Below are 144179 nucleotides of genomic sequence, written 5' to 3'. Positions count from 1 at the left end.
TGTTCCGTTGGTAACGGGTTACTATTAAAGAGGTTACCGGATGTATTTAGGTTTTCCGTGGCCATGGAGCTCCGGTTACAAAGACACAAAAACTGAAAAAACTTTCCACAAACTGGCGAACCAAGAAAGCGAAGCCTCCGACCAAAAAAACCACCTCGTAGTTTTTGTAAAACCAGTTCTTGATTTTATTCAATAACGAACACAGATGCAGAGTAAAAAACTAGTACCATTAAGCGCTTTTCGTCATCCTAGATAGGGTGACTTCTTCAGATAAAATATACATGACAGCCTCCAGCTTATATAGTACACACTAATCCGTAAGACAAGTAATAATACCATAATTAATCTAATTGCTACTGTTACTGATTGAACAAACAGCTCTTAAAATTTAAAAGGGCAATCCTACTTGCCAAATTCTAGGACATAGATATGTTAACAGGCTGTAGTTTTTTAAAATTATTCCTGCCCTGTTATAAAGTTTATACAATTTATCTATAAGGAAAAATACCATAAATATAGGCTTTATTTAGTCTATCCCTATATGTTGATCTCAAATCTGTCAATGTGTCAGGTTAATAGTATCAACCATCTAAATGTGTCCCTGAGGGTGTTATGCAGTGTCCCTGATTCAGTGTTCATTCTCCCCCATTCGTATGTGAGGTCTGCTAGTGACGGAAAGCGCATATTCTGATGACTACCTTAGGTAGATGATAGCATAATAGGCTGGGGTTACCACCTGTTCATCTTTGCGAGGGGCACTCCCCTTTGGGCAGTTGTGTCCTGCAAAATAAATGTTATTATGGCACATGGCCTGTGATTTTAGGGCAAAGAATCCATATATTGTCTGTAGTGGTTGCATAAAATGATTATGTTGTATCTGAAACACCTAGATGTTATAGGAAACAGTATCAGCAACTATAACGCTACAAGAATAACCTTTACTCATGCAAACCAATGAAGTAGTCTATTTTCTACTGGCTGTGGGTATGTGTTGCCTTGCCAAATCTGACATCTCTGGGCTGCCACCTTTCCAAATGGCCAAAGTGGGACCTGCTCCATAGAAATGTCAGATGTACCAGGTCAGAACATACCTGCAGCCATGCATAGTACAGAACTATGTGTATTAGCACAAATAAAAGTTTAGTCTAGTAGCAGTCCAGTTGCTTATGCTATTTCACATAACATATAGAAGTGTCATATATACAATAACTGTTACGTGTAACTATTAGAGAAACGTAGAATATAATATTGTCCTGTAATCAGGACATTTGCTATGTCTTGATTATTTTTGCATGACACATACGCCTAAGGAGGGACTGTCCCATGCATAGTGGGACAGGTGTTAATCCTAAAGTCTCACCTCGGCCAATTTAAAAGGTGGCAAACCTACAATAGGTATGCGGTAACATGACCTGGCAGACGGATGTGGGTCCCAAAACACATTTACTTGTCTGCATTGCAGAGTATCGGTTCCCATGTATCAGCCAGATGGGAGCAGATTGTATGAGGAACACGCATATAATATGATTAACTCACTGGACAGGTCGCCAGTTCCGTACAGTTGAATGCCATGCCATTGCCTAATGGTCAGCCATACCTGATACTGCAGTCATGTAGTCCGATGTAATAGGCATCACAAGGGATTGCACCCACCCAGCGTGAGTTACACATGCAAACAGCAATGTCAGTGCATGTGCAAGTGAGGTATCGAGCGGGTGTATGCGTGTTTGGCTACCAGTATGCGAGTATTGCACTGGTAAAGAAATGTGGAGTCTAAACAAGTGTATAAAGCTGTAACCAGAGGTCAGCATTGTTTAACACCATGCAAACCCACACACAACCACTCCCAACTGCTTCAATGTGCCTTGGGATTGTTCTGGCTGCAAACAAATAACCGTCCTTTGCAAGTGTTGGTAGGAACACCCTGCACACACAGCTAATGTGAATTACCAATACACCATGGCAAATATGCAGACAATAGATAGTACCACAGACATACCATACAGCACAGTCATCCAACAGTATAGCAATGTACCGGCAGATATGTCCGGACTACTCGTGTTTGCAGACCTGGCCGTCTTGTGTTTATGTGTGTGAGCATGCCGAGTATGACCATTCCGCATACTGTCGACTGGCATTGCCGTCATACCTTCATGTGTTTGAGCATGCCCAGTATGGTCAACTGTATCGCATGTGTTACATGTCCAGGTAGTCAGTACTGTGGTGTTGACCTCTGCGTTGTACACTGACAGGTGGCATTCTGTGTCTGCAGGGTATCCATCAGTCATGTGGCATTGACTGTTGCTACATTTCTGCACAGTGTGGGGGGACATCCGACTGTATCCACCTTCCTACACAGCACCGGGGGGGGGGGGCACACCTGACTGTTACATGTGTACATTGGAAGGGGGTAACAGCGGACACTTGTACACTTTTGCTACTACTGTACTGGTATATCAGGTACTCCATTTCAGTGTGTAGACCTACCTATTGTGCTGGCTAGAGGCATACCAGTGTACTCCAGATCTTAGCTTTAATTGCCAACATATTAGTTTCAGACGTCCTAGCCTTCACAACCTACATCCAACTGCCTGGCCTGCTGTAGTCTGTCTGTGTGGGTCTGTCAGGGGGGGGTCATCCATTGGGCATATTCCCAGGCCATAATACAGCATTTGTCTGTGTTGGTCTACACCTGTCCAGCTGGTTGAGACTTGTGTGGGCTGTATGGGCACACATGATGTTCAGCCCATTACCTGCAGTGGGTTATGATACCCTGTGTACTACTGGCTACTATGGTGACCCCAGTATATGCTACTGATGTCATGATGCCACTATGGATGTCTACTGTCTACTGCCTTAACATTCGGCCACCAAATTCCCTTGCATGCTCACATCCATACCATAGCTAAAGGTAATAACACATTGTAATACAGCTGCCAATTGGTAGGTTGATTGACTTACCTTGAGGGTGTGCCAGACCTGAGGATGGTGCTGGAGGGCTGCCTATGTCGGATGCACACAGTGCACTTCCTATAAATGGCTGAGCACAGGTAGTGTCATGATTGGTATCCCTTTTACTGTCTGTGCAAGTCAGAGAGGGTGACATTCCCTGGGTACCTACTGTGCCAGTGCATATGCTATGCGTTGCCTCTTTGCCAAGGCCAGGCCATACTGGACATGCCTTCTTCCACCTACTGGGTCTGGCTCAGGTTGTTCCTCCTCCGAGTCACTCTGTGCCTTTACAGGCCTTGTCATTGGTGGGGGGCTGTTTGGCCCTGCCCCATGCTGTTCCTGCTGCAGCTGTTTCCGCAGGATAATATTGTGTAGCATAGTACATACCATAACAATTTGGGTGCATGTAGCTGGTGAATACTGCAAGGCTCCACTGGATGTGTCCAGACACCGGAACCGTGACCTGAGCATCCCAAACACACGCTCTATTATATGTCTGGCCTGTGTGTGTGCCTCATTATGGCGTAGTTGTTCAGGTGTGTGTGCATTTCTGATGGGTGTCATCAGCCATGGCTCCAGTGGGTACCCAGCATCCCCCACTAGGTTACCGTAGGGGATGTCCATATTGGCAAAGCTGTGGTACAGCTGCGTCAGATGCCATATATTGGAATCATCATAGCTTCCAGGGAAGCCAGCACACACATTCAGTATAATGCCCTGAATATCGCATACAACCTGGCAGTTGATGGAGGGGATTCCTCTGCAGTTAATGTAGGCCCTACCCTGCTCACTGGGTGGTGCTTTGATGCATACATGTGTGCAGGCTATAGCACCCACTACCCCAGCGTAGTCTGCCGTTTGGTGGAAGAGACGCATATTGCTGGTCAACACCTCACGTGTTTTGAGGAAATGTACATGCTCACTGGCATGTGGTGACATGGCATCCAGGAACTGGTGAAATACTCTGGATGCAGATGCCTGTGAGATCCCCATGATACCCATACTGAGCCTCCCCAAACATAACCATTGCTTACTGTCGCATAGATCCGCACACAACTGGTTAAAAGTGCCGTACTATCACCGTATTCGATGTCCCTTGTTCTTCCCAGCAACAAACATCTGGTCTGTGCATGTCTTGAACCCAGGAACCTGCACACCACAGATGATATGCTTTACCACTAAGCCATGGCAAATATACATACATCTGAGATTATCATGTACAGATCATCCAGCACAGGCATTCAGTAGTATAGGACATGTATTCCATCATGTAGATTTATGTGTGCTAATGTCCACATATATATATATATATATATATATATATATATATATATATATATATATATTTGTGTGTATGTATATATATATATATATATATATATATATATATATATATGTGTGTGTGTGTGTGTGTGTGTGTGTGTGTGTGTGTGTGTGTATGTGTGTATATATATATATATATATATATATATATATATATATATATATATATATATATATATATATATATATACATATACATATACACACACACACACACATATGTAGATATAGAATATATATCTCAATAGTGGACCATGTGACACCATAGCATTAGACAAGAATGAAAACAAAACCACATGCACCTCCTGCATTATGTACTGGTGTTAATATCAAGGCAAGTGTGTTTCTCTGCGTCACACGGGTTCAGACTGTATTAAGGGTAAGATTAGGGCTGCTGACATTACTCACCAGACCTATTGCTGAATGTATGTGTATGTCTTGCCAACCCAGTCTCTTGGCCGATTGTGACATTTATGGCCACTATACAGGAAAACAACAAAACATGCTCATCAACACTTCCTGGAGCTAGCCACTCACAAACACCAGCACATAAGATATGACTGCCAAACACACACACCTATCATGCCTTGGAGTAGAACACCTCCCTGTCTATTCTATCACACTACAGCATTATGCAGTTACATAACATGCTACTGAGATTACTAAAACAGCACACTCCCAGAGGTGTACTTCTAGGTGGGTGACATCATTAGCATTGGAAAAGTCGGCGATAGGGATTGTATGGAGTGTGAGCAGTCTAAAAGCATTATTCAGTCCCCAGACAGATGGAGACACACACACAGTTGGCATGACTGGGATTAGAACACAGACCTAACTACCTTATCACACTATAGCATTACACAGTTACAGAACACGCTACCGAGATTACTGGGGCACAGCATTCCCAGAGGTGTACTTCTAGGTGGGTGACATCATCAGCAATGGAAAAGTCGGCGATAGGGATTGTATGGAGTGTGAGCAGTCTAAAAGCATTATTCTGTCCCCAGGCAGACTGAGAGACACACCCTTGGCATGGCTGGGATTAGAACACTGACCTAATTACCTTATCACACTACAGCATTACTCGGTTACAGAATGCACTACTGAGATTACTGAGACACAGTGCTCCCAGAAGTGTACTTCTAGGTGGGTGACATCATCAGCATTGGCAAAGATGGTGATAGGGATTGTATGGAGTGTGAGCAGTCTAAAAGCATATTTCTGTCCCCAGGCAGATGGAGGCAAACACACGCCAGTGGTGTGATCAGGACAACTGCCTATCTACGGACAACTATTACAATACTACATAGATACGTGCCATGCCACAGACACTACACCTTTCTAGACTGTCAATATGACCTTCTAGGAATGTGGACACCGACATGGATGCTGGCAGTTACGATGTACATACCTGTGAACCAGTGTGTTCAATGTAAGAATCCATCCTGAAGTGGGGTATGGCCATCTGTTGACTGGATGACTGCTATCGCTATACAGGTTTACAATGGCCATGCCCATACACATAGAAGCACATAACCAACACAAGGTGTCACTGAGCATGCTCACACACTTAGTAGCACACGGCCATTTGGAATGCACTATGTGTCCATTTACGCAACGTTATACTGGGCATGCTCACACTTTAGCACAGGGCTGTTTTGTATGCACTCTGATTCTAAACACGGAAGGGCACAGTTGCCATGCTATTACAGTTAGACGTGAACAACACATTGTAATGGACTCCGGTGTCAATAGTTGTCATTGTTAGCAGGAACGCTGCACTACATATATCTGACACCAGTCTTCTACACAACATCTGCTGCTGTCCATCACCTTAGATGTACCAATCTAAACCTGACACACTGCTACCACCCATGGTGATGTCCTGCCAGGAGTGGCTACTTCGCCCATATAGTGCCATTCATAGATGAATGTCCTGAGACCAGGTTAACATCCTGACACCTAGAGGACAACTGCATTGTATGTGTATGCTAAACAGTGCTAGATGTGCAGCGTTTGTAATAACAGCTGCCCAATGTAGATTCAACAATGGGGAATATTGACATCTGTGCAGTGAGGAACACCTGGCTGAAGGCTCAGTTGTGCACAATAGCACTACCACTGTATACCTCAGATACAGACATGTGGGTCATAACACCGGTATGGACCGATCCAGGTGGTGGTGTCCTCACGTACATGAAGGCCACTCACATGTACTGACCAGTACACCCTCAAAAGGCATCACAGATGTGTCAGGTGCAGATCACAGTGTCAAAAGCCGCATTCTAGGATGTAGCCCTCGGACATCATCATGTCCTTAGACCAGCAACACACATCCATACATGTGGTATAACATATATTAGTACAACACCATGTGACCCATGACCAGTGGACTGTACCTAGCTCTACATCAACTGTGCAGACTACCCATGTACTGACACAGTTGCATCATGTGTCATGCAATGCACTGTCGGCTGTACACATAACAGGGGCCCTGGGTCATATACAGCAGTAACAGATGACTGTTGCTGTACACCAGTAAACAGCCTCATGTTTGGATATGACATACATATACCTGCCGTGGATATGTACATGCCACATACACACACACACACACACACACACACACACACACACACACACACACACACACACACACACACACACACACACGCACACACACACACAACACATATGTACATAGCATAGCTGTTGCTGTCCTTTGTGCAGACAGGTGGCTACAGCAATTACACACATGCACATGGAAGTTAGGTCCATGGCTTTTGAATGCTAACAGTACATAAGGTGTGATATCAGTGTTGACTGAGTTAACATTCTCTTTGTACTGGTTACCCATGACAACTATCTTATCATACTACAGTCCATGTGTCATGTATGTCATCACACATGTCCACCAAATGCAATGCCTACAAACATGGCTAAATGACAGGAATGTAGGACCTACACACATGTACATGTAGTGGTGTGCATTCAGCTACCATGTGTGTGCAGTAGCTGATGTTTGCAGGTGACATGTGTCTTACTACAACATGCAGTTGCAATGCAGCCCCATCATTGCCAACTGTATATGGAGATATACTGACAGTAAGGTATGATGTACATCAGGTATGGACGGATGTGTGGACATAACTAAGTGGTGGGCCATCTTTGCAGATGGATGTTTGCTGAGGACAGCTCACAGGTGTGTCACAAGCAGTCCTACAATAGCATATGCAAACACTAAGCTATAGTTCTGTTAATTGAAGGGGAACACATACAACCTACACAGCGGTCAGCGTGTCACTGACTGCAAATCACTTGACACCTGTAACACTTAAGACCTCCCGTGTGCATATATCAGCACAATTGCCAAAGGTAGGTACACAATGTAATGCGGGCAATACTGCTGCATGTCTGTCATACGTATCATAAGATAGCAGGTGTTTGATTCACAGTACTGCCATGTGTGTTTGCTTGTGTGTCCATATATGCCACGTATGGTGGGGAATGCATCCCAAATGTTACTCACATTCCTCTACACTGTTGTAGAGATTTGTACATGCTGCAGTGTAGAAAGCAAGACATAGGCAGGGGTGGGGTGTGTATCACACACATGTGAGCTATCTGTATGTGCATAACATAGGTGCATTCAATTGTGGACTCCACAGTGTGTGTGTGTGCATGTATGTATGACTGTCTGGTCCATGGAGTGAGGATGTATGTTACCATAGTGAACAGATAGGACCCCTAACTCCTCCAGTTGATGCAATCTACTACCCTGGTGATGCCGTCGATCTTAGGCATTACTGACTACCTGTACATGTGTATTCTCTCTGTCACATCATGTGGGGGCACAGTACTGTAATGCTGATTACCACATAGGCAGGAGTCCTTACCTCAACACTACCAAGTGTGTGTGTGGTACAGTGTCATTGACCCTGTGAGTGTGGGCGTGTTACTGTGTGCCTGAATACATGTGTATGAATACCTGTGTGTGTGTGTGTGTGTGTGTGTGTGTGTGTGTGTGTGTGTGTGTGTGTGTGTGTGTGTGTGTATGTGTGTGTAGGTGTGTGTTCTTATCCTGTAATGTGAATGTGTATTATTGCTACACAGTGAGGCCTCAAGCTATCAACTGGCCTCTACCCTTGTCATCAGCTAGACTGCTATGTAAACTCCCCGCCCCATGTAACTGTACCTGTGATGTCACCCGGTATGGATGTCACATCTCTAGCCATTGTAGCTCAGTACACAGCTCCCACGCTCCTGGATCAGTAGATGTGTAGATATATTTGGAATGTCAGCCTTTCTAACAGTGAGGTTGAAGCTACAAATAGCATGCTGGTATTGCCATACATACCAGTGAGTAGTCCACATTTATACATGGGAAACTGCAAACACTGGCACTCAACGGCACATGCAATTAAACCTGAAGGAGGGAAGCAGGACATCATTACCAACATGTTGTTACTGTTGTTACCAACACAAATACTGTGAACAGAAAACAATGCATTCTAAACCTATACTACATGGTATGTCTGCTGCATGTCAACAGTACACAACAATTGTAATCTACACTTATCTCCCTATTCTGTTCACCCTGTGCATCAGACCATATGAGCATGTCCCTGCACCGATGGTGTGGATGACAGGGATGCGGCACAGGCATCATCATATGCACAGGGTGATAATGTTTGCCAGGGGCCTAGGCTGCACTAGTGGATGACATCATGTGTGTGGGTTAGGGCCTGTGATCTAATTGGCCATGTGTGGTTGTTATGCATGTGAGTGTTCCGGTGACCTACAGATGTTTCTGGTGTGTGTGTGTATGTGTGCACACAGTTCTGCCATGTGTCTGGCCTACACAGGGGTATTATTGATAGCTCCAGAATGTACAAACCAGGTTTTACACCTCACGGTGTCCGGCCATGGCCATGTGACCTGTGCCTTCCAGGGGTTGCACGGGCACTACCAGGCAGAGGTGCAGATTGGGTACTGTCCGATGACACATGTCCACTGGAATTGTATCCCTGTTGGGACCTCCCAGGGCCATGTGCATGTGGCCTGCTGTGTCCTGGTGTGGACAGCACAGCACCAGCTGCACTGCTGCTGCTACTCCACTATGGGAGTGGGCATGTGAGGTAGCTCGTTCACGTAGTCCCGCACCAGGTGACGCAGCTGGCCTACGTCCACGTGCCCTACTCCTCACTCCTACCAGATGTTCCAGCAAAGACAGCTCACGCTCGCGGATTGTCATGCCATGGTCATGGATTCCAACCATGTCATCCAATCGTCTGTCTAAAACCTCAGCAATCTGCTGTTGAGCATTTGCCAATGCCTGGATGTTGTCATTTAAAGAACGGATAGCAACCGTCTGAAGCCTCTGCCCTTCTCTATTCTGCCATTCAGCATGTGCCTGTGTTGCCATTACAGCCTGACACGTGTCTGGTGACACCAGCTGCTGCACTCTGTCCTGCAGGGGCATGTTGGCCGGAGGTCCTCCTACGAGCAGCACTAGCCACATGCCTGTGTGGCCCATCTCCAGTCATTTGCCTGACACCATGGTGTGAATATACACCTTCCGTAGCCACCACACTTTCCTGTTCCAAGCTACCACATGCCAACTGTCCTTCCTCTATGACCACTGATGATGGGGTATGTGTTGTCATGAGATCTGTGTGCGGGGATGAGGGGGATATAGGTGGAATAGCAACCAATGGCACAGATTCAGCTCCTGACAACCCTACCTGTGCCTCAAGCATATGTTCATCATCACTGTTAGAGTCTGTGGGAATGCTAACATCAGATGGACCGCAGGATGGTAACGCACCTACATCACCTGTGAAGGCAAACAAAGACTCTACATTACAATACAGACACACACACACAGACACAGACACACACATACAGACACACTTAGACACACACCATGCATGTGATTTGACAAAAGGCATGTGACATGCATGTGATACAGCAGATGGCATGCAGTTCAGGCAATAATAGTGGTAGTTATCGTACATCCCTGGGTTGCACACAACAGCATGCATGCGTCATAGCAGAAGCCATGCATTTCACACAATCATGGTAGTAAGCATGCATCCCTGAGTTACACGATGTGGACCAGCCCAGGTTAACAGTACAGATGGCTGATGTATGGCATATGACCTTGACATTAACATGTGGTATGACATGTAATCTGCTGACGCGTGCATTGACATGCATACATGTTTACCATAATGGTGTCCTGTCACATATACAGTGGGGTAATGGTGTCACATTGCAGTGTTGTCTGTCTGCCCTACAGATAAAATGCACATTTAGCAGATGTGCATGATCATTGAAGGGTATTATGAGGCGTCTATATTGCTATACAGTGTGAAGTACAGACACAGTGCCATTGCATGGAATCATGAGGTGTCTCTATTGCTATACAGTGTGAATTACAGACACAGTGCATAGCCATGACTGTGTGCATACACAATACATATATACTGTGGATTGTGACCCACATTGCTGAGGTGTACACACACTAAACCATGATGTGGAATGTGTGACACAGGTCACCAAAGGCCATACGGATGACACCCCTGCACATCTGCAAACATATTTTAGCTGCCTGGCAACCATGTCCACACATGGCAGACTTGTCAATACACCATGTCCCACATGACATCTGTGTACCACACACACAAGGTGCACGGGTGACAGTGATGTCCAACAGCAGCAAGAGAAATGTATTGTATCTGTGGCCTGATGTGGTTGTCTGTGTATGTATGTATGTGGATGCTGTAAAGGTGACTACTGTCATGCTGTGACACAGTCATGATGTTCAACAAATCTTATGTGGTCGAATGATGTTACGCCTCCACAAGCTGTGCACAGACCTGTAGGATGCTCCTGCAATATAACCATTCAACAAACCCTATAGTTGGACCATGTGTAGCCAATGTACAACAGGGTGTACACACAAACACATCACATCTACTGTGTGTTGCTACATGTCTCTGGCCATCCTCCATGGCCATTTGTGAACATGTGTCGGCCAAACGGTTGTGATGGCTATCTATCTCACATGTCTGTGTTATCCCATATGACATACACCCATAGATGTCATATACTCCACTGTACACAGGGTTATGCAGACAAAGGATTGTATGTTTGGTATGTGGGGTATGTTTTATGGGATAGTGCGACAATGTTGCAGCCGGCCCACTACATGTCATGGACATGTCAGATGGCACATCACAATGTGTGCAGTTATAGCAGGGGCATAATCCACAATGTTGAATCCTGTGGGCTGGCAATACTCCAGCTTGCTGTGTAGTACTGTTTGTGTACCCCACATGTGTAGTTCTGATGTGTAGTACATGTTCCTACATTGAACAACACCTCCACCACTGTATGCACAGCTGTCCACACATCTAGCAATGATAGTTTCTGAGGTTTCATGTCAGTGTTTCACTTAGTTTGTAAGTATTGCACATGGGTAGCCATTGTGATGAATTGCAGATGCGACCTGTATATTGTGACCGGACCATACACTATGTGTACATGTGTTAACTGGCCACATGGCAAATAGATCTGTGCATTAACATGCCTGATACTTATAACTGTCTCACCTGCAATGGCCTGCTGTCTTAACAGAATGCCAGAGGTACCTATATAGGGGTGACACAGCAGTATGGTCATTATCCACGCCTGTATGACAGTTACAGGGTGCAATGTGCATGTTAACACATTCACCAGTGCAATAGGATCTACTATGGAGTATGCACATGTGTGCATACACAGAGTAGCATACTATAGTATGTGGCATGTGTGTATACATGCCTTGCATATGATGTTATATTACATATTGTACAGTGACACATGCAACTATATGAGATATAATAGATATATGTGCAGTAGTGACTTACCAGGCAACTCCAGACTTGGTGGTTGAAAGACACCCACCTCCACAATGTCAGCTAAGGCTTGTGGATGCTGTTCTGTCTGTGTCCCCAGGTTGGCCAGTAGCTCCTCAGTACGTGTGAGTGGGGGCTGGGTTGGTGGCCCACCACCTGTTTCACCTTGTTCTCTGGCGATTGCATTTGCACACTGTTTCTCACATCTGATTAGGTCTGTGCAGTGTCTGCGCACCTGCTGGTATGTGCGGTTATGGCCACCCACATGATTAACCCTTCTGCGAAGTTCCTGCCACAGGTCATCCCACTGCTGTGCATCCTGTGGCACATGGCTAAACAGACCATCATAGTTGTCTTGGAGGTAAGGTATAAGGGCCTCATCCTCCAAGCATGTATAGGCTGGGAGCCTTGCTCACTGCATACCTGGAAGACATAATGATGGAGACAGGTCACAGTATCTCAGAGATGCACAGATATACATCTGCACATACATGTGTATCACATTTATTACATATAAATAGTTGTCTTTGCAATTCTTCATGACACTGACACCACTGACATGTTTGTGTCACACACATGTGACACCCAATGGGGATTGGATATTATCACCATATATGTGTGTCACCTTATTACATTGCTCATACTCCATGTGGATGCTGTCTTGATGTGGGCATGTCTGTTTGCCTGTACTGGTATTCTTACCTATCAGCACATGCCTGGATGTGTCCACATTAATGCTGTTGACCTTGTGCTGTGCATATGTCACATATAAACACATATACTGCCTTAACGGACATGACCTGTGACACTGCAGACATGCACACGGAAGCCTTTACATGCATGTGTTTTGCTACATACATCTACACAGCACTGTACAGCAGTTCAACATCCTGCCACGTATCGCCTGTGTTGCACATGTGATACACATTGGACACTGGCTAGCCTGATGGTATTTGCAGGGATGGTTATCAACTATAGCATGTACGGCCAATGTCATCTAGTAATCTGTATGCCCTGGGCCATGTATGAGCCTAGGATGTAAGGTTACCTATCTGTAGCCGACAGCCGTGTTTCCGGTGCCAGGTGGAGCAGTGCCACATAACTGATCCACACAGTTAATGATACATCTACCATGCAGTCATCACACCATGTCTGACAGAAGTGAAATGTGCAGCTTTGCTGGACAGGGTTGCATAGTATGGCAGGAGTATGTAACATGTATGGCACAAGGATCTGTCCAGTGTGTGGCGATCCTTGTACTAGGAAGGTGGATGTCCATGATGTATGTATTTGAGATCAGGATATGTACGTGTATCATGTCCAACACCACAGTGTTGGACATGTCTTTATGCAGGGTAGGCATCATGTTACATAGCAGAGATGAGAATTGTGAAGGCTGGTGTCAGTCATTAAACATGGCCAATACCCCTTAAAAGTGATATGTGATCCGATATTGGTCACTTGAGTGATGAGTATGGCTGTATAATGATCTCTATGTTCATGGATGGCACCCTTTCATGACAAGGGTTGCCTCTTATGACTACCTAATAGGCTTGGTGATGTCACTAGCTCAGGGAGGTAAACTGCACAGCAGCATCCCTTGCACACAGTGTCCATTATGTTGACCACTGCCTAGGTGGTAGTTCATGGGTACAGAGTTATTAACCTAGCAGTGACAATGCAATATGCAGCTGTTAGATTATGCACATATGTCATACACCTCACCCACAAAGCCCCTTCTTTATGTTGTCCACAACACTGAGTCAGCTATTGCTCCTAGGCCATAGCCATTCACATACTTACATAGGCAGATGCCTCCCATTTGTCTGTGTGGTATGAGCTACAATGAGGAGGAGTACAATGAATTAACCCTGTTTTACTGTAGCTAGCATTGGTATGATATGCACATATTACTCAGACATATTTTGTAGTGTTGGTTCTGTCAACAGTCCACTGGCAGAACACTCCTGTGACATACAAATGTACATCTAGTATACTGAGTGTAGGTGGAACACAGTATGGGTGATGATGTCCTATGACTTGTCACAGGTATGATATGCAGTGAAATCATCTGTACTGTCATCTACCTCTGTACTGCTAACAGCATATACGTTGATTAAGGTTCATGGACTTTCAGACCAAACTCAGCAGGGTAGTAGTGCAGTGCCTCCCATTATGATTGGTGTCTCCACTTTGTGGGTTGTGATAACTCTTGGTGCACACCATTCAGTGTTTTCACAGACTGACATGAAGCTATGTTTTACATGATGTGTATGTGTAGAGCCAACTGTTTTCCATATGTGTATGATACAACCAGGGATGTGGACAGGTCCCATGCAACATGAGTGCACCTTGTACCATCATAGTTATGGTTACAGGGGCTCTGTAGTGTACATGGATATGTGATTGTGTACCTGGTGGGGGGGGGGCAGTGTGTTTATGTTATCCAACACCCTATCTGTATTGCTTATTCATGCTCAGCTTTTGTTCAGAACATGTAAGCACTACATGAGCTACTAATTACTATAGCACTCAGTCCTCCTCATTACCTACAGGTAAACACTGTTTGCACTTACATTTCCCGCTTGCTTAGAGTAAAACAGCTCTTGTACACATGAATATGGGAATCATGAGGCAATATAGAAATTGTCTTGTGTACATAGTCAATACTTCTCTACTAACATAGAACACTACAACCTGTGGGAGATGCACATATCTAGCCATGCTGGAGGTAAAGCTCTCTCCAACCCAGACTGAACCTGACAATCATGTGGGGATGTTAAACCTTTGCACCACACCACACTCATCACATAGCCTCACTAGATCTCCTCCATCACAGGCCACACATAGTAAGACTACAATATTTTCAGAGCCACTCAATACTACTCTGCCTAGGCAACAGAGAACACCAAAGCAGAAATGCAGGCAGACCCCATTCCCCAACACACCACCAGTTACTTATAGCCCACAGACTCAATGTTCCCATCAACCACAGCCAATAGGGTGAAATAACGTACCCAACACACTAGTCATAGGTGACTCTATAGGCGGTCACATTGATGTCCCTCTCACCAGGCTACACAAGGAGATAGTTACTATCAACTGCCTGTCGGGTAACAGGATCTGCAACATAACCTATGCACTCAGGTCACTCCTCAGCAGGTACAATATGACTGTGTCATTCTCCATGTTAGTGTGAATGCCCTGAGATGTACCTTCCTGGACTACATGTAAAGAGACATGGAATAGCTCTCCAATCTTGTAGCCCAGGCAGGTATCGCCCTAGCCCTGAGTAGCATTCTGCCATCATCCAGACTGATAACACAGTACAAGGACAAAATTATTTACTTCAACAATTGGCTATGCTTCTCGTGTCATTCCAAGGGTATCCAGTATCTGTCTGCTTTGAATGACATGGTTGACAGAACACAATACTTTGGCACAGATGGCCTGCACCTGTCGGCCCTGGGATTCAGGATAATGGCTAAGGCTCATGCTGCTCCTATAGTGCCTGTTTTAGGCACGGTTCAAATAACATATTCACCACTATAACAGGAACAGGCAAGCAAAACATGAGGGTAATGCTACTCAATGCTTGACGTCTTCATCTCAAATGCACTCACCCCGAGGCACTCCTTTTAATGGACCACTTCGATATCTGTGCAGTGACTGGGACCTGCTTTTAGGCTCCTGAGAGCACCCCTGCACTACTAGGCTATTACTCATACCACACCTTTCAGTCATGTAACCAGGACCGGAACACCCACGGTGGAGGTGTGTCCATATTTCCTAAGGATATCCACACCACCAGGCTGGTTGCTTAGCACAATGCATCAAAAGTTATCCAAGTGCAACTAACTCTGTCCATAACTGCTATACAAATTGTAGCTTGCTACAGATCCCCCACCATACCCCACAGTTAATGGTCTTCACTTCTTGGTGTACTGGAAAGTAGGGTTCAAACAGACACACTACTGATGTGCGACTGACACTACCCCACCATTAACTGGGATAGCTACTCATGTACTGACACATCAGGCCAACGCTTTCTAGGATTCATAACATCCAATCGCTTGGATCAACCTATCCACACCACCACCAGGGCCAACAATATCCTAGTCCTGGTCATTACCAACATGTGTGACTGGTGTTCCACACCTGGAGTTATCTCCTCTTTGGTTAAATCCAAACGTACGCTAATCACCCTTGTTATCCACATCCCAGCACAACACCCTTTATGGAAAACACAGTACAATATTTCTACAAAGCCAACTTCAGGCTTCTTATGACAGCAGTAGTAAACGTCATGACACCCGTGCAGATGGACAATACAGTTACAACCGTTGAATCATACACAACTGCACTTAATTAGCACTTACACGACTGCATGGATCATGCTATCCCAAACAGAACCATGAGGGTACCCACTAAAAATGGAGGCCACTCTGGTGGTCCACTGCCATGGACATAATGTACAACAGAAGGAGGAGACTGTTGCAAAGTAGAGTACAATCCCATAAGTGGAGGAGCTCCCTGGTCAGCCTCAGTAAGGATCTGAGATCCCTTATCATATCCTCCAAAGCTAGCTACCTAATCATAACCACGGCAAATTCCAAGGACTACCACAAAGCTTTCTAGAGGTATGTCACTAATCTCGATGGCGATACCCACATCTGCTCTGACATACAGCAGTAAGGCACGAACATTACAGAACCGACTGATATTGGCAACATCCTGGCAGATAGGTTCAGTGCTAATTTTACACCCCTCTCACACCCTAAAGTGTCCATATCTATACAGGAACAATGCAGAGTCCCTGTGATCACAACTACTTAGTTCAAAGCTGCTCTCTCTAAAGCCAGGAACACAGCATCCATGTGACCATACAACATCCAGGCTGCAATTTCCACAAATTTCAGAATGAAATGGCTCCCCACTTGGGGACCATATTCACTAATAGCCTTGCATCAGGCACTGTGGCCCCCAAATGGTGCACAGCAACAGTTATCACACTCCACAAAGGTGGTGCCACAATGGACCAGGGGAACTATTGCTCTATACGCCTGACTAGACTGTTCTGCAAGGCTATGGAGCACATAATCATGGATCTCATTCACAGAGACATTGTTGGCCTCCAAACCTTTGATCCCACCCAGTTTGGATTTGTTAGGGGTGGACCATGCCTCCTAAACCTGGTGGAGTCCTTTGAAACAGTTACCAAGGCAGTAGATGAGGGTAAGGAGGTCCACACAGCTTACCTTGACCTCTCAAAGGCTTTCAACACCATTCCCCATTCTGGTATTGTCAACATACACATCCACCTGCACATTAACCCCTATGTCATGAGATGTTATGCAAAGTGGCTCATGGACAGAACCCACACAGTGTAGTTACAATTGGCATCCCCCAGGGCTCGGTCATAGGGCCCCTCATGTTTGGTATATGCTTCTCTGAGGTACAGGATATCACAGGAGGACTTGCCCTGAAAAGGTTTGCAGACGACTGCAAACTAGGGGCCATGATTGATTCCACAGCTGATACAGACACCCTCCATAAGGGTGTCACTGGGACGGATACCTGGTGTCAATAACATGGCCTCAAGCTGCATGCCACAAGGTGCATAGACATACCCTTTGGATTACACCAATCACCCGCAGACTATCACATAGGTGGTAGTCCCCTACACACATAAGACATAATAAGGGATCTTAGAACCCAAGTAGATGGCATTCACTCCTTTGATAACCATATTGCCAAGGTGGTGTGGATATCCTTCTAAGTGCCCCCCTTAATCTCTAATGGGTTTGTAGCCAGAACAAAGGCAGCCATTGTGCCTCTCTACTCATGACTTATGAAACACATTAAAGGGTACAACACACCATTTGGGATGTACCTTATGAGACAACAGCAATGGCTTTAAATACCACAACATTACCACACCAAGAGGAATACTGAGCTCTGAAGGATGATGTATGCAGCCCAACTACAGAAATCCCAGCTGTACTCATTTGAATACCACATACTCAGAGGTGATCTCTGCTGAACATACAAGGCCCATGTCCAAAACAGTACTGATGGATATGCTCCACATAAGCAAAAGCCCCTGAGAGCCACTTGCTCTGGGATATGTACCTAAATGCAACGATGACTAGGACGTGCTGGAGGGATACATTCATGACCCAGACACTTACCATGCTTTGGAACATGATTTCTATGTACATCAGGCAGGGACCCTCACAAGCACTCTTCAAGAGATACCTCGATGGGTGTATGGGAGACAGGCATGTACACCAGGGATCACTGCAGTGGCTCTGCTGTACAGAGGTGCAGGAAACTAATGGCTCTGCTGTTCACAGGCACAGGACACTAACCTATGGGGGTGCTGCAAGTGAAAGCACTGTAGCTAGGCTTACGAATGGCCTTGGCCAGACAGCATAGTACCTAACTATGAACCTATGAAGCTATTACATGTCCTTTGTGCATGGATAATTGACTATCTCTTCCATTTCAATTAGCTATCATGCTGATACACTGTCTGGTGACTACAAATCATATGTATCCTGTTATTGTGTATTGTACATGCCAATAGACATACCTGATGTTTGCATAACATAACAGTAATGCTATGTAAAATGTTAGACATCTCTAGCTACAATACTGTACAATACTGAACTGTACAATACTGTTCTTGTTACATGTAGGTATTTTAGATACAGATGACTATGTTATGCAACAATTACATTAAATATGGGACATGCCAAATGTCTCGAGATTGTAGGGCATTAGTATTTGTACTCATTTTGGTCAGGACACTACTGCACATAGAGGGACTGCCCCTTGCAAGGTGGGACAGGTGGTAACCCTATCTTTCGCTCATGTCCATAGCACATATTTGTAATAGTGTGTAGACATATACACTTTCCATATCCTTTGTTCATAACGTTGGGTCGTGGCGGAATGTGTGATTGCTATGGTCCATGTTATGCACATATTTGAAGACTTCAACCACTGTATACGACATACCCATGGATTCAGGAATGCACACACTTTCAACGACCTCATTACCATTCCCACACTCCCAAACCTCACAATACCGAACACTCAAACTCGCAACAGTCAAACTCCCGGAACTGGCAGAAACAGAGAACACACACACGCACACACAGACACACTGCTACCCATCACATCTAAACAAACCATGCCCCCATATGCCCCCCATGTGGGTGGCTTCGCCCCCCACACCACACCTACTTTAATAATCTACTTCCAAGATAGCACAAACAGACACTTGAAGCAAAGCCACCCACACACATTACAGTCCTCCAGAAACACACACCACACTCAGAACACACACTTACACACACTACAGCAATCAGAAACACACTTACACACAGTACCTACCGGAACCGCAGCACCAGAAGCACTAACTAAATGTCCCTTAACATCGTGATAATAGTACTCATGGTTCTGGTGTTCCAGTACTGTGGTCTTTCGGTCTTTAAGCCTCGTGATTACGCGCATCGATAAGTAAAGCATTCGATATTTGGTAGTATCCTATTTATATGTACCTCCATGGTTGTGTAGAGGTTGTTAACCTATCTATATATTTGCATATATATGTATATCCATATATATCGACATATATCTCTCTATCACCCTTTCTCTCTCTATATTATATATATCTATATATATATATATATATATATATAGATATATAGATATAGATATATATATATATATATATATATATATATATATATATATATATATGTATAGAGAGAGAGAGAGAGATAATACACCTTTCATTGGGTACATGGTGGTGTATACTATTTCGTGAACTCTGCCCTTTTGTGTTTTAACCTTTCACAATACACACCTGCCGTTGGTACATCTCAGGTAGCTTAGTGGTAGGTTTTTGCGAAGATTGTGTACATAGTTGCGTGTTCTCCTGACAGTGGTCATTTTACCTCTCAGAGCAGGCACTATTTGTACAAGGGTAAATAATGCACATTTCAGCGGTACTGGTCAGCTTTGCCCATGATCTGCATGATATTCAGCAAAGGTTAGACCTGTGTTGTGCATATCTGTGTAGTCATGTTTAAACTCTGCTTACAGGCACTTACCAGTGCAAAAAACCCGCTAACATGTGCTTAAACATGTTCTAATGACCTGCATCCAACATTCATTATTCGGGACATCAGAATTATGTAACAGCCCTTGCAGGTCATGGAACAGGGACCATGAACGAAACAGTCAGTGGCTTTACCACTGAGGCATCTGGGATATGTACAAGTGTTATGGTGTTTAGTATGTAGAGTGTACTACGGCTGTTCCTCCATACTGTAAACAAATGTGTAACTCATTTGGTGTACATATGGATGATACCTGTTAATGGTATGTCCAAGTGATGCTTAAGGGATATGCTCCAGCTATGCGAATCCATGTCACAGTGAGCCACACACTGAAATGTGCTACACCTTGCCACAACCATAACTGGATAATGCTGGGGTGACAGATACCTGTCATGGGTACTCCCCATGCTTTGGAACTACATCCCTGATTACATTATATGGAGCCCCTCATTAACACACCAGGGAATCCTTGCAGAATGGGTGGGGAACAGTGGTTACACCCCAGGGATCCAGCAATTGGCTCTGCTTCATAGAGGGACAGTTAGTTAATCAATGGGGTGCCGACAGCAGACACATTTTGGCTAGGCATATGAATGGCCTCTGACAGTTAGGCATGTACCTACCGATGTACCTAGGAACCTATACATACAGTATTAACACATACTGTTATCTTAATTTACTGTTCAGGTATTGACTTACCTTGTGACAATAGCAGTTGGGTGTGCAATAGTTGAGGGCTGCCTATGTAGGATGCAGACAGTAGACCACCTATACATGACAATTTACGAGTGGTCGTGTGTGTGTGCCACCCCTTTTACTGTGTGTGCAGGTGGAAAAGTGTGTCACTCCGTAGGGGCCTACACTGTCAGTGTATCTGCTATACATTCCCTCTTTGCTAAGGCATGGGCATACTGGGCATGCCTCCATCTGCCTCCTGGGGCTGGCATAGGGTGTTCGTGGTCTGAATCCCTCTGTGCCTGTGGTGCCCTTGACAATTGTGGTGGGCTGTGAGGGCCTTAACCATTATGTCCCTGCTGCAGCTGTTTCTGCAGGATCATATTATGTAGCATGGCACATACTATGAAGATGTGGGCACACATGCCTGGAGAGTACTGCAAGGCTCCACCAGATATATCCAAGCAATGGAACCATGATTTCAGCATCCCAGACACATGCTCTATGATGATTCTGGTTTGTGTGTGTGCCTCATTATGGCGTTCTTGCATGGGTGTGTGTGCATTTCTGATGGGGGTCATCATTCATGGCTCCAGTGGATAGCCAGCATCCCCCACAAGGTGGCCATATGGGATGCCCCCCCCCTGACAAATACCTGGAACAGCTGTGAGGCATGCCAGATGTGGGAGTCGTGGTAGCTTCCAGGGCTGCCAACACACACATCCATGATAATGCCCTGGGCATTGCACATGACCTGGCAGTTGATGGAGTGGTATCCCTTGCGGTTTATGTAGTGCCTACCATGCTCACTGGGTGGTGACTTGATGTGTATGTGTGTGCAGTCTATTGCGCCCAGTAACTCCGGGTAGTCTGCCACATGGTGGAAGAGGTGCATATTGCTGGCCAACTACTCCTGAGTTTGGGGTAAGTATATATGCTCATTGGCATGTGGTAACATGGCATCCAGGAACTGGTGGAGTACCCTGGATGCTGATGCCTCTGAGATCCCCATGATATCTCCAGCTGGCTTTTGAAAGGTATCTGTGGCTAGTATTCTCAAGCTTACACATACCTTCCGTGTCCACTGGGATGGGTTCCCCTCTGTTGTTTCTGGCTCTGATGCGTGGCCGGCACAGCTCAATGATTTGTTGTATGATGTCCCTGTAATGCTCTACTATCTCCAGATCATCTTGCCCCTGGTAGGTTACCCTTGGACTGAACACTCTTCTCCTCCTCCGGTGCCTGAGGTGGTTGTCAGCATCATCCTCCACACCACCTTCAGTCTCCAACACATGCTGATGAATCAAAGCTATGGCAGCTCCCAACATGTACATTGTAAAAGTTCCCCATCTGTTTACACCGATGGTGCAGTGTTTGGGAATACACGAGTGTGTGTGTGAGGTGTCTTCATACTTTATACTATTGTGCTTTGGAAGCTGATGATGTCATAGGGTGTATGTACAATCCAAGCTGCAGTGTATCTTACTAATGTGTTTTACCGCAGGTACTGCCATTGTGGGGACTTTGGTGTTGAATTACACTTTACTGCCGTGGATCACCTCTTGCCCTTGCCTTAATTTTTCAAACCAATTTCCCTCCCATTGTCAGGCATGCAACCAGCAGCCTGCGTTCTTGTTTTGTACTTTCCCAACCCAGGATTGTGTTGCAAAATGTGTTCTATAACCGGTCTACTACAGATTTGCTTTGCTCTGTGGTGACAGTTCTCTTTTCTTTGCAATCCGGCACCTCCCCTTTCCTGTTTTGCAGGTTGCTGCTAGCAGCCTTGTTAGCTACCATCAATGGCCCACTGTGAGTTAATAGGTATTAATTACTAGGTTGTACTCCAATTACCCTGCTGTGGCATTTCCTTATTGTCTTCTTGTAGCCTTCCTGTTTCAGCTGTGGTGCACACCACGTGCAGCCGTTTACTGGGTTTTGAGCACATTGTCATCCGCCTACAAATGTGCTTTCGGACACCTTGTGTGCTCTCAGCTAAGCAAAGCTATGGCTACATCCACACCCCTATCCTGTGGCTTTGCTTAGCAACAGGCAACCCGGATTATCAATGCACCAATGTGCTTACAGCTACGGTGGCACACCTGTCTCCTGATGTCATGTATACCTCCAGGCCACTCCTCGGTGCTATACTGCTATGCCATGTGGTACAGCTTTACGCCGGCAAGGCATTTGCGATTCAGTTTTACTTGCCTCATTTGCATGGCATTGACTACTAATTCATAGTTACCACGCCGAACACTGTCACAGACCCTTAGCAACCATTGTGCCTTGGTTGTGGTGTAGCATGCATACCATTGACTATTATGGCAAAATCATGATTTGTGTTACATTGCAGTTTTAGGACATCTATGTATATTTTCCTTGTGTGCCCATTTGTGCACACATGCCCTGCGGTTGTACTTTGTGTTAGTGTGGCCATGACATTAAATGTTATTTTGTATGTGTTGTGCATGTTTTTTTATGCCATTGGCTGTATATGTAGCCATTGGCATAAGTTAACTTTGTAATATGTAAGTTTGGTCTGCTTTCATGGCTCCGATGTTCTGTTTGAAAAAATGTAAACCATTTTTTTTTGGTTTGCATTTCTGTATGCTCGCACTACGCCTGCACCACTTCATGAATCACTATGTACCTTAATTTGCATGCTGCACTACTGCGCATGGGGTGATTAGCATACATGCGCCGAGGGCTGTGCTGCTCTGGCATACACTGGTAGTGCACGTGGAATCAGATCATACCTGAAGCGCTCGGCGGCCATATTTGGTGTTAGAATGCCTATGCTACACCTGCACATGGCACAAGCTTCATGAATCCCAGGGATTGTTGTAACAGTTCTTTAGCCTTCATGATTTTTTTAAAAAATATACTTTCTTGTCTGGGGTATTTTGTTATCTGTTTTCTATGATATACATTTATTAGGAATTAGCATGAGATGAATAGATGGAGAGCAATTAACTCATATTTGGGATTTCTTAAAGATTGTTTATATACACCTATAATATGGGAGCACTATAAAGAAAAAATATTAAGATCTTAAAATTTAGAGCCCAGTATCTCTTAGATAATAAAGTTGCTGTGATATTTAAAAGAAAGAAATAAAAAAATCGTCAAAAATAAAGAAAATTCCACTAGGTTTACATTACAGACTAATTTATATTATATTAAATGAGAAAGCAGTTGCTCTTTAATTGATTAAAAAATAATTTTCTGTATTTAGCAAGTTGTGAGATCCAATCATAATCTTTTGGAGTGTTCTTTTTCTATTTTAAATAAATATACCACTGGATTCGCAAAAGCCTGCACGGAGTGCAAGATTGGTGCAGGAGCCCACGCAGGCAATATGTCTGCCGTGTGATCCAGGAACAGCCTGCAGGGGCATGCACGAGCGGTCCTGCAATAATCTTGCATGGACTAAGCCCTGGTATGCAAATCACCTAATTTGCAGGTGAAATCCATGCAAATTAGGTGATCTTGCAATCCAAGAAGCTTGCAACAATCCGTGCAAAGCTAGTGCTATCCGAGTACATTTCTGCAAAATCCAAAACGGAGCTATAACAGCTCCAAATAAAGGCTGCATATCATTGAGGAAGCATGCCAATGGCCAAGTATAAGGCCATTGGCATTGCAAACAATCCAAAAAAAATTAAAAATCAACTTTTATTTTTTTTCGCCGATTTCAGTTGTTTAAGCATAGGGCAGCAGTGCGCAAATGGGATCGGGGGGAAATAAGAAAATAAACCTAAAATAAGCATTCTAACTAAAATCAGTATTCTGCCATGCAAGTCACCGGCAGGCAGAAGACAACCTGGCCAGTGAGTAGTGGTTGCTAAGGGGGGGAGGCTCAGTGTGAGATATGTAACTATGCATTAGCAGGCAATCCTATGCAAATGAGGGGAAGGATAGTGAATCCCAGTTTTCCCCAGCATGTGAGGCAGGTCCCAACAGTGTAAGAGTATGAATTGCTGGGTGCAAGACTAGGAGGTAGGTGACATAATGGGGGGGGGGTGTCAGGCATACTGTAAGTGGATTGGAGGCCTGTGACTCAGGTTTGCTCCTAGCTTAGCACAGCTAAGCAAGGGGGTGTGTCTAAACCTGCCTAGCACTCTTTACAAAGTGTTAGCGGGTGTGCACACTACACACCGGGTTTTACAGGAAGAAAAAATAAGTTAAACCAGGAAATAGTAGCAGTGTGCATATTTGAGCACTCTGCTTGCGTGGTGCACACATGAGCGTAAACAGGGAGGCAATGGGAAGGGAAAACAGCAGTAGGAAGTTATTCAAGGAGAACTAGCATAGCTGGCAGGTGAAATGTATCAGAATCAGCCAATTACACAGGCAGCAGACCAGCCCAGCCCAGAACACTACTATAAACTAAGCAAATACCTTCCCCTCTGTTTTTTCCCACACTCTACACCACCAGTGTATACAAACAGGGAAATTTTAACAAACAAACCTACAAAATGAGAATGGCTGCAGCAGGCAACATAGAACATGTGAATGATGCCAAACAACCCGCAGTGAGGAGATGGAGAAGAGTGCACAGACCCAGGGTAACCTACCAGGGGCTACATGAGCTGGAGATAGTGGAGCAGTATAGGGTGGACAGAGACCTCCTACAGCAAATTGTTGAGCTGTGCCGGCCACTCCTAACACACCAAACTGACCGAAGGGAACCCATCCCAGTGGATACCAAGGTATGTGTAGGCCTAGGTATACTAGCTACAGGTACCTCCTGAAGTACAGCTGGGGATACCATGGGGATCTCACAGGCATCAGAATCCAGAGTATTCCACCAGTTCCTCGATGCCATGTCAGCACATGCCAATGAGCATGTATATTTCCTCAACACCCGTGAAGTGTTGACCAGCAATATGCATCTCTTCCACCAAATAGCAGAATACCCTGGGGTAGTGGGTGCCATAGACTGCATGCACATATGCATCAAAGCACCACCCAGTGAGCAGGGTAGGGTCTAGATCCACTGCAGGGGCATCACCTCCATCAACTGCCAGGTTGCATGTGATGCCCAGGGCATTATAATGAATGTGTGGGCTGGCTGCCCTAGAAGCTATGACAATTCCCACATATGGCATCTGATGCAGCTGTACGAGAGATTTGACAATGGTGACATCCCCTACAATCACCTAGTGGGGGATGCTGGGTACACACTGGAGCCGTGGCTGATGACACCCATCAGAAATGTACACACACCTGAACAACAATGCCATAATGAGGCATACGCACAGGCCAGACATATAATAGACCATGTGTTTGGGGTGCTGAGGTCACAGTTCTGGTGTCTGGACACATCCGGTGGAGCCTTGCAGTATTCACCAGCTACATGTACCCAAATTGTTATGGTATGTGCTATGCTACACAATATGATCCTGCAGAAAGAGCTGCAGCAGGAACAGCATGGGGCAGGGCCACACAGTTCCCCACCAATGCCAAGGCCTGTACAGGTACTGAGTGATCCAGAGGAGGAACAACATGAGCCTGCCCCAGTAAGCAGAAGGAAGCATGCCCAGTATGCCCTGGCCTTGGCAAAGAGGCAATGCATAGCACATGCACTGGCACAGTAGGTACCCAGGGAATGACACCTCTCTCTGACTCACACATACAGTAAAAGGGATGCCAAATATGATACTAATTGTGCTCAACCATGTATAGAGAGTATACTATGTGCATCCATCATAGGCAGCCCTCCAGCACCATCTGCAAGTCTGGCACACCCTCAAGGTAAGTCAATCAACATACCAATTGCCAAATAGAGTAGAATGTGATGTTACCTGTAGCTATGGTATGGATGTGAGCATGCAAGGGAATTGGGTGACTGAATGTTATGGCACCAGACAGTAGACACCCCATAGTAGCACCATGACATCTGTAACACATACTGGAGTCACCATAGTAGCCAGCACTACACAGGGTAACAAAACCCACTCCAGGAAATGTGCTGAGCAACATGTGTGTCCATATGACCCATACATGCCAGTCAGGATGGTTCACATACCCAACAACAGTCTCAGCCAGCAGGACAGGTGTGGACAAACCCAAACAGAGCCTCTGCCATGGCCCCAGAATGATAGCTATGGTTAACCTCACCACCAGGCTTACACAGACAGATCACAGCAGGGCAGGTAGTGGAATGAAAGTTCTGAAGGGTAGGAAGTCAGACAATAATATGTAGGGCAACCAAAGCCACAATCTGTAGTACACTGGTATGCCTCTAGTCAGCATGATAGTTAGCAATACAGAATGAAATGGAGTACCTGACATACCAGTACAGTCATAGTAAATGTGTACAAGTTTCATGTGTGCCCCCACATCCTACATAGTAATGTAATACCAGTCAAGTGTGCCCCCCCAACCCTGTGTAGAAATGTAGAAATAGTCTGGTGTGGTCCCCCATCCTACATAGTAATGTAATGACAGTCAGGTGTGCCCACCCAACCCTGTGCAGAAATGTAGAAATAGTCCGGTGTGCCCCCCATCCTACATAGTAATGTAATAACAGTCAACTGCGCCCCCCAACCCCTTGTAGAAATGTAGAAATAGTCCGGTGTGCCCCCCCATTCTACATAGTAATGTAATAACAATCAGGTGTGCCCCCCAATCCTGTGTAGAAATGTAGAAATAGTAAAGGTGTGCCCCCCCATCTTACATAGTAATGTAATAACAGTCAGGTGTGCCCCCCCAACCCTGTGTAGAAATGTAGAAATAGTCAGGTGTGCCCCTCCAATTCTACATAGTAATTTAATAACAGTCAGGTGTCCCCCCCACTCCTGTGTAGAAATGTAGAAAGAGTCAGGTGTGCCCCCATCCTACATAGTAATGTAATAACAGTGAAGTGTGTCCCCCAACCCTGTGTAGAAATGTAAAAACAGTCAAGTGTGCCCCCCCATCCTACATAGTAATGTAATAACAGTCAGGTGTGCCCCCATCCTAAATAGTGATGTAATAACAGTTAGGTGTGCCCCCCATTCCTGTGTAGAAATGTAGAAACCGTCAGGTGTGCCTCCCCTGTTATGCAGAAATGTAGTAACAGTCAAAGCAAACTGATCAATGGGTACCCTGCAGAGACAGCATGCTACCAGTCGGTGTACAACACAAAGGTCAGCACTGCAGCACAAACTTCCTGGACACGATCCACACATTCAATACAGACTGCCCTACTGGGCATGCTCACACACTTAAACACATGAAGGTCATGACTGCAAACACCAGTGAACCAGACATATCTGGCAGTTGCAGATGTTAGTGCATACACTCATCAGTAAGCACCACTCATGGTTTGCACACACAGTGGATAAGAATACAGACATATATGGCAGGACAACACACTATAATAAGCCAAAGGTAGATGTACATAGATGTGTGGAAGAGGGTGACTGTGACAAGGAGCCATCCAGGCCTGTCCCACCCAGCACACAGCCAAAGGGCCCAAAACATATGAGGTGCAGATGTCACTCACTGCAGGTACTAGCCACCAGTATTTGTCAGCATTACAGACTATGTGGTGCACGTGGCAGCTGAGCAACATGACTGTATAAGGAAGTAGTCATCTAGCAGCTGTATACATGTACCTGTGACATATGACCCTGTGTGTGCCTGCATGTGGTGTGTCAACCCCTAGATAAATGGGTTATGGCCCATGCTTACACCGCCCTCCCCATAGCCCTACTATGACAAGCCTGCTGAGGTCATCCAATGTGAAATACACCTTTGGGAGAATTGCAGCCCAGCATTCTCTGTGGTGCATCCCATAACTGCATACTGCTGTAGTGTGATAAACTAGTTAGGTAGGAATTCTAACCCTAGGCTTGGCAACTATGTGTGTGCGTGTGTGTTTGTTTGAGTGTCTGACTGTGAAGAGAGCAATGCTTTTTAGGGTACTCATACTCCTTACAATTCATATACACAACTTTGGCAAGGCTGCTGATGTCACCCACCTAGAAATACACCACTGGGAAGGATGTAGCCCAGTAATCTCCATAGGGCATCCTGTAACTGCATACTGCTGTTGTGTGATAAAGTAGTTAGATCGGAATTCTAACCCCAGACTTGGCAACTGTGTGTGAGTCTGTGTGTGGGTGTGTGTCTGTCTCTGACTGTGTATTGAAAAATGCTTTTTAGGGTACTCACAGTCCTTACAATTCATATACTCAACTTTGGCAAGGCTGCTGATGTCATCCACCTATAAATACACCTCTGTGAAGACTTTAGCCCAGTAATCTCCGTAGTGTGTTCTGTAACTGCGTACTGCTGTAGTGTGATAAACTAGTTAGGTAGGAATTCTAACCCCAGACTTGACAACTGGCTGTGTGCATGTCTGTCTGACTGTGTAGAAAGCAATGCTTTTAGGGTGCTCACACTCCTTACAATTCATATACTCAACTTTGGCAAGGCTGCTGATGTCACCCACCTAGAAATACACCTCTGGGAAGAATCCAGCCCAGTAAACCCTGTAGCATGTCCTGTAACTGTGTACTGCTGTAGTATGATAAAGTAGTTAGGTAGGAGTTCTAACTCCAGACTTAGTAAGTGTGTGTGGGAGTCTGTGTGTGTTTGCATGCGTGTGTGTCTGTCTCTGACTGTGTGTAGAGCAAGGCTTTTTAGGGTACTCACACTACTTACAATCCATATACTCAACTTTGGCAAGGCTGCTGATGTCACCCACCTAGAAATGCACCTCTGGGAAGGTTGTAGCCCAGTAATCTCTGTAGCACATCCTGTAACTGCATACTGCTGTTGTCTGATAAAGTAGTTAGATCGGAATTCTAACCCCAGACTTGGCAAGTGTCTGTCTGTGACTGTGTATAATACTTTTTAGGGTACTCACACTCCTTACAATTCATATACTCAACTTTGGCAAGGCTGCTGATGTCACCCACCTAGAAATAAATCTCTGGGAAGGTTGTAGCCCAGTAATCTCTGTAGCGTGTCTTGCAACTGTGTACTGCTGTAGTGTGATAAAGTAATTAGGTAGGAGTTCTAACCCCAGACTTGGCAAGTGTGTGTGTGTGTGTGTCTGTCTGTCTGTCTGACACTGTCTGTGAGGAGAACAATGATTTTTAGGGTATTCACACTCCTTCCAATTCATATATTCAACTTTGGCAAGGCTGCTGATCTCACCCACCTAGACATACACCTCTGGGAAGGTTGTAGCCCAGTAATCTCTGTAGTGCATCCTGTAACTGCATTCTGCTGTAGTGTGATGTAGAACTGTGGTAGGGTTTCATCCCCACCCATGGCAGTTCTGGATGTTTTGTGTGTGTTTCAATGTCTGTGTATGGAGCAATGTATCATAGGCTAGTCACTACATTTCAAATGGCCTACTTTGCCAATCCTGCTGATGTTATTCATTGTGAAATACACCTTTAGGAAAGGAGTTCTCTAGTAATCCCCATGGTGCATCCTATAACAGCTTCATGATGTAATGTGATATAGATCTCTGTTAGGGGTTCTATACCCACACATGTCAGTTGTGGATGTTTTGTGTGTGCCTCACTGTCTCTGTAGGGAGCAATGCATTTTAGGCTAGTCACACTCACTACCATTCACATCTCCTACTTTGGCAATCCTGCTGATGTCATCCAATGTGAGCTACACCTTTGTAGAAGGAGTACTCCCATAATCTCTGTGGTGCATACTGTAACTGTGTAGTGCTGTAGTGTAATAAACTAGTTAGGTAGGGGTTCTACTCCCAGACATGACAGGTGCTTGCGTGTGTGTGTGTGTGTTTGTAACACGTATCCTGTGTGGAGGTGGATGTGAGTGTGTGAAACCAGTGGCCAATATGGATGGGGCTTTGCATATTTCTTATATGGTGGCCCTACTATATATAACAACATCCACCATATAGGGATAACAGATGTGAAATAGCTGAGAGGCTGGGGTGCAAAGCCATACCCATACATGTGACATCAAGGCCAATAAATCACAGTTAGCAACCCCAGTATTACCCAGGCCACACTCTCAACCCATGTCTTATACACACACACATGCCTAGGCAACAGCCAATATGTGGGCAGTACACTGCATATTGGCCAGTGATATTAATTATTGGGTGATATCTGTGGGCTACAGAGGGCATGGCACTCTGTCCATCTGTCCAATATGCCCATACATGCAGACAGTGCACCTTCTTACCTGTGGTGCCAACACATGTGTCCCACAAAAGACATACCATGCCTGACAACATGCCCTGTATTGACAAATGACACCGACACCAGGGAATGCCGTTAACATGCTATCAATTTAGGTACAGGGTAAACCTGCTGCCCATTACCAGTTCCTGCCACATGTGGGCAAGACTGGCACATCTGATGATAATCTGTGTTCACAACATGGGCCAGATACCCCAGGTACAGTTCCACATGTCACTGTACATGCATGTGGGAGGTGTGCACATCCCAGACACAGTCCATGTCCTGGACTAAGGAACACATACATGGCAAGTGATGCACAGCATTGGCCACACAAAATAGTCACCCAGGTGACTCGATGGGGGAGACAATACCCACCTGTGTGGGCAAATGCAGACACTACAGCCCTAAGCCATAATGCAGACCAATGTCATGTGGCCTGATGCCAAGGTATACCCATCTGGCACAGTCAACCACCACACACCCGTGCAGACATACACCCATGCATGTCAGTACTGGCACCTTGTGTGTTTGTGTGTGTATTGTATGGTGCATATGTTCACATCCAGACTCCCTACAACCCCAATAGGCACACTGAAGCATGCTGTCTGATGTCAGACACCTCCCCATACCCTTTGCCCATACAACCCCTGCATGATCCGTGTGGTGCATGTGATACCTGCACATTGATGTGTTGTGGCAATACCACTACTGATGAGTTGTAATCCTAGCCCTACCAAGTGTGTCAATGTGTGTGCACCCCTCTGATAGTGTGGCTGTGTTGATGCTGGTACCCATTCATGCAGACAGGCATGTGTACGTCGCCTACCATATAGCTATCGTATCCCTGTTGCAGATGTCAGTCACCATCACATATATGTTCTGAGGGCTCCACATCAAGTAACCCATGAGGCGCATCCAATAACTGCATAGAACTGTGATAGCACTACATAGTCATCAGGGGTTTGATACCCTGTGCTGGTAGGTGTGTGACACAAACATGCTTAGGTTTTACTCTCCCACCACTCCCTGACTTGTCTTTGCCTCTGTCTGCCTCTCCCACTCCCTCTCTGGTGGATGTGGAGACCTACACATGTTTTGCTTGGCAGCAGCATGTGTATGTTAAGTGATGCTCATGATCAGCTAATCACCTCTGCACAAATTGCAGTTGATTGCATGTGAAACAGCTGTGGTAACATTCCCATCGCAAATTGCAAGGAAACACACTCCAATATCTAGAAACATCATGTTGGTGTTGGCCCTTTTCATTCACTGTGAGCAGGAACTATATCTGTTTGGCAAACAGCATCTCAGATGGAGTGGGGATTTACCTCTTAACAACATACACAGTGGAAACAGGGCAACACACAGGAGGGGGGTGTGCCTGACCTGACTACAGACTGTAAGTGCTGCTATACTACATTTGGAGTACTGTTGGTTTAACATTGTGTATGGATATGACTGTCCTACATGTCTCAATACCTGCCATGTCAGTTCCATGTTTATGAGGAATCCCCATCTGCAGGGTCATCTGCAGACAGGACAGTGTGTTGTGCCTTTGGTTTCATGTGTTACCAAGGGAGCATCTATCTGTGGACTGCAGAAGGTAGTGTGAGGATTGCAGTCTGTAGATGGTGAAAGTCATGACAGTTACTGGCTTCTTATCCCTCATAGGACATATGTTGCAACAAACCCTGTTACAACAGTAAATGTATGAGGTTATCACAGCAACATGTCATTATTGGCCCTGTGTATGTGGTTCCAGCCACAACTCTGTCAACCTGTGTTTATATGTCATGCATGAAGTCATGCATATGTGCTGTACACCATAATTAGTGTCATCATATCTGATAACAAGCCAGTGAGATATAAGACTGCTACACATTATGTACAGTAGGGGTTATATTTGATGACATAACCTGGACATTCTGTGGATGTTTGTACAGTATTGAGGTCTGTGTACTTATGGTGAATGTCAACTGTGTGTATTGTTAATATGTACAGACTGTGGTAGATGTCATTGTTCTAGGTCCAGTCCTGTCTGATATTACATGCTGCTCCACTGTATGGTACCATAGTGGCATACATGTTTGCAGGGCCACACACACATGTCCCATACCACAGACAGCCATCAGACCAAAGTGTGTAGCAGCCCAATATATGTAGGGTCAGTCTGTGAGTAGCACATATGAGGATGGTGTCAATCAGATAGTCCCTATACTGTTATATTATGCTAGCTTAACATATGTGGCTGTGGCTGTGTTCACATTGGTTCTGGTTATGCACTTTCACACAGGTTTATCTTACCCTGTGCTGTGACATGCCTGTAGAGCCTGCTATATATGCACTACATGTGTATTCCCTCACCGGAGATGTAAGCCAGTGCTGAACCAGTCTGCCTGTAGCCTGTACAGTGCATTGTTACATGCCTAGCAGCTTAGTGTTCTTACCCAGTGAGATGTCATGTGCAGATATGTGTCAGATTTACTGCTGCTGGGCCTCCCTTAACAGTCATGTATGTCAGACAGAGCAGTGGGATGCTGTACAGATGTATGCCAATATCTAGTAGGTGGTATGTGGCAATGGTATCCCTGTACCAGCGGTTATTATGTATCAGGCCAGGGTGTGGGAATGCATAACCTATGGTGGCAAATGTATTCCATTCATTATGTGTTACACCCATCTACATGGCTGTCTACATCCATATTGTCAGGCATGGTACACATGTTTAGCACTAAGAGGTTATGTGTACACCTCTGGACTGTACAGAGTGTGTCAGAATGTCCACATATGTTGGCCAATATCTCTACTGCAGTCCACAGGGGCATTATGTGCTAGCAACGGTGCTTTACTTTGATGTCCTTAGGATGTCTGCCAGTAGCCAATGGCACACATGTTATAAGCAGATGAGACCTCCAACACACACCATGTCTGTAAAGACAATCCCAATTGCAGTAGGAATAGTCTACTAATATACCTGCTATACATACCTGACATCCCCTTGCACTATGACTGTGGAACTATAGAGGCTGGGGTATGGCTACACTCCATGTCCAGGACATATGGTGGAAATATATGTACATGTTATTATCCTGAGAGCCATATATATGTATGATTACTCATGTGTAGTACTTTTAATCACCACTGTCATGGCAACCACTTATTCTAACCTCCTTCATCATGTGGGCGTGGTCCCTTTACGTTGCCTGTGTGATGGACATCCTTCCTATGTGTGGCATCAGTGTTACAGACAGCAGGTAGCAATACCTCTTACAGGAGAACTGGCACACTCAGGGTAGCTACATATTTGTAGGAGGTTCAGGAACTACAGACAGAGTGTGAGTAGAGTTGTGTTATGCTTTGTATAGTACTGGTGTTACAGGGTGTGTGTGTACATGTGACTTTACCTTGGAATGCAGTCTATCTGCATAGCTCTCAACTGTGGACCTATTCTCTTGGTGGCAAGAAGTGTGCCTATCATGTGTTGTCTGTCCACCACACAGGTCCTGTGTCAGATGTTTCAATGGCAGTGTGTGTGTTGAGTGCAATCAGTACATGGCTACATCCATTTCTGTTTCTAACCTCAATTCCCTGACTAAGGGTATGTTGCAGACTATCCTGTAACACCAGCAACTTGCTTAGTGTATGGCCACAGTTCTCTGCATTTGTGCCTGTGTTCCAGCCTCTGTCCTCCACCTACATATCAAGCTTTGCACATATGACATGCTATCGGAGGTTGTTCCATTGTGGGCTGTGAGTATATCACGCTGACATTGCTGCCATCAGTCCACTGCTGTTGTATCCCCCACACATACGGTGGAGCTGGGGCCATATATGTGTGGGCATCACCTACACAATACATGTGTGCCCTTAAGCACTCCAGAGGCCAGTGTATGTAACAGTGGTATATGGACCTGTATTATAGAGTCGGGGTGGGGGAAGAACCATAAATGACCTAGGCTGCTAAAAAATGTCTAGGTATCAGGGGTGAGTTGCCTTAAGGTATCTGGATGTACAGTACCGTATACTTCACCTATATTTACATTACTTACATAAATTGGGTTAATGCAAGCCTACTGCCTCCTGCCATACAGACTGTTCTGTTTGTCAGCGTGCATGTGATGGTGTCAGTTATGCCTTGTTATGTAACAGTTACAACCCATTTGGTCACATGATGTCTTTACCACCTAGTGATTTTGTACAGAGTGTAGATAGAGACTGCTGAACTATATACCTGCATTACATACTGTTGATTGTTTGGTATCTTCTGGCCCAGTATGTTCTCACTATTGTGCAATTTGAAGGGCTTGGCCTGGACAGCAACAGTTGTGAACCTTTCCAGACTACTGTACTAGTATACCTGTTTCACAGTTGCATTACTCTGTTTATATGAATGTCAGTGTCTGAACAGCTATATGACATGGCGTATAGAACTGTAATAGTACACAATTAAAGGTATTCCATTTCTACAAACCTGTGTGTGGTGTTTTCCCTATGACTTATCTGTGGGTATATGTTGCAGGCAATGATTGTCATTCGTATAGGTGGCCCCTACAGTGTCCAGTTGTTCAGGTGTTAACTGTAGGCATAGTGGCTGTTCCATACTGTGTGCACCTTCTACATATGTATCTTACTGTACATATATCTGTGTATGCATGTGTAGTCACATGTATATCTATATATTTGTATATATATATATATATATATATATATATATATATATATATATATATATATATATATATGTATATGTATAGCTGTGTCTCTGTATTTGTATCCTGGGGATGTTGATGGCTTCCACATGTTACATTTCCTTTGGGAGGCAGACTGTACTGCATGATATGTTACCAATGCCAGCCTGACATCATACTGGTGGGATGTAGTACAGTTAACATGTTGTGCCCATGTCGTGTCAGGTCCTGGTTATGGGATCTGCAACACATGGTAGTGTATTGCAGGGTGGATGTGTTTGGCTGTGGGGTTGGGATGCCTATTTGTACAAGAAGTATAGTGTGTGTGGGGCCTCTCAACCCCATTAATGGTGCATGTGGACATATGTGTTTTTCTTAATCTGCCATTGCTATCTACAGATGTATGGCCATATATACCTATAAATATATATATATATATATATATATATATATATATATATATATATATATATATATATATATATATATATATATATATATATCTGTTTACATATATACCTATGTCCGTATATACCTACATAGATAAATATCTGCGTACACATATGTAACTTGCTATGTATATGTAGACATATAGGTGTAGACACATATATGTGTCAATGTAGGAATCTGCATGTATATATGTTCATATATATTAATATATATATATATATATATAGTTTTAGAAATACGCGCCTACCCTCTTAGAAGTGATACCAGCCATCGCTTTAGCTTCAGAAACCAAGGATGGCAACCAGCTCCAAATAACGTCCGCTCTTTTCAGGTAGACACCACAGCTACAATTCCCTCGGACAGTCCAGCATCTCTTGTTCCTGTTCCTCCCACTTCAGCTCTCGCATCCATTTCCACTAATAATGAACCCTCGTTTACTACTGCTCCTTGCCAGGTTCTCTCTCCACACCACTCTTCCCAGACTCCTTCCACCTCCACAGCAGTTCTTTCTCCTCCTAATCCAACTGTTATAAGTCCTTTTTTACAGGCAGCAAACCCTCTCTCCACACTTTCAGGATGCTAAGGAAAGATGGACCAGCATCTTCCTTCAACACAGATGGCACGGATTACCAGTACAGAAAAGAAAACCGTGCTGTAAACCTTTTACCTCCCCATTTGTCCCGCTGCAGCAGGAACATGGATCCATCCCCAGTGAACAGGGGACTACCACTGAGGCACTGAACTACAATAAGTTCTCTTCCACAGTGTTTAATTTGACTTCTAGGCAGTTCAATGACCCGATGCTAGAAGTACTAAATAAAGGTTTTTCCTTCATCCCTTCCCAGATGGCAGACGTGTCCTCTTTACTTCTAGACTTCCACCTGTACTTGAGAAAACTGAACCTTAAGATTTTATTTGACAAGAATGCAGCCAACTCTGAAGAGACGGGTATTGATAATACTTGTTTACCCATTAAAAGGAATATTTACAATCCACCTCTTGACAATACTCTGCAGATCTTCCTTAAGGTGTGCGAAAAAGACTTTCGCAATTTTCTACATAAAAACAGTCCTTATAAGTGGTTCAACATGTCCCATGAGCACCGGTCAGCTTTAAAATCACTTCAATCAAACAAATCCCTTAGAATTATGAAAGCTGACAAGGGCACAGGGGTGGTATTAATGGAACAGGAAAGATATGTGCATACCTTGTTAGCGGACCTACAGAATAGTGAATATTACACACAGGTGTCCATGGCCGTTGTTAATGAAGCTTTTAATAGCATTGACAGTGTTATTAAATCTCTAGTACAGGACCTCAGCATCTCCTCTGCTGAAGCAGAATTCATGTCAATTATGGAACCACAACTTGGAAGATTTTTTGGTATTCCAAAAATGCATAAGCATAAGCATCTATCCAATCCACCATTCAGACACATAGTGTCCAATCACAAGACCAAAACAGAAAAAAATTCTGAGTACCTGGATTTGTGCTTCAATCCAATAGTGCAACACTCTGATTTTTACATAAAAGACTCTTGGAACTTTCTAAACATTCTTTTTAATAACCCACCCACTGCTAATGACTATTTTTTAGTGACATTGGACATCGAAGCACTATATACAAATATCCCTCACCAAGAAGGGATTCAGTTGATGAACACCTACCTCTATCAATACACCCAATTTACAGCTGACAAAATTGATACCATTTCTACTTTAATTATAATGTTTTTTTCATTTTAATGGTCTTGTTTTTCAACAGGTTAAAGGCGTAGCCATGGGCTCGAGGGTGGCCCCCTCGTTTGCCAATCTCATTTTGGCCTCTTGGGAGGTCGATTCCTTGAGACACTTGCCCGGTTTCAAACACACACGCCTCTACAGGAGATATATTGACAATGTCTTTTTTGTCTGGCAGTGTAGTAAACCGCAGCTATTACAGTTTATTGAGACAATTTCAACATCCATTCCATTTTTAAAGTTTAAAGTTGCTGTCTGTGGCACAAATATTAATTTTTTAGATACTAGTAGCACTTTGGATAATGTTAATCTATCATGGAAATCCTCTATTCATAGTAAGGATACATTCCGCAACAATTATTTGGATTATAATAGCATGCATCCATTTTTTATGAAGATAGAACTTGGCAAGGGGACAGTTTATACATATTTCCAGGATTACTAGTGATGATTCTGAGTTTGTTAAAGAATGTATTGTGCTTAAAAACATGTTATTGCATAGTAACTATCCTGCAAAACTGTTGGACTCAGTTATTACTGATGTTACTGCTTCTAGACATTTGAAGTTTCCACCAATTATTTTAAAAGGGTTTACTTCCAAATTTAGGTCCACTTCTGGTATTGAACCTTCATATGATGTTACTGACTCACTTGTTTTTACGAATTCTGTACCTGCCAGAAGTACCCTACAATGACCTACTCCTAATTCACTGTACCATGTTCATGCTAATGAGGCAGCAGTAGTTGGCTAATCTCCCTCAACCTCTTCCAGTCAACTTGTTTCTACTGACCAAACCCCCTTACCAGCTGCAAACAACACTATTGGCTCCACTACTCTTCTGGTCACCAAAGAAGTTGTTTAATTTCCCACAACCTCTTCCACTCACCTTGCATGTGAAGACCAAGCCCCTTTGCCTGTTACTAATGAGTGTATTGGTTCTTCAGCTCCTGCATTCACCAGTGGAGTTCCTCCTTGTCTACACACCCCCACGTTCACGGAAATTAGTTCACTTAACTCTTCCACATCTCTGTCTAACCTATCACCTGCTCATTTCATGCAGGTTAGCAGCCCCGAATGGAATATTAGTTTCCCTTTACCCATGTGTAGGGACTCTAGGGCAATCAAACAGATTTTGACCGATAATTGGGACATTATTACAAATAGCCAAGAAACTTCGGCTGCGCTTGGTACTAATCCATTATTTGCATATAAAAGATCCAAGACCCTACGTGGTTCTTTTGAGAACAGAGACCCTCCCTTCAGTCTAGCTGATAACACTGATATTAATGTAGTTAATGGAACTGTTGGCACTTTTCCTTGCCGCACCTGTGTTGCCTGTGATTTTATATTTCAACATAATAAATTTAAAGTTCATTATGTAAAACATTTTAATTGTAACACCACACGTGGTTTATGCTGCAATTTGTATGCCTTGCCCTGGATTTTACATAGGGAAAACTACATGCAAACTTTCATCTCGCATCAAAGAACAGTGTGCAGCTATATGAAACAAGGACATGAAAAACACTATAATGAAACACAGTTTAGAGTGCCAGAATTTCACTCAGTTCAAATTCCTAGTGTTTGATTTTGTAGATTGGTTTATAGGAGATGTTAATACATTACTTGAAGTTAAGGAACTCTGCTGGCAACTGAAACTGAATGCTAAAGCTCCTCCTGGACTGAAAGAGATGCTAAATGTTAATTGCGCTGTCAAATGGAGACACTAATTCAGCATTTTCATTCTCACCTGTCATATAGTTTTTGCAAGCCTTAATCCTGTTATGCATTATTTTATTAATAATTTTTAGCACACTATTTTGTACAACCTATGTTTTACTTATTAGTATTGGATTTCACAACACACAGCTGTCATGTTTACTTGTCCTGTCTTGGTCCCTATGACTACGGCTTCAGTTTACAATGTTGACTGGATCTATCCACACTTATGCATGTTTATATTTTATACATTGCTTCTTATTGGATTATTATACCACTAGTACATCTTATTGGATTATTATACCACTAGTACATCCCTTTCTAGTGACATTTATGTACATATATATGCTAGTTCTGATGAGATTTGTTATTCTGAAGAAGTTCTTTCTACTAATAAAAGACCGAAAGCTTAGCACCTGCTCCGCCTTCGTGGTACTTCATGTTTTTTCAGCAAGCTGTTTTTGAAGTTTGTTTATGTATTAGTGTTTCCTTTTGAACATAGTCGGAGAGTTTGAATTAATATACACACACACATATATATATATGGTTCTACCTGACTTCACAAATTAGACGAGAAGAGAAGACGCGCCGAATCCAGCCAGAAAAGAAGATCGAAGAAGACCGACGCGAATCGCGAGTGGCAGAACATCGACAATGCAGAAGAGCCGACGGATGATGACGAGCGACGAGGGGGACAATGCCGACGACTGGGTGTGAGTGTGTGAGTTGATGACGGAGAAGGCTGTGTGAGGGTGTGGTGGGTGGCCGGTTAGGGACGATAGGGGGGGGGGGGTGTGGAGATTGGCGGTCTGTGGGGATAGGGGTGGGGTTAAGTGAGTTAGGGTTAGGGAGCCGAGTTAGGGGTTAAGTGGGTTTTAGGGGGGGGGCGGGTAAGTGTCGCGATAGTGACGGACCTTAGGAATAATTGTTATTGTGGTGTGTGCAGTGTTGGTTTAGGTGTTTGTGTGTGTGCACCGGTTTATTCGTTGTCGGTTATGTGTACTATGTCAGGTAGAACCATATATATATATATATATATATATATATATATATATATATATATATATATATATATATATATATATATATATATGTATATATATATATATATATATATATATATATATACATATATAGATATATATACATATATAGATATATAGTATCTATTTAGATATTAATATATTTATATACACATACATCTAGATGTTGGTATACATTCTCTGTACTGTTGCATGACTGGACTGGATGATATGTTTCTGAAAATATCATCTTCACTTGTGGCTGGCGTGGCTTTGTGGTAAATTGCTTTGTCTATGGTGTGTAGGGTCCTGGCTTTGAGCTTTGCAGAGGCTGTTTATTTTGTTGCTGGCAGAAAATGGGCCATTAGATACAGCGTGATTAAGGCACTTTAAAGCAGTTGTAAGAGGTTTTGCGAGGAGGTAAGCACTGCTATCTTCCTGTCACAGTTTCTTATACTCATTTAGCTTCTACTATGCTTAACCTGTGTGGGCAGTGCTTATCCCTACTCAAACAGGCTTAAACCCGCTTACTGCTGCTTAAAACTGCTTACTCATGCTTACCCCATCGCTAATTTCTTTAAAAGAAAAGGGGTTGATAAGAAAGTGGTGAATAAGTGGCACAAAGAGGGAAATACAGTAGGGAAAATAGCTAGGGATGTGCAGGAAGGATGTAGGGAATGTCCATAGCTGCCCATTTCTTCTGCAGCAACAGCTGTGCATATACACTGAATTTGGAGATAGGTTTTGGCACTCAAACCCCTGGGAGAGGGGTGAGGACAACAACAATTCATTGTGATGCCAATTAGACCAGATTACATGTGTCCAGTGGACATGTGTGTGAAATGGACAGCTATGTATGGGGCAAGATTTTTTTTTCTGGGAACAGATTGCCCTTTTTTTTTTCAGGTGGGAATGGGATGTTGCGGAGGGGTAGTAGGTATATTTGGTGAGGTAGGTTGGGTAGGTTAACAGACAAGACACAGAAGATGCATACAGGGGCAGTATATGACACATGTGGGGGGTAAACACCTTGATGGGGAAGGGTGTCGGGATATCGGAAGCCCACAAGCCCCCTAGTGGTAACAGTGGGACTGAGGTCCCAACCCATGGGCAGTCACCACTGCACCTTCACAGCCCTGAAGGTGGCTGTGCTGGGGGCTGAGCTGCAGAGCCAGGCTGACTCTCTCATCACGACATGTGGTCCTCAAGCTTGCATAGAAGATCACCGACTACACACCATGATCCCGACCTGGCGACTGGTGACAGATGCCTGTCTGCGCTCACTCCCAGGGGGGTTGAGCCCCATCCCCTGAGGCAGTACCACCCAAAGGTTGTGCAGGACCAACAGACAGGAAGGTGCAGGGTTGGGCCCCAGACATGCTGGTGCCTGGTGCCTTGGCCAGCTGAGGTAGGACAGGTGGGTCCGCTGGGACCGGCCTTCCCAAGCATGCTGTAGTGTTTATATTTCAACATCATATATGGGTTAGTAATAGTCAACATATTCCAGGGTTAGGAATAACAGCATGCATAGATATTCCCATTAACCCAGACACCAGATACGGAACAGTTGCATAGCAAACAGAACACATGCATATATGGGACCACAGTGGTAATACGAATAGCATGCAGGTACATTGATGGCACCATGCCAACAATGTTGGAATAATTCAATATGGCACATGCATGGGAACCATTAGAATATTTATCAAATGATTGGCCATTATTGGAGTCAGTACATACCAGTTGGGGTGGGTATGTTGATTATTGTTGGAGATAAGGTGGGGGGAGAGAAAGATGTCAATTAACAAGTAGTATATTCCTGCACTGCACATTACTTTCCTAGTCAGTGCTGTTATCTGAACCTTACAAGTCTTACTACACTACCCTATACACCTATATTGGACATTGATATGGCTGTCAACATCATTATACATGAACTGTTTTTACCTGCAGTATACACCTCTTACCTGGTATACCTGTGCAGGGAATGTTTGTTAACACTGACTGTTTGTATACATATGGCCAGATTCTGGGTTGATGTTTTGCACTATGTTATCCAACTCTTTCTGCACAGACTCTGCATGTGTTGACCACATGCTGGTATGCCTGAACATATCTAGAATTTTGCCCTCTTCCACCTTTACAGACCTGACACACACACATATACATGCTTTCCTACACAGTTATATTATGTAGCACAGTGTGGGTGACAGTGACCAGTGATACTTTATTATTCAGAGAAACTGCAACACTCACAGTCCCCTACAATACCAGGGTGGATGGCACCAGTACAGGTTATATTGGTCTGTATTTCACAACGCAGTGTTCGTATCTAACGTACCTGTGGGAGCAATGTTTGTTAGCACTACCTGACTGTTGCCACACAAGGTTCCAGATTACACATTAGTATTATGCACATACATCTCACTCTGTTACTGTACACACTCTGACCACAGCTTAAAAGGTCAGGGTGTAAATGGGACATACATGGCTTCTTAGTCACATAAGGTATTGGGAGGTGCTAGTGTCCCAGGTTTGTTGCCATAGATGTGTGTCAATCAGTTGTATTTCCTGTTTGCTGCCTATACATCTGGGATCATCCCACTGATTTCCCAGGGGGACAGGTTGATAGGCATTAGATATGGGCCACTTTAATAGACAGTCTGGACATATCTGTACAGCTGTGGTGTATAGTTCTATAAGCAGACCACTACAGCTGGCAGGATTCAAACCTGTCTGTGTGTGATAATAAAATAACAGTTCACATCTCAGTTGCATGTGCTATTCGGGTTTTGTTGTCTGCATTTCCCCTGTTTACTGTCTATGTGTCTCTCAGTTGTACTAAATGGCCTCTGGGGGTTACACCTGTCATATACAGGCATTCCTACACAATCCCATTATGGTGCATGGTGTGGGTAACAATGCTTAATACTACATTACTAGTACATGATTCAAATCTACATTACCATATGATACCAGTATATACACAAACAGTCCAGCAGTTAGACCTGCTTTGTTAGGGTATTACACTTTTCTTGCCATACTAACAATATGAGACTCTTCCTGCCATATTCTCTAGTGTATGCAATACTTGCCTTGAACAATACAGATTTTATACTAGCAATTACTTTACTACTACTTTTATTTTTATTTCCTATGACAGTAAAAGCATGAGTATTACTAATCTGCCTCGTGTCACAACCACGCAAGGTGGCAGATGTGGGCCTCCTGGTTCATGGCCCTCTCCATTGCAGCTGTGGGGGACATAAGAGAAATATTTAGCCATACCTATCCATGATATACCTGAGCTGGAAATTATTAAACAGGTAGTGGACTGATACTTACACATGGCTGTGACATCCCCTGATGCTCTTGCCTCTTGGAGCCATTCCTCCAAGAGGTTTCCCTTCCGCCGCTTCAGGTCAGCATAGTGGTGCCTGACCTGCTCACCAGTTCAAAGTATGCCAGTGGCACTGGTGAGGTCGCAGGCGAGATGGTCCCAGGCCTCCGCCTTATATTGGGAGCCCTGGTACTGGCCCTGCAGCAGTCTCTGTGCATGGTCTTTAACTAGGAGTCCAGCCATGACCTTGGACTCCTGGATGCACCAGCACTGTGCCTGGAAGTGCACTCCTTCTCCCCTTACTGCCATAGTGCCTACAAGGGGAAGCTACAAAAAGTTATGAGCTGTATTCCCACCTCTTGGGTTTAAGTAGGGCCGATTTCCCGCACTTTTCCATGATTAGCCAGTTTTGAAAAGGCTAAGCTATTGGCAAACCTGCTTACCTTGGGTTGGCATTGTTTAAAGGGGTATACCACTGGATACAAAGAGTTAGCTGGTCTACATATTGCTCACACCTCCTAAGCTGGCCTGTGTAATGCTTGATGTTGCCTACAGTAGACATTCATTATAATGCCTTTTTAGCATTGTGTTATTATTCATTACATCTTATATGTATGCCTAGTGTTCCTGATTGATGTGTACATACAGTCTGTGGTGTCTTTGTGTTTTATTGGGGACTTCAACACTCTATTACAAGTACACCTCACTTCTGGGCTTACTGCTGTACTCTAGTTCACATATTTAAGTTATGTAGTCGGTTATGGCACATATGACTGTATACTGATGCCTTTCACAGGTTCCATTTGGTTATACTATGGTGAGGACATGTTTACTACTACCTCATTCATGCATACTTCTGTGGTGGCTTGGTGGATAGCTACTAGGACTGTGGTGTATAGGGTTCCAGACCTGCATGGCTGTTTATTTTGTTGCTGGGCAGACAAAGGCCCATTAGATGCATAGTGATTAAGGCACTTTAAAGCAGTTGTAAGTAGGTTTGCACGGGTTTGTGCAGTGGTAAGCACTGCTTATTTCAGGTTATAGTTTCTTGCACTCAGTCAGCTTCTACTTTGCTTAATCTGTGTAGGCAATGCTTACCCCCATGCAAACACACTTAAACACGCTTACTAGTGCTTACATATGCTTACTACTGCTTATCTGCGCTTACACCTCCTTACTACTGCCTTATTCATTATGACACTGACTCTTCACATGTGCATTTCCGGCAGTACTCCAGTTCATAAATATATGTTACTTATTGGGTTTTTGCAATAAAAATATTGGTTATACAATGCTTTGTCATGTAAAACAAACTGTGCTGCAGTGGGACTCGAACCGGAAATGCTTGCTTGGTATGTCAATGCTCTGCCCACTACACTATTGCTTGCTTCTCCATTTTCATATATCTTCCTTGTTATCCTCTTCAGCCTTTTAAGCTGCTTTAACCGTAGCTAAGCAATGAGCACATCCGCACATCTACAGTTAGCTTATCTTGGATATCTCAGTTATCTTGGATTTAAAAAAAAAATAAAGGGGTTTCTTCTTTTGATTTTTATGTCCTGTTGCTGTTGTACACATGGGGGACTGTTGGTGGGGATATGCAGACACCTATGAGCAGTCTCGCTCATTTATTGCCACTTTCTGCTGTTCTACATTTCAGGGGAGTATTTATTCTGAGAGCTCTGCTCTCAGACACGCCCCCTGCACTCATACATTGTCCATGTAAGCCTGGGAGGTTGGGCAGTGTGCCTTCATTAATATGCACGGCATGCTACTGTCCTCCTCATACACGGGTGCTTCTGTGCAGGACTACGCTAGTCTTGCACGGAAGATTAGTGAATCCGGGGGATAGACACTTTAAATTAGTAAAAACAATTAACATTTGCTAAATTAAACATGCTGTTACTTTCCCCCATATTTAATAAACTCCATGTAGGGATTGTTGCTAGAATATATGTTAACCTAGAAATAATGATCAGACTGCCCTGGAGGGACTTTCATGAACAAGTGCCTATTTCTTTATTATATCTTACAGTGTTTTACTAATTTTATGTAAATCAGAATATACCGCTATTCACTTTTTATATATACTGCTATTTGTATTACAGTTTGCTTTTTCTTTATTGCTCAGGTAATAGTTAAAAAGACCAGTCCACTTACACAGTTCAAAAATATAAAACAAACAAATAAATAAAAAAACAGATGGCAATAATTATTTTGATAGAACCCAAGATTTGCAAAAAAAATAGATTTCCAATTAACTGCACTCATTCTATGTGACACAACGTTAACTCTGTTCCCTCTCAAGCCAAAGTATGGCCACAAGAAAAAAAAAACACATTATATTGCAGGTAGATCACTCAACTAAATTTTAAGGGATGCAGTTTATCTTTGTTCTCCTATCACTGTATTAAAACAAAGTTTAGGTAGTATTTATCCCAGTAACAATCCAAAACCTTCACTAAACCTTTCTTAATTAACTCTAGTATACTGATGGAACACAATTTCACCTAGTTTCTCTATAAATGAAATCTAGCAGTCCACTAAAACTAGAATTAATAACTGCACTGTTTGAAATTGAATTACTTTTACCCATGGCTGAATGTATATCTGCATATGTTACCTGGCTATTATTCTACATCTAAATATTTTTTTGCTATTCTATTTGAATGCCTCACCATTTTCTGTATGATAAACTTGTGTCATATATAGTTCATTTCACATCCACATTTTCTTATCATAATTATATAAGCATACAGCATAAGAACACCATGTGGCAAGGTTTGCTTTCCTTAGAAATTAAATACCTACTAGTTCTATAACAGCTGCAATAAAAAAATCAAAATTGCTTTGCATACAATCTGACTTTGAAGAAGTCATATAATCTAACAACGCTCATGAGCTGAACCTGGAAAAGGTCTGTGTCTGTCAGTGTTCTACCCCTTTTGACAAAAGTAATTATTTTGTGATATTTATTTCACTTGGAAATGTATCTTCAGGAGACTCATAACACAAGGGGCCAGATTCAGGAAGCCTCCGTGTAAGAGTTATAACTCTTACACGGAGGCTGCAGTTAAACTGTGTGATGTCAGCATGTCATGCATATGCATGAGGTGCATGAGGCATGCTGAATCACACTAGTAACTCTTACACGGTCCGTGTAAGAGAGTAGGGGGCGTGTCTGTAGGCTAAGCTCTGCAAGTGGACACGCCCCCGGAAAACTAGAATGGCTGAAAGTAAACAGCCACGAGAAAGGCCATGAAAATGTGAATAAACACACTATACAACACATGCCCCGACTGGCCATCAGTGTATAAAGTGAAGAGATGTCATAAAAGTAAATGAAAACCTTTTTTTTTTTTGTTAAATCCCGTAAATGTTTGCTACTGTGTGGGGGGGTGTGCTACGAGCGCAATCACAGTTAGCAGTCAGTGGAAAAGGATATAAGAACTAAATATGCAAAGTAAGCCAAGAAATAATAGCTTAGTGGTAGAGTACCCGCCCTATGAGTAGGCAGGCAGGGTTCGAGCCCCTACAACAACCTTTTTTTTTTTTGTAAATAAGCACTAAAAGCCCCAGACAGTATTGTACAAATGTAAATGTATTCCCTTTTGTAAAATGGAATGAAATAGAGCATATATTTTGAAGTAACATAAGAATAAAAATAGTCAGAAATGTACTGATAGCTAAGCTGCCGTGAGACAGAGTGCCCGTAGCCGAGTAGTGTTTAAAAAGCTGCAAACTGCGTGCCCGTTGCCAAGCAGCGGGTAAACAGGCTGAAACTGTGTGCAATTAGCTGAACATGTGTGTCACTAGCCAATTAAGATTTATCCCAGCGCACACCGTTTGCGCGCCGCTCCCACAAGCTAACTGCCAGTGTGCATGCGTTACCTCCGCGCAAACGAGCGCAGAACAGGTTTAAAGTGCTTAAAAGTGCTTTTGGCATGTTTGATTGACAGGTCTTCAACTCATTTCTGTCAGGAAAAGCAAAAAGCAGTTGCCAGATTTGAACACAGGATACCATGCACTAGAGTCAAGGAACTAAACCACCAAGCCATGACAGCAATACCTAGAAAAGCAGAAATAGCATATATATGGGATAAAACCCAGAATGGAGCATGAGAAAGCATTTTCAGTGAAGTAGATACAATTCCAAAACGGCCAATCAGAGAAATGTGCAGGAAAAGCGGCATATATAAGCCCCATAGGCGGGAATACACAGCATAACTGATTGTAGAACAGACTTGCAGTCAGCATGAGTGGAGTAGGTGAGGGACGTTGCTTTCGAGCACAACGTTGGGGCGTTGAGGAGTCCAGATACATGGTCTGGCTCCTTGTCCATAATCACGAGGCCCAACTCATGCAGGGCCAGGTCTCATGGGGAGTATATAGGGCTGAGGCGTGGGACCAGTTGGCTCGTGAGCTGACCAGTGCTACTGGCATTCCACGCACTGGTGAGCAGGTCCGTCACCACCATGCGGACCTGAAGAGACGCAAGCAGGACCAATTGAACCGTTGGATCCAGGAGGCCCGGCAAATGCCCAACGCCCACTACTGAGTAAGTCACATTTTACCCATGTATGTAAGGATTTCAACCAGCTGATACCATGGAGATGTGTAGTCCAATATTATTCCCTTTGTATTACAGCTGCAGGTGTCCGCTCTGCGAATGTCGAGATGCACGCCAGAAGGCTGGTGCGGCGCCACCATGCAGGTTAGTAACCCCACCCAGTACTTGTAAATAAATATTATTATGTACCATGTATCAGAACAGTGCAGTGTATTGATTAAAAGTAATATAATGTGCAAGCAGGAATTGAATGTCTGCAGGTATGGCTGCAACAAGTTCATCAGTATGCAAGTGTAACTGGAAATATAATTGATAGAATTAAACAGTGCTGTAATACAGATGTCCCATCATTAATTAAATATACTGTAACCTGCAGTATAGTCTCAAGAGTACAGCTTCAGAATCTGAGGTAGTCACATGTGAGATATATCCCCTGTTGAAATGCTGAATCATGACAGAAGTGAGGCTGTTGGAAAGTGTTTGAATCACCACAGGTCTAATATGTGAACAAAGCCTAGAAGTACCAACCTGAACTGTGAAGTTGCAGAATGTATGAGAGTGACAGAAATGCTCATGTATGAATAAATAAAGTAGTAATAACCCCTGAATATATAAGCCTCAGTGTGTTTTACAGAACTAAATGCATGTGGGAAGTACAAATTAACATCCCAAACTGATTTCAGTGTGTCTGAATCTGAATGTCTAGCTCAAAATCTGTATATGGTGATAACAGTAAACAATTTGCAGATAGAATGAATGATTATCTGACAGACTAAACAGCCATAGTTGTCCCCTGTCCTGTCATCAAAGTGTAGCAGGATGATGTATCTGATCAAATTCAAAATAAGTAGGATAGTGATGTATGTGTAACAGGTGTAGCATGACAGTCAAATAAAGATTATTTTGAAACATCAGCCTCAACTTAATTGTGTATCTATGATAAATGTGAATCAATGTTTAACATATGAATGTGTCATCACTTTCTATCCCCACCCAACCCTGTAATTCCATATAACAACATCCACTAAATAATGGTATGTGAACATTTCATTAATCATGGACATTTGTCCGTTCCAAACATATATGCATGTCTGTTCGCATGTGCCCTGTTCATACCTGCAAATACGATGGCCTGTTGCCATTAATCAACCCTGCATGTCGTTTGACTGTGTTTTGCTGTTCAAATAATGCATGTGATATTGATATGCCCCTTGTTCAATGGTGTTCATATCTGGGTGTTTGTTTGATGGGAATACCAATGCATGCTGTTACAACTAATCTGAATGGAATAAAATGCCACTAACCCAAACTAACATATCTACTCACAAACCTAGAACGCTTGGGAAGGCAGGTCCCAGCGGACCCACCTCTCCCACCTCAGCTGGCGACTGCACCTGGCACTAGTGCCCAGGCGGACCCTCCGGTGGCCCTGTGCCACCTTCGGGTGGAAGCGCTGCAGGGGATGGGGCCCGTCCCCTCTGCAAGTGTGGCCGGAGGGGTTCGCCACTCACCCTCCGCGGTGTCCGGTCTGTGGTGCGAGGGAGATCCAAGACACTGTTCTTGGACCCCACGCCAGCTCGAGGCTCGTGGCACAGCTAACGGCCCCGGCCGTTGCCCGCCTACAGCCCCAGCACAGCCCGTCCTGGGCTGTGAAGGAACAGTGGCAACTGCCTATGGGTGGGGATATCAGTTCCACTGTTGCCATCTGTGGGCTCGTGCATCTCGGATATCCCAACCTCCGTCCCGTCAATTGTGTAACCCCCACGTGTGTCATACACCGTCCCTGTATGCGTCTTGTCTGTCTTGTCTGTTAACCTACCCAACCTACCTCCCCAGCTTTACCGACTTCCTTCACCTGTCATACCACTCTCACCTGTAAAAAAAAAAAAGGGCACTCTGTCCCACAAAAAATTACGCCCCATACATAGCTGTCCATGTCGCAGACATGTCCGCTGGACATCTAAACTGTTAATTACAATTGGCTGTACAACAAATATTAATGTTGTCCTGACACCTCTCTCAGAGGTGGAAGGTTTCAAATGTCTCACCAAAATACATAGAAATATACAGCTGTTGCTGCAAAAGACATGGGCATCTATGGGCCTTACCTACACCCTTCCTGCAAATCCCACGCTTCTTTCCCTACTGTCTTACCCTCTTTGTGACCCCTTTTCACCACTTTCCTGTCACCCCTTTTTCTTTTCTTTCAAAGAAAATAGCGCGGGTGTGCGCTTGTGTTAGCGGAGCTCACCGCCAGTGCGCATGCGTGAAACACACAGTTAAACACATAAATCCCGTGAAAAAAAAAAAAGTTATATAACTTTTTTTTGCAACACTTTTTCATGCCAATGGCCACATATTTGGCCATTGGCATGCTTAATATAACAAATGCACCCTTTATTTGGAGCTGACATAGCTCCGTTTTTAATTTTGCAGAAATGTACTCAGTTGTCAGCTGAGTACATTTCTGCAACACGTCCGTTACACGGACTGGTTTGCCCCTCGTGGATCGCTCACATACCTCATTTGCATATCTTGGAGCTGCAAATGAGGTATTGAGCATTTCCACGCCCACTCCGTGTAAGAGACGTGTTAGCTGTCTCTTACACGGAGATTTGGGCTGTTGCTGAATCAGGAGGCTTACACGGAGGCTTACACTACTCTTAAACTCCGTGTAAGCCTTCCTGAATCTGGCCCAAGAACTTTATTTGGCTTTCATAATTATCCAACCAAACTATATTTCCAAAATATGGCAGGGTTAGGTGAAATAGTTTCATTAAAGAAATAAACAAAATGTTTATTGACTCTTGGAGGAGCTGTTTATAAATTTCTTTTTGTCTTGACCTGTGAGTCATTCAAACAGTATATGACATCTTTAATATCCACCTTTGAATAAACATTATGTGGGTTTGTCTGCTTGATGAAGTATTAATTTAAGATGTCAGTTTTTACTTTAATGTAGGAGAAAGTACATATAATGAGAGTGGTGTCTTTCCTTTTGTGCAATGCAGTGAAGAAATGTTAATGAAATGAAATGTCTTACACTTAGCTCATAATGTTAATAATCTCTGCTAACTACTACACAAATAAACAGTCAAAAATGATGTAGTCTATCATAAATTAATTTAAGGCTGACATTACTACTAAAAACAAACAAGCTTATGCTAGGAAAAGCTCTTGCTATTCCAGAAATGATCTACTAATTATGTTTTGTAGTACTTGATTAATACAGTGGTAACACATCTGAGACCCGTGAGTGAAAACACATTTCTAAAACATTGCAGCTCTTAGAACTTTTTAAAAATTTCGAAAGTGCAATTAATACATTATAATGCATGTATGGTGCATATATTCAGTTAAGCACTCATATCCCCTGTATTACAGATTTCCTGGGGTAAAAAAAGTTGCCAGCTTACCCTTTCTGTTTACTACAGTTATTGAACCGTTAACCACCTGGCTGTATAAACCTTGGCTCTAGATGATTATCACTGCTGAAATGACACCCTGACTCCATGTGCAAAAATGGGAAAAAGGGGTTGTGGATGGATGGATGGATGGATGGATGGATGGATGGATGGATGGATGGATGGAACCTTTAGCACATGTTTTAGAGAAGATCAGATTTTGTTAGTATTTTCCCAAACTAAAAACTGTATTTATTTTCACATGGCTTACTTTCTTTCAGTTCCTAAATACACTTTAGCAGAATAATAAATTATTCAAAAACTTTCTTAGAATATCATTTCAAAATACCCTCTGTGTCTTAAAAATAAACTAAGGCAAATCCACTGCTATATCTTAGTGTGATTCACAGACACAGTACAAATGGCTAGTGTGCATAAGAATGCAGGGAAAACACCCTTACATGATTTATAGGTAATGTATTAGATGGGCTGTACAACAGATATGTAACTGCCTTCACACCAACTTATTTTATGAAGAATATGTGCAAATAAACTTCACAGTTTATATAGCATTGTTAGCGCAGTTCACAGATAGGAATATTATACCCAGGATTCATGAAGCTTGCACCAGGCGCAGGAGTATTGTTGGTGTTCCAACACCAAATATGGCCACCGAGCGATGCAGGTACGAGCTGTTTTCACGTGCACTACCTGTGTACACTACGCCGGCACAGCTCTTGGCTCCTGTAGGCTAATCACCCCATTTGCAGCAGTGTAGCATGCAAATAAGGGTAATTAGCGATCCAGGAAGTGATGCAGGCATAGTGTAAGCATGCAGAAATGTAAACCGTAAAAAAATGGTTTACTTTACTGCAAACATAAAATCGGAGCCATGTCAGCCGGCCAAACACATGTATTATATTGTTAATATATGCCAATGGCTAAATATATAGCCACTGGCATAAAAAAATGTACAAAATGTAAAATTAACATTATTATTTTTTCTCAGGCTATCGTGAAGTTTAAAGCGTAGGGCAGTGGTGTGCAAACGGGATCGTAAGAAAAATAGAAAAAAGAAAATAAAACTGTAATTAACACATAGCATGATTTCCCCATAATAGTCAGTGGCAGGCATGTTACACCACACCATGGTGCAAGGGTTACTAAGGGGCTTTGTTAGTGTTATGCGCGGTTTCTAGGAATTATGAGGCAATCTAATGCAAATGAGAGGAGTTATACTGAATCACAGATTCCCCCTGGTGTAAGGATGCACCTCATGGTGTAGTGTTATAACACAGAGGTGTGACCATGGGATAAAGATGACAACAAGACAGGGGTGTGTCACCTTTGCTGTAAGCACATTGGAGCAATGCCAATCCGGTTTGCCCATAGCTAAGCAAAGCTAAAGGAAAGGGATGTGTTTAACTGGTTATAGCTTTGGCTAGCTAAGAGCACACAAGGTAATTGAGTATGCATGTGAACGGAGATTTAAACACATTTAAACCCAGTAAACGGGTATGCACGGCGTGCACAGGAGCTTGATCAGGAAGGATATAAGAAAAAAATAAGGAAATGCTGCAGCAGGGAAATTGGAGTACAGATGAGCATATAACACCTAGGAACCTACAGTGGGCCATTGACAACAGCTAACAATGCTGCTAGCAGCTATCTGCAGAACAGGAAAGGGGAGGGGCTGTACTGCAAAGAAAACAGTAAAGTGTCACAGCAGAACAAAGTAGAATTGTATTATATCAGCTACATAACACACTTTGCAACACAAGACTGGGTAGGGAAAGTACAAGACAATAAAGCTGGCAGGTGGATGCATGCCTGATAATGGGAGGGGATCTATGTTTAAAAGGGAATTAAAGAGCAACAGATGAATCAGGCCAGGCAAGCATAACTCCACATTACAGCCCCTACACGTGCAGCAATCAATGTAAAACCTATAAGTAAGATACCTTGCAGCTGGAACTGCTCACACACAGCCAATTACATCAGCAGCATCTATAGCACAATAGTATAAAGTGTGAAAGCACCTCACACACACTTGTGCTTTCCCATACACACTGCACCATTGGTGTATACAAATGGGGAAGTTTTAATATGTACATATTAGGGGCTGCCGTTGCTTTGATCCACCAGCATGTGATAGAGACTGAAGGTTTTGAGGAGGATGATGCTGACGATCACCGCAGGCACCAGAGGAGGAGAAGAGTGTTCAGACCCAGGGTAACCTACTAGAAGCTACATGATCTGGAGGTAGTAGAGCATTACAGGGTGGACAGGGACACCCTACAGCAGCTTGTGGAGCTGTGCTGGCCACACCTCAGAGTCAGATCAAACAGAGGGGAACCCATTCCAGTGGATACCAAGGCATGTGTAAGCCTGAGAATACTAGCCACAGGTAGCTTTCAAAGGCCAACTGGGGAAATCATGACGCTCTCACAGGGATCAGCATCCAGGGTACTCTACCAGTTCCTGCATGCCATGTTACCACATGCCATTGAGCACATATACTTCCCCCAAATACAAGAGAGTGGGCCAGCAATATGTGTCTCTTCCACCATGTGGCAGAATACCTGGAGGTACTGGGTGCAATAGACTGCATGCACATACACATCAAGTCACCACCTGGTGAGCAGTGTAGGCGCTACATAAATCACAAGGGACACCCCTCCATCAACTGCCAGGTCATCTGCAATGCTCAGGGCATTATCATGGATGTGTGTGCTGGCAGCCCTGGAAACTATCACGACTCCCACATCTGACATGCCTCACAGCTGTATCAGGCATTTGTCAGGGGGGACATCCCATATGGCCATCTGGTGGGTGATGCTGGCTATGCACTGGAACTGTGGATGATGACACCCATCAGAAATGCACACACACCCATGCAAGAATGCCATAATGAGGCACATGCACAAACCAGAATCATCATAGAGCATGTGTTTGGGATGCTCAAAAAACAGTTCCGTTGCTTGGACATATACAGTGGAGCCTTGCAATACTCTCCAGACACATGTGGCCACATCTTCTTAGTATGTGCCATGCTACACAATATGATCCTGTGAAAACAGTTGCAGCAGGGACAGAATGGTGAAGGCCCTCACAGCCCACCACCATTGCCAACGGCCCCACAGGCACAGAGGGAATCAGACCACGAACACCCTGAGCCAGCCCCAGTAGGCAGATGGAGGTGTGCCCAGTATTCCCATTCCTTGGCAAAGTGGGAATGTATAGCACACACACTGACAGTGTAGGCACCTAGGGTCCGACACCTTTCTCCACCTGCACACACAGTAAAAATGGATGGCACACACACAAGACTAACTGTAAATTGTCATAGGTTCATAGGTTCATAGGTTCATACTAGGCTATCTGCCCGATGGCATTTACAAGCCTAGCCCATAGTTTTGTGGCTTACGCCACCCCTTTAGTATGGGGAACTATACCCATTATTTTGCTGTGCCTCTGTTGAGCAGTGACACTGAGGTAATCCCTGGGGTATATCTGCGATCTCCCATCCATTGGTCAAGATTTCTCTTGAACAAGGCCAGCGAGGTGCTCTGCCTCACATATACCGGGATTTTATTCCACAGCATAGGGAGTCTTTGGGTGATGAATCTATCCCTCCAGCACGTCCTATTAATAGCCGTGTCGAGGTTTAAGTCTCCCGCCTTGTGGCTCTGACGGATCTAGATTTTTTGAGGTGAAGCATATTCATCAAATCTGGGTTTGACATGGCCTTGTATGTTAGGCAAAGGTCACCTCTGAGCAAGCGGTAAGCGACTGAATAGAGCTGGAGTTCTTTCAGTCGGGCAGCATAGGACAGATGTTTGAGACCCTTTATCCTTTTGGTGAGGAACTTTGTGGCCTCTCCAGCTGCTGCAAGTGTCGGGTCAGATACATTCCGAATGGGGCATTGTACTCAATCATTGGTCTGATGAGTGATGAGTATAGGGAGACTATGACCATCCTTGATCTAGATGAGAATCCCTTCATGATAAGGTGGGCAATGTAGAAGGTCTTCCTAACTACTTTAGCTACATGGGTGTCGAATGACAGACTACTATCAACCTGGGTCCCCAGGTCCCTGATAACTTCTTCTGTGCTCAGTGGATTGCCACCTATTTGGTAGCTAGGGTAACCTTGTTTTCCCGAAGGGTATGACTATGCATTTTTGGCATTTAACTTTAGGCCATGGCTCTGGCACCAGTTATCCATTTCTGTGAGACCCTTCTGAAGGATATCTGTGTCAGATGTGTTTTCTACTATGGCACCCAGTTTGCAGTCATCTGCAAACTTTGTCAGCCATAACCCTCCTGTGTTTGCTTGTACTGGAAAAGTAGATGCCAAACAAGAGTGGGCCCAGGACTGAGCCCTGTGGTACACCACTTGTGACAGGCTTTGAGTCTGACATGGCACCAGCAACTCTGACCCTGTGGGTTCTGTCACTCAGCCAGTTTGCAACCCATCTTGTGATGTATGGGTTAACATTTAAGCTGATGAGTTTTTCAATGATACCCGAGTGGGGTATTGTATCAAGGCCTTCGCCAGATCGAGGTAGGCTGTATGGACTGCCTTTCCCTCATCAATGGCTTTGGTGACTGTTTCAAAAAGTCAACCAAGTTTAGAAGGCATGATCTGCCTTTGACAAAGCCAAACTGGGATGGATCCAAAGTCTGCAAATTCCCTATGTCTTTATTTATGAGGTCCATTATGATCCTCTCCATGGCTTTGCAGATAAGGCTTGTCAAGCTAATGGGCGGTAATTTCCAGGGTCGGTGGAGGCACCGCCTTTGTGAAGTGGGACCACAGTTGCAGTGCGCCACTCCCTGCGAATGTATCCAGAGGTAAGACTACGATTAAACAGCTGTCCTAGCTGTGGGCTTAATTCCTCCTTGAGTTCGTGGAGCCCACACCCCGGACACCATCAGGTCCCCTGGCTGCTGTGTTTTTGCTTTGGAGAGAGCAGTTCTCACTTGGGCATTGGAGATGTTTGGGGGCTGCAATCGCTTGGTATAGATATCTCTCCTTTTGGGGAGTTTGCACTGAACCTGTCAGCCAGTATGTTGGCAATGTCTGTAGGATCAGTAATCTTCACATCATTTTGAACTAGTTCTGAGCATATCTGGGAGTTTCCTCCCAGGTTTCTAACATAGCTAAAGAAGGCCTTATGATTGTCTTTTGAGTCTTTAGCTATTTTTCTCTCAAAATTTGCTTTGGATGATTTTATGAGAGCTCTTAGTTTTTTACTTATAGTGATCAAGGGTGTCTTACCTTTTAAGGATTTTGCTCTATCTTGTAGTAGCTTCCTCCTTTTGTTGTAGAGTTTGTTTATGGCTGGGGTCAACCAGACTGGACGCTTGCCTTTGGTACAAAGAGTCTTTGTTTTGCTTGGGATTGCCTTATCCATGCAGTCCTGCAGGTGCTGGTAGAAGGCATTTGTAAGTGATTCAGCGGCTTGAGTACTGTTTTCCGCCGGCTTGGGGGCCTTAAAGGAGACCACACTAGTCTTTAGAAGTGTGAAGTCGGCTTTCGAGAAGTTCTTTACTGTGGTCTTTTTTATTTCAGGTGGGGTGGGATGAGGACCTCCAGCGAGATTAGTTTGTGATCTGATCTCACCAGTGAGGGGTATACTTCCGGTGTTGAACATTGTGCTCCCATGTTCGTGATGATGAGATCAAGTATGTTTTCTCCTCTTGTGGGGATGGTGACTAGTTGTTCCATGGCATTTGAGTTTATGAATTCCAGGAACTTTTGGGCTAGGATGTTTGGGCTTGAGTAGTGTTCCCAGTCTATATTAGGGTAATTGAAGTCACCTAGTATGATGGTGTTTGGTGATACATTTATCCCCTCTAGTGTCTTCAGGAAGGCCATGTGAGGTTCCTGAGTTTGTGAGGGTCATGTATAGGCAGTCTACTGTGTGCATCCAACATAGGCAACCCACAACTATTGCACGCACAACTGCTATTGGCACAAGGTAAGGCAACACCTGAACAGTAAATTAAGCTTTCAGCATGTACTGCTAAAGTATGTATAGGTTCATAGGTTCATAGGTCGGTACCACACTAACTGCCCGAGGGCATTCATACGCCTAGTCAGAATGTGTCAGCTTTTGCCACCCCATTAATTAATTAACTGTCCCTCTGTCAAGCAGAGCCAATGGTGGGATCCCTGGGGTGTATCTACCATTCCCCATCCACTCTTCAAAGTTTCTCTTGAAGAGTGTCAGTGAGGGGCTATGCCTAATGTAGTTAGGAATTTTATTTTATATTCTCCCCTTTCATTTCTTATGTTATTATTACAAGATTATGTGAAGCTCAGCGGGTTTGCGTGCCACTGCCCTTTGCTTATTCTAGCTTACACATAGAAATCATCTAAATAGAAAAATAGGCATGAGCAACGTTAATGTCAATAGTGTAATGCTTAGAGTATTTGCATAGTATCTATGCATTTGCGGTTCAAATCCCAATAAAATCCGAGATGTTTTTTATGTTAAAAAGTATACCTTAACCATAGTTTGCATATCTAGGTAGTAATCTTCAGTTTAATAAACATTTGAAACACCCATATAAACCCATGTGTGCCCGAGAGTAAAGTCAACAGAGATTGTAATGTTATGTAAGCACATAGTGATGTTACTGCACTTAAGTATATATATCCTGAGTAGTTAGCGGATGTGACTGTGTTTTCACGCACAGGTTATACACTTTTAAATTTCATTTAACCGTGCTTAACTGGCACCTTAATGTCACACAATCACTTTTAAATATGCTTACAACTGCTTAAATGAGCCGTATTCTGGCCTAATAAAAGTTAAACCATCGCAGATCTTGAACCCTGGACCATGCACACCATAGCCACTGGATTTACCACTAAGCCATCTGAGCTGTATGCATGTTTCATGGGTTTTAGAATACACCTTTTACTACAGGCATTAAACAGTACTGACAACAAATGGGACAGTCACTTTGTGTACATATGTACAGTACATTGTAATGTACTGTAGTTTGTGAATCAACATATGTATAACTGTTAAAAACTAATACTAAATATATATATATATATATATATATATATATATATATATATATATATATATACATCAGTGATGTGTGCACATAGATATGAATATATATATATATATATATATATATATATATATATATATATATATATATATATACACAGACACATATATAGCCATGGGTTCATATGAATCCGTCGACAGCCGAAACATCGACGCTTACCTCATCGACACCAAAGCATCGACCGTTCAGAACATCGACAAACCATGGTAGCACTTGTTTCGCTAGTGCGACGCTATGGACAACGCAAATTCTCAACAGTCGCTACCATGGGTCCTAAGTGCTACCATGGGTCCTGTAAGGGGGAAAATCGCTTACCTGGATTGTCGATGTTCTGAACGGTCGATGCTTTGGTGTCGATGAGGTAAGCGTCGATGTTTCGGCTGTCTACGGATTCATATGAACCCATAGCCATATATATAAACATCTATGAACACACTTCATGACACAGAAGCAATCCAAAGGAATTGAAGAGTACACAAAACACATGCAGCTCTGGTATTATAACAATTAATATTAACTTAATTCACCATAGAAGGGATGGTTGTTGTGTATGTGGAGTTTGGGGTGGGGGAGGAATGATGGATAATGTAATTACGCATTAAGGAGAACCTGGGTTGGATGTTCAATAAGTGAACTGGAGGTGTATACATGGAGTATGGAGACAATACAAAAAGGACACAAAATCAGAACCATGCACATCCCTAATGCACCCTCTCAGGTCACATTGCAACACATAATTCCACAAACATATGAACATTAACATGTATTATACATCTGTACACCAACTGACTGTCACTTTTGTTTTTAGTAGTGAGGAATGCTTGTAGTAAAAGGTATATTCTAAAACCCATAACACTTATGCACATTTCAGATGCCTTAGTGGTAAAGTCAGTGACTGTGGTGTTCATGGTCCCGGGTTCAAGGGCTGTCTATTTTTAAGAGGGCCAGAATAAGGGCCATTGGTTGCAGGTTGACTAAGGCACTTTTAAGGAGTTTTAAGCAGGTTACCATAGTTTTGCGCGATGGCAAGCGGTGCTTAAACACGGTTAAACGGATAAGCGGTTCACAGGTGTAATCTTCGCTTACCGTTGCACAGAACACGGGCAAACTAGCTTACAACTGCTTAAATGTGTGTTAATCACCCTTTCCCTAGCAGTGCCTGCTCTGAGAAGTAAAATAAAAACCACTTCCAGGATTAGAACCCACAACCATGTACACCATCCTCAGAGTAACCTACCATTAAGCTACCTGAGATGTACTTATGTCAATTGTGTTTTCAGACATGTTAAAATACAAAAGAGAAGATTGTGTGGAAATAGGACAAACTGCCACGTACCCTTCACGTACCCAATGAAAGGTGCATGCTATATATATATATATATATATATATATATATATATATATATATATATATATATATATATATATATATATATATATATATATAGATACATGTCAATATTATATATATATATATATATATATATATATATATATATATATATATATAGATAGATACATACATGTCGAGTTATATATATATATATATATATAGATAGGTTAAAACATCTACACATCTGTGAAGGTACATATAAACATATGCAATAATGTATATTACTAGTACATGAAGATGTATAACGATATATATATATATATATATATATATATATATATATATTTATATATATATATATATATATATATATATATATATATATATATATATATATATATACATATATACATACATGCATGTGTATACAGCATCTGAAGTGTTCAAATCTGAGTATAACATGGACCATAGAAATCACACATTTTGACCCCCCCAAAAACAATATGTACATAACATATGAAGAGTATATGCCAATACACTATTATAAATATGTCATACAGACATGAGCCAAATAGGGTTAGTCACCAACACAACTACAATGACTGCAAATATCCATGACAGAAATACACAGACATCTTCTTTTTTTATATAATTCTCTTTATTGCAATTTTCAGAAAAACTTTTACATCAATGAACACCAAAGAAAATACATAAAACCAGACAAGTTACAAAACCATTCATCAAAATATCATACATAACGACTACATAAAAAAAAAACTATGTACAAGTTCTACATTGCTCAGGAACTTGTTATATAAGTTGTTCACATAATGGTATAAAAGGATGCTGTCCATACACAAAGGAGCACCAAAAAGAAGGGAAGAAAGAGAAGAAAAAAAAAAAAAAAAAAAAGGAAAATGAAAACTCATTTCAGTATATGATCAGATAGAATGCCCCAAAATTCCTTAACAACTGGCTTGTGCTTAATATTGTGAAACAAGTAGTTGTGGGCCTTGAGGTGTTTAATAGCTATGTGTTTAAAACCCTTCCAAGAGAGGGAGTGTCTATTTTTCCAATTAAGGGAAATATAATATTTAATTAATATGAAGATAGGAATCAGAACTTTACATTTCCTTTCAGATACCCCCGGAGGTGGAATATGTAGAATGGTAAATTCCCATGAGAGGGTGGATTTTTCATTACCGATTTTCTCAAGTATCACTCTCAAGGCACACCAAAGCTTATAGGAACATTTGCAACTCCAAAACAGATGAAGGATATCATCAGTTTGGTTCGAGCAATAGCAGCATTTAGGGGATTGATTAGGGTAGATCTTACTTAATGCTTCAGGAGTAAAATACGCATTGTTCAGAATCATCAGCTGAGTATATTTCAACTTATTGAAGGGAATGGTTTTAGAGCTTCGTTTTATAGCTTGTGATATTGCGCTTTGGTTTATGTTAGAGTTACTTTTTAACCAGAATTTTGAGATAATGAACTCATTCTGATATCTGAGTGACATGATAACCTTGTATACATTTGAGGTCATCTTTTTCTCACTGAGCAGAAGTTTCTTTAATGTTCTGCAAGCTGAAATATCTTCATCCGAGACCAGGGGGTGGTCTAGGTACTTTCCTGTCAACTCTAACCTGTCGTAGTGTGGTCAGGTATTTCTTGGGCAAATTCAAGCTGGTTCTTAGGTTAGAAATTGTCTGATGTCTGAAGGGGAAGAGATCCGAAATAGAAGTATTTAAAAGGAGGGGGTATTGCATCAAGTTTAACATGTGCCCATTCAATTTAAGGTCGGGGTTAAGATGAATTGGTTGTAATGTCATGTAGGAATGGGAAAGATTCAAGGATTTGAACAGAGCCTGGAGGGATTTTATGCTATATAGTAGACCTTTTGTATGTTTCAAAATGCCTAAGTTTGCTTCATCTAGAAATGGAAGTGCTGCTGGGCTAAATTTTAATGATTTAATGTAATTGTTACCCAGGATAACCCAAGGCGGAGCCCATTTATACTTGTCTTTATGATAGGACGTAATCTTCAATACCCTACTAGCATTGATTATTTCATAGTAAGTTTTAAAATCAGGTAGGCCCAGACCCCCCTGCTCTTTGGGATAAATAAGTTTAGAGTAACTGATCCTAACCGATTTAGGGGCCCATACGAATCTAGAGATAGAAGATATAATTTTTTTAAAGAAATTGTTATGTAAAATACTGGTGGTTGAATGAAATAGATATAATAGTCTAGGAAGAATGTTCAACTTAATTACTGTGGTTCTGGCCAAGAAAGGAAGCTTAAGCCTAGACCATCTATTGATATCACTTTGAATATTTGACCAATACCTGCCCACATTATCCTGAAAATAGTTAAAGTTATTTAGGGAGAATTGTATGCCTAAATAATGAAGCTGTTCTTTCGATTTGATCCCTGGTTCTAAAGTTATATTAGGCAGCCTAGAGTATATGTTTAAGGGGAAAATTAAAGATTTTTCCCTATTAAGTTTGTAATTTGCTAAGTTTGCAAATGTGTTAATTGCAGATAATATTTTAATTGGGTCAGAGTCAGGAAGAGTGAAATATATATTAAGGTCATCTGCATATGCCGAAAGGGGAATCGTTAAGTTATAAATACTAGGTGGGTGGAGGAAAGTGGCTTGTTTGAGGAGCATGAATAAAGGTTCCATATATAAGTTAAAAAGAAGAGGGGAAAGGGGGCAACCCTGTCTGACTCCATTCACCATGTTAATTCTGCTAGATGAGTGTTTATTGATATGTATAGTGGTGTACGCTGTGGAGTACAGGGTTTTTATTTTGTCTATAAATGAGATTGGAATGTTAAAGAAGGGTAAAGTGGTAAATAAAAAATTCGTGCTCAAGCGATCAAATGCCTTGGATGCATCTACCACTAAGGCGTACATGGGGTGTTTGGCTAAATTAGAATGGTGGATCATGGCTTCCAGTAGTAAAGTCTGATCGTTAGTTTGTCTTCCCGGGATAAAGCCAGATTGCTCAGGAGAGATGATGTGAGAGATAACAGCTTTCAGCCTGTTAGCTAGGACCATGGCCAGAATTTTCATGTCCAAATTAATTAAAGATATGGGTCTATAATTCCCGGGGATTTTAGGGTCTGTATTATGTTTAAGAATGAAAATCGTTCTGGAGGCATTTTAATGTATATCTTTAAACCCATTTGAGGTAATATAGTTAAATAATAGGCTCAATACTTTGGAGATTTTTGTGTTAAATGCTTTATAAAATTCAGCCGTGAATCCATCTGGGCCAGGGTATTTATTAGGTTTAAGCTTGTTAATAGTGGAGATAATTTCTTGTGTATTTATCTCCCTTTCTAAGAGCTTATTCTGATCCTCTGTTAGTTTGGGAAAGGTAAGATTATTGAGAAAAGATTGTATTTCTAAATCCCCAGCTATGCTATCAATGGGCCCATAAGTTTGCTTGAAGATGGTCTCAAAAATTTCAATAATCTCGTTAGGTTGTTGGAAGTCCTTCCCTTGGTAATGTATTTCAGGTATAAATGTGGAGGACTTAGTGAGGTTGATCACCCTGGCCAAAAATCTGGAGGGAGAATTTATTACGCTCATTATAAGGCCAGTGATTTAATCTCATGGAAACTCAGGTTCTCTGCGTGTAGAGATATTAAATCTTTTTGTAGCTGCATCATACGTTCCTCCAACAGGGGGGTGTGTTTGACTTGAGATTCCATTTCTACTTTATGAAGCTGAGAGGTAAGATCCCATTCTTTTTTGTTATGGAGTTTCTTATAGTGTGCGGCTTTACTTAACAAGAAGCCCCTGATCATTGATTTAACCACGGCCCATTCGCAATCTAAAGGGGATTGAAAGGATCTCCTGGATTCAAGAAAGTAATCCAGGTATTCAGCAATTTGAGAGGTAATCTCCTCTCTCCCCAGGAGGTTGGGGTTCAGCCGCCAACAGATGTCTATTCTAACTGTTGAGCCCCTATTTTGTCGATGTATACCCATAGAGATCTTGGAATGGTCAGAGATAGATCTAGGAGATTGTTTAAAGGAGATATTCATAGTGTAAAAAACCTTGGAGATAAGAAAGAAGTCTATTCTGGACCAACTTTTAGCACAAGTAGAAAAAAAGGTGTAGTTGTGTTTTTTCTGGGCCGGATCTAGAAAAATGTTTGGGTCAAATAAATTGAACTCTTCTTTCAGTTCAGTTATGTCTTTATGTGTTGGGAGGTTAGGTCGAGCCCTGTGATTCGACCTATCTGTTTTGGGATACTGCACTGCATTCCAGTCTCCTCCCACAATATAATAGTGGTTAGGAAATAAAGTGAGGAAGTTATATAGCTTCATAAAGAAACTCTGTTGAGCGGTACAAGGGGCATATATATTCAGAAAGAGAATGGGTTTATCTAATAAGGGGTGGTTTGTAGTAAAATAACACCATCTACCCTCATCATCTGACCCCATCTTTCCAATATCTGTCCCAAAGCTATTTTTAATGATAATGGCCACCCCAGCTCTATTTGTAGTGCCTTCTGAGGCTATGATCTTTTTGATCCAGGGTCTCAATTTTTCTTGCTCCCATTGATGATTAAGTAAATGCGTTTCCTGAAGGAAAGTAATATTAGAAGAAGATTTCAAAATTAGGTGCATAAGTAATTTTTTTTTTTAGGTGTTTGTAACCCCTTAATGTTCCAAGATTCTAAGTTCCACATTTTCTAATTAAGCTGAGTAGATTTAATAAATCAGGAATGTAATAGGGAGTATGGACAACATTGTATATTGACGTGAGACTGTATTGTATCCCATGGGCAAGTAGAAGACATCCTTCCCGCTTAATCCCGGTGCCTACCCACCTCCCCCTAAGCCCAGAAGGGTCTGGGAAAATAAAATAGGATGAGCTTGAGATCACCCGATAGGTGCAGGACCTTGTTCCCAGAAAGTACCACCTAACACAACATGTCTCAAAATGCATAACTAACCCATGCAGTGCAAAATCGTATTCAAATCTCCGCCAGGAAAAAAGGTAAAAAATGCAGAGATGAACAGCAAACATACTATTATTTACATAATAACACTTATGATACTTATCCTTATAGAAAAGCTAGAGCTTTCACCTATGCTAAACGTGGATAAGAAAAATTTGTTTGAATTATATCAAATACCAATATGGTGTTGTTAATCATCAGTAATCACATACAATGTTCTTATGCTTAATGAAGCATTGTAAGCAAAGTTAACCAATCAGGACCGACACCCTGGCACTTCCTTGGCTCTTGGCACATTGGCACTATGCTTCTAAGTCATTTAAAAGGTCTTTCAAATGCATGGGCCCAGATGCCAGTGTGCGCATGGTATTTAAGCTAATCTAGCAGTTCTCTATGCATTTCAACAAAAATATAGATTGGCCAGTGCCAGCGGCCGTTCCCCATGGCATGAAACAAAGACCTCTAAAATATAATAAGAGCAGCACATGCGGAAATGCTATGGATGAAACTAGGCTCATTCACTTGAACAGTAAAAGCAGTAATGGTAAAAGTTAATGTAAGAAAGGAAACAGAAACCTCCAAAGTACAATACAAGCCGTACATGAAGAAATGCTATGAATCAAGGTAGGCTCATTCATTTGCACATTAAATACAGAAATGCCCAAAATTAATGTAGGTTCGCCACAACCGGGCTATAACATACATGTATCCATTTACTGTGCCCACTAAACATGTGGTTTATACATCCCTATTCCAGAACTGCGGGCATATTCTAACATCTGACTATATTCACATGTGAGGGTTACAGCATGTAAGAAGGGAATAATGTAGTCTGATTTTCCCATTTTTCACCATCAAAATGAAATACATCTATTGCAAATAGTTATAAGCAATCAAAAGTGTTAAAAATAGTGTTAATGGGTTAAATGTTCTATGCTGGACGGGGGAAAATGCCTATGTATAAGTGAGGTTACAGCACACTGCAACAGAAAGTTTTAAAAATGAGTGACAAACATAGAAGAAAGACCATCTACTGATCTACAACTTAAGTGAAAGACAGGAAAAAAGATATATAGAGGAATGGGACCTGAGAAGAATGTAGTTTTTTAGATAGAAAAACATGGTATAAAAGAAAAAGTTGACAAAATAGTCGATTAAACATACCAAAATAATACAAAAGTGTATAAAATGCCGCACCAAATAATGCTATCTTGATAATGAACAAATAAAAATGACACGCGTTTGGGCTCAACAGGTTCCTTTTCAAGTTTAAAGAACTCATAAGAAACTGAGGTGGTCATATCTTCCTCATGAATGCAATATTTAAATCATATAATGAAGAACTTTTAGTTGCTATAAACTGATGGATCACTATGTAAAAGCATCTAATTACAACCTCAAAGTTACATCAAAGTTAAGATTGAACAATACATCAGAATGGTTTAAATACAATTAGGTGGAGTATTGGACTTTGCATACCTGCAGATCTAGAATACCAAGCAATGTTGTGACAGAAAATCTAGCATTCTCCATAGTTGCAAGTTCCTGTGTTGTACTGCTGTCATTAGTTCCAGTTATAAGAGAGGCGACTGCCATCATAAATTCTCAGTAACTACCATTTATTTATAGAAGGAGAGTGTGGAGTTAAGCCCCCCTCCCCCAAGACAGTATTATCCCACATATATCCTACAGTCTGTCAGAATATAAAGAGTCTCAGAAGGCAGGTTACTTCTAATAAAATAATAAATGTTGTGAGTATAACACAAAAACATCAAACGTCCAATACCAACAGCACATGAAGGAGTCTTATAAATCGAGACAGGCTCATTCACTTGAGCAGAAAAAGCAGTAATACTAAAAATTTGTAAGCCAAATGAAACAGCGACCTCTAAAGTACGATACAGGCAGTACATGGAGAAATGATATAAGTCAAGATAGGCTCATTCACTTGGACATTAAATGGAGTAATGATACAGATTAATGCAGTTTCGTTAGAACCGAGCTATGTCGGATATGCTAGCATTTGCTGTGAGCACTAAATAGACTGGATTCATTCATTCCATGATAGCCATATTATCTAATTCAGAGTCATGGGTGAGTGTCAATTTATCCCAAGAAACTATGTACACCTCTTAAAAACAGTCCTGGGCAGACCATCAGAGGATATATATACTTCCACACTCCCACTTCTTATGTATAGCTATGACCAATTAATGCATGCGTGTATTTCAGATGTGGACAAAACCGGAGCACCCAGTGAAAACCCTGCACACATAAGGAGGACAGTTAGACTCTACAGAGATGGCATTCAGCAGGAAGTGAACTAAGAGCTGTGAGCACCGGCAGAACTCTACTGCTCTCTACCAATACCACAAGCTTGCAGTTTGCATCAGTGCCATTTTTAGCAGTGCTGAAAATATCTATCATTACCTTTAAATATGACTGTGTATAAACATTACTTATTTTCTATAACCAAGTATTAACATTTAAGTGTATTATACAACTGTCACATACACAAATGTAAAATGTGAGAAGTCTGAAGTCACTAAATACGTGGATCCTACATCAGAAGCCAAGGACTGTGGTTATACAATGTCGACTGGCGATACTTGCATATGAGTGATACAGCATGTCGCAAGGAATTAGTTCCACTTGATTATGTATTCTCAAGATGCGTAGCGCTCTACAACGTGTTATGGACAATTAAGAAATTAACTAGAAGGGGGAGAGCGCCGGAAAAAACTTTGTCGCTGTTATTTCCACATTCCCAACGCTAGTGTACGTTATGTCAGCTTGCCTGGTCCAAAAACCAACGTTTCCTCTTTCTTGTGGTGCCTGTAAGCCATGTCAGCATTAGTAGGCTATATGTCTTTAAGGGCGCTGAGGAAGCAGGGAACTCCTAGGGTCAAAGATCCATAGATAGCACTATGGAATATGGCGACGAGACTGCAGAATAGGGCCAGTCGAAGTGCTGCTTCGAGGGTAATGGATCCTACTGAAGCTGAGTGTTATGAGGGGACCAAAAAGATCAGATCTCACGGTAAGCCTGTGATTTTAAGCGCAAAATGTTACAGTTGTTTAGGACTGACTCACAGTCGCTCGCGTTTATAGAAGCAGATTTAAACCTTTTGGTCTGGTTTGTCCGGGCATTCATTAAAGGTCTTTTTGAAGACCGCAACCGCTTCAGAGTAACTTTGTGCTGAAAACTGGATTCCCTGATGGGTGAAAATGAGGGTATTGGGATACCTCATTTGAAATCTTATCTGTTTTTTGATCAAATAGGCGCAGAAGGGGGCTAGTTTTTGTCTTTCCTGTTTGATTGTAATTGGTAAATCCGGAGATAGATATATTTTGTTGTTCTTCCAGTTTATGTATTTTTTCCTTTTTGCTGCACTTATTAATTTGTAGACATGTTGATAGTTTAAGAGCTTAATGTACACTGGTCTCGGATTACACTTGTCAGATGCAGGTCTTAAGGCTCTGTGTGCGCGTTCTATGATCAATTTGTCTGAAAGAGGTTCTTTATCCAGAAATGCAGACAAAATTTCAGAAATGTTCTCCAATAAATCCAATTGTGTGACCTGTTCTGGGATGCCTCTAATGACGAGGTTGTTGCATCTGGACCTGGCTTCGAGGTCTGTTAACTTTTGTTGTATATTCTTTATGTTTGTGTCATTATTACTTTGCTCCTTTTGTAGTTGGTCAATTTTTATCTCATTTTCTAGGACCTTTGCTTCAGTTTTATCCATTCTAGTTAATATTCTGTCAATGGAGACATTAAAAGTTTTAAGCTGTTGTGAGAGGTCTTGGATTGCTGACTGAATGGGTTGCAGGGCAGTCTTTAGTTCCTCCATGTAGTATAAGTAAGGTTTCTCTTTTGATGTTATTGGTGGTGCCTTAGATGCCTCTTGTTGTTTAGTCGTCCTGGCCCTCTTTGTGGTAACCTCCTTTTCTGGGGAGGCTATAGTTGAGAATTTTGCTTTAGTGGTTTGAGTTTCCATGTGGTCTAGTTCTTTCATCATGATTATGTGTACTATTCAATGCCCTCTTTCTTCACAGGAGTAGTAGGCCTCCGAGGCCTAGAGTACACACAGTCCGGAACAGCACCAGAAGAGTCAGTCAGATCAGGTACAATCCTTCACATTAGAGGTTCTCTCTTCCTCAGCAAGGTTGGTCAACGTCTTGGGTAAGAATTCTTGTTTATTCTGTAGTGTTATTATACCTTAAAAAGGCTTTCAGTCTTTATAATTAGCTGTTAAATTGTTGGTGAGTGGCAGAGCACTGTGAAAACACTGTTTACAGGATGGCAGCCATTTTGAATCCCCGTAATACACAGACATCTTCTATTTACTAAACCTTTATTACATTCCGATGTATGGCCAAAGGGATTCAAGGACTAACATTACCTGCTTGCAATACAGGAAGCATTTAACAGTGCTTTAATGAATCAGCCTGCAATTACCATAGTATTAGTCCACTAAGGGATAGGTGTTCACATATGGAAAGAACCCCCACACACATTTAGAATATGTATAAAATCAGTGTCTACACACCTGCATCTGCTATGTACACCCACCAACATCTCCCCCACACCTAAACTAATTACACCAATACATACTGTCATACCATTACCAATTATTCAGCCACTGTATGACATCTGCTGAAACCTTGACATACCTGGATAGAGTCACACTAACATGGCCCTATGTGAAACAGTTGGTGTTATACAATGGAACAGCTGTTGATGTGACAGGGTTTGTTTGAACGAATCATGTTTCAGAGGGTTGAAACATAATTACACCAGGATGTGTTACCAATTAATGATTATCAGCACAGTATGATGCACATTAACACCAAACTAAAGATGTCTAGTGAGCACACTGTAAACCCCCTAACATGCATAGCCATACAGTCTTGAGCTGGTCAAATGACCTGGCCAGACTGAAACATATGCAGAAGTATTAGGTACAGACAAACCCTGCACAAGTAGTAATGTTCAGAAATATAACAGCAGTACACACATGTAGACCAAAACATCTAGACATTACACAGTATAGTTGAGTTTGTCTCCATACAGCTGTTGCAATAGATTTCAGACCACACTTCCAGGCTGTATTCCTCACAAGTAAGGCAAAGGGACAACGCCCAATCGAAGTACTAAATTATACTCCACTGTTGCCATGGTATTGGCTAATGGAGTAGCTCACAGCTGATGTGCATGTAATTAACTACTTTGGAACACCAATTGGTGATCAGGATAGCACATGGTACTGATCCCTAACTATAAAAGGATGGCATGTCTCACATTCAAACCATCTGTACCACCTGCAGAACATTACAAAATACCCCAAAAAGAAATAAAACAAAGATCAAAATAAACAAAATACCACTCAATAACACCTCCAATTTATTTATTTATTTATTTATTTATTTATTTATTTATTTATATTTGTTGACTGGGAGTGTCCGATTGGACGTAGGTCCATTTTCAGCGGAGGCCCAGGGAGGAAAGCTCCACAGTTAAAATAAACAGACAGTAGTTACAGTGGACGTAGGTCCATTTTCAGCGGAGGCCCAGGGAGGAAAGCTCCACAGTTAAAATAAACAGACAGTAGTTACATTGGATTACATAGCGAATAACAATTTACATAGCAATTACTTAACAACATATTTACAGATGAAGAACATAGTACATCAGTAGACAACTAGAATCTTTATCTGTGAAGTACATAACAGACATTAACAAATGTTAAAATAAGAGGTTCCTGCTGTATAAGCACTAGGCTTATGAGCATCTGAGCTTGCTATAATCAAGGTAGTTAGTGGATTGGAAAGAAAGGTAGTGGTTGGATGGGGTGGGGGATATTAGAATGGGAGTTGCAAGGGCATAGCCAGCATGTTTTTAGGTGCACTTTTAGTAAAGTTTTGAAGTGGGTGCATGATTTTGTGGAGGTAATTGTGGGTGGGAGGGAGTTCCATAATTTGGCTATGGTGCAAGAGAATAGTGCTTCACCAGCAGAGATATTGGCTTTAGTGATCTGCAAGTGATTTTTGTTACTGGATCTTAGTGGTCTGGTGGTGTGATAGGGTTGGAGTAGATTCTGGAGGGATGGGACATTTAGTGGACGGTTTACTAGTTTGTGGGCGAGTGAGAGTTGATACCATTGAAGGAGGTGAGAGAGTTCAAGCCAGCCCAGTTCAGCAAGTGAGAGACAGTGGTGACTACGGTAGGATGCCCCTGTGGCGAATTTGGCAATTTTGTCGCAGCAGGTCTCTAGCTTGTTTAGATTGCATTGCCTTAGGTTGGTATATATTGGAGAGGCATAAAGTAGGGTGGAGATAAGGTGGGAATTTGCTATTGAAATCTTTGCTGCTTTGGTGAGAAGATACTTATTTCTGTATAATGCTCCTATTTTTTTGTGGACTTTTTTTATGGTCATGGATATGTGAATGTCAAATTTTAGTTTATTGTCTATTTCCACTCCTAGCAATTTGGTGTGTTCAGTTGGGTATATAGTGGTGTTGTCTTTTGCTGTGATGTTAAAGTGAGAGTTGTTTTGAGTATGTTTGGTGGGTTGGAAGATGAGTAGTTTAGTTTTGTTTGGGTTGAATATTAATTGGGCATAGGATAACCAAGTTTCAACAGAGGAAAAGGCTTCCTGTGTGACTTTTTGCAGTTTGGGTAGGGACTGGGCTGAGCAGATGATGGTCGAGTCATCTGCATATTGTATGAGTGTGCCATGTGTGGTGGCAGAGGCTAGATTATTTGTGAAAACAGAGAAGAGTAGGGGTCCAAGGATGGATCCTTGGGGAACCCCTATGGTGACAGGTAGTTGGGGAGATATGTCATTCTGCCATACAATGGATTGTTGGCGGTCAGACAGGTAACTCTGAAACCAGTTGGTGACTGATTGTGAGAAGGATAGGTTATTGAGGACAGAGATATGTTGTTTGTGTGGGACCATGTCAAATGCTTTAGATAGGTCTAGGAAAGTAGCAGAGGAGAGATAGCCATTGTTTTTATGCTGAAGAATAGTGTTAGTAAAGGAGAGTAAGGCAGTGGTGGTGCTATGGTTTGGTTAGAAACCATGCTGAGTATTGGAAAGGAGGTTGTTAGTAAGGAGGTAGTCTGAGACCTGAGAATGTATGCATCTCTCTAGTATTTTGAAGAGTGGAGAGAGAATAGCTATGGGGTGGTAATTGGTTAGTTCTGTGGAAGGTCTGCCTTTGTGGAGGGGAATTATATACGATACTTTCCATAGTGTGGGAACATAACTTTCTGACAGAGATTGGCTAATCAAGATGGATACTGGGTAGGCCAGAGCATCAGCTGTGATTTGTAGGTATTCACTTGGGAGGTTGTCTGCTGCTAATTTGGTGGGTTTAAGTTTAGTTAAGAGTTTTTTATGTTGGTGGTAGGTACAGGAGAAAAAGAGAAGGCAGTGGGGAGAATAGTAGTTGAAGGTGTGGGTTGGAGGGGAGGGGGGGTTGTGCTCTTTAGCTAGTGATAGTATGGTTTGTGTGACGTGTGTGTTGAATGAGGTAGCAATATTTTCTGAGGAGTGAGGGATGTTAGGAGGAGGGGTACTGACTTTACCTGGGTGGAGGATGGAGTTTATGGAGTACCATAATTGTTTGGAGCTGTGTTCGGAGGAGTCTAGGGCAGACTGGTAGTATTGGAATTTGTCCTGTTTTATTAGCTTTTTGAGTCTATTGCATAGTTCTAGGAATTTCTGTCTAGTTGAGGGGGTCTTAGTTTTGCGCCAGTGCTCCCAGGCTTTATCCCTGTTTTTCATTTCTGACTTAAGGGTTGTGCTTTGATTCTGGAAAGTCTTATGGGGGCATGGTAATTAAGGATGCTCAGGAAGGTAGTATTAAAAAATTCAACTGCGGCATCAAGACTGAGGTACTTTAGAGGATGCCAGTTACATTCTTTGAGGGATGAGATGAATGTGAGTGAGCAATTACCAATAAGGTATGTATACATTGTAGTATGTCTGTGTATGTAGTACCTGTTCTGTAATAATTACAGTGTAATCAATGCATATAGTGGAGATAGCTATCTTGTAGTAATGTATTATTGAGCAGTAGTTATGCCTGTAGTATTCTATTATGCACTGCTGTAGGTCACAAGGCAAACTCCTCATACACCACAAGGGATGATATATTTGGGCTTGGAATTCATTAGTTGTTTTCCAGCCACTGTCTGTGTCAGGGTTGGTCCAACAAGTATGTGCTATAACAGGGGATAGTATATGTTGATATATTGTAACACTAGACATATGTATGGGTGTATTAGTGAGATGAACATGTCAAAGGTGGGCTTACTTTGCAAATATGATTTGCATTGTGGGATAATGTGCCAATAACTGTGTAATGTACAGTATCCTAGGCAGATCTGCCTCATCTGTATTACATCTTACATAGCATTTGTGTTAAGTTATGCAAACATTAGTTATGTCTGTTAACAATTACAATACTCAATAACAGGATACATATGAATTGTATTCATCTGACAGTTTAGCAGCATGATAGCAAAGATAATTGGAAGAGCTAGGTAACTATCCATGCACATAAGACATGCAATATCCACATCTCTAGTATCGTTTACAAGCAATAACAGCTGTACATGTGTACATGTTATGCAAATGTGTTGTGACCCTTGTTACAGTGCTGGGACAAATGGCAATGTGCACACCTACATACAGTGGATATTGAGAGTAGAGACCCACTGGTTGAACATTCATGTTTGTGTAGCCTACCCTCTCATTGCCAACCTAACAGCTACTTCCAAATACTGTATGTAAGGTTGTGCACAGTACAGCTAATGAAACAAGTTGCATATCATCTTTAACTCCAGAGTAACATCTGCGGTAGGCGTGTAGGATGTAGGAGACTGCTGCTCATGTGTAATAGCTGCTTCATAGATGATGGCTTACACTATCTGATTATATCCTGATCATGTTGATAGTGGCAGCAGAGTCTATTGATACTTGACTCTGTTTGGGAAGTGGCTGTCCGTGCCCAACAGACCTCATGGTTCTGGTGGATACGTGTGTATATACCCAGAAAAGGATACAGACCTGTTGACACTTGCATCATCTGTAATCAACTATCAGGCTGTGATGTGCTCCTCAGATGAGGATTGATGCTAAAGTTAGCTACTATGTTTTTGTAATACCCAGTGTTTCCCGTCCATAACTCAAATATGTACTTGTGAGCATCACCGTCTAAAACATCTTTATAAGTAATAAGTAAACTAAATACAGTACTTGGTATTTGTAGTACTGAATGATTATATGGGCATGTCTACTAGTCAGCTACTGGTGTTTAGTAATGTCAGCTTTGTGTATGTGGCCATCCTGGGGGAATGTAATCTCTATGTAATGTACACTGCCAAACCCACCTAACACCACACCCCACACATTGTCTGGGATGCAGCTGCAGAGGCAAGCTGAAAGGCAGTCCAGTCTACAGCCATGACTGGATTGGACAGTCATGCAGTGCAGGTTAACACATGCATTTCATCACTGTACTCAACACATACCCTTACCAGAACGCAGTAAGGACACCCACACATACCACCAGAAAGCACACACATTCAAAGAGAATTTCAAGTATCTGGCCAAACAAGAGACCTCCCAAGCTGGAATAGACAGACAACAAACTGTATGACATAGGTTGCAAAACTGTGCCACTCCACAGAACACGTGGCCAGAAACATGCCCAATAGTACTCATATATGAATGCAAAGTCCAGCAATAAGTCACACAGCAAGCTATACGAAGGCAAACATACTGTCAGCTGCCTGTCTGCCATGATTAGCCACATACCCATACACTCAGACCACCTTTCGAACTGTACACATGGCTCAGGCATATTCCATGTTGTTTTGCAGGACCTGGGATACCGTAGCCTGGACTGCATGGAAGCACACATGTAGGAACTGTCAGGTCTTGCAGCCCATGCAGGTATGTCCCAAGGCTTGGGTAGCAGTCTGCCATTTTCCAGAATAATACTGCAGTACAGGGACAAAAGGATTGTATTCCCCAATTGTCTAAAGTACTGGTGTAATCCAAAGGGTATCCAGTATCTCTTTGCCTGGGATAACATGGCTGAGAGACCATGATGCTTTGCCAGACAGGCCTGCACCTGTCACCCCTGGGAATCTGGATACTGGCTAGGGCTCATGCTTCCCCTATAGTTCCTTCATCATGCAAGATTCAAGTGACAATTCCACTGCTGTAACAGGGACAGCCAAGCAATACACTGCGTGTCTAGCTACTCAATGATACATTTTGGAAACTCAATATGGACTCACATACGTCAAGCCTTAACATGGATAACATATCTGTGAGTGACTGAGATATGGTTCAAGGCCCCAGAGAGCACCCCTGCATGACCATATTATAATACATACTTCACCTCTTGGCCATTATCCTTTAGTGGAACATACAAGCCACAGGTGTGTCCATATTCCTGAAGGATATGTACACCCCCAGGCTAGTTGCACTTGCATAACTTCAGATGCATTATGCTGAGCAACTACTTCTGTGCCAAAGTGAAAGCCAAATTGCACCTTGCTACAGATCACCCACCATGCCTCTGACTTCCCAACCGTCATATTGTGCTGTAATAGGGAATACTAGGTTTGAGACAAAAAACATAATAATGGCTACTCTCAACTATCCCACTATTAGCTGGGAAGACTCCTCATGTACCAATGCCTGTGCTCAGTGCATGTTGGATTTCTTCACCACAGTGATCTGGATCACCATAGTCACACAAGCAGGGCTAACAGTATGCTACACATAGTCAGTCTCCAAAGCCAATGTTATGCTTCTTAAGACAGAAGAGGTAAATGTCATGGCACCCATGCAGATGGACAATGCATGTGCAAATGCTGAGTCGTACACAAATGCACTTCAAACACTCACATTAGTGCAGTGATTGTGCTATTGAAACAGAACCAAGATTCACCCAAACACAAACAGGAAGGAAGACTGGTGGTACCCTGCCATAAACTGTAACACAGAAGGTAGAAACTGTTGCAAGAGTGAACACACATGAGTGGAGGTGATTCCTGGTCAGCCTCAGTAAGATTTAGATACACCATATAAAACCACACAAAGCCACTGTGAAACTAATCGGCCACATATTATAAGTCCAACCACAGAGCATTCTATAGCTGTGCCATGAATCGTTATAGCAACGACAACACCTGCCTGCTTCACAGCACTATGGCATGAGAAGTACTGCACCTAGAGAAATAGCACTTGTTCATCCAGATAGGGTCTGTGATAACTTAAACCCACTCTCACCTCCCCCCAACAGGTACATATATTTATATATTCATGTACACTACAGTGTCCCTGTAATAACAACTATGCAGGTACAAGCTGCACTCTCTAAAGCCATACATACAGCTTGCATGGGACCTATCAACATCACAGGGTGTGTTTTATACAAATGTCAGAATAATTAATTTTCTACCTACACATCATGTTCAATCATAGCTGTATGTTCCAAAGACATGCATCTGGAGCATTTCTCCCCGGGCCTCCGCTGAAAACAGGCTCTGTGGAACCTAGTCGGACATTCCCGGTCAACAAATGTGAAAATAAAAAATAAAAAATAAAATGTCAGGCTGTGTACACACTGAATGGTGCACAGCAACAGTTATCATACCCTACAAAGGGGGAGACACCACTGATAATGGGAAATTGTGCACTACTACCCTGCTGAGTCTGGTCTGTAAGGCCATGAACCTTGATCAACGTATTTGATGTAGTCAGTACAGATGTAGATGACACTAAGCCTGATTCACACAGCATATCTCGACCTTGCAAGGTCTTAAGACACCATCACCCATACTGGGTTCCAGCTGCACTCAGTAAACTAAGTGTATATTCCTATGTCACATGATTGGTTGGCAACTGGACCGCTGGCAGAACCAACACTACTGAAGGTGTCTGACTAATACATGCACAGCAAACCAGTGACAACTACAGTAATACAGGGTTCAGTCCTACTAATCACCCTCTTTGTTATCTAAATCTATACCACACAGACTAACACAGAAGGCATCTGCCTATTGAAGTTTGCAAATGACTATGAACTAGGAGCTATAGTTGACTCAATGAGTGCTGTGCGCAACATACAGAAGGGCCTTTGTGGGTCGGACGTGTGGTGTCTGACGTATGGCCACAATCTCACTGCAAAGTATTGCATTGTCATCCCCTATGTTAAAAACCCTGTACCCATGAACTACCACCTAGGCAGCGGGCAACATAATGAAAACTGTGTGTGTATGGGATCCAGCTGGACAGTAGTCTTTCCTTTGATAGTCACTTCACCACACCAGTCAGGTAGTCATATGTGGCACCCCTAATCATGACAGGGTGCCAGCCATGAATATAGAGATCATTGCTCACTCATACTGAACACTCAATTGACCCATAATAGATCACATATTTCCTTTAAGTGTTATTGCCATGTTCAGATGGCCTACACTGTCCTTCCCAAACCCTAGCTCTACTATGTAGCATGATGCCTACCCTGAATAAAGCCATGTCCAACCCAGAGATGTTGGACATGCTACACTTACACATCCTGATTTCATATAAACACATACTTCATGGACATCCACCTGTCTAGTACAAGGATCATAATATGCCTGACAGATCCCTGTCCCATACATTTTACATACTCCTGCCATACTATGCATCCCTGTCCAGCATAGCTGCACATTGCCCCTCTTTGAAACACGGTGTGATGACCACATGGCAAATATATCAGTAAACCTGTGGATCAGTTCTGTGGCACTGCTTGAACTGGCCACTGAAAGTTATCTGTCTGTTGGCTACATTTAGGTAACCTTTCAGCCTATGCTCATACATGGCCCAGGGCATATAACCTACTAGTTAACTATGACCATACATGCTATAGTTGATATCCAACCCTGCAAATACCATCACGCTAGCTATTGTCCCACGTGTTTCATATGTGCAACACAGGTAATACATGTCAGGATGCTATACTGCTATACAGTGCAATGTAGACGTATATGGCAAAATACATGCATGTACAACTTGCTGTGAGCAAGTCTGTAGGGTCACAGGTCATGTCCCTTAAGGCTGTGTATGACTATACATGTGACATATGCACAGCATTACGGTCTCTTGCATTAATATCAACACATCCAGGCATGTGCTAATAGGTAAAGACACCAGTACAGGCAAATAGACATGCCCACATCAAGACAACTTCCACATGGAGTATAAGCAATGTCATCACTTGACACACACATACATGATGACAACATGAAATCACCAGTAAGTGTCAAATTTGTGTGAGTTAAACATGTCAGCGGTGTTAGTGTCATGCAGATTTGCAAAGCCATATTTGTAATTATAATAAATGTGATACACATGTATGTGCAGCTGTACGTCTGTACTTCTCTGTGAGTTACTGTGACCTGTCACTGTCATAATGTCTGCCAGGTATGCCGTGTGCCAGGCTTCCACTGTACAGCCGCATGGAGGATGAGGTCCTTATTCCATACCTCCTTGACAACCATGAGACACTTTTCAGACATGTGCCACAGGATGCACAGCACTGGGATGCCCAATGGGAGGAACTTTGATTGAAGAGTAAATGATGTTGGCGGCTACATTCGCACCTATCAGCAGGTGCGCTGACACTGCACCGACTTAATTAGATGGGTGAAACAGCGTGCAAATGCAATCACCACGGAACAAGTTGCAGCAGGTGGGGGGCCACTCACCCAGCCCCCACTCACACATACTGAGGAGCACCTGGCCATCCTGGGGACACCTGCAGAAATCCATCCACAAGCTTCAGCTGGTATTGTGGAGGTGGGTGTCTCACAACCATTGAGCCAGGAGTTGGCTGGTAAGTCAATACTGCACATATAACACAAGTATATTTAATATAGATACATGTGTTACTGTACAATATTTAACTTAACATCATATGCAAGGCATGTATGTACACAAGTCACATACTATAGTTCGCTACTCTATGTATGCACAGATGTGCATACTGCATAGCATAGTCTATTTTACTGGCTTATGTGCCAACATTCACATTGTACTCTGTAGCTATCACACAGGTGTGGATGATGATCATACTGCTCTGACACTCCTATTTAGGTACCGCTGGCATTTTGCAGTAGCAGCAGCCTGTTGCTGGTGAGTTTCTTATTACTTATCAGGCTTGATAATGCACAGATCATATTAGATGCATGCTATCTGCCATGTGGCCATTTAACACACATACACATAATGTATGGTGATCCTGTTAATATATACAGGTCAGACCTGCAATGCATCACAGTGGTTACCCATGTGGAATATTTAAAGACTTTATAAAACACCTACACTAAACCTTAAAAACTGTTATTGCCATATGTGTGGACAGCTGTAAATACAATGGTGGAGGTGTGGTTCACTGTAGGGACATGTACTACAGATCAGCATCACACATGTGGGGAATACAAACAGTACTATACAGAGAGCATATGTGTGCACACACTCTATATGTTTTGGAGCTGAATTATGACAAACCGACAGGAGTCAACCTTGTGGAGTATACCCTTGCTATGAATGTCATGCAATGTCATCTGCTATCTGACATTTCCATGACATTTTTTGGGCTGACTGCAACACTGGTTAGCTATCCTGCAAAACATGATATCTCACATCCCAAACAGACAACCTTTGTCTGCATAAACCTGTCCTTGGTGGAGCATATGACATCTACAGGTGTATGTCATATGGGACAACACTGACATATGAAATAGATGCCCATCACAACCTTTGGACAAAACATGTTTACACATGGCCATGGAGGATGGCTAGAAATATGAAGCAACACACACAGTAGAAGGGATGTACATGTTTGTACACCCTGGTGTACACTGGCTTGACACAATGCAACTACACCTTTGCGTAATGATTATATTGCAGATGTTACACACTAAACGTCATACAGGGCTGTGCACACCGTGTATAGGCATGACCTCAAAGCACCACAAAACATGTCTTGAACATTATGAGTGTGTCACAACATGAAAGCTTTAACCTATACAGTATCCAAATACATACATGTATTGCACAACATACACATACAACCACAGCAGACCACAGATACAGTACATTCACCTTGCTGGTGTCAGACATCACTGTCATGGTTGCTCCTCATGTGTATGAGGTACACAGATGGCATGTGGAACATGGCATACTGCAAAGTTACCCATGTCTGGGCATAGTTATCGAAACAATAATTTCCTGTCGTCATTACTCTTTGTAGATCTTTCTAAAGCCTTTGATATGGTCAACCATAAACTTCTACTCCACCTTCTGAAATCCCTATCTCTTGATAAATCCGCCTTGAACTGGTTCACATCCTACCTGGATAATCGTAAACAAGCAGTTCTCTGGCAGAATCATCTTTCTGAACTCCTACCTACTTCCTTAGGTGTCCCACAGGGCTCTATCTTAGGCCCACTTTTATTCTCCATTTTTATCAATGACCTTCATCTCTCTATTCCCTTCTCTACCTGCATTCAATACGCCAACGACTCCACAATTATTTGCTCAGCACAATCACAAACTGGCCTACATTCTCTCACACAAACATCCTTCAACACAATAGAAAAATGGTTCTCTAACCATTGTCTTCTCCTCAACCCTAAAAAAAAACAAATTATTGCTGTTTACACCCTCACACTCATCTCCCCCTCTTCATTTTACATTGGAATCCAACAATGGTACCATAATTTCTCCCGACACTACCACCAAACTCCTAGGAATCACAATAGATAATCAACTTAAATTTAACACTCACATTAACACTATAATAAAATCTACCAACAAAAAACTCGGATCCCTATATAGAATTAAACAATTTCTAACACCTCTAGCCAGATCTACAATAGCAAGAACTCACTTAATCTCTACCCTATTATATGCCTCCCCCATCTATACTAACCTGTCCCAAAATAATCATAACAAACTAGCTAGATCTTATAATAACATTGCCAGATTCGCCACTAACTCACCATATAGGACTCATCACTGTCAAAACCTAAAACAACTAGGCTGGCTTGAATTACCTCACCTCCTACAATTTAACCAACTTATTATTGCCCATAAAGTCCTTTATCAACCTAACAATACCCCCACTCTCTCTACCCTCATAACACCATACTATAACCTGAAAAAGCTATGCTCAACTAAAAAAATGCTGATGCAAACTTCTTTATCTAATAACTCTGCAGGAGACTCTCTTTTTTCTAACTTTGTTGGTAAAATATGGAATCTCCTACCAATTGACCTAACAGCTCTTACATCTCTCCCTCTATTCAAAACTAACCTTAAACATTTCCTCTCCAACCACTGGTTATGCTCTTGTGATAACCCTGACTAACTGCTTTTTCGCTTGCTTGTCCTCTGCTCTACCATGTCTCCCTCTAAATTTCTCTGTTAAAATTGATCCTTCTATCATATTTACTCACTGACCTTTCTACTCTTTGCTGCTCTACCTATCCCATCTAACCACCAATCCTATTTTCCAAATGCTATCTTATCCTGTAGATGTCCTTAGTATCCTTATATCCCCATCTTTTCTCTATTTACTTTACTTATTGTTTTTTTTTTTGGGAAAATAGTCAAGTCATTTTTATAAAAAGTGAGTGAGCCAAGAACAGTATGACCAAAAAAGTTAACTAAGAATACTCCACCAGGCACAAATGAATCGAAGCTCCAAGGAAAAATTGCTTTAATGGAGTATTCTTAGTTAACTTTTCAAGTCATTTTTATACTATGTACCAATCTTGTTTTTAGTAATGTTTTGTAATACATTTTTGTACTGTTGTTTTTAATTTACTTGTAATATTAAATGTTTTGTAAGCTCGGAGCTTTTCTCCTTGGGCCTCCACTGAAAATGGACATGTATCCAGTTGGACTAGCCCGGTTAACAAATGTAAAATAAATAAATAAAATAAAATAAATAAAATAGTTGCCAGGCATCCGCAATATGATTGCAGATGTGCAGGGTTGTTATCTGTATACCCTTCAGTGACGTGTGTCACACATTCTCCACTAGGGTTTAGTGTGTATACACCTCAGTGATGTGGGTCACATTCCATATTAGATATGTATTGTATCTGAACACAGTCATGTCTATGAATTGTGTCTGTAACTTACACTGTATAGCAATAGTGAAGCGACATGATGTCCTGCAATGGCTATACACATCAGCTCAATGTGCAGTATGTCACTGTTTATCTGTAGGGCAGATGACAACATTGTGTCAGCTGAAGGTCCATGTGAATATAACACACCCCTGCATTGGGACACCAGTACCTCACTGTATATTTGAAAGGACACCATTGCGTTAAACATGTATGCATGTCAGTCATCACTTCAGCAGAAGACATGTCGTGCTACATGTGATTGGCAAGGTCATATGCCACACATCAGGCCAGTGTACTGTGCTGGTCTGTGGCACCATTGCAAAGTAGGGACAGCCATGTCAAACATGTGTGTACAGCCTGTAGACTCAGCTCAGGGGTAAGTGGAATAATATTTAACAGACATGCACTGTTTATGGGGAGATATGCAAGCTAGGGCTCTGACAAACATAGTATTCACTCAACATACCCTTCTGCTTATTTCCTCCTCACATATAGAGGCAGTGACCAACACAAAGCATCACTGGCAGATGTACCCAGGTCAGCGATGGTCTGTTATGATGTGAGGTATGGTACACAAAACATAGCAGTGCGGTGCAACGGTGCATAGTGCATGCATTGTGTTGCAGGTCTGGGGCATAACCTACTCTCACAAATAGTGCAACACAGGGATGAATGCTAACTACTACTATAATTGTGCAAGCTGCATGCCTTCTGCCATAACACATGCATGCTGTTGTGTGCAACTCGGGGATGTATGATAACTACCACTATAATTGTCTAAGCTGAATGCCTACTGCCATATCACATGCATGTTGCACGCCATTGTGTGCCATATCATGTGTCTGTGTCTGTCTGTCTGTTTCTGTGTGTATGTACTGTGATGTATAACTTGTAATGTACAGTTCTAGTCTACCCCTCACAGTTGTTGATGTAGGTGTGTTGGCCTCCTGCAATCCACCTGCTGTTAGTGTCCCCACAGACTCTAGCAGTGGTGATGAATGTATGATTGCGGCACATGCAGCGTTGTCAGGGGCTGAATCTGTGCCATTGGTTGGCATTTCAACTGTATCTCCCTCATCCCTACACACAGTTGTCATGCCTACACATACCTCATCACTAGTGGCAATAGTGGAAGGACAGGTGGCAGATGGTAGCATGGAACAGGAAAGTGTGGAGACTATGGAAAGTGTATCTGCATACCATGATCCCAGCCAACTGACTGGCGATGTCCCACACAGGCATGTGCCCAGGGCTGCTTGTAGGGGTGATTCTGGCCAACATGCCCTTGCAAGACATAGCACGTCAGCTGGTGTCACCAGACGCAAGTTTCAGGCTGTAATGGAGGCACAGGCACATTTTGAATGGCACAACAGAGAAGGTCTGAGGCTTCAGAGGGCTACTCTCCGTTCTTTAACTGACAACATCCAGGCAATTGCAAATGCTCACCATCAACTTGCAGATGTTTTGTATGGACGATTGTGTGACATGGTAGGAGTCCATGACCATGGCATGTTGATCCTCGAGCATGGAATGTCTGTGCTAAAACATCTGGTGTGAGTAAAGCATCGGTAACATGGATTTAGGCCTGCTACACCAGCTGTTGAAGGTGAATGTGAACATGCTACTTCACATGCCCGCTCCCATAGCGGCGGTAGCATCAGCAGGGCAGCTGGTGCTATGCTGTCCACCTCAGGACACAGCAGGCCACATGCACGTGGTCCTGGATGCTTCCAACAGGGACACGGTTCCAGTGGACATATGTCATCAGACAGTACCCAATCTGGACCTCTGCCTGGTAGTAGCCGTGCAACCCCTGGCAGGCACAGGTCAAATGGCCATGGCCGGACACCATGAACTGTACAACCTGGCCTGTACAGTCTGCATCTGTCAATAATACCCCTGTGTAGGCCAGCCACATGCCAGACCAGTGTGCATACATACACACACACACACACACACACACACACACACACACACACACACACACACACACACACACACACACACACACACACACACTCCAGAAACAAATGTAGGGCACTTCAACACACACACATAACATTGACACATACCCAATGAGATAAAAGGCCTTAGCCCACACACATGATGTCATCCAATAGTGCAGCCCAGGCCTCTGGCAAACATTATCACCCTGTGCAAATGATGATGCCTGTGCCGCATCCTTGTCATCCATACCATCGGTGCAGGGACATGGTCATATGGTCTGCTGCACAGGGTGAACATACTAGGAAGACAATTGTAGATTACCATTGCTGAGTAGTGTTGACAGGCAGCAGACATACCATGTACTAGAGTTTTAGAATGTATTTTGTACTGTTGACAGTATGTATCATGTGTATCATGAGTAACACCAGCAACTGCATGCTGATCTTGATTTTCTGCCTTCCTCTTGCAGGTGTTATTGCATGTGCCAAATGTGTGCATACAGACTACAAGGGGATGTCAGTGTTTTCAGTTAGTGTCCCATATGTAATGTTAGATTACTCACAGGTCTGTATGACAATATCTACGTGCACTTCGTAGCTTTCACATCACAGTTATAATCTCCCAAGTTTCAAACATGTTTACTGATATAATGGTCCAAGAGCATGATAGCGGTGTAGTAAGCTACTGTGGCCAGAGCCTCACATCCATACTGGGTGTCATCACAGGTATAGTTAACCGAAGCAGGGAGGAGGTAAAAGAGTGGTTCAACCGATGACAAGGGTAAAGGCCACCTAAAATGGTGGTTTCCCTTTGGAAAGCAGTTATATCCATTCTCATGACAGGATGCAAGCACACATATACACTCAGGGTTTCACAGACACAGAAACACACACTCTGACACACACAGATGCAAGTGTTGGGATTAGAACCCCTGCCCATGTACAAATCATTATTATAGCACTACACAGTTACGCGACGCGCCACAAACATTAAACATTTACAGGCAGTCAGAATGGCTTTCTACGATTGAGGACATCCACAGGGATACTAAATTGTGTTGAGTGTATGTGGGGAGGGGGTATATCACTAAACTATGGTAAAACAAGCCTCACCCCAGGGCTTACACATTTACATGCAGTTAGAATGCCCTTCTAAGACTGATGACATCAACAGGGATACTAGATTGAGTGGATGTGGGGCGGACGTTTTATCTTTTGAGTATAGTAAAATACAGCCTCACTCCAGGGATCAGACAGCCATAAACACACACACACATGCACACACGCACACACGCACATACACACACACGCACACACACACACACACACACACACACACACACACACACACACACACACACACACACTGTGGCATTCACAAAGATATACACCTAAGTCACACACATACAGATACTTGACATGTGTGAGATTCACCCCCCTGTCTATGTCTTGCTTTCTACACTTCACTCTGTACATATGTCTACAACAGTGTACAGGAGAGTAAAAGACATCAGGGATGTATTCCCCACCATACATGACAAATATGGAAACACAAACTTGCCAGTACTGGGAATCAAGCACCTACCTATCTCATGATGGGTATTACAGAGTTACATCACTATCGCACATGCTGCAAAGCTTACTGACTTTTACCTTTGCCAACTGTGCTGACATATGCACAATATATGGACAGGGTTGGTGTTTCTGTTGCAGGTGTCAAGAGGTTTGCCTTCAGTGTCACCCTTACTGCATTCTACTGTGTGTGTCTTCCCCTTCAATTAACAACACCAGAGCTTAGCAGTTACACAGGTTATTGTAGGAATGGTTGCAACACAACTGTGAGCTGTCTTCAGTAATCATTCATCTGTAAAGTAGCCCCACCACTTAGTAGTTATGTCCAAACATCTGTCCATAACTAAAGTACAGCGTACTGTACTTTGAGGATATCACCATATACACTTGGCAATGTTGAGGCTGCATTGCAACTGCATGTTGTACTAAGACAAAAGTCACCTTCAAACATCAGACACTCCACACACATGGAATCTAAACATACATCAATACATGTACACATATGCAGTCTCCATCACTAAGTGGACTATCAGGTCAAGAGGATACATTCCACACCTTCCTCACACCGTGTGTGAAACCTAGCTGAGCATTACACCATATTGAATGCTCTATTCATGTAATGGTAGGACACACAACCACCTTCATTGAGTAGCTAAGTGGACAGTTATGCCAACAGCACATATCAGCAAGCAACACACACAGCAATATTCCATGTCATGATGCCACAAACTGTTAGTTGACAGTTCCACTGTGCTGCCAGGGCACTGTAATGGTCAACAGTGAGCACATCATATTTGCCACACACACCTCATATTTGCCACACACATCTCATGATTACTGAAAGATTGCCAGCAATGTGCTCTGTTAGAGATAGGCATTACACTTGTTCAAGCATGTGTGAGGTCTGTGGATTATGAACATCTCACCCCAGCAAGTTGTGGCTATTGTGTAAATAAGGTGCATGTCCAGACAGCAAAAGCATGCATGGCTTGCAATTGTTGACATGGGGTATATGTAGTAGCTGTGGGTCACACATGGCTGTACATGTCATGGACATATCACCTGTTACTACTCAGGAACATACAGAGCATAGCTGTATTTCCCTGAGTCTGTCAATACAGGTCATGTGTGTAAGGCCTACGGTCCTTTTATTTGTGTATGTTTGTAGGCATTGCATTTGGTGGATATGTCTAATGACATAAATGCCACATGGATTGTTGTATGATATGATAGGTGTCATGGGTGACCAGCAGATAGGGATTATTACATCTGTCAACATAGATATCAAACCTTATGTACTGTTAGCATTTGGCAGCCATGGACCTATCTTCCATGTGCATGTGTGTAATGAATGTAGCTACCTGTATGTACAAAGGACAACAACATCTATGGTATTTGCATGCATGGTGTATGAGTGTGGGATGTACATATCCAGGGCAGGTATGTCTAGGTCATATCCGGCCATGAGGGTGTTATTTACTGGTGTTTAGCAATAGTCAACTGTATTACTGCTGACAACATCCAAGGGACCTGGTGTGTATACAACTGACCTGGTTAGAAACAGTGGTATTATTGAATTGCATAACACATTATGCAACTGTGTCAGCACATGGGTACTTTGCACAGTTGATGTAGGGCTAGGTACAGTCCACCAGTCGAAGGTTATTTGCTGTTATACCATACTATTTCATATCACATTTATGGATGTGTGTTGGTAGTCTGAGGACAGGGTGGGGGATGTATATGAGGATACAAGCTACAATGCAGCTTTTGCCACTGTCACCTGTACCTGACTCATCTGTGATGAATTATGTTGGAGTAGTGGTCTTTACTTGTGAATAGTCTGTATGAATACAGGGACACCACCACCTGGAGTGGTCCATACCAGTGTTATAGCCCACATGTTTGGATCTGTGTTATATGGTGGTAGTGTTATTGTGCACTACAGAGCCTTCAGCCAGGTGTTCCTCACTGCACAGATGTCAGTATTTCCCATTGTAGGTTCTACATTGAGCAAGTGGATTATGAAAGCCACACATCTAGCACTGGTTAGTATAAGCATCCAATGCAATTGTCTTGTAGGTGTCAGGGTGTTACTTCTGTGTTTAGGACATTTGCCTTGGAATGGCACTATATGGGTAAATGCAACCTAGATATTATCCACACTCCCTTGAATGATGGCTGCATGTGATATGTCACAAAGGCTTGCCTTTTTTCACTCATGTCATCCCAGAATGAGAGACACTGGGCAACCTCATAATTACAGCAGGACATTGGCTCATTGTATTGGTGAAGCAGTTGCCACTCGGACCATGACATCACTGTGAGTGGCAGTATTGTGCTTGGTATCACATACTACATCTAAGGTGATGGACAGCAGCAGATGTTGTGTAGATGACCAATGTGAGATATACTTAGTGGAACAGTCCTGCTAATAATGACAACCACTAAGACATGCGGCCAAGGTCATCTTGAAACCTGCACCCCAGTACCATTAGAAAATGGGGCTCACATGTTTGCACATGCCACTGTTCCCACTATGATGCCACTGCGCACAACCTGATATCAATGTATGCCTTTCAGGGCAGCTATGTGTGTGACACATGCTGTACTTTGCATCCATCTGTGTGTCCCAGTTAACCAATTGTCTGTCACTTCCACATATGCATGATTGTGCATGCATCACATATATATGGCAGTACTTCATGTACATGTATGCATGTGTATCTCACAGCACAGACACAGATATATCATTTATGGGCCACATACAGGTATCTGTTAGTAAACCTGTATGATGTGCATATATACTGACAGTTAAGATGTACATAGCTGTAAACCTGTGTGTTTATAATAGGAGTCCAGTACAACATGTTCTGTACGTATCAGTGTATAAGCATGCCCACTGTTGCCTTCTGTAGGTAGAATCAGAGTGCATCCCAAACAGCCCTGTGCTACTAAATGTATGAGCATGCCCACTGTCAACTTGTGTAATTGGAGTCAGTGCATCCAAGAAAGCCCTTTGTTTCTAAGTGTATGAGCATGCCCAGCATAACCTTGTGTAGTTGGAGTCAGTGTGCATCCCAAATGGCCCTGTGCTAGTAAGTGTATGAGCATGCCCACTGTCACCTTGTGTAATTGGAGTCAATGCATCCAAACAAGTCCTGTGATTCTAAGTGTATGAGCATGCCCACTCTAACCCTGTATAGTGATAGTAGTAGTCCATTTCACAGATGGATGTACTCCAGTACAGGGCTTGCTGTGCTACAAATACTCCTCTCAGGCCTACCTATGTCTTACCTACATATGATGTGTCTTGGTTGTGCATACAGATAGTAATGAACTCCTACATTAAACACATATGTTTACAGCTATGTACGTCTTAACTGTCAGTATCCCTGTTGATGTCCTCAATCTTAGAAGGGCATTCTGACTGCCTGGAAATGTATAATCTCTGTGGCACGTCTTGTAACTGCATAGTACTGAAATAGTGATCTGTCGATAGGCAGGCATTCTGATCCCACCACTGGAAACTGTGTGTGTGTGTGTGTGTGTGTGTGTGTGTGTGTGTGTGTGTGTGTGTGTGTGTGTGTGTGTGTGTGTATTTGTGTCTGCATTCCGTCATGAGAGTGGGTTTTACTGCTTTCCAAAGAGAAACCACCATTTGCATTGGCCTTTATCCTTGTCATCTGCTAAACCACCCTTTCCCCCTCCCCACTCCAAGTAATCATTCTTGTGATGTCACCCAGCTCAGACACAGAATCAGATTAACTGTAATTGAATGGGTTCTGTGCCACATCCCCCAACTGCTTACCTCTCTACTAGTAACCTTTATATAGGCAAGACCTGTAAGCACAATACTGGCAAGTGTTTGGGTGTTTGTGTGTGTGTGACTACCCTGTAGCCAGGCATACACATGTGTTATGTCTTTTAACATGCTGTACACCATGGTAGTCATCTGTGGTGAGTGGAGTCTACAGAATATTACATAGGTAGGAATAGAAAAGAATAGACAGTCAAGAATGACTACTGTTGGGTATGTTATTTTCCTGTGCCACTGTCGAGCAGTGATGCAGACGTGATCCCTGGGGTGTATTTCTTTACCCATCATTCCCCCCCAAACTCCTCAATCCCTGAGGTGTATTTCCTTACCCATCAGTCCCCACCCCAAACTCCACATACAACAACAACCATCCCTTCTCTGGTCTACTAATTAAAATTTGAATGTTATAATACAAGAGTTGCCTGTGCTTTGTGTACACTTCAACTCCTTCAGAATCCTTCTGTGTCACAAAGGGTGTTCAGAGATATTTATATATATGACTATACATGTGTCTGTGTATATACATATATATATATATATATATATATATATATATATGGGTGTGTGTGTGTGTGTGTGTGTGTGTGTGTGTGTGTGTGTATGTGTGTGTGTGTGTAAACACATCACAGAAATGCATATATATATATATATATATATATATATATATATATATATATATATATAGATATATATATATATATATATATATAGATATATATATATTTGTATGTATTCAAAACAGTTGTACATATGTAGACTTGTCTATGTTGTTTCACAAAGTACAGTACATTAAAAGGTACTGCACATATGCACACAAAGTGACTGTCCCATATGTTTTAAGTACTGTGAAATACCTGCAGTAAATGGTGTATTCTAAAAACCATGAAACATGGATATAATTCAGATGGTTTAGTGGTATGTCCAGTGACTATGGTGTGCATGGTCCAGGGTTCAAGACCTGCAAGGGTTCTTAATAACTTTGTTTAGGCCAGAATGATGTGAGTGTAAATGTGTTTTCACTACAGTAAGCAAGCGGGTAAATGTTTAAAAGAAATGTAAAACTCGCAGTACACTTGAAATGCCCTTCTTTGGTAATTCTGCTGATGTCATTTATTGTGAAATACACCTTTGGGAAGAGGTACTTAATTAATGTCTGTGGCAGGTACTATGACTGCGTATTGCTGTAGTATAATAAACTAGTTAGGTAGGGGTTCAAATACCACAGGTGTGTGAGTATGACTTGTATCCTCTGTAGTGGTGGTTGTAAGTGTGTTGCACCTGTGGGCAATGTGAAGGGGTTTTGCATACTTTGTATGTTGGCTGTACTCTATATCACAATGTCAACCATACAGGGATAAAATATGTACATTAGCTATGCAGCTGGGGTGCAAAGCCATACCCATACATGTGACATCAACTCCAGGCAATCACAGTTAGCAACCCCGCTATTACCCAGAACGTACACTCAACCCATGTGTCATATGCACACACATGCCTAGGCAACAGCCAATATGTGGGAAGTACACTGCATATTGGCCACTGATAGTAACTATGCAATGATAGTAGGGGTCTACAGGGGCATGTCACCCTAACCATCTGTCCAGTATGCACGTACATACACACAATGCATCTCCACCATATTACCCAGTGGACACCTGCACCACCTATGGTGCCTTCACATGTGACTCACAATGGACATACCATGCCTGACACCATGCTTACAACTATTTACAGTGCCTTAATCCCTCTGTATCCATTGGCCATTGTTCTGCCTAGCAACAAAAATAACAACCTCTGCTAGGCTTGAACCAAGGACCACTCACACCATAACCAAAGTGATTTACCTCTAAGCTACCTCAGATATACATATCCTCACTGTATTCGCAAACATATCTTCGAGCCCAGTCATTCAACAGTACAGAGAATGTATTCCAACATGTAGATGTCTGTGTGTGTGAGACTATATTAATGTCTACACAGATACACATATATATATATATATATATATATATATATATATATATATATATATATATATATATATATATATATATATATATATATATATATATATATATATATATATATATATATATATATATATATATATATATATATATATATATATATATATATATATATATATATATATATATATATATATATATATATATATATATATATATATATATATATATCCACCCACATATGTGTGAGCAGATATTTATATCTATATAGGTATATACGGACATACATCTGTAGATAAGGTGGGAACATAGCAGAAACATATATGCATATATGTCCACATGTACCAGGAATGGGGTTGACAGGCACAAACAACATACGTCATGTACGAATAGGTACCCCCCCCACAGCCAAAACATGTCTGCCCTGCAATACACTACCATCTGCTGCAGATCCCATAACCAGGACCTTACACAACAAGGCCACAAGATGTTGACAGCACCCCATCCCACCTGTATGATGTCAGCCTGGTATCAGTAACATATCATGCAGTACAGTCAGGCTCATAATGACTCCCATTTTGCAGTCATCTGTTACCTTTGTTAGTCAGAGTCCAGTACTGTTGGCCTGTACTACAGAGATATAGATTTCAAACAACAGTGGTCTCAGGACTGAACCCTGAGGTACTCCACCTGTCACTTGTCTGGGAATGGCTTTGGAGATGGTTGCATCTACAGTTTGGGTTCTGTCAGTAAGCCATGTGGCACACCATCGAGTGGCATAGGGATGTATGACCAGATTAGTATGTTAATTTATGTTTCCAGACTGATGTATAGTATTGAAGGGCTTGGTGAGGTCCACATAGGCGTTGTGCACTGCCTTACCCTCTTCAACAGCTATACAGACTGAGTCAAAGCAGATAATCAGATTCAGAAGGCAAGAGTGACCCTCCATGAGCCCAATCTGTGTGGGGTCCAGTGTTTGAGGGTTGCCAATGTCTGTGTTCCAAACCTCCCTGATAATGCATTCCATGGCCATGCAGATCAGGCTCATCAGAGTGATGTGACAGTAGTTCCATGGATCCAAGGTGGATCCCCCTTTGTGGAGTGGGATAAATGCAGTCGTGCACCACTCAATGGGCACCAGGCCTGGTGTGAGGTTATGATTACACATGGCAGTCTGGTTCCATGGATGATGTATTCTTAGCTGTGGATAGTGTGGTTTCTGCCTGTGTGTCCAGGATTACTGGCCAATGGAAATCTTTTCATATTGCCATGGGCCCTTTTGGGAGTGAGAGGGGGTGACTGTGACACTAAACAAATCTGCCAAGATATTGGTACAATCTGTGGGAGCAGTCTGTGTAATGCCATTCTGTCATAGCTCGGAGCACTTCTCAGCATTGCCAGTTAGATTCTGGACATAAATATAGAATGTCGTGTGGTTGTCTATGGAATCTGTGGTGATTTTAGTTACATAACCAGCTTTGGAGGATTCCATGAGGGATCTCATTGTCTTACTGCAGCTGGTAAGGGAGTTGTTTGTATCCTTGGAGTATCCATTTGGTTCAACAGTGTCTAACTTTTGTTGTATACTTTGCTAATGGCAGGAGACCACCAGACTGGCTTGTTTATTTGGGAGGTGAGCGATGTGGTTCCATGTGGGATGTCAGGAATCATGCACAAGTGGATGTGCTCATACAGTACCTTAGTACAGGATTCATCAGTAGAACTGTCAGCTCCTGTCTCAATGGGTGTCACAAACACTGTCACTTCTGCCTTGAGTAGCATGAAGTTGGCTTTGGAGAGGTCTTTTATGGACAACTGTATATACATTCCTTTCACATGTCCACGTTGATTAGCCTATGGTGGGATTACTGTGGTGAAACTTCAGTCTCATGTACTGTTGTGATGGCTTAGTGGTTAGTTACTGAGACAATGATGTACGGGGTCCTGGGTTCATGACCTGCAAAGGTGGGTTATTTTTGGTACGGCCAGGACAGCAGTTAATGCATACAGACTAAATGTGGCAATTTAGGTTAGTCACACTCAATACAATTCAAATGCCCTACACTGGCAATCTTGCTGATGTCAATCACTGGGGAGTACACCTTTGGGGAAACAAGTACTCCAGCAATCTCTGTGGTGCATGCTATAACAGTGTAATGCTGTAGTGTGATATAGAACTCTGGAAGGGGTTCTAGTCCCACACATGGGAGTTGGGGATGCTTTTGTGTCTGTTCATATGCCTGTGGTGAGAGCACTGCATGTTTGGCTAGTCACACTCACTACAATTCATTGGCCCTTCTTTGACAATCCTGCTGATGTCACCCACCTCAATATACACCTCTGAGGATAATATAACCCAATAATCTCCATAGTCTGTCCTGTAACTGTGTACTGCTGTAGTGTGGTAAAGTAGTTAGCTAGGTATTCTAATCCCAGACCTGGCAACTGTGTGTGTGTGTGTGTGTGTGTGTGTGTGTGTGTGTGTGTGCGTGTGTGTGTGTGTGTGTGTGTGTGTGTGTGTGTGTGTGTGTGTGTGTGTGTGTGTGTGTGTGTGTGTGTGTTTGTCTGTCTGTCTCTGCCTGAGTAAAGAACAATGCTTTTTAGAGTAGTCACACTCCATATAATTCACATACCCAATGTTGCCAAGGCATTCAGGATTAGGCTGCTGCTGTCACCCACCTGGAAATGCACATCTGGGAACCTTGCAGCCCAGTAATCTCTATAGCGTATGCTATAACTGCATAATGCTGCAGTGTGATGATCTAGTTAGGTAGGAGTTATTTTCCAAGACATGGCAGGTGCATGTGTTTGTGTGTGTTTCTCAGTCATATCCTGTATGGAAGTGGCTGTGAGTGTCTCACAAATGGACTTGTTGAGGAGTGGGTCTTGTACTTTTAATATATGGTGGCCATATCTGTCAAAATGTCCACCTGATGAGGATTACAGCTTTCAATCAGCCAAGAGACTGAGTTGCCAAGCCATAACCCTACATCTGATAACAGGCCTGGTGAACAAAGTAAGCAACCCTAATACCCTAATATTACCCAGAATACAGTCTGAACCCATGTCTCATACAGAAACACACTTGCCTAGATGACTGCTGCTACATTCCTAGTACCCTGCATATTGTTGACAGATAGTAAGCATGGTGTGATTGCAGTGGGCTGTAGAGGGCATGGCACCCTGTCCACCAGTACAATAGGCACAAAATTGTGGACATTGCACCATCACTATGTTCCCCACTGGACGCCTGCAACATATGTGGTGCCATCACATTTGATCCACAAAGGACATACAATGCCTTACACTCATGCCCTGTATGGACAGATGCCACCGACACCAGGGAATACCTGTATCATGCTATCAATGCAGGTGGCACTGAGCACCAGCACATTTGTAGAAGACATGGGCAGGTATGGACCTCCCCTACACCCTTCCTGCACATCCCTAGCTATCTTGCCTACTGTCTTTCCCTCTTTGTGCCCCTTTTCACCACCTTCCTGCAATAAGTGTGTCTACGCTTCATGCAGGGGTAAGCGGGAGTAAGCACTTTTAAGCAGCAGTATGCCGGTTTCAGCCTGTTTGCACGGGGGTTAGCACTGCCTACATAGGTTAAGTAATCTAGAAGCTAACTGAGTGTGAGAAACTGTAACCAGCTATTAGCACTGCTTCCCGACACACAAACATGCTAACTAGTAATTACATATGCTTACTACTGCTTATTTCTGCTTATACCTGCTTACCTTATTCCTTATGACACTGACACTTCACTCCAGTTCACTTTTAATTGTTATTATGCAGGTTATACAGCAGACGGATGTCAAAATATGTTCATATACAGATTTCCAATGGAAAATGGCATGTGCTGCAGTGGGATTCAAACCAAGAATGTCTGTTCATTAGGCAAATGCTCTGATCACTACACTATTACTGTGCTGCTTCACTTGCCTATATACCCATATACCCATGGATCCTAGTTCCCCAAATACCCACTCCAACACTTCACTGACACAGCAGTCATCCATTCTCCAGTTGGAAGCAAGGTGTATCCACACCACTACACATTGGCCACTCCCTACTCCTGTAGACCCATCCCATGAGTTGACTCACTCCACATATCCTCAGACATCCCAACTGTTTAGTCCACAAACATTGGTGAAATGAGTGACCAACAGGACACTATTCCCAATTTTTGGGTTGTCTCACCTGGGAAACACATGTCTTTATTTCAAGATTAAACTCTATACTTCATTACTTCATTACTCCTGTTAACAAGACACGACAATAAATTAATAACTATGACTATATGAGAATGCACACGTTACACATGAAAACTAATAATGTACGAGTTCGGCAAAATTATATTACAAATAAGACCGGTTTAGTGATTGGCATTGATGTATCACAGGAATGATTCCACTATTTCATAGTGAGAAAGTCCTCCCATTTTATTTTATGAGAACAGCACTGACTTCAAAAAAAATACACACTTCTGCATTTTTGCAGCTTCGTCCCTTCCCTCTATCTTCTCGTAACTCTAATACTATAGCATTGCAATATACAACGGAAACAAAGGACAACTTATTTCACCTTAGAATTGTATATCCCAGCAAAATTGTGCCAAATGTCGCAAAGAAATATATATATATATATATATATATATATATATATATATATATATATATATATATGACAAGCATTTCATGACAGTCTAAGTAAGGCCTGCATTGTTACAAAGGCCATGCATTTTGCATGTTATTGAGTCTGGATATATAAGCCACAGTGCAGAGAAGAGGGTCACCATCTTTTTTGTAATGTACTATACATAAATGTTTATTTATTTAACATCTGTTAACTGAGTATGCAGACTGTTCCAACGAGTCAGGACTCCATTCAGTCATGACTTGAGCCTTAGAGGCCAAACAACAAAACTAAACATACACGAGAATCATACCTCTCAACATCTTAATGTAAGAAGTCTAGCCAAAGCCAAATATAATTGGGGGGGAGGGCAAAGATTGGGACATACTGGGATCAATTCAGTATCTCTGCTTGACAGAGGCTCAGTAAATTGATCAATGGGGTGGCTAGGCTTATACATGCCCTTGGGCAGATAGCCTAGCACCTACCTATGAACCTATTACATTTATGGTTATGCACAACCTATTATTCTATCTACTGTTGAGGTTTGTAGGGGCACTTTCATGTTATTTATGTCTGCAACAGGAATGAATGTGGTAGAGGGAATGTACTTCTACATATAGATGTATGTATGTGTGTATGCATATATACTTATAACAAATTAACTGACCTCCACAAGGTGGTCCAATTAAAACCAGGCCATCCAACCCTGACATGCCTGGATCCATAATTTCATACCCATGGTTCCTCCAGCCCACCCGAGTTCAACATACATGCAAACCATACATTTTCCAGTTGCTATCACAGCCATAACACACCTCCACACATTGCACTCTCCCCAGTGTTAGGGACCCTACACGTAAGTTGTCGCAACCCATGTATCATCAGGCTGTCCCAACCTTTTAGTCCTAGTTGGAAGTCCAATCAACCTGAAATTTTTGGGTAGTCCCACCAGGGACTACCCTGTAATTGTTTGCAAAATAGACTTAGCAGATAGACAACATTACTCCCACTGGTAGTATCCTGCCTGTGGTTTGATTAGCAGTGATTTGCTCAACCCTGCCCAGCTTGATATGACATAAGATGACAGCAGAAAATAATACAGGAGTTGCTGTTGTTTTCCTGCTCATTCTTTTTGTATGATTTATTGTCAAGATGTTCATTCTTCATATACATATATATATATATATATATATTATATGTACATACACACACACACATACATCTACATAATTATATACATTTCCTATGCTGTTGCATGACTGTGCCAGATGATATGTTTGTTATAACAACAGATTTATGTGTATTTGCCATGGCTTAGTGGTAAATCCTATTCACTGTGGTGTGCATTTGCAGAGGTCATTTATTGTGTTGCTGGGCAGAACACAGGCCATTGAATACAGAGTGATTAAAGCACTTTTAAGCAGTTGTGAGTGGGTGTGTGCGGGTTTGCGTGACAGTAAGCAGTGCTAACTTCTGATTACAGTTTCTTAAATTCAGTTAGCTTCTACTATGCTTAATGTGTGTAGGCACTGCTTACACCCATGCAAATGCACTTAAACATGCTTACTAGTACTTATATATGCTTACTACTGCTTATTTGTGCTTAAACCTGCTTACTAGTGCCTTATTCATTATGACACTACCACTTTAATTAAATTAAATTAGTTAAACATTTAATGCAGTACTCCAGTTCACATTTCCATGTTATTATGTAGGTTATACAGCAAAAAGATGTAAAAATATGTTCATATACACATTCCACGTGGAAAATGATAAGTGTTACAGTGGGACTCGAACCATAAATGTCTGTTTGTTAGGCGGATGCTCTAACCACTACACTATTGACATTGATTTTGCATGTTTTTTTCTATTTCGATAATTTTGACGTGTAAGCTACGCTAAGCAAAGTCCAGCAATGCACAAACACACTGCGCTTCGCTTACACTTTCAATAGCGAAGCAATACAAATGTAAAATAGGGGCATGGGAAATTTAAATGTAATAGTTCCAGGGACAAGGGGCTCAACATTCCACTACATGCTTGTGTGTTTACTCCTTTGATTTTATTTCAGTGTTCGTGGACACTCTTTGCATACATTTGCTTTGCATACATTTCAGTATCCATGGACACTGAATTAATTGCTTACTATTAGAGGCGGGCTCTAATAGTAAGCATTGTAGGTTGTGCAACTGTGGGGGCATGTTTAAGCCTCCGTGCCATGCTTAAACGCGTCCACTGCACTTCTACACATTTCCTGTGTATGTAGAGGGTGCAGCAGCACACCCTCATAAATATTCATATGGTGCTGCTGCCCCATCTCTGAGGAGGACGCTCGGTACAAGGCTAAAACCGTCCTTGCGCCGAGCTTCATGAATCCTGGGGTATGTCTCCAGCACAGTTTTGCAGGTCAGATCCAGAAGCCTTTAAACTATGCCAAAGACACTGTGATTCACATTTTGCCACTGTACCAAAGCTGTTGGTGCTACATTGTAAGCCCTTTGTGCATATACCACCCCTTGCACACTGGGCAACCCATAAAAAAGATATACATATAAGCATTTAAAATGTTTAGACAGAATACATATTTAAGCGTAGACATAGACACACACACACTCACACACACACACACACACACACACACACACACACACACACACACACACACACACACACAAAACCACATAAAAGCACACACAGTTTGGATCATTGGGTAATTTTACAAGTAAATGGATAATTTTATAAATAATAAACATTAGAAATTATTTGATAATGTCTTTGCTGAATCTATCCCCTATTTTGTGAAAAACCGATCATGGTATTCTTCACTACTAAAATAAAAATAACTATCAAAATCAAGGAATCACTAAAGACTTAATCATACAATCGTATAGCAAAGGAGTTGAACTAGCAAATCAAAATATATAAAATATTAAACTTAAGAATCTGCAGTTTAGCAACTTCATCATTACTTTGTGGCCTGAAGATGATGTGCATTAAATCATTTTTTCTAAATGCATAAAAGTAAATCATATTCTCTTCAACTGGTATAGTTACATATAGTATAGTAACAATCTTAATATCCTCTTGTAATATGCTACCCTGTTATCTGGTTGCTTGTAAGCAAGCCATCCATGTTATTGCTCCATGCTTAGGTTAAAGACCATAGCAATTTTTATTTTCCATACTCAAAGGATTGCATTGTAATTCAGAATTTCATGTTTGCTTTACTTTAATATATTCATGATGTCATCAATATTTTATACTGTGTATACCAGAAAATAAAATTAAAGGCATATAAAGAGCATGAAAACAAACACAGCTTTATTTAATGTATGTTTTGTGGATATTAATAAATATTTACATAAAACACATGATGTGTATAGCACTGATTATACATATACTCATTTTGTTAGTCTGAAAACTAGTTCTGTCACATCAACAGTGGGTAAAGTAAGTTTATAATGAAAAAGTGTTTTAAGTCTTTCAGATGTGGTCATTTTACATCAAAGATATTGTCAGGAGCAGCTGCATAGAGTATTTGCCAAAGGCAAAACTAAAGGGAAAAGAAGCGTGCATTTAAAAATCCAGCAATAAAAGACATTGCATTGCATTAAAATTGTTTAATGCTGAATAATTTAGTTTTAATTATTCCATAAATATGCATAAATTCATAACTTAAGTAATGTGTTCAATAATATATTTTAAAAATGTATGTTCTGCTGTTCTATTAAAGTGTGCATCTCTTTCAAAGATTGCTTTTAAGTTTGTTTCTGCTCCAGTTACCTCAAAAGTATTTCTTTTCTTTACTTAAGATGAGGGTAGTCTGTTATTCACCATACATAGATTCTTATACAGCCTACAAATAATGGCAGAACCAAACCCTGTTAAAAATATAAACGATTTCTGTTAGCATATTAAAAACTCAGATAGATCACCCTAAGTTATCCCTGGCATAGTAAAAATTCCGATTGAAACAAATAATTCATATTTGAATCTACAGAACAGTGTCTTTGCACAAATGATTGGGTACTAACTGGAGTATATATGTTACATAGCAATACATTTATTTATTTAATTGTTGTTGCCAGGTTACTCATACCACGCTTGTGGACTAATATTTTCTGGGAAGATACGAGGTGGTATTGATAAATGAGGTAGATTCTTCCTGACAAGTTACATAGGGTCTTGAATATTTACTGATGTTACGACCATCTTAGGCCAAGGGAATCTTGGTTTAATATACTATTCAAAGGATGGTACCCAGGACTAGAGCAGCCACTTAATGCTGGTGTACAGTATATGTATTGGAATATGAAATAAATACCCAGTGTGGGCTTGGCCTTTTGATTTCCCAAGCATCAAAGACAATCTGTAACCTGCACAGCCTCAGACATTGCAATAAATTTAAATTACAGTTCTGTGTTTAGTGTACACAGAATATTTTCTGTGTATGTTTATATTAATCTTAGAGTATTGTTTTAAATTTCCCCAAAGTTTTTTTCTGACAGCCTTCTAAATATCAAAATAGCAAAGGGAGGGAGGGAGATGCTTCATCTCTTAAATAAGCAATAATGTCTGATAGGGTGTGTGTTACTGGGGAAACAACACTTATGTAGGGTTGATGGGAGGCACAACACTGCAAATAGAGGGACTTTATACCCCAGAAAGGCATTATTTCACAAATAACATATATGTCAGGCATTACTGCTCTTAGAGTATGTGGTATCTGTTAAATTGTTTTTTTTTTCACTGCCTAATGTTTCAGCCTTAGTGTACGATATGTAATTGCTGTTGGAGGAAATATTTTATATCCAAATATAAATTATGTAAGTATTTAATGTCTACACACACATAAACACACAATCACATAGACACACAAATATTTATAAAACACACACACACATATTTACAAACACACATACATACACATACATGCATGTTACATTTTTATTTATTTACATTTTAAATGTTATGTGATAAATGGCAAAGCACCATTTAACGATCATAAAAAGACATCCATTTGCTTTTTTCTGTCTGAATTTCATAATAGCTTAATAATATTCTGCCTTGAAGAAAGGAATTTATTTATTTATTTTTTTTACCAGGTGTTACCTGTACATTACCAAGCTCATGGAGCTTCTCCATTAAGGATGAAGATGTACAGTTCATCCATTTTCTAAACAGCAATAAATTAAACAATTTGTTTAAAGTCACACAGTTAAACTTTTAAAATTCGTGCATTTTTGAAATGACTTAATGGTTTGACATTTCTGCAGGTCTGCAGACATCAAATGAAGGCAGACATATTAGCAGATGAGAAATAAGTACCTGCATATTGCACTACCCAGAAATTTAGTGTTTTATCACTCTAGCTGCTGTATAATTGGGATGTTTTTATTTTACCAGGACTTGCCACAGTTTACTAGAGATGGTATATACCTTTCTGTGTTGTCAAGCAAGACAAGTAAGGGTAAAGAATTGAAGCTGTTCAGTGCATCTAGAATACTTATTTCCGTGGTTAGTATGTAGTTTGCAAAATACTTACATTAGGAAGTATCATTGTCTTTTAAAAACATCAGGTCAATGGGGGTGTTTAGTGAAGGAAGCTTGTTTTGAAAATTCACTTAAGGAATATTGTGGTGTTCAAAATTCAACAGCTATGAAAACGCAGTTGTTATTTATTTGCCCTTTTTACCATTTAAGGTATTACAGGAGTAGAGATGGTCTTGCAATTATAGATTAGTGATAGGTTAACTGCCCTTGTAGATCATTTTAAGCTTAGCCAATTGCTTTATGTGAGAGTCAAATTTTGCACCATGTATTTGTAAGGCAAACACTTTAACCCTTATGCCAACCCCCCCACCCCCATAAGTAATTCTAGACTGAAGTAAAACAGAGTGCAGCAGTTTTTTTTTTTCTTTTCAAACCTTTTTTCAGCTTTAAGTGGTCTTCCTATGTTTATAGAAAACATGAACATGAGAACCTCATTAAGTAATTAATACCTTACCTAGTGTACTATCTGACATACTGTAAGTTTGATGTAGATTGTAAGAAACAGTAAATGCTTTTCTTTTTTTCTTGGAACTAAAACCCATATACTGAAGTCATTATTGGTCATTATGTTAATAAAACTGAATCTCAATTTCCGGTACCCTACTATCCTAATTTAACATACTGACTCAAATTTCTATACTTCCTGCAGCAATAGGATTTTCACATTATTTGTAATGATATACTTCTGGCCAAAATTATTGTTAGAATATAATATTTTCCAAATTAACATGGGAAACAGACTATGTGTAAAACACGCGCACACGCGCGCGCGCACACACACACACACACACACACACACACACACACACACACACACACACACACAAAGCTAAATACCTCACTTCTAACCATTTAACCTTTTTCAGGTTCTCCAAAATGGCTTCCTGTTGGACATAAAGTTATGACAGATGACTCGTGTAATATTATTCTTGTGGCCATGCAGAAAATGAGTAATTTAAAACAAATATTGCTTGAACAAATCAGTTTTATTACAGAATGCATCATTGTTTTTTATCTGAAGCATAGACCTTCCCCGGGATTCATTAAGAATCATGTAAGCTTCACGTAAAACCTACTTTATTTAAGCTCATTAGCGCAATGAACAACAGCGCTCATTAAATATGCATGTTGCTCATCTCACTTACCCATTTATAAATACCTTTCTGTGGCCAGCAGAAGTGCTGGTGGCAAGAAAAGGTATAAGAAAGCTTGATCATGCAGTATAAACAAAATGGCTTGCCTGTAAGCAAACCTATCATGCGAGCACATGCAAACAGCTTATACAAAGTAAGGACAAGTTAATTAAAGAATTAAGATGCGAGTGATGTTAAGTGGGAGAATATATGCAGAATACAATAGGATTACTGTAGAAATAAGTAAGAGAGGAGGGTAAATGGTGAAAATGTTCTCAGGTAATGTAGTCAAATGTGCTTATGCTGCAAAGAAACATTTTAAACATAAATACTTCAATATTGATATAATAATAATTAATCCTGTTCACAATTTTTGACCTATGCACATAACTAAAAATGGACATATTAGCAAAGGATGTGAGAGGAACACAAAGTAGCAGTGTAACAACAGTTAACCAGGACAGTAGATTTATTAAGGGCTATTCGCATAGACTGCATTTATTAAATATAACACAAACACACACACACACACACACACACACATATATATATATATATATATATATATATATATATATATATATATATATATATATATATATATATATCCAGGGAATATATGTGTGATAACTGACAGTGCTGCTTTATTCTTCATTTCATTGTGTAAAAACAAGGAGAAATGAGACCAGCAGCTGTTGTGTCATTAACATCAGAAAGTGGCATGTTTTTTTCCATTTGTTGTCGTTAGGAAACCATAGAAAGGTGGTATATTACCTTGAAACATGTATTAGACAAACATGCAATGTATATTCAAGGGGAACACTTCACATAATCGAATTACTGAAATCTCGAATGTCATATGGTCGAGACCATATGATCGAGATTTCAGTAAATCGAAGCTGTGCAGTGTGTAAAAATAAGAGTTTACTTACCTTAATACATTGCGTGCACACAGAGGCAAGGATTCTTGTACGCTCTGTGTGTACGTAATGTTTTTTTTTTTTTTTGCGGTGTTGACAGGAAATGAGAAATCTCCCATTTTGCACTTCCACATACAGTGCAAGACGGGAGATTTCCCATTTCCCCACTGTAGCGCGATCTTGGAGTTGGTATATTTAAGTAAGGGGGGTGTGGAGGGCACAGCCCCCCACATGGGGGGCAAAAGCAAAGTTTGTGTTTTTTTTTTTTTTTTTTTGGTTTCGCTTCAGAAGTTCAAGTTTACGAAACTCGATCTTTTGCTTACGGTTATTTGCAGTTCGAGATTTTGTAAATTCGAGCTTCAGAAGTGAATCCATATTCATGTACATCCTAAATAGGTGTATAATAACACTCAAACTACAAAAGTGACATAACACAGATCTGATGACATTTCATTAGTTCAGAGTCTCCATTCGTAAACAGAGAGCATCTACTGCATGATTTCACTGGGCATGTTCACAAAAAATTGCAGCAAACAATGCCATAACAGCATCTAAACAACACAAACAACAAAAGAAAGTATCTTAACACAGTCCCACTCACAATTTATGATGATATTACATCATGCCATACAGTAAGAAATATTATGTAAGCCCTCATGTCCTATAAACCTCTGCAATGTGAAGGAGAGAACTGCAGTGATACATAAACGTTTGGATGAAGACATGCAATAAAGAGCATTATTTTTGTTGGAAATTAAGTAATGGCTGTGAGCAATTACTGACATACTCTAATCCACATCTTGTCAGACTTGAACACATGCCAAGACAGATATCAGAAAGATGTGTATCAACCACTGACTCCACTTTCATAATGTATGTGTCATGAAGAATATCGTTAAAGGGATTACAGCACTGTCATGAGGCCTTAAGTGGCCCACTGACTGTGTCACAACTACTTTCTTTGCCTAGGCCACTCTTGACTGACACATTATCTGACACACAGATGTTACCAGATTCAAAACTTTGCCAATCATGCACTCTACAGAGCTGTGTACTGAATGCACTTGCCACATTACATAGACATGAATCTTGTCCCAATTAACTGAAATTAATGTGTGAAATAAGAAAAGACTTTTGATAATAATTTATACAAAAATTAACTTATCAGAATGATGACAAGGAGGTATCAATGTTAAAATTCACGCACCTGTGAGCAGTTTAATATCAATGTTTCCTGGATAAAGAAATTTTTCCATTGTTTTTACACTCACTGTACTAGAATTGAACCACACTCTGTTTATGAAGATATACTATACAAGTCAGTACTCAATGCATGTGCCACAGTAGCACTCATACCATGCTGTGGCATTCACAGAACAACTGTTTGGCTACCATGAAATTACAAAATGAGCTGTTTATCCAATGTAAACATGTATAATAATAACTTGGCACAATGTCATTAATGTAATATCAGTGCATTTATATGATGTTGCTCCCTGCTGGACTTGAACAGCAAACTATGCAAAAGCACTGGCTAATGACATGTGTATGAATCACAAGCATCACAACTGTGAAACTCCACCTTTGTGAAGTCATTACATCATATGATTGTAGTGCAAATACTTTGTATGAAGTAAAAGGGATGGGGGAAGCTTCTCCCTCTGTAATTGTACATGTGGGTGTTATTCATGCATAACAGAATAAGGACCCACACTGTTTACAGGTAGTCAATGTGGGTTTTGAAACCTTGCTATGTGGTGCCAAAAGTTACATGATATTGTGAAGAATGAATACACCATGGTAACAGTTTTGCTACAGTTGTGAGCTATTTGCTAATTTGAAGATGATTCCTAAATAGCATAGTGCACTTCTAAATAACAGTGATGGATTATGTGTGAAAAGGTTACATGCCATTGTAACAAACTTGTACTCTGATGAAGCCATTGTTATGGTGAAAGCGCTTAGTCGTTGGGATTCTGTGCTGTGTCCTATTAAACCAGTGTTTCCACATATAAGTTTGGATTTTTTACTTTATAAACTTGCAAGTGTAAAAGTTGGAGTGCAGATATACATTAACAGATTGAGTTAATTGGGTTAACATCTCTGTGAAGTGCAGATACCTTGGTTTTAAAATTCCATTAATAAATGCAGATATTGTGCAGCCTACTCACATAATTCCTTGATATATATATATTTTAATTTTGTCCCTGAAAAGCACTGCTGGCAAGTGCATTTATGCAACTGATGGCAAAGTATTAACTAATGTATAATCATAAATTGAGGTGTTGAACTTAAATTGAGAATTAGCAGTAGTCTGTGATTCTCCATGCTGACCTTCATGCAAATAAACAGTATGCACATATAACAATGTCTGACTAACTCTAATGGAATACAGAGCAAATGTGTGTTATGGTCTTGTTTCATGGTGCAGTCCTTCATGCCTTATATGTATGACACAGGTTAATTATGAAACACACGAGGAAACAAACATGTTATTGCTGCTAGAAACATGGCTTATGGAAACATTATTGAATCAAGAAGGTTTATTTGATGACACAGAAGGAGTGGAAAGAGGGGGTCATTTGGAAACAGAGATGCACATACAGACATACTAAGAGATTAGGCTATGATTCATTTCTGCACATATTTGTATTGTGTTTTCTTATTGTGCATGTTTTGACCTATGTATATTTGCAAACTAAAATCAATGGCTTTTCCTAGAGCCTACTGTTGTCAATATTTCTCAAGATATTCTCAAGGGTAAGAATGAAAAACGATTAAGGCATAAGGAGGATACTGTTCTGGACAATATGTTCACATATACTGTTAATATGTGAAAACATTAAATAAATGTATGACATATGTCTGGATTCGACCCCTTGACAGTATAATATGAAAGAATACAGCCAAGAGGATTATCTTAGCTCAACATGTAGGAATTCAAGAGTTCTTAAGTTTACCTGATACATTTGAAGGGACACAAACAACAGATTAAAGGAAGGGAAAATGTAGGCATCCACCTTCATCACTCTGAGGACAAGGGTAGCATCCCATAAGGAGTATATAACATATGTCATACTAATACATGTGTTACATGAACTGTCACACAATAGTACTAGCAGTGTATATTTCTATAGTGTAGCAGGGTTAAGCACATTTACACAAAGTGAATGGCACTAGTGTGGTTAAAATTAAAATCTTCAGCTTTTACTATAAAATGTGACACAGCGTTTGCCATCACTCACAATTTGTGCACACTGCCATGCTTCATGTAAAAGCTGAGCACACTAAATGGGGAAGAGAATTTGGTAACAAGGATAGAGAGTTAGGAAGAGATTTGCTTAAGGTCCGTTTTTGCACATATTTGTGCTGTGTTACTCTTCTATTTGTCATCATAATTACTCTGGCTTGATCTGTACCAGTGTCCCCAACAGGGAGCAGAAGATTAATACAACAGCAGGATAATAGAGTATTAAGAAAAAATGTTGCCAATATTTACACACAATTGAGCCATACAAAACATTCAATAATATTTTGACATGCATCTGGATTCAAACCTTGGCAGGATTCCAGAGCAAAACTACAGGCATGAGTATTGTCTAACCACACAACTCCATTTCATAAAGTTCAAATATGACAACAGACTGAAGCAAAGGTGATTGTATATAGTAGTTTTTATTGCAGTCATGACAATTGTAAAATCCTATAATGTGTACATTACATTCAGTAGCATAATACATGTGAAATGTTAAAAAGTGATGATGCAAAGTAGGAACAGACAGAAAATGGAGAAAGGGATAGAGAGACAAAGAGTGTTATATTTTTCTAAGTAAAAATACACTGGCAGTTATTTTTACTTAGTTTTGTTGTGTGTGTTTGTAAAGTGTTATATTTTTCTGGTTCATTTTCTAACATTTTTGTGATGTGTTACTGTTATATTTTTCCAGAGAAGTAATCTGCCATTTAGGTGTTTCCAATAGGGAGCAAGTAGGGGGTGAAACGTTTTACCATCATTAAGACATAAAAAGGATAATGGTGGATTTCTAAGATATGTAGCCAATAATTCCACACATAATAGTAACATAAATAAAACATTAAATATGACTTTCTTATATTTCTGATTCAAACCCTAGACAGTATGTCAAAAAACATTTTTACAGACGTGAATTATATGAACACACCACACAAGAAATGTTATTAACTTTACTGTTTTGAAACAATGAAGCAAGGAAGAATAAAGGCATCAGGCTTCATCACAGTATGACATTTTTAACATTACAAAAGGTACACATTGCAGCCAGCAGCATAATAAATGATCCAGTGCTGAATGCTTACTAACAATGTTTGCAAACCAGAACATCCTACATGTTGTACATTTCAATAACCAGTTCATTGGAAGATTAGCCTTACTGTACAGGTGAATGTGCTTAGGCATGAGAGACTCAGGTAGGTAGGGTCAAGGCTCAGGTAGGTAGGGTCAAGGCTCAGGAAGGTAGGATAGGTTAGGTTGCAAATGCAGACATACAGTACATACAAGACAGGCAGAAATGGTGACAGACATAAATGTTTGGGGGACACCATGATCAGGTATAGGTAGGGGACATTGAACGTGCATCCACATGCAGCTTGAGAAGATCAGTTTGGCAATATGACCCAGGACCTTTTCAAGCCTGCCAATTTGAGCACAGAAGATCCTCCCCATTATGCCCTGTAAAATCTCAACTAGTACTGCTCCTGGAGGGTAACACAGTATGAGCAGCTGGGGTAGAGCTAACTCCTGCAGGTGGAACAGGTAAGGCAGGATTTATGGAGTCAGTGCTGACAGGGTGTGATCCAAATGTGCTGGGTGACTGTGCTGCATGTGGTGTTGCCACCACAGCCACCTGTTGAAGTATGGTGGGCCAAACTGCAATGGTCTGTCTAACTCCATGTCCTGATCATTTTGTTTTCAACAGCAATGTATTAACAAAAAACAGAGATAGGGTGTGGGAGACAACAAAGAGAGAATTTGATTAATAGCATGCCACATTATTTAATTATTGTGATACATAAATCAATATGAGAAATAAATGCATACACCTTGGCTACATCCACTAATGATGAGTAGGCATTAATAGGCCATAAAATAAATCAATCACAAAGGTATGAGATGACAAATATAAGTATATACATTTGACTACGCCATATCAGATATATGCTTTCAAAGTTGATAACTGCATTTGCAAAAATGTAATTAATGTCACGTAGTATTGCAGTTAATATCTCATAAATGCTATTCTGTTGAATAATCTAATGTCTGTTTCTGGGCATTGAACCCTTACACAATTAAGCTTATGTAATCTAATGCATTCACCAAGAGCTGTAGGAGCAGGCATCTAAGCTTAGGATCATAGGAGCATAGGACCATAGGAAGTTACTAGACTGTTGGCCCTGAGGCCCTTATATGCCTAGCCAAGAGTTTAGCCCATGTTTAGACAAGTCAAAACCTGAGATGCCCTTGTCCATCAGGGACATGGGTGGAATCCCAGGGGTGCATTTTCTGTTTCCCATACAGTTATCCAGGTTGTGCTTAAAAAGGGGTAAAGAGATACTCTGCTTAATGTGGAGAGGGAGTCTGTTCCACAGATGGGGGAGTCTCTGGGACACAAATCTGTCCCTCCAACAAGTCCTGTTTATGTCACAGACCAGGTTGAAGCTGCGCATGCAGGTTACTTGAGTGGAACTTGACTTGCGGATATACAGTAGCATCATCAAGGCAAGGTCCATGATCGCCTTGTATGCCAGACAGAGATCACCTCTGAGGAGTCTCTATGAAACTGAATAGAGGGATAGGGCTTTTAGCATATCTGTGTATGGTAGATGTTTGAGCCTCTAGATTCTCCTGGTGAGGAACCTTTGTGGTCTCTCCAGCTGCTGCATGTGCTTTGCAAGGTACATACCAAAAGGGGCATTGTACTCAATAATGGGCCTCATAAGGGAAGAATACAGGGATGTTCTGACCTCCTTGTCCCTTGATGAGATACTTTTACTTATGAGATGGGCCATGTAGAATGCTTACCATACAACGGAAGCAACATGGTGGTCAAAAGTCAGATTGCTATCAACCTTGGTGCTCAAATCCCTCATGACTGATTACATGCTTAGGATGTTGTTATTAATGTGATAATTGCTGGAGACATCACTCTCCCCAAAGGGAATGATTTTTTGGTATTCAGCTTGAGGCCATGTTTCTGGCACCAGTCATTTGTCTACGTCACTGGGGGAATTGATGACAGCACTCAGCTGGCTGTCATCTGCAAACTTGGTCAGCCATAGCCCATTGGTTTTGTCCTGCACCTCAGAAAAGTATATCTCAAATAACAGAGGCTCCAAGACCGAACCCTGGGGTGCACCATTTTTTATGGGTTTATTGCTTGAGGTGGCTTCCCCAATTTTGACTAGGTGGGCTTGATAAAAAAAATCAAGGTATGCCTGATCAAGATGATATACAGTGATGGACTAAAAATACTTCTGTACCTCGCATTCAGACCTGATGCATACCTTCCCCATGCCTCTCTGAGGTGAGTTTATCTCTCCTGTTGCACCTCCTGTGTTTTGTTGTCTCTTCTACAGCTGCACAGTAGAGAAAAGGAAAATGATATGAACGCATAATGACTAACTGCCTTGGTTGCTCTATCCATGCTATATCATAGATTGTTGATGGGTCATGCTGCTTACACAACTAAAGATATTTGCAGTTTTAAATTCATTCTTTCTAATAGGTGAGGAGGTCCTGATTGTGCCTCTTCATGTCACTGTAGTGGTGACAACGTTGCTCCCCAGTGTGTGAGACACCACTTCCACTGGAGACAGCCATGGCCAAGCTATTCTAAGTGTCAGCCTTATACTGAAACCTGGTTTAATCCCCTTCTGCAGCAGCAAACAGCTGCAGCACTTGGTGAGGAGTGTCACAAAAATACTGGACTCCCCAGTGTCCCACCTTTGTGAACTAAATGGAACATTATCCTTGCCTGGATTTGGTCTTTGTTATTTTGATTATCCTCACCTTTGCAAGCCAGATCTATAAAAATCATGCTAGAGCTATGCGTTTGAATTGGCATTGAACTCAGGCCTCACTTGTAATAGCCAGTTCACAAGGATGCACAGCCTTGCCAGCTGCATTTGCGCAACTGTAAGCAGAAATATGGCTTAGCAGACAAATTGGCAATGGTTACATCAGAAAGCATTGTGTGAAATGTGGCAGTGAGATTTGGTCATGTGTGATGTTTACCCTATTAACACATGTTCCAGTGTTAAACACTGAAATGTTAAATGGTGTTTGTTGCAATCATGGCCAGTTTGAGGAAAAAATGGTATAACGTGTGGCATATTGGGCTGCTGGGACTTACGCACTAATAAGATTGAGTAGTACCACCTGGGAATTGAACCCATGAGATGTTAAAAATTGGTCATTAACAGCCAGTGCCACAGGAAAACTTACTTTTTAGGATGTTAATTACAGATATATTAATTAAAGAATGAATGGAAATATACTTAAAGGATGTCTGTATGTGTGTGACTTAATTAGTCATGGAAATTAATTTTTATGTAAAAGGTAGTATTTATGGTTGAAAATACATTTCAGATGAATGGATTTGCATGACCTGAGTAATACATAGTAGTGTATGGTACATACTTAATTCACAAGACATATTGTCCTTATGACATACTAATTATAACAAAACAATTGCGCAAATCATACATATGCAAGTGCATTCCAAATTAAATATTAACATTGTCATGCTTAACATAATTTACATGCATATGGCCTTCTATGGCAAGCATTAATAATAAATTTGTTGCCATAAACATATTTATGACACTGATTTGTATCTTTTGTTACATTCTTAATCAAAATGTTGTGAACATGGCATTCTGACCCCTCTGTAAACAGAATCTATAAATTTGATTTGAATCATGCATCACCTATCTTTCTCTAAGATCACTGCACTTACACCTTGTATTATAGTGAAAGTTAGCTGGAAGCTGCTGTTGAGTGCAGCTCAATTGTAAAAGGCACTTAAATTCCTTGTATTATAGAGAAACACATTGCATGTATATATGTAGAAAGGAACACAGCAGTTATAGCATTAGCATGACACACTCATCCTTTTCACATCTGCTTGGCACATCACAAATAACATTTAGGTTACACATCATCAGGACTTTATGTAATGACAATTGTTCTGAAAGGGGACACACAGAGAATGACAAAAGTCATTCTTGTCACTGTACATAAAATTATTCATGACATCAAAGTTTACAATATATTGTATTACTATCATATGAATGCTCCTGAAATACAGATACGTTCTCCACAAAATATGACACATATGCACACATAACTCATGTTACTGCTTTTGTGTTATCACACTTTAAAAAATGTCATGTTATAATATCCATATCATATATTATTATTAATAATTAGAAAAGGTGAGTTTACAGTAACAACACCTTTGCAAATCATGGACTGAAGGTAAGATTTTTAGCATTTATCACAAACTTTAGCCTGTTCATTTCATATACAACATTGGATGTCAATATTTAGTCTTAATCCAGTCATAAAAAAAACTGTAGGCTGGATTTGAACACTGCATTATGTGATCCCTTTCTCTAAGTTCATGTCACTTACTCATTGTGCCACCAAGATACTTAGCTGGCAAGAATAATTTCTTCAATCAATACTGTCCAAAGTGCACAGAAAAGTACAATGACAGTCTCAGTTGCTCTATTGATGGCATTCCTAATTCAATTTGTCATTTTTTTATCTTAGGAAGTGAACTGTTGTTCACTGAGAGGGACTGCTACCACTCAAAAGTATGCAATGCCAATGGGGCACAAAAGATGCGGAGAGATTAAAAAAACATAAAAAGTAACATTATGAGAAAAGTATTGACATTGTACATTTCTAATGTTACCTTCACATTGCTGTGTTGCAATATGAATGCGTGGTACTTAAACATCAGTATGTTCACACAAACTGCACACTCTGGATGTGAACCATCAAACTAGTGAACTAATAGCATGCAATTGAAAACACTGTCAGCATTTGCCACAGACCAGACATATAATAGGAAGAAGAAATAGTACATTATATATAATGAATATGTAAGATTGCATCATTTCATATTAAAGGATCAACAAAAGGAAGATCTGAAAGCTGTCCTTTGTAATGTGCCAGTAGATGTATGGATGAATATGATCTTAGCAACAGTTAAGCTGATAATTCCTCACAGACTGTAAAACAAATGTTTGCAACATTGCAGATGTTTTTTCTCTTTATTTTGTTAGCAGCATTCCCTTATCTGTGGTTTTCTAACAACAATTTTATCACATTTGTGTGTTTCACTGAGTAATGCACAACCTTAGAACTGCAGAATAATTGTTGCTCAGAGGCACAAAATTTGGGCATAAATAATTCATTAAAATATTAGGAATATTGCTTTCCTATTTCAGTCAATGTAATCCTTGAATTTAGTACATGTTTCTTTTCTAACACACCTTGGGTAAGTGTACATCAAAGAGGACAGACTGTGAAACACTGATTGTTTCTGTAGTCAGACTAATCATTCCCACTTGCAAGCCCTTAGCAAGCAACACTTCTCAGTGCTCATCCATGCAATGGTAGATTGCTTGTATGCAATCATGTAGTCTTTACACCATGTTTACATTCCCTGAACATAGTGCAGATCATGGAATTTATTAATGCTAACGACTCCATACCTCATTTGCATATTCACAGTGCTCAATGGACTGAATTTGCACTAAGTCAAGATAATCTTGCAGGTAAAGAACTTGTGTTGTGTTAGAGGAGACTGTTAGGATCTAGCGAGCTGCATACTGCTATTTGCTTGAAAACAATGTTTCTAGTTTCACAACTGACTTGGTCAAAGGTATGTTGTTTTTTTTTTTTTTTTTACAAAATGCTACATTTCAGTCTTAATGATGGATTATGTTTCACAATACGCCAGTTGCTTTACTGTTTGCATTGTTTGTCCCTTGCTGTTGGCATAGCCATGCATATGAGTTATTTTTTCCATTACAAATGTTTTCGAAGAATGTACTATGGAAACTTTTCTCTGGGCATCTGAATAGTTACTGCAGAAGAGTGTTGTATCACTTAAAACCAAAGTAAGGGGTTTTACATTTGTAGCCATAACGTGTTAAGCTTGTGATATAATTTGCCTGCCCTTTAAAAAAAAGAGAACATCCAAGAACAGTTTAAGCAGTTTTTAATTTAAAAGTGTACATTATTTTTGTTAATGCTGCAGTGTATGATGGAGCTACACAAGTGTTGTCCTCCTGGCATAACTTTTATACTTGCTTTTAATTGTGTTTATTTATTTATTTTTTGGGAGGGGGTTCTGTATTAAGTTGTCTGCACTCATAAGAAGCTTTACTTTTTTAATCATTTTGTGCTTGATGGATGTATACACTCATACATATTTGTTTTGCTAACAATAACTTTTGTTTTAATTTTCTAATTTTTTTAAATTATTTTATGTTTCATCTTATGCAGGGCTATGCCTCCCAAGATTTCCACTGCCCATAGACCAGCATCCAGTGATGCAGAGAATGAAGTTATCTTCCAGACATTATGCTAACAAGGCTTATTCCTCTTCGAAGCAGAGGTCACAAGCCCTCTCATGACCATATCCAGGAGCAGGTGGTCAACTACATAAATGATGCAGGAGGCCGCAGACGTGCATATCAGAAAATCTGACATAAGGCCAGTGATATGATCATGTACATATTATGTAGTGTGGCTGCAACTGCCCATGAATGTATGGATAGGGGATATGGTCCTACTGGTGAACCACCAGTGACTGAAACAGAGAAGATCCTGTCCACTAGCAGAGATCCCAGACACCTCAGTAGAGGGTTCTCACAAAATCTTTGATGTTGGTTCAGATGTGGAAAACAACTCAAGTATATATACTGCCGAACTTCCAGGTATGCAGTACAATTATACAATTCACAGTCAATTCTTTGGTGCCAGGGTTGCCCTCATGTATCACTTCCTCACCACTGTCTGCCACTGATGATGACTGTGCCCCTGACTTGCACATTTTTTTTGTTTGTTTTTTGCTTACAGTTACATATGTGAGTGAACTGATATTCTTGGTGCACATTATTGGATGAAGTCCATAGCTATACATTGTAGACATCAGTCCTAAAGTATTACTGAAGTCACTGTACACCTGAGAAATATTTCCGCTTAGGGACATATAAGTATTTGCATATGGGAGTAAACAGGTATATAACTCTTTCTTTGCTTTTCATACAGGTTCCACACTTACCATGTTAATATTGCAGATGCAATGTGTGTCCTTGAGGATTATTTCTGTCTGATGCTAAGAGAGTACAGCCATTAGATTAAGTAAAGGTTATAGACTTTTTCAGATATCAGCTTTAATATTTGTGCTTAGGATATTTGGTTTTCACTTAGGCAGTGTGTGTGTGTGTGTGTGTGTGTGTGTGTGTGTGTGTGTGTGTGTGTGTGTGCGTGTGTGTGCGTGTGTGTGTGTGTGTGTGTGTGTGTGTGTGTGTGTGTGTGTGTGTGTGTGTGCGCATGTGTGTGTGTGTATGTGTGTGCATGTGCACTCACACTGTCCTTTGCTTCTTATCCAGATACAGGTGTCTGCTGGCATCATCAGCTCATGCTGGTTCTCCCTCAGATTCCTCATCTGTAACTGCTGGATCTGCTGGCCATGCCTGTGGTCCTGCCCCTTGTTGTCCTTGTTGAACAATTTCTGAGAATTATATATGCAGCATTGCACAGACTGTAACGATTTGGACAAAGGTGGCTGGGTCATACTCGATGTCACCTCCTGATGTGTCCACACACTAAAACCTTGATTTCAGCAAGTACACATTCTACATTATTCCTAGTATGAGCATGGACATTGTTGTATTCTTGCTCAGTGTGGTTGTGTGGGATTCTTATAGGTGCCATGAGCCATGGTTCCCGTGCATAGTCTGCATCCCCAGTAGATGCCCTTGTGGAAAGCCACACTCTAGCAGACACTGTGTACAGCTCACATTTGAATCATGTGTGTGAGTCATCAAAACTGCCATGGTTATCTACACAAAATTGCATATGATCCCTTGGGCATTACAGACAATCTGACAGTTTATAGAGTGGTATCCTTTCCTTTTAATGTACCTCCTTCCCTGTTCACTGGGTGGGGCTTTTACTTCTATGTGTGTGAAATCTATGGCTTCCAAAACATCAATGTGTGCTATTGCATAAAATTCCTGTGGGGTTCTTGGTTTCTCCTGTGGGGTACATGGGAAAAAGATATGCTCACTTGCATGTTATAGCATTGTATTTAGAAAGTGATATGATATTCTAGAAGCTGAGGCCTGTGACATATCTAATATATATATATATATATATATATATATATATATATATATATATATATATATATATATACCTTGTGAGTCCCTGGAAAGTACTTCTAGCTAGTAGACTGCATATATATATAATGTTACACATACCTTTGTATCCACTGGGATGGGTTTTCCACAGTTTCCCTGGGGCCTCAGGTAAGGATAGCAGAGGTTACATATTTTCCTCTAGTGTTCCCTGTCCAATCTGTATCACTCTATAATTTCTGTGTCATGCAGTCCACGATTGATCAAACGGGGTCTAAACACCATTTATTGGCTGGGGGGTCTAGCAGTGGCAGCAGTAGCACCTTGAATTAAAGTCTTTTGCACATACAGGTTAATGATGGCAACAGGATCTCCTAACATTTTTAACTGTAATTGTGGCTTTATTCTAAAGAGTTTTGGATTTCAGGACAAAAATGAGCCCTGAGTATACACAATTACTTTATACATTCATGAATGGCTCCACCATGTTGAATTGGTTAATTAGCAAGTAATTTGGCTACTTATGCTTTCATTAGCATATTTTACCATTTACCCTTGTTTTGAGGCTCTTCACTAAGTGTAAAGCTATGTAGTAAATGTGAAATAGTTTGCTATTGTGTGTGCAGTGTGTTGCATACATGATAGCAGCACTAAGTGCAGGCATTCATGAATCTGGACCAAAGTGTGTTTTTTTTTTGTTTTCTTTTTGGAAGTGTCAGAACTAGTGTGTGTGCAGGGGTTCTTAATGTCAAGAAGAGCCAGGATGACTGGATGAGTGTGACGTGCTGGAGGCCGTGGTGGTATGTGCAGATGTGTATACCACCAGAACACTTCCTTAGAATATGGTGCAAAGTCATGTCTCAACCAAATGGACAGTACCAGGACATGCATGACAGAGGGTATAGCTTCCCATGCATTCCCCCACCCATGAATGGTGGCTTTGACAGGAGTTGTACTGGCTGTACCATGATCCTGAATAGATGCTGCTGTGCTAATGATTTGGACCAGTGTCTGCTAGGAGATGTGTTAGCATGATGATGGTCATGGGCATGGGGATGCCCTCTCCTGGAAATAGGCTCCTTCAAAATAAACATTGTTTTGGGAGTGCTAGCACTAAAGGAACAAGATCTTAAATGTACACGGTCATGTTGGCTAACATCCGTGGATGTTGCAGATGATTGTCTTGCTCTTGCCAGGTGATCCAGAGAAGATACTATATTGTCCAAAGTATGATTCAGTGTATCCATGGAATCACAAATATGGGACATTCACTCCTGTATGTCAGCAAACACAGCCTATATCACCCTTATTATCTATGTCTTGGCTGTAGTGGCAATAGCCTGTGCCGCCACAATGGTATTGCACACATGCTGAGTTGTAGTTACTGACACAGCAACTGTAGGGGCATGGCAGGAACTATATCTCCTGTGAGTACCATTGCCCTCATTTCATGTTAATCTTCCTGCTCATTTGTGTTAGGGTAGATGCAGACATCTGCCAAGTGGAGGACAGCACTATTCCCTGTTCTGTAGTATCATCAGAAACTTGCCCTTTCTGAGAAGTTTGTGTATCCCAGGTATCCATGAGCATAGAGACTGTGCCCATGGTCTGTGTAGGGGATAAAATGGTCACACTCTGTGTGTCAAACACATACTCTTCACACCCTGCCTCAACTGTGCCAGCTTAGCCCTACCATTAGAATATACCAAAACAAAAATTATCCAGTATAAGCATGACACAGCACCACAACTACACATGTAACTTATATTTTTACAGCTATAAACCTAACGAAAACTTGTACCACTGGCAGTACCTTGAACAGAATGCCATACCTGCTGGATCCATAATGTATTCCAAGATATGATGAAGGTCGCTGAGAGTAAAGAAATGTTTCAAGTATTATTACAACAAAATAGGACTGCATTCCTGGGGCATCTGCAGTCGAAATTCACTTGGTCGTATACAGCTCTGTCTGAGCACCCTGTGGAGGTGTTGCTGCCTGAAAGAGATGCCAGGAACTCCTTCATCTCTGTAAGAGGTGGTTCAGTTGACACTCACCACCAGGTACCCTATAGTCCCTTGCCAAGCCTTCTGTTCTGTGGGTGACAACACAGATAATACCTGCGGCTTTATGGTAGACTCATAGCCATGATCTTGACAGCCATTTCATTGACTTTGCTGATAATTCCAGTTTACGCACAGCTGGTATCATGGACATCAAAGAGCTATTGGCTATAGACATGGAGGGTCTGTACTATCCATGTCATTCTCAGAATCTGAGAATTTTGGTTTGCAGGTGGATGTGGATTGCTCACAAGATGCAGAATTTTTATGTGCCCTGTTTTTTTAGGCATAGGTCTGCTGATATGGAAAACACTGGAGTTGAGAGCCTTGTTTATGTATGGGCCATATAAATTCTCACACTAATACTACCCTAGTAGGCCATATAGTATGCTGTATCTGTTCTGGACAGAACCATAGCTGGCTCATTCAGCACCCCAGTACCCAGTGTTACCATATCCACCCCTCAGCTCTTCAGCTGAAGAGCAAAAAACAAAGGTCCACTCCCTTAGTCTGACACTTGAAAACAGATGCCTGTTCCATCAAGCCCTCAACTGAAGACCAAAAAAAGAAAAATCTACTTTTCAACTGTAGCAAACCACTTGCTACAACCTTAACACACACAAACAGGTGAAATGCTTTAAGTGCATTATTGTGCTGGCATTCAGAAATGTCAATACAGAAAAGATTGCAGGAAGTGCTCTTCCTAATTGCCACATCCTGGCTACACTTACAGTGCCTGACAGTTAGATTTCTGTATCCAAAATCTTTAAGGAGATGTCAGGACTTGTATGTGAAGTGAACACCCCAAAAACCCAAAAACAAAACAGAAGTGCAACTGAAAAAGAACACATGATCACAACAATAGTACTGGTAGGTTGTAGGTTAAGACATATATAAAATTCACACTACACTAAAATGGTATTGAACAGTACTTTTAATATGAGGTCAGGGGTGTTTCTCCCATATAGCTAAACAATCCTGCAGGCTACTACATTCAGTATACTTGCAATAAATTAAGCACAACTCATTTAAGAGTACTGGCAAACTGACATTCCTTTCAGGCACCAGAGTAAGGATCAGTCAAAAGCAACCACTGTACAAAGGAATGGACTTGTAAGAAGTACTATTTACCTTATACAAATAGACATCTTACTAAGAAGAAAATATTTCTCCAAAAACACCCTTAGGAGGAATTAAACCCCTTTACCAGGGTTATTTCTTCAGCAAGATGAGGATCGAAACTTCTTATCATGCTTATATTGTGTAGATTCACCTCACTTGGAGTGGAGTGATGATTATACAAATTAGGGCTTAGCCCATTATTGTTTCTGAATTACTGAATTTGCACAATGAGCATAACCAGTAAACACTGGAGATTTCTGCACAATGTCATGCACACTCCTGAGCCCGATCAGACAACCTGTGATTTTATGGGTGAGGGAATTGTCATACCATATTTAACCATCTGCAGATGGAATCACTGTAAACCATATACTCATAACAATATACAAAAGAACAGAAGGCTGTCATGCTTCACACCTTTGGAACTATAGAAATATAGTAAGTATATTTTTTGAATTTGCCATGCATTTCATACACAAGATGCCCGTCAATGCCTGTTATTGTGTGTCAAATGAGATATACGAGAACTGTTTTAGTGCTAATTGTCTGCTGTTTTTAATTGAGATTCTTCATGGTGGGATATCACGTCTGGAGAAGGAGGAGGTAGTGCTCCTTTCTGAGCATGGAGGTGATGTGTAGTGGAGACAAAGATATTGCTTTAACTCCTTCATAAGGACTGCAAATAGAGGCTTTTGCAGAAGGGCTATACAAGTACAAAGTACAACAATGAAACCTGGAGCTCTGTAGTCAAGGTTGTCACCCATGCTAATGGCAACCTGCTCATAGAGGAAGAGTGCCATCATGATTACAATGACATGGGGTGCCCTAATCTTGATTACCTACACAGATGGAAGGATAAAGTCAAAAAACAGACACCACCTATGTAATATAAGTATAACATATATTAGGTTCATAGGTTCAGATGTGTTTACTGGGCTAATGACCACAAGAGCCTTTTTTAAGTCTAGCCATGCATTCCAAATCTCTGACAAGTTCTGCTACCCTTGATAAGTGTAAGTATGGGTTAGGGAGAACCATTTACAGGTTACCTGGGTCCATTAAAGACAAAGGTGCCAAACTAGGGAGGCATTTCCAGTTTCCCATCCAATTGTCCAAGTTGCACTTGAATTGAGTTAGGGACAAACTCTGCTTCACATGGATGTTGAGCCTGTTCCATAGACAGGGTAGTCTCTAGGATACATACCTATCTCTCCAGCAGATCCTATTTATAGCACAGTCAAGGTTTAAGTCTTTAGAATGGGTAATTATGGTGCTAATTGTTTTGTGGATATGCCAGAGGTCCATCAGAGTCGGGTCTGACAATGTCCTGTATGCCAGGCATAGATCTCTCCTCAAAAGCCTGTTGGAGACAGAATACAGGGATAGGACCTTGAGGCAGTCTGCACAGGACATATTACTTATGCCCTGCATTCTTTTAGTGAGGAACCTCTGAGGACATTCCAGTTGTTGGATATGCATGGTTAGGTACATACCAAAGAGGGAATTGTGCTCAATGATAGGTCTGATGAATGCTGAATACAGTGGAGCAATGACATCCTTGGACTTAGATGCCATACCTTTGTTTATAAGTTGTGCAACATAGAATGATTTCCTCACCACTGTAGAATTGTGATGATCAAAGGCTAGATTACTATCTATGTGTGTCCCTAAGTCCCTGGTTACTGGATCAACTCTAAGGGTTGTGTTGTCAATATGATAGTCACTAGGGATGGATGGCTTCCCAAAGGATACTATTATACATTTCTTGGCCTTTAATTTTAGTCCATGGCTCTAACATCAGTTGTTTGTGTCAGCTACTCTTGTAGAACATTTGTGTCAGTGTAAGATTCAATGAAAGCTCCTAATTTGCAATCATCTGCAAATTTAGTCAGCAAGAGACCACTGACATTGGCCTTGACTTCTGTGAAGTAAATGCCAAAAAGGAGCAGTCCAAGGACTGGGTCTTGTCTGTGAGCCAGTTGGTTATCCACTGGGTGACATACGGGTTTGTACCTAACCTCTTGTCAACAATGCCCGAGTGGGGTATTGTGTCAAATGCCTAGGCCAGGTCAAGGTACGCAGTGTGAACAATTTTGCCCTCATCCATTGCTTTCGTGATCTTCTCAAAGAAGTCCACCAGGTTGAGTAGGCATGATCCGCCCTTGACAAATCCATAATGGGTTGTGTCCAGTGTCTGGAGGTTTACTAAATCTCTGTTGATCATCTCCATGATAATTCTTTCCTTGGCTTTACATATAAGACTAGTGAGACTTATGGGTCTGTAGTTTCCAGGGTCTGTAGATGGCCCACCTTGTGCAGAAGGATGACTGTTGCCTTTCTCCATTCATGAGGCATGAATCCTGTTTGGAGGCTACAGTTAAATAGTAATTCCAGTGGCCCTGATAGGTCATGTTTCATGCTATTTACAAGGCGTTCTGGGATATTGTCTGGGCCCATTGATGCAGTGTTCTTGGTCTTAGAGAGAGCATTAAGGACCTGTTTCCTAGTGATAGTAGGGGGAGTTATATTTGATGATATTTCCTGAGGGAAGGTTGAGGAGGAGAGAGGAGTAAAGTTGAAGCTGAATTTATCATCCAGGAGGTTTATTATGTCTTCTAGCTCATTACAGGTGGCTCCATTTACAATGAGCTCTGCATAAAATTGTGCAAAGCTTTTGAGGTTATGGACATAGCTAAATAATGCTTTGTGTTTGTCCCTGGCCTAGGAGGCCAAACTTACCTCAAATTTGGCTTTGGTAGACTTTATTTGTGAAAGTAGCTGAAATACGAAGGTTCATATTTAAGCTAGTACTTCATACTATCTACAAATATTACACAGTGCTCACTTTATGTCCATAGCACTTGAAGATATAAAAGCAAATAGACAGTTGCACAAAGGGTGGTTGGACTGCTTCAGAGACACCTGGAGTGAGTTCACTTGAAACATGATGTCCTCATTTTAACATTAGCAATAGTAGGCATTCATGAAAATATTGTATAATGTCCATACCGCTTTGCCTTATCTGCCATTATTATTGTATCTCAAAGGCAGTTGTATGCCTGTTCAATGTCATGTTGTGACAGGCATCAACTTACAGAGGTGAACAAGTGGGTCAGCATATTGAAGGCTTTGTTCACAGAGTGTGAGAATGTTTGTGGGTTCAATTTCCCTCCTCATAAAAATTGGTTTACCATTAAATACTTTTTATTTGACTGGTATAAGTGCAGCATTTCATGGGCTATATATTTAACAGCATCAGTATTACTTAAGTAGGCATGGTTAAATGTAAAACAAAAGTTGTTTCCATTCAATATCATTTGTGATTAAAATATATATAATGTCTGGGCAGCATCTGTTCTTTGTATATGTATAATAGTGTCAGACATCATGAGAGGAAGCTGTTTGCCTGTCCACATTGCTTGTCAGATTAAGTGTCCTTTATCTATCAGACCATACATGTTGGTGGCTGTTGGTTAAGTTCTGTCTCTTATTTTCATATGTACCCTAAAGGAAATAATATTTTTGTTTGGTCCAACTAGCACACTGTTTAATGGTATAACTCACAACTTAGTAAGAATTTCAGTTTTTCACTCTATATGTACTTCTCTCTCACTCAAACATTTGCCACTATCTCTGTTAAAATTAATTTATTTTAGTATGATATTCGGCAGCACAGCAACCTATACCCATCCTATTGGCAAGGCCTGAGTGCCACGCACAGGTGGCAGCAGCAATTCTATCACCAAAAGCAGTACCCAGCACCTCTGAATTTTAGCCTGCACACTTGTCTACACTCCTCCTGCACTATATGCACCTCCTGCATCAGACAGCCCTGCACCAGAAGCGTGTATATTTGTATCCACCAGTGGCAGTATGCGTGGAAAGGACACCTTTGTCTCCAATTGCAGCTGGCAGGAATTATGGGGGATATTGCCAAAAGGAGCTTATATGCCAACATTCACAAAATGGAGACCATGCTTTTGTAGCTTGCTGAGCTGTGTCTCTGACTAGCATTGGCTCCACCTTCTGAGCCCATAACCTGTGGTGACTATACCCATGGTGATGAGTAATCTTCCACTGGATCTCAGCTGGCAGATACTGCAGTTGACAATGCCCAGTCCTATCCACAAATCTCGTGTTCTCTTCTATTTTGTGTTCATGCCCAGTCGTATTGGTTTTATAGTCCTCCTTCACCATTGCCTTCCCTCTGTATATCTGATGTCACTCTGTATAACTGATGTCTCCTTCACCATTGTGACCCCACTCATTACCCCACACCTCATAAGTTATGTCTGTCTTTCACTGCTATCTCATCTAGCCCTTTAAATACCCTCCTACATTCCTTCTTTTTTTCTTATTTCCTTATCCAACTTTCCATTCTCTTTATTTAAAAAGGGCACCACCCCCAGAAAAAAAATATTTGCCTCCTACACCACCACCATCCTGCTCATTCCTTATTTTTTCACCTTTTGTTCTATCCTCTGCTTTCTTTCCATTCATAGCTGTTCCCTGCACTCCTATTTCCACCCTTTTAATCTAGTCAAAAATGATAAACACATTGCAGACATGCTCAAAAAGGGCTACTAAATAATTTATCCTTTTGCAATCATACTGTCTGCAACATGTTGAAAAGACTACTGTTAATGTCCATGCGCAACCAATGAGAGAAGGTACTTCTCATTGTAAATCAACAATGAAGTCCAACTGATGTCATGTCCTTCATATATTGGCCTCAGCAACCATCAGTTTAGCAAATGAGCTAAGCATCTTTGTGCAGCAATGTGCACATATGAAGGAGAGCAACATATACACTATTAGACTGATTCAGTTTGTTAACTGAATGAGTTGTGAAATGTCAGTGCACAAAGTGGTGGGTTCAAATCCTATCAATGCTGTTTTTTTTTTTTACTTTTCTGTTTCTGTTGTGAAACATAAAACCCCTGCTATGACAATTGCAGTCCTACTGTCTCTGTGGTTCATCTTGTTAATGCAGCACTGGGTAGAATTGCATTGCTAAATGTGATCAGTTCTAATCCTTTAAGGCCTGTTTTTCCATCCTGCTTCCACTGTATAACAATCACTTGCTATGTGCTTCTATGACAGCTGCACTATTACTACTTCTGTAGCACACCATGTTAAAACAGTGTTTGGTTATGATTCACTTATAAAAGTAATGGGTTTCAATTCCTTGAGGTCTGTTTTTAAAGCTTCCATTATGTAAAATGTGTGACAGTCACATGCTATGTACTTCCTTACACCTGCAGTATTACTGCTTCTGTATCTTTCCTTTTTAATATATTGGTCTCAACAACCATCTCTGATGAGGGTATTGCAGTAAAATTTCTTAAGGCCTATCATTTATTTTTCTTCTTCTTCTTCTTCTTCTTCTTCTTCTTCTTCTTCTTCTTCTTCTTCTTCTTCTTCCATTGTCTAAATTTGTAACATTCACCTGTTATGTGCTCTCTGACAGTTGCAGTCCTGGTGCTTCTACAGCTGACCATGCTAATGTAGTATTTAGTCAAAATTCACAAATAAGCATCATTGGTTCAAATCCTTTGAAACCGTTTGCTTTCTGCTTCTGTTGTATAAAACTCAGCTGTTATGTCCTTCTTTAATAGCTGCAGAACTACTGCTTTGATGGCTCACCTTATTAAGGGAGTGCTGATTAGTCTATAAATGGACAGTGCTGATGATTCAAATCCCATCAGGGTTGAATAAGTAGTACAGGTAATTTTATGATGTCAAGACTGGTCAGGGTGGGTAAATGTTGTTACTTTCCTGTATCCCAACTGCCATGAGTTTTCTATTTCAAGACCTTTACATTATAGTGCAGGTACACTGAACAAACTGATGATTTTTGGATTGTGCATTGATCAAACTCTGATGATGTCAGAAGTGATGTAAGTCTGTACATCCTCATACTTTCCTGTATCCCACCTATCCTGTCTGAATTTCACATTTTCTAAGTTCAGATACTTCAAATTAATATATATCATACGTTTCAAACCTCCATCTCCACTGTGTCATGCATTCCTGATATGGATATTAGCTCCCTTTGCAGTCTTCTCTCCATTTCTGTTTGTTTCGGTTGCCTTTCTACTTTCCACTCTTAGGCATCTTTAACGTATTTCCTTGTATAAGACATTTCTCTACATATTGTTTGTCATGAATTATAAAAGTTCATCAGCATCTTATTACCATCTGTGCATGTGTTTTTTGCAAGGATTAAGCTAGACATTCATACACAGAAAACATTTTTAACAACTGCACATACTTTACTCTAGCCATGGGTACATCTAATACAATTTTCACATGGATCACTATTATGGCTACCATATGTAGCTCCTTATCACACACACTGGCCTGGCCTCATGCATTGTTAATGAGACTCAGGGCTTGTCATGCATGCATAGTAAACAGTATTGCCTTGGGTGTGATGATAGACATTTCTGAATCCCTGGAAAAATGTTAACTTCATTTAGTCAGACTTATTTTTATTTTTATTTTTATTTACAATGTAGTTTAATTGTATTCATGTACTAATTTCTATGTCTATTTAGGCACAAACCCCTCTTACAGGGGTGACATAGGACCACTTGCTTGTTAAATGACTTGCTCAGATTCACGCAGTTTGCAAGAAAAGACTGGGGAATTAAGCCCAGGACTGTAGAATGATGTTTAATAATGATTAATAGTTTTTACCCACTGGGCTGAACTTATAGATATGCAACATTCTTCAAGATCTTTGGCATAATTTTTGAAGGGAGACCAGATGGTACATTTATATAAAACAGTTGAAGTTTAGCCAGTAAGGCAGTGAAACTATCATTTTTTCTCATTTTCATATATGGAAGTTATTAAGTCTGCAGCATCCATAGGATTCCCCATGGATGAAGACATTATCAGAGATATTTATATGGTACCTGATAGTAGTGCCCTGATTAAAAGCAGTTTATTGCTTCTAAATGGCATTGTTATGGAAACAATTGAGTATTCTGGGAATGAGTAATGAATAACTGAGTGATGAAGAGAGAAGTGGCAGACAGGGTGGTTTAGAAGTGGCCAGATGTGTTTGGTCACTAAAAGAGGTGAGCTAGAATGTTGGTTTGCAGGGATAAGCATTTAGAAACTGGAATACATTTTTGTAGAACTCTAAAATGTTTGCTGTAAGGATGACAATTTTGTGCCAGAAAGAACTGTGGAAAGTAACTTCTGGGGTCTGGTGAGTAAGCTGGATAGTGAGCCTATTGTCGAGTTTTCTATATACACAAGACATAGAGCTTCAGAAAAAGAAGCATTTTGTAGATTTCAAGATATACAGAAATATGGGAGAAGATGAAATTATTATGGTTATTTTGGCCACATTTAGTTGATTGGGTAGCTATTTTCCTCAAGTTTTTCTCATCATGTTTTTCTGGCTAGGGTATTAGAAATTCAAGAAAGTAGGTATATATTTGGTGTTGGAGTACATGTTTAAGTTGAGAAATTTGTATTACAGAATCCTAAGCCTTTGAATTTGATCAGATAAAGAGATATTATTTATGAATGAGTTTACAGATAATTTATTAGTTAAGACTGGTGAGAAAAAAAATGCTTAGATATCTATGCCCCATATCAGCTATGTGCCTATATCAGCTAATGGGATTGCTTAAGTGTTAAATCCAGTAATCATCTGTATTATCAGCAGTTATTTTATCAGTGGTCATGTTCAGTGAAGTTCCTCTTTTCTTCAGACTAGTGTGAACCTAGATGTGATAATATTTAGCAACCCAGATATAGGTGGACTGGTCTTGATAACACAAGAGGCTGAACTTTTAAAAACATTTACATGCACAGTCTTGGCATAGTTAGCCTTGAGCATAATGACAGCATTAACTACTAAATCCCCTGCCCTGGGAATAAGCCTGCTATTCTAACTCTTATTTCTGCTTCATATCAGTGAAATCTTTCAGTACTATGTAATCAATAAGTGCATATTACTGTAGTACTATGGCCCTTCTCCATAATTACTCAGCAACTATTAGTATATATAGGATAGACTGCATGGCTAGCATAATGTCTTTATTTACAGGCAATATGCACCAGCCTAGGATGTTTCTTAGGACTGGCAGTCACTACAGAAATAAAAGCAGCAAAATATAACCAAGCAGAAATAGAATTTTACTGTTGTCAGCTATTTCTGTGCAAGGTACACAGAACCCAAAATATAGAGGCCACCATACTCTCTGAGTCAAAAAAATCCACCTTGAGTCTTCCCCCTGAAAAGAGACCACTAGCCTAGTGGAACTAACTCAATCAACAAAGTGTGAATAAAATAAATAAAATTATTCTGTTTTTTCTAAAGGTATGACAATTTAGAAAACAAGTAAGGAAGTAATAATCTGTAGCTGCCAGATTTAAGAGAAGGTGAAAAGGGACAATACCTGGTTGCATTTCTGGCTAATAATTTTCACAAAGCCTTACATTTTGCTGATGCAGACTGCCTGATAATTGTGTTAGTTCACCACTACTTAAATCATCCATGTGAGCTAAGCCAGAGACTCCAACAGATTGCCTTCAAAATGCTGAATTTTGCAAAAAAGACAATGCTACAAGTAAGAACTTATGGCATATTTTTCAAGCCTGTGGTATTCAGAGTCAGGCTATTATAAGATTTTTCCTTTAAAATTGTATAAAAATGGAAAGCATTTGTGGATTCTAGGGACATCTGATAAAAAAAAAAAAAAATGACAATGGCTTTCAAATACCTAGCACTTCTTCAGATTAAATGACAGAGCAAATGTCACGTTTTAATATTCTGAATTGACTAGGTTATTTTTACAAGTCAGTCTACATAAATACACTCAGATCAATGGTTTACCTTCATATCGTCGATCACACATGATCGACCGGCCACTTAATCAAACCATTTAAGCGAAACCAAAGTGTGAAAATTTAAAAATGTCGAAATAATGTCGAATTTCGACATTTCCAGCTGCGCCATACCTCCACACCAGTGCTACCATGGGTCAAAAAGGGGTGAGGTTTTGCTGTTCAGCTATGTGGAATTCGACATTGGAGACGTTCGCACTTCGGTATTCGCGGAAGCCGTTTCACTCATATTGGGATCGCCGATATGAAGGTAAACCTAGATCGACCTCTCTATTCTTCAGCACCTGATTTGAACTGCCACTTTGATGAAGTGAGATACCAAGTAATTATCTGGTCAGGTTAGCTCACAGCAGTCTCAAACATACACGGACCAACTCCCCTGACAGCCTCACTAGTGGTGATAACAAAAAGAACAAGGAAATCATCCCTCCAAACCTACTAAGGAAAGCCACACCATGACAGTACTTCAAAATCCCAGTTTGCAGTTCTGGCTGTAGAGGGTAACCATAATAGATAGTTCCACTGAATAAAGAAAAAAAAATAAACACAAAGAATATAAAAACAAACTGGAAGCAGCAGTTGTTCAGGATCCAAATTCCAACATTTATTCCACATATATAAAACCAGGTTAAGCACTTTCATCTTGTTGCATAAAAGACATAATCATAACCTTCATTATTACAGTTAAAACATTTAAATACTAAATCCTATGTCAGCAGAAGACAAAAGCACTTAACCTGGTTTTATGAACAAGACGAAAGCACTTAACCTGGTGTTATATATGTGGAATAAATGCTGGAGTTTGGATCCTGAACAACTGCTGCTTCCAGTTTTTGCTTTTTGCTGGAATTGTTGGATTCGTTTTTGGTTTTAAACACAAAGAATATCTCTGCCCTCATTCAACATTCATCCAGTCCCCTGTCCTCCAAAAACAAGTTTCAGTGGGTAGCAGTGTGAAATGGCAAATCCACAAAGACACTAACATTTGACACTTGCCAAATATGCCATATCTGCAGGTCAAGACAGACGCATTCCTCGTTGTGCTGGGATGTTTTCTCAGTGAGTGGATTCCCCATGCTATGCCTGTGAACAATCAATCATATCTAGAATAAGAGTGGTTGGCAGCTTCCTTCAGTGATCAGTGGTACATCTATGTAGTTAATCATTTACAGTCTTGTCTTTTATGGTATTGATTATGAATTCTGATTATTCTTATTGATTTGCTCTTTTTGTAAAGCTGGACAGTTGCATCCCATTTTACAGAAAGTTTTGTAGATTTGCAGTAGCTTATCATAATCAGAACTGTTATCCATTGCATAATTTGCATAATCTTGTTTAACATGTTAAGTTTTATTAAAAAAGCTTTCAGTAGTAGATTTTTCTTGGCAAAATACAGTCTTTGCTTTATTCTGTTTCTTTTTTTGCAAGTACATTTAGGGGCATTATGACATTATATTTCTACTGTTCTTAGTTGGTTATTTCTGTATATTGTGCGTTTCCAGTTAACATAAATAGCCTTAACATTCCACACAAAAATGCATAACTTACTTAGGATTTTATTTATTTATTTGCTAGTTTGTGTGCTTACTTTTTCATTTGTTCATTTGTTCATTTTTATTTACATTTTGGTTATTCGGGTAGAACACTGATCTCAGCCATGGCCAGTTGCCATCCCAGTCCATGTTAGATTCGAAATAGTAGCCACAAAAATGTAGCAATAACAACCAACAGTGGAATACAAAAGTAATACAAACGAGTCACAAAAAATGTGCTACATACAAATTTTCCACCATGTTACAGGTTGAAATGTGGAATCAGATGAGAAGGATAATACAATAAACAGCAGGTTTAGCTTTGGAAATTGTAGGGGTAACACAATGTGTTTAGACAACAAAGCAAGAGGTAGAGGTAAAATGTTCAGAACTTGTTCAAAAAATGCACTGACTTTACATTTAAAATTGTGAATTTATATGACAGTATAAAGAGGAAAAGGAGGAACTTGCCTCCTCCTACTTCTTTCCTTGTCTTTCTCTTCATGTTGTTTGGGTAGGCATCTATCCCTAGGATGCATATTTCCCATTTGTTTTCTATCTTCTTATCCATTATCATTCCATACTCAACTCTTTCTTCCTAGATGTCATGAATCCTGTTATAGATTTCCATATTATATGTTATAACCCCGCCTCTTCCTTCCATCTGCTTTCCCAGCATTGGTCAGTCTCTTGTCTCCTTTTCCTCTCTGTTTAGTCAATAAGAAAGTCAATGGAGCATGCTCCATGCCCTGAGAAGTATTTTGACTTCACATGCTATTCTCAAAATCTCTTTCCAGTTTTCATCACTTCCTTCCCATCCTTCTTTTTCCACCTGCCTGTTAATTAATTTCTTCTTTCTGTCTTACGATTCTTTTGTTCCACAAGTCCTTCTAAATTAGATCCCTTTTTCCTTCTTCTCCAAAACTACCACTTCAGCATCCATCTTTTTCACTTGCAGAGTTCTGCTCTCATTTTAATGGAGGTTTCTGTTCCCTGAGTTTTGTCATTTTTCGGTAATTCACCTCTGTCCACATTTTATATTTCTACTCATTACTATTTTTTTAAGATCTCTCCCCTCTCTTCCTTTGTCATCCTTTTTTCTGATATAATCTGACTTGCAATGAGCATTATTCATTCTTCTTTGCACAAATCCATGTTTCCACAGCTTTTGTTTCCCATCATTTCATTTCCTATTATATATTTTAACCATCCTACTTTAATCCACTTTGAGTCCCACACCCATTCACTGCCTTGTTGATGATCTCACTCAGTTTCTGATGGGCCTCCTTCCCTTCTTTTCTGATAAGCTTTTCCTCTTGACCGCCTCCTTTGTCCTTGTCCATCTATCTTTCTGTTAGCCACTAGCATATGATGTATGTTTTATTGTAAGCTTTAAAACCTATTACTGTCCAGCTCACCTTATTAGTCATCATATCCTCTTTTCAGATATTCTTGGTGTTTTGGCTCCACAGATGAGTCTGTCAACTCTCCTTTGGATCCTTCTTTAGTGTTCTTACACCTTTGTTAGTAGGATGTGTCTGACAAAATGGCTTCTCATTGGACTGACTATCAACATGGTAATATTGACTCTTCAAGCAATGATTTATTTATTTTCCTAATCCTTTAGCAATTATACTACTGCCCTTCATTTTCTTATAGTTTTTCTCTCTGATATGACAACTGTTTCCCACATGTTCAGTCATAGACATTTTGGTTCTAGTTTTATAAGATGCATACATTCTCTATTTTTTTCATTCTTCTTTTGCTCTTAGTCTTTATCTGTACTATTTTCTTAGGATTACCATGAAGACAAAACTCTTTCTTAAGCACTCCAAGCTTTTCTATCATTATTTTTCACATGGCGTTGATTTCTTTTCTTTTTTCCAAAAAGTATTCATTAAATACCCTAAACAGAAACACCATCAGTAGTCATCATGAAAAGCAACTTTCAATCTTAAAAATAAGAATATAAAGTCTGAATGCCATAAAAATATATTTATATAGAAACATACCATATCAGATGCACATACAGAGTGACCAGCTATACAGGGGCTAACGTACAAGGCTATACTATAAAAATATTAGAAGGCTTTAAGTATTTAGATCCATAAAGAACTGGCATATCCTCTATTATTTTGACCATCCAAAGGGTCATTGTTACAGACCAACCTGTATCCATGACTTTTGTAGCCAAGCTTTAATCAGATAGATATCTTTCTAGATTTTAGTCCAGCTATTTAGTCTATGTATTTGTATTTCTATATGCAGATTTACATTACTGAACTTTCAACCCCAACACTGACTTACTAAGTGTACAGGCATACTTTTACTGAATTATTACAAAGTAGTGAAAAGCTGTCAGAAATTCAAACTTTCCCCATTTCCATGTTCTTGATTCCATTAGAGTTGACACCTATGTTCGATAGTCTTATAGGAGTCAGTACCACTAATTTAATGGTTAGCATGCTTACTTGTGATTTCCAATTCCAACTGCATCAAAAAAAAGAAACATTAAGCTAAACATTATGACACAATAGGTGCATTAAAATAGATATTAGGGCTGGTATTCATAGTCCAGGAATTTGCAAATGACTTACTGTTATCTGCGAATAGCAGCACTACACAGATATGCAGAAAAGGGCAGCGAATGTCATTTGCGATGAGTGCAGAAAAGGAAAGTCTTTTTTTAGAAAATATGCCCACTTCTAGCAAAAGAGTAAGTTGTATAATGTTCAGCATTATGAATTTTCAAATTACTTCACAAAAGCTTGAGGGTTTGCGTTCCCTTTTTTTTCACCCAATGTTGATGGGTTAGGGGACAGTGTTTGTGCAGTGGTCAACACCATCAGGAATAGTGTGCCTTCTACAGGCTAAAGCCAGGACTCAAAAAATACAAATAAATAAATAGATAAAGACCAAAATGAAGCTAGTGTACCACTTTATTCTCCTGGTACCTTGGCCTTTTGCCTTCAAGGGATAATTAACACAGAAAATCAGCAACCTTAAATACAAATATCGAACATCAGTCAAACAATTAAACATTTCAATAATTGAATAATTAAATAATTAATTATTTCACCAAACCCAATGAACATTGTCAAATACAATGAAATGACCAAGTCGAACCCAGAGAGCTCCCCAAAAAAGTATATATAATAAGAAATTGAAATATAAATATATATTCAAGCATTTTCATATGTTATTAAACAAGAATAAGCATCGTTAACACTTATCAAAAAATTATGCCCATGAAAGACATAAAAATTGTGCAAACATATGCTACCATCCTCTAGAAATGTATTGGGAATTCCAAATTCAACCCCCAGGAAACATAGCTTCATAATTTCAAATATACATTGCTTCCAACTAATTTAATGAAGAGCAAAAATTCCCTTTCCAACCCACTGGTCTAGTCAAAACACTGAAAAATAGGGATGCCCCATCACCATCATGGTTTTTACAAAAATGTTCAGCAGCAGGACTCTCCCTTTTCTGGTTTCTAATGTCAGCTTAATGTTCCAACACTCTGATCTGTACCATCCTTTTTTTTGCCCAATATACCAACAGGCGTCCACACATCCACACCCCAAGATATAAATCACCCCACAAGATTTGCAATTAAATCGCTCCTTTGCTGCATACCTACGGCCATTAATGACAAACCCAGAAAGATTCCTTATTCTACTGGATGAACTGCAATTCCCACATCTAAAGGAGCCAACCTGGATATCACCAGATTGCACAGTTTTACAGGTCTGTTCAAAAGTTCCTTCAAATTACAATAACGACTGAAAGAAAAATGAATTCTTTTAGGCAAATTTGTACTCAAAAATTCATCAGAAATGACAGAAGGCCATAATTCCTTTACAATTCTCATCAAAATATTCGAGAAAGGACTATACCTTGTAACAAAAATTAATAAGGTTACTGGTTTTCTGTGTTAGTTATTCCTTGAAGGTGAAAGGATCGAGGTACAAGGAAAATAAAGTGGTATCCTGGCTTCATTTTGGTGTTTGTTTATCTTAAAGAGAAGACTCGACTGAATTCTCCTTCTTCTGTCTTCAACAGTACGTCCTCTACAAAACTCCAAAGCCCCCTTTCAATGAGGCTTGCTAGGCTGCCGTGTGTCAGAATGCCTGCAGAACCAGTGCCTTCATCCCTACCTGTGAGAATGTGCTGGGACAGGCAGTGTGTGGTCTGTCCTTAGCCTGGGAAGTACATGTACAGCATGCTCCTGAGGGATTTGAAGTGTGAAAAAAGAAAAAAAGAAATGGTGGAGCAGCAAAACAATAAAGGGGAAAGAAATACATAATCAAATTAGAAAATTAGGGTAAAAACGAGTGGTAAGGGACAAAACAATAAAAGCATGATGCATCCAAACATCATGTTTGCATGCCATTCCATGCACCATTGAACATTGCAGTGAAGCCTTTATTGAAGCAAAACTTGTGTACAGGAAGTTCTTATACAGTAGTCATTTGGGAAGTGCTTGTGTACTTAAGAAAAAAGACATGAGTAGTGCTTATGCATACTTCAGATGAATTCATATGGTAAGGGTTTGTGACTTCTTGAAGAGCAGTGTATATCTCTCAAGTTAGGTACATACAATACATTCAGTACAGTACTAAAAATATCCTTTGTAGTTATTAGAAGTTATCAGGTTAAAAGCAGTAACATTAGCTTAAATTATATATATATATATATATATATATATATATATATATATATATATACACACATATATATATATATATATATATATATATATTCCCTGTCTAAGCAATAGCTCCTTTTTTTCTCTTGCATATGAATAGTTGTCTGAATCTGCACAATACTGCACCAATATTCTTTGTCATACAAGAGAAAAATAATTATGAAATATGTGGAATGTTTTTTTCAAAATACTGTCATGTGCATGTAACACTGTGTTCAGGTATAACTAATTCACAGCCATAGAAATGTAGCAGTTCACAGAGGTTTGCATTTCCTTTGCTGTACTACTAATGTGTCTGATTTTATAGGTATTGTAGAGGTAAACAATATTTCTCAGCAAAGTCTGTCATTCAGTTGGTATAGCAACCCCCACCCCTCCCCAACCTCCACTCTAAGTAGGGTGTGGAATCTCAGACTTCAGCCATGCTGTATGTACAGGTAGAAAGCTTTTGAAAAAAAACAACTATGTTAAGCAACTGTATTACTTATATATTTCTGATAAACACAACACCAACAGGGTAAGGTGCCTCCTCAAGCGAAATAATTTCAGAGTCCAAAGATAAGGGAGCACATTTATGCAATAAATAGAGAGAATGAGACCAATGCCTTGGCAAAACATGTGCTGCAGAATGGCTCCTTGCACACTTTTTGCTTTATGGTTATAGGACGTCAGGAGGTAACCAATAGACTAGGCAACATTAATAATAGAACAGAGCGAGATGAAAACAAATGGATTATTAAGCTTAGAGCAGACAGAGGGCACGGCTTAAATGATAAATTGTCACTGAAACCTTTTTTAGCAGAGAGACCTTATAGACGCTAGTATCAATAAGGTTTTATATATTTATTCTATACACTTGCTTTTTTTAAAAAAACACACCTCCCCTTTCTTTCCTCCTTTCCTTCTTTCCCCATACACCCCCCCCTTTTTTCTTTTCTTATGTATTGACGTTTCATTTTCTTCATATAATTGAAATGTTTATACATTCTTAAAGTTTAAACTGTATTATTATAAATACATTGATTGATTATTGTATAAAAGTTTTTAGAGGATATATATATTTGCAGTTTTTAATATTAAGTGTATTTAACTTGTTTTTTAAGGAGTATGTGTGTTTTACATTCATTTTCCATGTTATGATAAGCAGGGATTTATTAATAAGTGCTTCATGTGACTATGTCTAAGTATCCTATTGGATATTTTGAATTACATGAATATGATTGGCTATGGTTGCATATATATTAAGTTGAAGTTAGTATGTTTTTATTGAAGTCTGAAGAAGCGTTCTGAGCAACGCGAAAGCGCTTACTGTCTACTAGTAATAAAGGATTTTTGCTTTATCTTCTGCATTGATTTATTGGTTGGCTTCGATTGTCCTGGAGTGTCTGCCTCTATCTTTGGACTCTGAACTTATATATTTCTGCTGCCTACACAAAACTGGCTTAATGTAATGTAGCCATTAAGTCACTGCTAAAGTGCAATTTTATTTTCAATAGTCATAAGTCCATTAATAAACATTTCTCCTTGTAACCCAATACATGATTTACCGAGTTACATATAAAGATTATTATTTTAATAAACGTATATCACATTTGTATATATTATAAAAATCTGTTAACACATTGCTCTTATGAATCTTTTTTTTAAGTATGCATGTATGATTACTTGCACGCACATGATTTCCTATGCAGTTTATAATAGCATTACAAGTAATATTTCAGGTAGGCATATCTTTTTTGGAAAAACCTCAGCTATGCCAACTTGTTGAATTTTTTTTATCTTTAAGGCAATGTAACAGTGAGAATTTAAATAAACATGTTTTTATTTATTTATTTATTTATTTTATTTATTTATTTTTATTTATTTTACATTTGTTGACCGGGATAGTCCAACTGGATATATGTCCATTTTCAGTGGAGGCCCGGGGAGAAAAGCTCCAAGGAGACAATTTACAGACATACAGATAATTCAAGGATACGTATTTCAACTTGTTATAATACTCTGGTCTTCTCACTACAAACTGGTCTACCCACAAGGCCAGGTAGTCAGAACTACACTTCTGAAAATCATTGTAATGGTGACAACACTTCTGGCCAAGATAGATTATACCTGTAAGGGTTGGCAGGTGTTCACCGCGTGCTTGCCAGATATCAATTTTTTCCATGTACTATGTATTGTGCATGCCTTGATCTTTTCTCCGTATGAATCGCTGAGAAGGTAAAGCATTATCTTGGTCTCCGTATCAGACCAGCTAGGATTACAGCCTTGTGGCTTCACAGGTGATGTCATCTTTCAAAGTACCAGAAGAACAATGAGGAAAATATGGTCAGAGACGTAATAATCATGGTTAGAACCCCTTCCTGTGGGGTGTGACATCACCTTAACCAAACCCTGTTTACTAACAGGGGCATTTCAACAGCTAATGACATTACTGGCAAGTTTGGTTTAACCAAAACTGCTTTGTCACATCTTTTTATGACAAGAAACCACTTACCTTTCCTTCTATGCTTGATTAAAATGGAGATATACTATTAGTAATTTGTATTATAAATGCTTATTAGTAAAGGTTATTTGTTGCCCCCTAACACCAGTATGTCTCATGCAGTACAACAGATTTTGTATTTTTATTTTGGAGAGTTTTAAGTTTTAGGATGTTTTGATTTGTTTGAGGTGCTAGGGTGCAACACAATGTTGGATGGGCAAGGATTACACTTAAGATTGCTGCAAACATGACATTCAGATGATTCCATTTTTTAAAACTGCATTTTGATTTTGGTTAGTTTATGGTTATTCATACATTTACATGGCAAGCTTGGGACAGCTGCAGAGTCTTTCACACTGCAAAGCCATCTGCTATACATCCATATCAGTCTGGTGTGTGTTCATGTTACTTTGGCCTCATGTTCATTATTGGTGAAAAGACAAAATTTGCTGATACATCTTGGGACATGTTTTGTACCTCTATGATTTAGTCATGAGTGTAAATTAGGCTAATTTTGACTATAACATTTGTAAATGGTCCTGAAATTTCACCAATAAGTTGAGCAGTGCCATATTAAATCACCAATAGCAGATCTATTCGGCAAATGCGTTAGGTTACCGCAGACTTAGTACAGTAAGGAAATATTTTTTTTTAAAAATACTATAATTTAATAAGAAAGACTTAAAATATGATTTCATTATTTAATAATTGGTCATTTGTAATGAATTTCCATGTGTGATGTGCATGTTATGAGAACACTGACTGATTGCTAGATTTGTGTCATTTTGGAGTTGGATTTCATGATAGCAGCAGTGGGAATGATTACTAATGGTAGAAAGTGATCGTTACTGTTGTATAATTTGTTTTTTTTGGAAATACAGCAACGATAAAAATAAGGGATGAAAGCAAAGAAAGTATCACCTCAGCCATGAGGAAACTCCTGTCCTCATTACAGCGCTTATTACATAAAGAAAACGTCTTTTTGGTAAAGGGGGTCCCAGACAAGCTGACAGGAACAAATCCAGGACTAAAGTAATTGTTAAATCAATGCAGTGAGTGGCAGAAATTGAGCATTGGCACAGTGCAAGAAAAAGGCAGGTTTAATACTAGGATCTTTCTCCCCACAACATGTTAGTAACTCTGCATAAAGTAACAGTGCAGCAAAAGGTCAAGAACAAGCTGACATGCCAATAATGCTTGTACAGGAGAACCCCCCCCCCCCTCACTGCACCTCAGCACCAGTATCTCCAAGCCCAAATGAATACTTTGAGGATAATGGCAGACATTCAGAGATAGCAGTGCCCACAGTGACACCTTTACAATAGGAGCCCAGTGAAGGAATTTCTGACAGCTACGCCAAGAACACACAAAGCTTGAGCTGTCAAAAATGCCATGACATTGTTCAGGCTCAGAGTACTGCCACAGAGTCATCTAGAAATGTTCAGAGTCCTCCATGGTATGAGTGATGACTTTCAGCACTACTTCAAAATGGCAGAGAGTAGGGATAATGCAATGAGCAACCCAAAACAAACGCATCAACCTCCAATAGTGTACTACAAAGACAGTCCAGAAATAAAATTTAAAATTAAAATTTTTATTAAAAACAAAACCAAATGCAAACAAGGAGCAGTTGAGCACTTTTCTCCTTTTACAGGATAGTGATTGGGTACAACAGGGCTGTTTTATGATTGGTTTATTTTTGCAATGTCCGAAACTGATTGGGTGGAGCAAGTTACTTAACTTTGCGTTTTTTGCTATTTTGTGATCGGTTCCTTTATGTAATGTTCGAAAAAGACTGGATGGAACAGGAGAATTAAGTCTGCATGTTATTTCCTTCAAGCAGTTTTGAAAAAGTCCTGATTATGTAGGTCATAAAGCAGTGTGGTCATCTTTGAAAAGGATGGCTGTGCCAGAGCCCCTGATTGTTCTCATGTGTAATTTCTATTGCTATCAAGAAGTAATGGTCTGAACTCAACAAAATAAAACATAATGGTTTAAAGTCAACAAAATTGTGTACCAAGGATGTTGCCTTTCTCCTTATCTGTTTAATTTGTATGCTGATCAAATCATCAGAGAATCAGGGCTGTAAGAAAGTGACTATGAAGTTAAAATTGGTGGCAGAATTATCAACAATCTTCATTATGCCAATAACACTACAATATTGGAGGAGAGTGAAAAAAACCTGAGTCATTTATTATCAATCATCAGAGAGCACATTCTCAGGATGGGCCTGAACCTCAATAAGAAAAAGACAAAAATATTTACAACTAGCAGCACAACCAACTTTAGTCTTGATGAAGAGGACATTGAAATTGTCAATAACGTCAATCTTCTTGGGTCAGTTATTACTATGGGAACAACAAGTAGTGTGGACATTCAGTAACATCTATGTACTGACACAGCAGCTATGCAGAGTTTGGAAAAGATGTTTAAATGTAGAAATGTGTCTCTTCAGAAGAAAATCAGATTAGTTCAAACCAACATTTTCACAACAGTATCATATGGTTGCAAACTTTGGACAATCAAGAAGAAAGATGGGAAGTAGATCAATGCCTTTGAATTGTGGTGTTGGTATAAACTACTACAAATCCCATGGACTACTCATAGAGCAAATCAATCAGTTAGTCACTGCCAAAATCCAACCCAAGTTCACTTTGGAAGCTCAAATGTTAGGACTCAAGCTCTCCTATTTTGGACACACCTTGAGAAGAACAGTGTCTTTAGAGAAAGACACTATGATCTGTATGGTAATTGGCTAGCGTAAGAGAGGAAGACTTCCAACACTTTGGCTTGACACAGTGACAGCAGACATGAACATGCCACTGTCAACAATTAATGGACTCTGTGAAGACCACAAACTATTTAGAAAAAATTGTATATAGCGTTGCCATGACATTTGCAATAATTCTAATTACTTATTTTTCTCTGACCCTTGAACCTCTCCGGAGATTGTACTAATTTCATGTAGTCTTAGAGTCAGTGTTTGTTTTTATATTCTCATCCTTTACTAATACAATGCAGCAGCTTTCTCATTTACCATACACCTGTTTTATATAGCCCAATATGTAATTAAAAAACGTAAATTCCTTTTGTCTGTCCAGGCACTCCACTAGACTGTTTCACCATCAACTCTCACCTTGCTATTCACCTAAATCCATGTACCTAGCCAAACCAAATCTGCTTTCTCAATTCTTGGCCCACTTTTATATATAAAATTCACTCCCTAGGTCCCAAACTTGATCTTCGCCATTGAAGGAACAGGCACAATTCTGCCTTGAACACAGCAGTTTAGCCATGCATCTCACCTGAAAGTATTATTTTTAAACTGTTACAATCTCATACATCTCAGTGTTAGGGAAAGCCATCCCTCATTTCCATAATTCTTTTGTACATCTCATTCCTGGAGAGCCTAGGTCTCTGACTTTAACATTAAAATTCATATAACTTTTTTCTTTGTTTTAGCTAACATATTTTTTCTAGTTATAAGTGGAAGATGCCTGAGTATGAAGAGAATTTAAGGAAGGAGAAACAATTTAATAATTTGAATTCTGGACAAAAATGGCAGGATTGGAGTTTTCCATTTACTAATGTAAGAATTATGAGATGACATTAAGGGCATGATATTACCTTCCATAATTCTTTTTGGGCCAATGATTAGGTGTATGCCCATGTAAGTACATGTAATAGAAATGTCAAGCAGGTGATCCATCCACCTCCTAATTTCTATTTTGTACATGCTATGAGGGAGGATATTTAGGATTTACATTGATTAATATTTAAACCTCACCATTTAGTAAACTCCTCCAAATTTGTTAATATAGGCGTTAGAGCTGTGTCAACATTTCCTAGCCATATTACACTGCCATATGCAAAGTAAAAAAGGACTTGTTTGTTTTTAGACAAGTGGATCTCAACTTGCAGATATTTTGCATGTAATTACATATCTAAACCAAACATCATAAGATCATAAGGGTGAATAGATAAGGAGAAAGTGGGCACCCCTATCTAATTCACTTGAAGATGTCTATGGTGGGCAACAGCTACCCATTAGTTTCTATTCTCGATGTAGGATGGGTGTATAACAGCTTACATTTGTTGATAAAGGCTTCAAAAACCCATAATCTTTTAGCATAATACACATAAAGGCCTACTCCACAGAGTTAAGTGCATTTTGAAAATCAATAATAACTGTTACTGACATCGTATTTTTTGTTTCATAAGGGTTTGCACACTTAGCCATAGCTGCATAATCTCCAGGATTCCTTCTCTACCCTTTATAAATCCTTGTTGTTTAAAGGGGATAAAGTCAAGAATGATTCTGGCCTATTAGCAAGGATATTAGCAAAGGTTGTAATTTCCATGTTGCAAAGTGATATGGGTGTATAATTACTAGTGTATGTTTGACCATTATGAGATCCTGGAAACAGGATTATCTTGGCCTCAAATGCAGATTCTTGGAACCCTCTCACCAGATCTACTTGTCTAAACAGTTGGAATAACGGTTTGGTTAGATCATTGGAAAAAAAGATTTATAAAAATATTTGGTAACCCATCTAAACCTGGGACTTTACTAGACACCATAAGTTGTTGCAGTATTTCGCATTTGTTCATAGGTTCATAGGTGTGTACTAGGCTAATGGCCCTGGAGCCTTTACAAGCCTAGCCCATAAGGTTACCCTGGCATTGTGCCACCCGACCTTAGTTTCCAGTGCCTCTGTCAAGTAGAGCCACTGGAGTGATCCCCAGGGTGAATTTTGTATTTCTCATCCACTCATCAAGATTTCTCTTGAAGAGGGCCAGTGAGGTGCTCTGTTTGACATGTATGGGAAGTCTGTTCCATAGCATGGGCAGTCTCTGGGTTATGAACCTGTCCCTCCAGCATGTTCTGTTGATTGTGGTAATGAGATTGAGGTCTCTGGAGCATATGGTGTGGAGGGATTAGGATTTTTTGAGTCTGTCCATATAGGACAAGTGTTTAAAGCCTAGGATCCTCTCTGTGAGGTACTTTTGTGGCCTCTCCAGTTGTTGCAGGTGTCTAGTGAGTTAGATGCCAAATGGGGCATTGTACTCGATGATTGGCCTAATGAGGGTACAGTAGAGGGAGACAATGACCTCTTTCTTCCTGGATGCAAAACCTTTGAGATGTGCCACATAGAAGGACTTCTGACAACAGTGGCAGTGTGGTGGTCAAAAGAGAGGTTGCTGTCAACCTGTGTTCCCAGATCTCTTATGACACCTTCTGTATTCAGTGGACTACCACTGATGTGGTAGTTCATGGGAACAAGTTTTTTTCCAAAGGGGATTATGCCACATTTTTTGGCATTGAGCTTAAGGCCATGGTTCTGACACCAGTCGTTGGTCTCAGTGAGGCCTTTCTCTAGGATGTCAGCATCACTTGGGGAGTTAATAATAGCTCCCAACTTGTAATCATCTGCAATCTTTGTCAGCCGGAGTCCCTTCATGTTGGACTAGACTTCTGAGAAGTAGATACCAAACAGGAGAGGACCCAGGACCAATCCCTTTGGGACTCCACTCGTGACTGATTGGCAGTCTGACTTGGAGTCAGCTACTTTCACACTGTGGCTTCTATCTGTGAGCCAGTTTGCAACCCACCTAGTGATATAGGGGTTGATGTCTAGCTCAGTGAGTTTTTCTATGATTCTTGAGGGGGGAATGGTATCAAAGGCCTTGGCCAGATCAAGGTAGGCTGTATGAACCATATTGCCTTCATCCATAGCTCTGGTGACTGACTCAAAGAAGTCAACCAAGTTGAGCAGGCATGATCTAACCTTCACAAAACCAAACTGTGTAGGAATCAGTGTTTGGAGATTCCCTATATCCTTGTTTATTAGGTCCATGATGATGCATTTCATAGCTTTGCATATCAGACTTGTCAGGCTAATGGGGCAATAGTTCCCAAGGTCTATAGTCGATCCTCCTTTGTGGAGAGGGATGACTATAACAGTGAGCCATTTGGTAGAGAGAAAGTCTGAGGTGAGGCTGTGATTGAACAAGACACACAGGTGAGGTGCCAGTTCAATCTGTAGTTCATGTAGAACACAGCCAGGGATATTGTCAGGTCCCATAGAAGCTGTATTATTGGCCTTGGACAGTGCAGTTTTAACCTGTGCAGCAGTAATACTGGGTGACAGGCAATCTACTGGTATTGTGATTGGTCCTTTGTGGGGGGGGGGGGATTTGGCACTGAATCTGTCCGCCAGTATATTGGCAATATCTGTTAGCTCGGTATAGGAGGTACCATTGTGCAGTAGCTCAGAGCAAATCTGGGTATTGCTGTGGAGGTTCTTTACATAACTATAGAAGGCCTTGTGGTTGTCTTTACTATCTGCTGCAATTCTGTTTTTATAGCTAGCTTTAGAGGATTTGATGAGGGATCTCAACTTTTTGTTGAGTCTGATAAGCGAGCTTTTTCATTCTTGGGGCTTCACCTTATTCTGCATCAGTTTCCTCCTTCTGTTGTAGAGTTTGTTTATGGCAGGAGACCACCAGATTGGCTTCCTTTTTTTGGAGGCGAGCGTCTTGATTCTATTGGGTATGGCGAGATCCATGCATTTGTAGTGCATTGGTGTATGATTTGGCGGTCAATCAACTATTCCCCATTTGCATGTGTGACGTGAAGTTAGCCACTTCTGTTCTTAGTAGCCCAAAGTTAGCTTTGGAGAAGTTTCTC

This window comes from Protopterus annectens, chromosome 9.part0, assembly GCF_019279795.1.
Source record: "Protopterus annectens isolate FY-2018-M chromosome 9.part0, PAN1.0, whole genome shotgun sequence".
NCBI classification, from domain to species: Eukaryota; Metazoa; Chordata; order Ceratodontiformes; family Protopteridae; genus Protopterus; species Protopterus annectens.
The sequence above is the reverse complement of the archived record's forward strand: the minus strand, read 5'-3'. Positions refer to the sequence as shown.